This window comes from Vitis riparia, chromosome 8 (genome assembly GCF_004353265.1).
Source record: "Vitis riparia cultivar Riparia Gloire de Montpellier isolate 1030 chromosome 8, EGFV_Vit.rip_1.0, whole genome shotgun sequence".
Lineage (NCBI taxonomy): Eukaryota > Viridiplantae > Streptophyta > Magnoliopsida > Vitales > Vitaceae > Vitis > Vitis riparia.
Genome location: NC_048438.1, coordinates 21,561,023 through 21,684,860, shown reverse-complemented (window position 1 = coordinate 21,684,860; position 123,838 = coordinate 21,561,023). Strand labels below are relative to the sequence as shown.

Here is a 123,838-nt window from a genome sequence, read left to right as displayed (position 1 = left end):
ATAATGATCAATATTCAATCTTTGAATATTTTATTGGGAATGATAGGACAAGTAAAGTTAAAATAAGTGTTCAACTCGAGTTAAATAATGGTTTATATAATCCTATAGACCATAAAATATAAATATTTCAAAATTTCAAAATACAAATAATATTCATGAATTTCTAAAAAATATTTTGTCATATTTTAATAAATTTGGGACAAACATTGCTTTCGCAATTCAAACATTCTTGTTTTTTTAAAACATTCAAACGTTCTTGTTTTTTTAAAACATTCAAACATTCTTGTTTCTCCAAATCATTAATTTAAGTATTATAATTCACATAAAATATATTGATCCACATTAACCATTTAAATACTTGTCCGTTGTTACTAATCAAATGTTTTTAAATTTACTTATAACCTTGTAACTTTTTAGATGAACTACCAACAACTTTAAATATTTGACGGATAGTAAGTTATTATTTAAAAAGTTTCTCAATTCATAAAATAAATTAAAATAAAATTGTCAACGCTAGACTCATTATCGACATGTTGCATCTCATCGGAAAATAAGTGTTCAACTCGAGTTAAATAATGGTTTATATAAGCCTATAGACCCTAAAATATCAATATTTCGAAATTTCAAAATACAAATAATATTCATGAATTTCTAAAAAATATTTTGTCATATTTTAATAAATTTGGGACAAACATTGCTTTCGCAGTTCAAACATTCTTGTTTTTTTAAAACATTCAAACGTTTTTATTTTTTTAAAACATTCAAACATTTTTGTTTCTCTAAATCATTAATTTAAGTATTATAATTCACATAAAATATATTGATCCACGTTAACCATTTAAATACTTGTCAGTTGTCACTAATCAAATGTTTTTAAATTTACTTATAACCTTGTAACTTTTTAGATGAACTACCAACAACTTTAAATATTTGACGGATGGTAAAAAGTTTCTCAATCCATAAAATAAATTAAAATAAAATTGTCAACGCTAGACTCATTATCAACATGTTGCATCTCATCGGAAAATAAGTGTTCAACTCGAGTTAAATAATGGTTTATATAAGCCTATAGACCCTAAAATATCAATATTTCGAAATTTCAAAATACAAATAATATTCATGAATTTCTAAAAAATATTTTGTCATATTTTAATAAATTTGGGACAAACATTGCTTTCGCAGTTCAAACATTCTTGTTTTTTTAAAACATTCAAACGTTTTTATTTTTTTAAAACATTCAAACATTTTTGTTTCTCTAAATCATTAATTTAAGTATTATAATTCACATAAAATATATTGATCCACGTTAACCATTTAAATACTTGTCAGTTGTCACTAATCAAATGTTTTTAAATTTACTTATAACCTTGTAACTTTTTAGATGAACTACCAACAACTTTAAATATTTGACGGATGGTAAGTTATTATTTAAAAAGTTTCTCAATACATAAAATAAATTAAAATAAAATTGTCAACGCTAGACTCATTATCAACATGTTGCATCTCATCGGAAAATAAGTGTTCAACTCGAGTTAAATAATGGTTTATATAAGCCTATAGACCCTAAAATATCAATATTTCGAAATTTCAAAATACAAATAATATTCATGAATTTCTAAAAAATATTTTGTCATATTTTAATAAATTTGGGACAAACATTGCTTTCGCAGTTCAAACATTCTTGTTTTTTTAAAACATTCAAACGTTTTTATTTTTTTAAAACATTCAAACATTCTTGTTTCTCCAAATCATTGATTTAAGTATTATAATTCATATAAAATATATTGATCCACATTAACCATTTAAATACTTGTCAGTTGTCACTAATTAAATGTTTTTAAATTTACTTATAACCTTGTAACTTTTTAGATGAATTACCAACAACTTTAAATATTTGACGGATGGTAAGTTATTATTTAAAAAGTTTCTCAATCCATAAAATAAATTAAAAATAAAATTGTCAACGCTAGACTTATTATCAACATGTTGCATCTCATCGGAAAATAAGTGTTCAACTCGAGTTAAATAATGGTTTATATAAGCCTATAGACCCTAAAATATCAATATTTCGAAATTTCAAAATACAAATAATATTCATGAATTTCTAAAAAATATTTTGTCATATTTTAATAAATTTGGGACAAACATTGCTTTCGCAGTTCAAACATTCTTGTTTTTTTAAAACATTCAAACGTTTTTATTTTTTTAAAACATTCAAACATTCTTGTTTCTCCAAATCATTGATTTAAGTATTATAATTCATATAAAATATATTGATCCACATTAACCATTTAAATACTTGTCAGTTGTCACTAATTAAATGTTTTTAAATTTACTTATAACCTTGTAACTTTTTAGATGAACTACCAACAACTTTAAATATTTGACGGATGGTAAGTTATTATTTAAAAAGTTTCTCAATCCATAAAATAAATTAAAAATAAAATTGTCAACGCTAGACTCATTATCAACATGTTGCATCTCATCGGAAAATAAGTGTTCAACTCGAGTTAAATAATGGTTTATATAAGCCTATAGACCCTAAAATATCAATATTTCGAAATTTCAAAATACAAATAATATTCATGAATTTCTAAAAAATATTTTGTCATATTTTAATAAATTTGGGACAAACATTGCTTTCACAGTTCAAACGTTCTTGTTTTTTTAAAACATTCAAACATTCTTGTTTCTCCAAATCATTAATTTAAGTATTATAATTCATATAAAATATATTAATCCACATTAACCATTTAAATACTTGTCAGTTGTCACTAATCAAATATTTTTAAATTTACTTATAACATTGTAACTTTTTAGATGAACTACCAACAACTTTAAATATTTGACGGATAGTAAGTTATTATTTAAAAAGTTTCTCAATTCATAAAATAAATTAAAATAAAATTGTCAACGCTAAACTCATTATCGACATGTTGCATCTCATCGGATTATTGGACCACACGAGCCATATAGGCAAAGGCCCACTGGGGCTGGGTCTTCGGGGCACGCGTACGTACTGTTATAGACTTTTTTCTATAACCCCCTACCAGATATCACATTTTTCCTTTCCGTTTTCTCTACTCGGGACCAAACTCATCCTTATGCTTTATAGGCATAGTCTTAAATACCAATTGATTGAAAATCCCATGAACTTTCATCGTGGCAAGGCATAGGAAAGAAGGACGACAGTGGTGGCTCTTTCAATGGAGCAGGTTGGAGGTGGTTGAGATTCAATGCCAACCAGAATGAATGCATCTTAAATGAAATGTTAATGAGGTAGGCAGAAAAAATGGTTGAGCAGCCAAGAAATTTTCTATCCACGTTTGATGTTTCCAATGCCAATGCACAACTTTATCTTTTTCACTTTATTGTCACAAATTTAGGTGTTTATTCGCATAGTTGAGATTAAATTTTGTAATATATTTTTAATAAAATCTATCAATGAAAGTGCAATTTGGATACAATTCATTTTTTTATTTTAAAATAAAAATTAATAGTGGGTTCATATACAAAATATATAAATATTTTTTATATAAAAGTTTTTCCCCTTAAATTTGAAGATTTTAATTTTGTCCAATTATTTGATACCGGAAATTTTTTTTTAATTTAAAATAAATTTTAATCGAATTTCACCAATTTTTCTAAGGTTCTATTTTGATCGCTGAGTTTGAAAATTAAAGAATTATTTTTTAGTTTAATAAAAATATTCTTGTACAACTTAAAACTAAAAAAAAAATGAAAGAAAAAATATGTTTATCTTATAAACCTTATTTTATAATTCTATATTTAATTATTTTTTTATAATATTTTTATTATTTTTTAATATTTATTTCTTTTATTTTTAAGATGTCACTTAGACTAAAGTTAAAAACAAACCTTTATCTTAAATAATGTTGAAGCAGCTTATTAGATTAAATAAAATAAAATATTTACAAAAGTACATAGTTTTAACTTTCTTTTAAATCTCTTTAACAAAACTAAAGAATATTATGCAATTTAAAGGTCAGGTTGAAAATTGTCATGTCCTAACTAAAAGGCATATTTGACAAAAAAATTTAAAATATTTTTGAAAAAAATAGTTTTTTGATAATTTTAAAAAATATATATTATTTTATAACGATGATTTTGAAGTGATGCTTTTTATATAAATAAAAGGTATGTAATTTTATAAGGAGTAATAATACAAGGAATAAGAGGAAAAAATTATTCTTCATAAAATTTTAGAGTGAATGTTGGTAGTGTGATTTAATTTTTTTTTTTAATATAAAACCGTTTTTTAAAATTTATAATATTGTTTGATCATTGTTTTTGTGAAAACAATTTTTAAAAATAAAATGAAATATAAAACAATTTTTAAAAAACAAGTATGAGTTGTTTTCAACCGTTTTAAAAAATAAAATAAAAATATAAACTCAATTATCCATGTTTTTTGAAACTTATTTTTAAAAACTATTTTTAAATTAAATAATAAAAAATATTTTTTAAAAACAAATTTAAGAAAATATAGCAAAATAGGTCTTTATGATTTTTTTTTTAAACTCATTTTAAAAATAAAACTCCGAAATTCTCCTAAATTTTAAAAATTTTGAGAGAAAAAAAGGAAATTTTTTCTAATAAAAAAAAAATATAAGAAAAAGGTGAAGAGCATGTGATATATAGAATAAAAGGCGAAGATTGTGAATAACATGAGGTTGTGAAACATATAAATTTAAAATACATTTGTTGTATTTGATTTTTTTTCCACTTTTATTCTTCCTCAAATAAATTCAGGAGTTTGAAAAAAAAACGATAATAAATATAAGATAATGCAATTAATAATGTTTTTATTCAACAGTGGAGATGCTTTTATGGGAATTGCTTTATAAAATATTATAAGTGATTTTTTTAATTATATGAGTGATTTAAAAAAATTTTAAAAGTATTTTTAAAATTTTGTTAAATTTAATATTTTAGATTAAAAATATTGGCAGATGAAGTATAAATAAGCCATTGCATCTCTTGCAATGCTTTTTTTAACAATAAAAAAAACAGTTTTTAAAAAATATTTTAAAATAGTTTAAATTAAATTATATTTAAAAACAGTTTCCAAACATGTTATGATTTTTTTTCTCTTTCTTTCTAGTTTCTTCTATATTTTTTATTTTTTATTATTATTTATTTTTTAAAAGGAAAAGATAAAACAAAAGGATGCGAGATTCAAATAATAATAAAATATTAAATTTAAAGGAAAATTTACTTTATGATTTTATCAAATTTCTTCTCCCTCTTCTCTTTTTCAGTACATTGGAAGCCTCTGTCTTACCCTCGTTCTATCCGACGCTTCTAATTTTGGTTTTGGGGATATGTCGATTGCAGCGGCTGCCGTTGTCGTTCCGCTGGGTCTTCTCTTCCTCACCTCCGGCCTTGTAGTTAATCTCATTCAGGTGCCTTTTGTTCCAATTTATTTTATTTTATTTTTTCGAAATTTTGATTGAGTTTGGTATTTCTATAGATTTGATTTAATTGAGCTGCTTCGTGTTAGTTTATTAGGGTTTCTTTGTGGGACTGGGGTTTTAGTGGGCCTCTTGTTCGGCTACTAAGAGAACGAACGAAGAGGAAAGAAAAAGGAAGAAATTTTTTGAGGTTTTTTTTTTGCTTCAGGATTAGTTGAGTCGAACTGTTTTGTTCTGGTTGGTTTTGAGTGATTCAACCCACTTCTATCCTCTTTTTTTTCCTTATGATTCAGCTGAGCGATTTCCGTTTCTCCCCTTTTGTGTTTGGGTGCTGAGAAAATACAGGGAAAGCAAAATAAAAGAAATGAGTAGAATAAACAGTGTTTTGAATAATAGATCTTTCATGACTTAGGACACTAGAAAACTGAAACCCCCACTCCAGCATAATACGACTATCTGGCTTAGCTGGGTTGGGGTTTGAATTTTTGGAAACAAAAGTAGTGGAAATACACTAGTAAAAGTTCTATGCTCTTTTCCTTTTGTTTTTTTTTTTGCTCTTCGATTTTGTGAGCAACCCAATGGAGGATTAGTTCAACATATTTATTTTATTTTGTATTTTTAGTCTTTTGTTTTATGTCTTGGAAGTTCAATTTATGCTGAATTATTAACTTCATGGGCATGGCATTTTAACCCCACAAACCCTCTTTCCTGCAGGCAGTTTGTTTCATCCTTGTTAGGCCTCTGTCAAAAAGTACATACAGAAGGATCAACAGAGTGGTAGCAGAATTATTATGGCTCGAGCTCGTGTGGCTTATTGATTGGTGGGCAGGGGTTAAGGTATTAACTAATCTCTATTGTGTATCATTTTACTTTGTGGTTTTGAAATGAACAAGTTTTCACTCTAAAACAGTTTCTGGAAAAAACCATTATCGAGTTCAATGACTAAATTCTTGTTTTTTGCTTATCTATTTGGTGATCAACTTCACTTCATGATTGTTTTTTCCTGGTTTTGAATCCCAAATTATAAGGATTGTCTATATTACTAAATTAACACGATCTGGGGACTGCTCTTTATCTCCGAGTAATTGCTGAAAATATCGTGTTCACTCATTCTCACTCATTCTAATACCGGAGCAGGCAAATGTACATCGAGGGTTGAATCATCCTACCTTTCTTTTAACTGTGGGGTAACTGCAAGCACACCTGCAAGGGAGGTCACCCCCCTGCTACTAAAAGTTATTGCGTGAACACTCTGTTCCAATATTGGTTTAAGATTGTCCAGTTTCTGATATTCTTCATTTAGAAGATTTTCTATCCTAGATTTACTGGCCATGTAACCACACTCAACAACAGAGAACAGATCAAAATATGTACTAAATATGTTTCAAGTCCTCATCTATTCCCATCTGGAAGCCAGGGAAAGCCTAAATGTTGCCACAAGGCATCGATGAAAACCTGAGAAAACAGAAACTGTGACCAGTCAAGGAACAAGGATTGGAATCTCTAAATCTCAAGTAAATTAAGAGGAAGGAGATATTCGATGTTACATAGGAAGAAAAAATAGATGATGAAATAAATTACAGCACCAGATCAGAAAGGTGCATTAATATTCTCAATTGGTGTAGTCTTCAAGTTAGCATCCCTACATTTCTTTGTCTTTGGGCAAAAACTATTCTAAAAAGCAATCTCAATTGGTCTACTTTATACAACATCAATTTCTAACTTATAATTTAATGATGTGGCATTTTTGGGTGAGCAAAAGGGTTTTGCCACCAATAATCTATTCTCATGCAGGTAACAAATTAAATAAAGGTCCTTTGATTTAGAGAAAGAAGAGCCCTTATCTTTTGTCTACTTCACCAAAGAAAACATTTGAAATAATTACTTTATTGGTCTATTTTATATAAAACCTCTTCACTTAAGTTTGTAAAAACAAAAGTTGCTTATAATTTTGGCAAGTTGAAATTTTTGGTGGCCAAAGGATATGGCATCCCCAGACCTCTTTTCAAACAGGGAACTAATTAATTAAATGGTCCTCCAACCTGGAGAAAGAGAAGGCCTTGTCTTTTGTCTACTTCACCAAAGAAACTATTGTCAATTGTTCTTTTTTATACGACTTCACCTTGGCTTAAACTTATTAGACATGATATTTTTGGAATAAAAATATCTTATAATTTAGAAGTATGACATCTTGTGTGGGCAAAGATCTTGCCACCCAAGAAAATATTTTTCATGCAGGGAAAAAGAAGGCCTTTTGTTTACTTAACCAGAGAAAACTTGGTTGGCCCTTATGTTTGCTATATGGCAGCTTGACATATGAGACATGGCCTCCAATGGTCTTTATACAAGTAACGACTAGGTTTGTATCCATAATCAACCCTAAACTTCATTATTTCATTTGTTACCCCACACTCCCTCGAGATCATGTAAGCTTACATTGTCTTCAGAATGATACATGGAACTCAGGAATCTTTTACCTATTGAAAATTCATTATTGTGTCATTTAAAAATCATAAAGTAAAAGATGAAATTTTATACTTTAAGACACCTAGCTTCTGCCACTTCTATTATGTGGAATTGTTACCCTGAATCTATATGCATTTAATGCATTTCTGATACCTTTAGTACCACAATATTTTATCATTGTCATTGATTGATTTGATTTATTTCTGTTTGCAACTCTTCTTGTGATATGGCTGTTCTCAAAATTTGAGCAGTTTTTCATTCTTATTCCTTTTTGTATTTTTCATTATTTATTCATTCCATTTGTTTTACGACAAATTATTTGTTAATCATATTTTCTTGCTTGCTTATCAAAAAATTTATTGTACCATATGTTAGCTTCTTGTACCATACTTTTTTTTTTTTGATAAGTAAAGGATATTCATTCAAAAGGCACAAAGCCACAAGGTATACAGGGAGTATACAAGGCAGCTAAGGCCTCAAAAACAACAACAAAAACAAAAGAATCACCTCCCTTTAATTGGAGGCTATCCACTCCAGGAAACCTATAAGGGAGAACGCCTCCTCACCTACATACAATTTGGCCCAACTCCAAAGATTACAAACAAAAAAATTCTTTAACTTCTGCACATTCAACACACCTCCCCTAAAAGCTAATCTATTCCTCTCTTTCCACACCGTCCAAAAAATACACAACGGAATGGTGTCCCAAATCTTTTTCCTTTTCTTTCCCACAAACGAGCCCCTCCAGCTAGCTAAGACCTCCTTTACACTTTCTGGGAAAACCCATTTCACATCAACTAAACCAAAAACAGTATCCCATAGAGCTCTAACCACTGTACAATGAATAAGGATATGATTTACACTTTCCTCCTCACAACCACATAGGAAGCAACGATTTGGAAGTTGAAGACCTCTTTTTTGGAGCCTATCCAAAGTGAGCACCTTCCCCCAAGTCGCCTCCCACGCAAAAAAAGCAACTTTAGTAGACACCCGTGCCACCCAAATGCTCCTAGAAGGAAAATTTGTATCAACAGACCTCGCCATCAAGCTATACGCTTCCTTGACCCTGAACTGACCTCTGTTTCCTTTCCTCCACAGGACTGCGTCTTCCTCCAGAGAGGGCTTGTGACCCCTCAAAATATGCAGAAAATCCCCAACCAACTCCATCTCCCAATCATTGAAATCCCTCACAAAGTTTAGATTCCAGTTTCCTTGCCCCGAATTTTGATCCCACATTTCCTCAACCGTTACATTCCTTTGCACCGTCATACCAAAGAGATGAGGGAAACAATGGGACAGCGCTGTCTCTGTACACCACACATCTGTCCAAAATCTGATCTTGTTGCCCTTCCCTACTCTGAAAGTCATGTTATTCCAGCACCAATCTGATTCTTTCCAAATCTCTTTCCAAACCCCTACACCCACTGCCCCATTAACCTTCTTTGGCCTCCACCCAAACTCCTCCTGCCCATACTTCACCTTGATCACTTGTTTCCAAAGATTCTCTTTGTCACAAGCAAATCTCCATATCCACTTACCAAGCAAAGCTTTGTTCAACATGGCTAGCTTCCTAAGGCCTAGCCCACCTTTATCCTTGTCTGTGCAAACCACCTCCCAATTGACCAAGTGAATTTTCCCCTCCATATTTCCCCCTCCCCACAAGAAATCCCTTTGCACTTTCTCAAGCCTTCTAGCAACAATCTTGGGCATTCTAAAAATGGACATTTGGTAGATTGGCATGCTAGCCAAAGTACTCTTAATTAGAGTAACTCTCCCCCCTTTAGAGATATATTGTCGTTTCCAAAGAGCTAGTCTCCTCCTGACTCGCTCTTCCACCCCATCCCACATATAGGGCGCTTTATTAGGAACCCCTAAGGGAAGACCCAAGTACTGAGAAGGTAAGGACCCCACCCTGCAGCCTAGCTCAACAGCCATCTCCTCCATCTCCACCACTTCTCCAACTGGAATGATTTCACTCTTGGCTAGATTAATCCTTAGGCCTGACGCCGCTTCAAACCAGAATAAAATCCAACTTAAGTGAGTTAAGTGTTCCTTTCTTGGCTCACAGAAAATGATTGAATCGTCAGCAAAGAACAAATGAGAGATAATCAGAGAGGGTTCCCTGCCACTCCTTATATTACACCCTGATAAGAAGCCCCCCTCCACAGCTCTCCTAATAAGGACATCTAACACTTCCATCCCCATAACAAAGAGATAAGGAGACAGGGGGTCTCCTTGTCTAAGACCTTTAGTGCTGGGAAAGAATCCTGCCGGCACGCCATTAACCAACACTGAAAATTTGGCTGAAGATAAACAACTCCACATCCACCCCACCCACTTTGGCCCAAAGCCCATTTTTTGCAACACCTTCAACAGAAACTTCCAGTTGATACTGTCATAGGCTTTTTCTATATCCAGCTTACATATTAGACCCTTCTCTTTTCGTTTCTGCCACGAGTCTATCACTTCATTTGCAATTAAGGAGGCGTCAAGGATTTGTCTTCCCCTCACAAAGGCATTCTGAGAAGTAGATACCACCTTTCCAACCACTGTCTTCAGTCTGTTAGCTAAAACTTTAGCCAATAACTTGTACAGTCCCCCCAGGAGACTAATGGGTCTAAAGTCACCTAGGTCCTCAGCCCCACTTTTCTTGGGAATCAACACCAAGAAAGTATTGTTAAGGCTCTTTAGGAAAGAGCCATGTTCGTAGAATTCCTTGAACATTTCTAGGATCTCCTCCTTGACAAACTCCCAACAGCTTTGCCAAAAGGCCAGAGTAAATCCATCCGGGCCAGGGGCTTTGTCCCATTCATCTCCATCAGGGACGCATGAATTTCTTCCTCTGAAAAGGGCCTCTCCATGTTTTCAGCCTCTTGATGGCTGATCTGCTCAAGCTGAATTCTCCCAATATCCGCCTTCCACCCCGAATCTTCTGATAGAAAATTTTTAAACGCATTAGCAATTCCTTTCCTAATATCCTGCTCCTCTAGTAACCATTCCCCATTGATCTTAATTCTCTCCAGAGAATTATTTCTACGATGAGCACTTGCCATACGATGAAAGAACCCCGTGTTTCTATCCCCCTCCTTTAGCCATATTTCCCTTGAGAGCTGTCTCCAGTGTGTTTCCTCCATTATCACCCATTTTCTGTAATTTTCTTTAGCCGCTTTCTTCAACTCTGTTTCCTCCACAGTCAAAACTCTCTCCTCCTCCTCCCTATCCCAGAATTCCACCTGCTGCAAGGCCTCAGATTTATTACTCTCCAGCTTACCGAAGACTTCCCTATTCCAGACTTTCAGCTTCTTTTTTATTTCCTTCATCTTGGTAGCCAACTTGTAACTAGCACTGCCCCTTACATCAATTTCTTGCCACCAGCTGCGCACCAACTCTTTAAAGCCTTCAGCCTTAAGCCACATGTTTTCAAATCTAAATGGAGTCGGCCCACGTCTTATCCCACCCCCCACTAGCATTATTGGGAAGTGATCTGAAACCGGACGGGGCAGTCTACATTGATTAATCCCACTGAACTGATCTATCCAACAAGGAGTCACTAGGAATCTGTCCAAACGTGCCCAGGTCTGATTATTTTGGCCCCCATTCCAAGTACATTCTCCCCCCTGAAGAGGAAGATCCACCAGCCCAAGCTCATTCACAGTTTCAGCAAATTTCCTCATTGCTGAGCTAATTCTCCTTTTGCTACTCCTTTCCCTTGGAAACAAAGTAATGTTAAAATCCCCCCCTACACACCAGGGCTCTTCCCACAGCCCTCTAATTGCCCCAAATTCTTCCCATAACGCATCCCTTTCCACTTTAGCAAACGGGCCATAAACTCCCGTAAACACCCAGACATTCCCATTTTCAACATTCCGGAATCTGCAAGATAACGTGAACTGACCCTCCTCCCAATCTATAATGTCCAAAGTCCTCTTATCCCAACATATAAAATTCCTCCCGAAGCCCCTCCGCATCCACAGCTTTCCAATCAAGGAATCTCCCAGAACCTAGACTTCTTGCTGTACTATCCGTCATAGCTTGCATTTTTGTTTCCTGAATACAAATTAAGTCCACCCTCTGATTTCTTATAAAGGTCTTAATCACTTTTCTTTTGGAGCTATCATTAGCTCCCCTTACATTCCAGCTCAGTATTTCACCTTCATTGGACAATCACAATTTGGCGCCCTTTGCCCTGAACCGAGCCTTTCTGTTTCATCCCCCCTCATAATTTACTAAGCACTCCAGCCTTCTTAGCTCCCTTTCAAATTTAGACTTTTCCAGCAGCTCTTTGCTATGAATTTTCTCCCTTCTTTTTTCTGATCTTGGTCAAAAAATTCAGTATTTCCTTCTCCAACCCTCCGTGGGGAATCCCAGGAACTGGCTGAATCTCGCCAAGCCACTCTCTTCCCATTTGTCCTCCAATTCCTCTCTTTCAATTTGGACATCATATATGTCCCCAACCCCATTCATTCCCCTACCTTTATCACTACTGCTTTTGGGTAGTCCCACTTCCTTGCAGCCACTCACCCTTTCATTACTTGCCTCATACACAGTAAGCCACATTGAGTTATCAGCCCGACCTGCCTCACCCAGATCCCCAGAATGATCGAAAGACTCCCCCTCCGGAATCCGATCAAAATTAAAAGAATGGAGATGAGAATCCCCTAAGTCCCTTTTCCCCCAAGAGCTAAGCCCCATTCCATACCTCATTACTTCCTCTTCGAGCGCCCTATCAGTCTCTGTCAGCCTGACCCCACCTTGAATCTTCCTTGTATCTTCAGACTCCATCGCAACGAATGGTTCTGGTGCATGAAGGTGTCTGGGGATGAAGCACTGCAGCAGGGAGCCCATCTCCTCTTGGGCTACTGGCGAGTTTGGGCTCTCCCTTTGATTTCCATCAGATTCGGGCTGTTGGGAGCAACCCTTTGTCCCACTTGGGCCTGCGTCTGACGGACTGATTAAAGGCAAAGCTGGGCCTTTAGTGAAGCAGCCCACAGCTTCCTTTCTAAGTGGCGGGCCTGTATCTGGGCCAAACTCATTTACAGCCACCCCTTTCTTTTTCAAGTCCATGGGCCCGCTCAACTTTGGGCCCACACATGAATTTAAAAAATGAACCTTTCCATTTGAGGCCCAGGTCCTTGATATCGGGTTTAGATCTGGGCAAACCACGACCCGACCCGGCCCCTCCCCCTGCACGTCCATCCCATCAACTGATGGTTTCTGCACCTCGGGCCTCACGCTCACCCACCCCGTCATCACGCGCTGTCCCGCGCGTGGCATCTCCTCACCCCTAACCTCCCTGCTCCGACAGCTATCTTCGGTTCTGCGCTTTCTCTTTATCACCGGCCGGCACTCCCACCATAACGACATCACGTAAATCTCCTCCTCCGTTTCAATTTCCAGAATGCTTGGTCTAAACTCTCCTCTCAGTCGCACCAAGATTCTGGCCCATTGGAGTTCACCCATGAGCTTCGTCTGTTCATCGGCTGCAATGAACCCTCCACATTCATCCCCCACTTTCTTCAAAACTTCTGGATTCCAGAGCGAGATTGGAAGCCCAACTATCCTCACCCAAGCTTCATTTCTCTCTTCCTCCTCTGTCCGACATCCGCTCTTTGGACTCCAGTATTCCAGTCGTACCTGGTTTCCTTCCATCGTGTGAGTCCCACAAGAAACGACGCGTCTGGCCTCCTCCAATCTTTCAAATTCCAGCAACACACTTTCCTTATCCAGCTTAGCCAGCCCTAAATTACCCTTGAGATTCCACGACTTTGCCCAGATTTGCCCCACCTTCGCTAGGTCATCTTTTCCCCCTGATCTATCCTCCCAACACGCCACAGCACAATGACCCAATTTCTTTAACAGTCCTATAGTATCCTCCCTTCTCACCTTCACTGCAACTCTGCACATTGGTCTTCTCACCACTTCCGCAAACGTTTCTTCGCATCCATGTTTCCCCCTACCTTTTCTTTTTGCGTATTGTTCTTCCTATCCAGCGACCTACCCAGAGTCTGTAAATTTTCCGCCATTTCAATCCATCCCTTTTTTCCTCCTCTGCCTTTTGGGATGAAGATACAATATTGTTTTCGTTCCGAATCAGTTACCCCTAGCCGGAGGAAACAACCCGCTTTGTTTGCACTTCGCAACAGGGAGAAGGATCTCCCCTTTTCCTTCCATTCCTTCACCCATTTATCTTCCTTCTCGTCCCTTATACAGAAGTTTAAGCCCTCCAAAAAGAACCCTAAACTCTCCACTCCCATTCTAACCCAAGACGAGACTCCTCCTTTGCTTTCCTCTATCAATATTTGGGATTTTCCTCTTCTCTCTAACAGTTCTAGCTCAAACACCTTAGACTCTACTGCAAACCTGCTCCCCTTTCGCCTTCTTCGGGACCCATCCTTATCTTCATCTCCCTCGCCGGCATCATCTTTCCTTTTTCCGGCCTCCCGAGTTCGCACGCTGTCGCGCTCGCTCTCTCTCTCTCGCTCTCTCTCTCCCATCTCTACCAAGCCAAAAAACCGTTGTACCATACTTGATCAGCATTATGTTCTTATCTTGTGAGGAACTTCTTATCTTTTGTTCTTGTATGACAATAAAACAACATATTGCTAAGAAAGAAACTGATCAATTAACATTCAACTAATAACACACTTTCTGACTGCAGATCCAACTGTACACAGATCCAGAAACGTTTCGCTTAATGGGTAAGGTCAAAAACTTTTATGGGCTGAGTGCTGGGTTTTCCCTCAAAGGAGGAAAGATATTTTCCTGTGCAGTGCTGAATACATTTTTATTGGCTAATGTTGGTGAGTTTTTCAGGTAAAGAACATGCACTTCTTATATCAAACCACAGAAGTGACATTGATTGGCTTGTTGGATGGGTTTTGGCTCAGGTGCACACTGCTATATTTTGCAACTTACCCATGCATATGTACATTTGCTCTCTCTCTCTCTCACACACACACACACACACACACACATGCAAACATGCACTCACACATCTGTACATATGTATTTGTGTGTGTTTTTGTTCAAACGCTCACAAATACTTTTTTGATATAAATACATGTTCAAATGCATATAATATAAAATTCTTGGGTTTCTGATTTGATATTGGTGATTTTGATGTTATATTTAGCGTGCTATGTTTTCCTCTGCTAATTGATATTGGATCTACTGATGACAGCGATCAGGTTGCCTTGGCAGCACATTAGCTGTAATGAAGAAATCATCAAAATTCCTTCCGGTAAGTTTCTAAGCTGACATGTGTGCTGTAAATGTCATTCAAATGAAGCCTCTTGATGCTAAAGGTTAAATTTAGCTTGTGTCCTTATTAGTGAAGCTACACATTTTTCATGCTAAGAGCTGGGTAGCATTGTTAATTGTGAACCTGGTACAACCAAGAATAAGAGTTGTGGAACATGGGATTCTATCAAACATTTCTGGTCACTTCATGTCTATAAGGGACCGAGAAGTAACTTAAATATTTGCTGCAAATTTAATATTGGGAATAATACACAAAATAATGTCTTATGAAAGTAATATTTTCAACTTTCTTATTAATGGATTGGTAAATTTACCTTTAATTTTAACATTTGGAATATGATCACTATAACTAGAAATGTTGAGCAGTATTATTTTATTTTTTTATAAGCACATAGAATAATGTTATAGATGGAGAAAGGGTCATACAAAAAGGAAAGGCTAGAGCTCACCAAAGTACGCTAGGAGTATAAAAAGGGAACCAAGCGAAAAGAACAAAGAAACGAGGACAATCAAAGGAAAAACACCACCTGCCCACAACTACTTAACTCCTAACCAATCAATAAAATCGATCAAAGATATAGTATTTCCTTCTACATGATGCCTAACATGATCCAAAAAAGAAAGCATAAAAGAGGATTTTAGCAATTGATCCGAGGTTTCCACATCTTCAAAAGCCCTCAAATATTTTTTGCACCAAATGATCTAGAAAAGACATAAAGGGGCAGCTAACCAAGCATTCTTCTGCTTTTTCCTACTTGAACCCCATTCCAGCTTAGCAACATAATGCATCACCTACTGCAACCCAAATAATGAAAAACCAATGCCAAACATCGAGCAGTAATTATTGCCGACTGGTCATCATCAGTTCCTGTACTAAAAATTCAGCATGGTTACTTAAATTGTCTTTCTTGTCCCATTGTATTCTACTGGTGTATTAATTGATGCTTGTCGTTTTATTCTCTCGGTTTGCCTATCAAAAAGAGTAAATAAATAAAATAAAATAAAGGCTGTGTCGCACCAAATGCTTATTCTTGTTTAGATGTCGTGTCTGCATACATTTTTCTTTGCAATTGCTCATTGAACACTTTGACACCTCTATATATATACAGGATAAATGTTATGTGTCCAATTTATTCAGGTGATAGGTTGGTCAATGTGGTTTTCTGAGTATTTATTTCTGGAAAGAAACTGGGCCAAGGATGAAAGCATAATAAAGGTACTGCTGCAGCAAAAATTTTCTGACTATGTACTGTGTATGTGTGTGTACATATATGCTTGCACAAATCCTTATATTTGAGCTGTTCACATCGATCTTTTTCAATTTTTTATGACATTGTATCTGCAGTCAGGTCTTCTACGGTTAAAGGACTACCCTCAGCCTTTTTGGTTGGCTCTTTTTGTTGAGGGAACTCGCTTTACACAGGCAAAGCTTTTAGCAGCTCAAGAATATGCAACTGCATCGGGGTTGCCTGTTCCTAGAAATGTTCTGATTCCCCGTACTAAGGTTAAATTTTCATCTCATCTTTTGTTAAGATATGAAAAAAAAATTCTTGCTAATTTGTGAACTTATTTGCTCTGACTTCTTGTGTATAAAGTTCTTCTCAATTAATCTCTTAAGTACCACGTATCAGCATGTAAAAATGTGGTCCTTTCTTTTTAAATGTATTGCCAAACTAAACAGACCATGTGTATGAAATGCCTGGATTGAGATATGCTATTCTCCATAATTGCCTAGTCAATTTTTAATTCAGGGATTGATTGAAAGGTATCTCATATTATCTCTGTTAATGATGTTTCCTTAATGGAATTCTTTTTGTGACCATTTGGTTCTCACTAGAACTTCTTCTATCTGGGATATTTAAGGTAAATAACTCACTTTGCCTAGCATCCATGGCATTCTTCCATGCTACTGGTAGAATAAATATTCTTGCTACATCTTTGTGTTTTGGATTTTCCAGTTTTACTAGTGAAGAGTCTAATCAGTTTCTTAAGATTTAGGAGGAATTCTTTGGAATGAGGTTGTGGAGTCCAGCTTTTTACTTGGTAGGGAAGTTCTGTCAGCCCAGACCTTAAGAAAAGCCCACAAAGAACTTATTTGGATTGCAAATAAGTGAATGTTCACTTTCCAATGGAGGCAAGAGGTTCTCCTTGCTGTAGCTGCGATTATCTGCTTCATTTTGATTAACAAACCTGGTTCTTTGTCCTGTATTGCAGAACAGACACTGAAATGGATAGACAGAGACAAATATCATGTCCCCCCCCCCCCCTTTTTTTTTTAATTAATACAAATACCATACTTTTCTGTCTTTGTGTACCTAACCCTTCTGTTTGCTTCTAATGGATGCATGAGATCCTGCAAGTTTTCTTGGTAGTATTTTTTTTTTCTTTACATGGATCAGAACCTCGAACCTTCCCATCCTCACCCCAAACCTTTGTCACCCGAGCCAAGATGATCCTTTGCAAGTCTTTCTGAAAGCCACCATATGAATTCTGGTTGATCTGGACAGATCCAACCCAATCTGATGCAGCATTAGGTGTGGATCCACCAACCATGTGATTTATATGTAGTAGGGCTTTGGTTTTTTATATTTGCATTGGCTTGCTTTTAATCAGTAAGCTACAACCACAAACAAACATTCACTACCCCCCCCTTCTCTCTGTCACCCTGACCCAACTGAAAAAAGGAAAGCTGTATGGTGGGAATGGGTTGCTGAAAGCTCCTTTTTGTTTTCTTTTCCACATTCATGTGCGTGTGCTGGATATTTTGGTGAATGGAGTTACTAATTGGACTTAAATGTTCCCTGTATTTCATGTTGGGTTACAGTCAATTTTAATTTCTAATAATGTAGTTCTTCCACTGGACTTCATTTTTATGCATACCTCTCAATTTTGGGAGTGCCGTGATTCAATTTTATTGGTTTGATCAGAAATATTTATTTCTATTATTTCTGTTTGCTATCAGGGTTTTGTTTCAGCTGTCAGTCACATGCGTTCATTTGTTCCAGCTGTTTATGATGTAACAGTGGCAATTCCCAAAACTCAGCCTTCACCAACAATGCTCAGACTCTTTAAGGGGCAACCTTCTGCAGTAAGCCAACAAAAACTGAGAATTTTAAACAACCGTTTTGTATATTCAGTGCAACTTCCATGTGGGTTTGAATTTCCTTCTACATTATTGAACTTTGTCAAGAACCATCCACTGCCATCTTTGAACCCAAAATTTCATGTTTAAAATATTTGCATCAAAATTATGTACTCATTTCATCAGGTAGATGATTCCTTTCTCTTAAAAGTTCGATCTGCCTTTCCTGACTCTTCATCTAGGGCTAGTTGTCATTATGCACCTCACTGACATAATTCATCATGTATGGTGTTGGAATTAAGTGATGAAAGATGTAAAATTGTCAGTGGGCATGATGAAGAATATTGCATATAAAATTCAGAATTTTCTAACAATATAAGATCCTTGATTGATTCTTCTACATTTGCTGATCTACTATCTTGCAGGTGCATGTGCACATCAAGAGGCATTTGATGAAGGAATTGCCTGAAACAGATGATGCTGCAGCACAATGGTGTAGAGATGTATTTGTCGCCAAGGTGTATACCGTTGAAATTGTCACAGGGTTGTGTTCTTATGAAATATATGAAGTTTGCATGTTTGAAACTTAAAATATATTTTCAGTGAATAGGAAAGTTTAACTATAAAAAGTATACTTTCAAGGTTGTATGAGCAAATAATTTATCCAATTCTGCTTTGCATTAAACCTTGCGTCAGTTTCCCCTTGTGATTGACATGCTGTTTGATTTTAACCAACCAGGACGCCTTATTGGACAAGCATAAGGTAGAAGACACATTTGGTGAAGGAGAATTTCAAGACACTGGTCGACCAATAAAGTCCCTTTTGGTAATAATATTGCTTGGTCTAGTAAATCAGAAAAATATGCCACTCTTTTCTTTTCAGCAAGGGTCATTTTTTTCCTTGCTCTTCTTGTTTGAGGTTACCAATTCAGTGAGGGTGTTTTTCCGCTATTCTTGTTTGAGGTTTGTTGTGGTTGTCTTTCGAACTAAATATTCATGTTGGGTACAGGTTGTCATCTCTTGGGCATGCCTCCTTATCTTAGGGGCTCTAAAGTTCTTGCAGTGGTCTTCACTCCTATCCTCATGGAAGGGAATTTCATTTACTGCAATTGGGTTAGCCATTGTCACTGTCCTTATGCACATCCTCATCAAATTCTCTCAATCAGAGCGTTCCACGCCTGCCAAGGTTGCCCCAGCAAAGCCCAAGAACGGGGGAGAATCATCAGAACCAGGTCGCCACAAACATCACTAAATCCCAGCCCAGCTGCTTCCGCAGATCTTCAATACATTGGTCGCTTCATCTACAATGGTATATTTGTGAAGCAAACCCATATGCCTAGTATGTGTGTTTCTTGCCCTCTTACTAATGCGTGTGATCTTTTTAAACTATTTGATTCATAGCATGTGTTTGAATTCTGTATTCAGAGACTGTGTGCATATCAATTCATTAATTACCAATCTGAGTAGCCTAGTTCTGTAGACTTTTACTTGAAGTGGCTGTACCATCTTCCCTTGGATTTTTTTCTTTTTCTATTTTTCTAAGGTATTTATTCTCAATTGCATTTATAGTCTCTTTTCAGTCGCTTACACCTTGTTTGGTTTGGATTGGCTCTTGAAAAGCTATGATTTTTTTTTTATTCTTCTTCTTTTTAGCTTTATAATAGTTTCTAAGCTTGGTTGGCTACTTTTGCTTATGGCTTAATGAAAGTTTAATATAGAAGTCAGTAAATATTACTTGTTGGAATAGCTCTGTTTTGACTTATGGGAAAAGTTATTTTATGTTTAATGAATGAGTCTTAACGGATTTAGCCAAGTCCAAAAACAAAAAGTTCTCTATGGCCTTTTATATTCTCAATTAAGATTTTATTTTATTTTTTTCAAAAATAATATATTTATATATGTTGAAAAAGTTGTTCCCGTTTAAAAATAGCAATTGTTCATATTTTGAAGGTGGGGTAATTTTATATAATAAAATTTTTCATAAATTAATGAATATAAAGCGGACGTTCCATTTGGTGGTGGTATTTTTGTTATTAATGAAAATCTAGGGTTTATTCTAAGGTTGCAAATTTATCAATTTTTTTTTAAAAAAAATTAAAATAAATAAATAAATATAAAGAAGCAAATATAATCCGGCCGCGATAAGAAATATAGGTTTTTTTTTATTTCCTATTTGGATAATAATAATGACTGGAAACCAATTCAGATTTCAGACTACTTTACAAATTGGTATCCTTCTCTACTTCCTATAAATAAATAAATAGATGCAACTTGAATGCCTTACTTTCTCTTCAACCAAAAACTGAATAAATCAAGCCATGCCAAGAAAAAGAGGATCAACGATGCCCAAGCACAACAGCAAACGCCCACGACCCCTTGAAGGAGTTTTCCCACAAAAAATAACGAAGAAACCGAGGACCAAAACTATAATGGTGAAGCTTCATAAACAATTCAGTCGTACTCCCTTACAGATTCCTGAGATAATGTTTGAATCGAATGAGGAAAACACAACAGAAATTGGAGGAAGCGGCGGAGGAGGCAATGATTCAAGTAGTTGTTCGTCTTTCATCGATTCTTGGCTGCCAAGCCTGCCATTGGTTTCTTTCGATTACGAGGTCCCGGGACCTATTCCAGATTTTAATGAGCTGATTATGGATGCGAATGACTTTCTAGATTTCTTTACAGATATACCAGAAATTCCAGATTGAATATATTTTATTTTTTTTATCATCAATTCTGTTATATATAATTAACTAACCGGAAATTTTTTAAGGTTTTTTTGTGTCCTTATAAATTCAAAATTCTGGGTAATTTGGAGCAATTTGTTTGATGATTTTTATTTTCTTAAAGTTCAAAAGAAAATAAGAGTTAAAAAGTTTTTTTAGATTATCAATGTGTATATGTAGTTAATGAATCATTGATAATTTAAAAAAAAAAAAAAACCAAGGTTCTTGATTAATTACATTTAACTTTGTTTTATATATATAAAAGAGGAATCTACCTTCCTTCTAGATCAAATCATTCATAAAACTTTTCAAATATGTGTTATAATTACTGATTGGAAACGGATTGGGTTATTCGATGCATCTAAACCAAACGGTTCAATTCCAAAACTAAGTTTGATTCAACTCCAAAACAACTTAAAATTACGGTAAGAATCGATGACAGAGTCAGTTGATAGTGGAAACGACTCATCCTATTCCCATCCAATTTATAAACCAATGGTGGGCAAGAAGGCCATGCCATGTTTGAATTATAACTTATATTCATAAGCGAGTCGGAAGTTTCTAGGCATTATCGAGTGTAATTCCTACAAACTTGTAGGGAATTTTATGTAGCAGAGGGACCGGGAATTTATGAAGTTCTCCATCAAATTGCATAAAAAAAAAATGGGGACAATTGTGTTTTTAACCCATATAGGGTTCATAATTAAGATAAAGTCTTCTATCCACCCATGATTGATGATAAGGATATGAGATAGTAATTGATAAAAATACCCACTTGACTCATTTTTTTTTTTTATTGTACTACTTGCTATTATTCTTTCTTATTTAACAATTTTTAGATTTTTCATTATTTTTTTAAACTCTTTTATAAATAATTGAAAAATTAACATTATTTTTTATTTTTAAATTATAAATAAATAAAAATTATATTAATGATTCAAATACTATTTTGGAAAATACTTTCTAAAAAAATATTAATTTAAATAAATAAAAATGATCTTTTATATTTATTTTTATCTTTTACATTTTAGAAGTAAATAATTTAATGATTAAAATACCATTTAAAATAAATATATTCAATATTTTCATTTTTTTTTTATACTAAAAAGTATTTTAAAGTTTTTTTTTACTATTATAAAATAAAAAGTTTAATTTTTTTTTAATCTTCTTCTTCCCTTACTTTAATAACTTTTTGAGCATGACTTTTAGTAATAAGTTATATGAAATGTTGTAAATTTGTTTATTAATGATTTTTTCTAATGATTTGAATTAATGGAAAATTTATTAAAATAAGAAAAAGAAAAATAAATAAAGAGGATGGATGAAGAGCTTTTATTTTAAGTACTCAATTAAAATGTTTTCATATGGCTTAATTTTAGAAGTGAATTATATCAATACATAGTAGAAATTGAATTTTTCTTATATAAAAGGATTGAAAGGCATATTTACTTATTTTAAATGAAAACAAGTAACTAAAAATTATATAGATTATATTTGAGTTTGGTTTTAAAATATTTTTTTAGTTTTTATTTATTTTTATTTTCTATATTATCTTTTTTTTGAAAATACGTTGAATTAAAAAATGAAAACTATTTTTAAAAATGAAAATTGAGAATTTTTTTTTTTCAAAAATAATATATTTATATATGTTGAAAAAGTTGTTCCCCTTTAAAAATAGCAATTGTTCATATTTTAAAGGTGGGGTAATTTTATATAATAAAAATTTTCATATATTAATGAATATAAACCGGACGTTCCATTTGGTGGTGGTATTTTTGTTATTAATGAAAATCTAGGGTTTATTCTAAGGTAGCAAATTTATCAATTTAAAAAAAAAATAATAATAAATAAATAAATAAAAAGAAGCAAATATAATCCGGCTGCAATTAGAAATATAGGTTTTTTTTTATTTCCTATTTGGATAAAAATAATGACTGGAAACCAATTCAGACTACTTTACAAATTGGTACCCTTCTCTACTTCCTATAAATAAATAAGGAAGGCCTTACTTTCTCTTCAACCAAGAACCGAAGCCATGCCAAGAAAAAGAAGATCAACGATGCCCAGGCACAACAGCAAACGTCCACGACCTCTTGCAGGCGTTTTCCCACAAAAAATAACGAAGAAACCGAGGACCAAAACTATAATGGTGAAGCTTCATAAACAATTCATTCGTACTCCCTTACAGATTCCTGAGATGATGTTTGAATCGAACGAGGAAAACACTACAGAAATTGGAGGAAGCGGCGGAGGAGGCAATGACTCGAGTAGTTGTCCGTCTTTCACCGATTCTTGGCCGCCAAGCCTGCCATTGGTTTCTTTCGATTACGAGGTCCCGAGACCTATTCCAGATTTTAATGAGTTGATTATGGATGCGAATGACTTTCTAGATTTCTTTTCAGATATATCAGAAATTCCAGATTGATAATTCAAAATTCTGGGTAATTTGGAGCAATTTGTTGGATGATTTTTATTTTCTAAAAGTTCAAAGGTTTTGTGGTAGGAAAAAGAAAATAGAGAGTTAAAAAGTTTTTTTAGATTATCAATGTGTATATGTAGTTAATGAATCATTAATTAAAAAAAAAAAAAAAACCGAGGTTGTTGTTTAATTACATTTGAACTTTTTTTATATATATAAAAGAATATATCAAATCATACATAAAACTTTTCAAATATGTTCTATAATTAGCTATTACTGATTGGAAACGGATTTGGTTATTCGATGCTTTTAAACCAAACAGTCCAATTTCAAAACTAAGTTTGATTCAATTCCAAAACAATTTCAAATTACAGTAAGAATAGATAAGAGAGTTAGTTGATAGTGGAAACAACTCATCCTATTCCTATCCAATTTTTAAACCAATGGTGGGGAAGAAAGTCATGTCGTGTTTGAATTATAACTTATGTTTATAAGCGAGTCAGAAGGTTCTACCGTTCTAACATTATCAGGTGTAATTCCTATGGGCTTGTGGGAAATTTTATGTAGCAGAGGGACTAGGAATTTATGAAGTTCTCCACCAAATGTGAATACATATGCCACTCGTCTTAATAATTTATATTATATTTTGTTTTTTAACATGTTGAAAATAATTCTTTATTGTTTGGATATCATGAAAAAATGTAGGGAAAAAAATATTTAAAGTATACGGATGAAAAGTACTAAAAAAACAAATTTCTATCATTTTGTTTATTACCTTGGTAAAATACTAATTTTAAAATAAAATGGTAATTAATTTTTAAAGTGTGAATAATTCAATTTTTTTTTTTTAAATACCATCAGCATGAACGTGTGCTCTTAAAAATTATTTTGCTATTATGATATTCACTTGAAAACACTTCTCGTATGGCATTATTATTTGTGGAAAACTAAGTTTTTTATACTAAAATATATTTGAAATATGTAATTTGAACGTTTAATTAATAAAAATGTTTGAAAAATTTTTAACAATTTAAATTGTATATTTGTCATGATTCTAACTATACAAACCCGACAATGATGAATAAGATGATGATCACTTTTTGTAAATTTAACAATTATAAAATGCAAGTGATAATACAAGTTTAATAAAAATCAATATAAAAATAAATACAAATAAATAAATATTACAAGAAAAAGAGAAATACAAACTCGATATTTATAATGGTTCGATACGATCTCAACTTACATTTGTTCTCATTTTATTTCAATCTTAAGTTCAATGTTTCACTATAAATCAACTTGGATTAGTCGAATCCAATGGATATTTACAATTTTTTTATAATAAATATCTAATTTTTTAATTTCTCGAGTGATCCCACACTTAGCTAATCACAAGTGATAATTTCGTGGTTTTGATTTTTCCTTTGGGCGATACACCACACTTGAACCCATTTCATAATATATATATAAGGATTTAATAAGAATAAAATTCATAATTTACAAATTGGCATGATTGAACACAAATAACCTCAATTTGAATGGTAAGTTAAGATGAAATACAAGTTTAAAAATAAATGCATTCTAAAAATACTAAAAAAATAAACTCAAATAATATTAAACAATAATTTAAAATTATTTCCCTATGAATACGAGAAGTTTATAACTTTTATAAATTAGTTGAAAGTCTAAACTATTCGTTGTTTAGCCTTGACCGATTGAAACAAAGTTTTGAGGATTTTTTTTTATACCCTTTAGTTGATTGATCTTGACTAGGTTAAATGGCTCCTTGTATGTCATTGGGTTGCATTGAGAATACAATTTAAGATCATATCAAGCCTAAAAAATCATGACTAATAGCTTTACAACATTTGATAAACTTTTAAAGATATTTTAACCATATTAAAACCTAGGTTTTTACTAAATTCCATTTTTTTTTATCCAATTTATAAAATAATTGAAAATGATTTAACACTAGATGATTTTGAGTGTGCAAGCAAAATATAAATTTGTGATCTTAGTTTTCTAACAACCTCACAAAAATATTATTAATAATAGGTCTTAATTATCCTTCTCTTTTATGTTTTATTGTTTTATTTTATTTTAATTTGACATATTTTTTATCGTTTCATCACATAAACATAATGATGATAAATCGTTAACTTTAATTTTTATTTTGTTATTATCAAAATCAAAATTAACCAAATTTTGATTTAAAAATACTTTTTATATTTTTTTTCACCAAAATCTAAAAACATTTTGATATTAAAAAAGCAAATATTTTGTATTTTAAACAAATAAAAATAAAACCAAATAATTTCCACTAATTCTCTAATTCTAAACATAATTATATTTTAGTCATATACTTTTACATTTTAAGAACATCTTAAATATATATCTCAAAAATAAATTTCTATATCTAATATCAAGTTATGTCTGATTATCGAGAAATTTTCGGGAAAATATAAGGGAAAGAAAAGAAATACGAAAAGTAGGATGAAAGAAAAATGAAATAAAATAAAATAGAGGTTTAAAACTTTAAACTCAATAAATTATATTTATATATACTTTTAAACTAATTTTATTTGGTTTTTTTATTATTATATAAAAATTAAATAAATTTAAAAAATATGTATTTTTTTCAAATTTTAATTACCTTTGATTTTCTTTTATATTTTTCACTGTTAAACTAAATATAAGGAAACAAATTTTTCAATTTTTTTATTTATTTCCTTAGCACTTTTCGAAACCAAACATAGTTGGAGGTTTTTGATTTAACTAATAATCCTTCAATAAAATCAAATCAATTAAAAGGTATGGGAAGAATATTTTATTTGAAGAAAAATTAATAAAAATGTAGTGATTTTAATTTTTAAATTACTTAATTCCAGGGCTAAAGCTACATGGCCCGACCCGAAGAAGGTGAATATATGTAACTATTAATTTATTGGTATTTTGTTTTCAATATTTTGAACAAATGCCAAAGGTTTCGGCTTCTCCTCTTGGCTCTTTCTATTACAGTCTTTCCGCCGCAGGGCAATAAACCCTTTCTTCCCTACAGAATAAACCCTTCATCTCCTCTACAAGAGAGAACTCTATTATGATGCTCAGTTGCGATTGATTACCCTTTCCCGATTTTCCCTGCGCCCTAGTGACAGCTCCAGTAACAGCAACATCAGTATGGCGCACGTTATCGAGGTGGTTTCTTCTCCCAAGAGCACTATGTTGATTATACTGATTTTATGAATGATTTTCCTTTTTTGAATATTGCAGTTTTGTGTGCGATATTTTAGTGGACTGAGTGTTGTGTTGTTCTTTCTATCCCTTGAATTTGCCTTTGGGTTTAGTTGTTTAAAAAACACAAGGGCCTTGGGAATTTATTGTTTTTAGTTTAACCAGATTTTTATGTCTTCATGGAATTTTCTTTTCCTCTCTCTAACTTGGGTAGCGCTGCGTCATCTTCCAGCCAAATTTATATAAATATCTTATTTTTCTGTAGTGTCCAACTTGTGTTTATGTATCATTCGTTAGGTTTCCCGGAAAATAAAAGAATTTGTTTTAGTCACTCTTATTCCTGTTATTGTCGTTTTTAACAAAATAGAAGGGGGAGGGAAAGATAAGCGACCTGAATTTAGCCAGATAGTTCTACGAGATGAGTGGAATGGAGAGTTTTTTTTTTTTTTGGTTATATAATTGGCTACCTATGATTCAAATATCTTGAACATACATATATTCCCCTTATTTAGATTCGATTTATAAATGATAGCACAGTTCTTAATGGGGGTTTATTGCAGGGCACCACGGAATTTGTTGAAGCTGTTAAATTCAGTTTCTTCACTGATGAAGAGGTTAGGAAGTATAGTTTTAAGAAGATTACAAGTCCCCTCATGCTCGACAGTGTGCAGAGACCAGTACCCGGTGGACTGTATGATCCAGCATTGGGGCCGATAGACGAAAACACACCGTAAGTCTCAGCTCTAATTCCTTTGATGTTTTTCACCCCCTTTGAGCTTATCAACATTCAAGCTTATTATTAATGTGCAAGAATATAACCCTGCTTGGTGGGATTTTTTGATCACATGATCTCAATAATCTTTTTTCTTTTCTTCTTTTCTTTTGCACTCCAGGATCAGCATTGTTATACTATTATTTTGCAGTTGTTATCTTTCACTGGTTACAATTTGGATTAAACTGTAATTGATGCCATTTGCAACCGGCATCAATCCTCATCTGAATTGACTTTATGCCTGTGTTTTTCTTTTTAGAAGTTTTATGTGACGTGAGGCTTTATTTCCTCTTCTTGCAATGATTTGGAAGGGACTCAATTATGTGAATCTTACTTATTGGCAGGGTTTTTGAGTGCTTGTTTTAGATTAAATGTTAATGCAGTGAACTCGATTCATTGTTTGGAAAATAATATGACCTTTGCTTTTCATTATGTATTTAGATGTGCAAGAAACCTTTTTTTGGCAAGCTATAAGCTTTTATGCTTGTACAAATAAGATGAATGCATTAATTGCCCCAATGCATGGTTTTTATAGTATGAGTACAAAAAAGAATGCATCCTTTATGAGGGGCTGGTTTAGGTATAGTACTCTTAATTTTTTTGAATCTGATGATTTTTGAAAATTTTCTTGTTTTTAATTTAACACACTGATGAGCACACAATTCATTGTTCGTATTGAACTTGACAAAGGATTAAAATGATGGTAATAATAATAATAATTTTTTCTAGAGGAAATGGAAGGATTTTGCTAATTGTTAAAAAAAGAGAGGAATTGCAAGGTAAAGAGGAAATGATGAATTGGAAGATCACAGAAATTCTACTGGTCATGATTAGTCTCAGCCTAAACCTAAGGTGAAATTATTCTTTGAATGAATCCAGTAGTTAGGGGATTTGCTTCACCATTGCTAGACCTGTACAACCAACAGAATTTGAGCCATTTGAAGGAAGAAAATAAGTGTTTTCTTTCATCCAGTGTCCAAATCCCAAGGGGGCCAAATTCTAGGTCTTCCACTATAGAGAAATAAGAAATTTGCTTTCATGGAAGGATAGTAAGCCAATTGCTGAAGCTTCCTGTATCCCCTTGAAAAGCACTAAAATTTTAGCTTTTAAGGGGAAGATGTTCTCCTAGTACTTTCCAAAATGCTCATAACTTTTCCACTCTGAGATCTCTGGAAATACCTCTGGTGTCCACTAAACTTAGTTGCCTAAATAGCATGCATCAATGTTGGTTGATGAAACCCAAAGGAGGCAGGTTCCATTTTCTACACACATCTGGTATCAATGTGAAAAAGCATACATGAAGACACCCAGATGGGTTGTAATGATGCTAAGAGGTACCTTAGTGTCCTCTTGGTCGGCTGATAACTCTCTTAAAGGTTCTTTCACTTTCAAGCCAAAAGACTGAGATTATAGTGAGGGTAACATATTTCAAAAAGCTTTTCCAACAGATTTAAGCTACCTCGTAAGGAAGTGACCATTATAATGGAGGTTACTTTAGGAGGTAGTTTAAATCTGTTGGAAAAGCTTTAGATCTTATCCTCAATGTGATAAACTGAGTGAAGGTTCTTCTAGCCTTCTCTGAAGATATATGCCTTTATCTAGATTTATTGATTTTTTTCCTGGCAAGCATGAAATTTGTTTGAATGATAAGAATGGCTAACTCTGAAATGGATTTTCCTTGTTAAAAGATGAACTTCCTCTCTGGATTGCATTTTTTGGGGCTGGATTACCTCTTTTGTGTGCCTTCTTGTTGGTTGACCATTTTCTTTTTCAGTTTTATTTTTCTATGCCTGTACCGTTCTTAGGGAAGTATTCTTCTTTAATCCTGGCATTCTTGCTTTAACTGCTATAATATTTTTTTTCCTACATAAAAGGTTAATGGAATCAAGATTGTTGGTTTCTTTTTAATGGAAGATCTTGTGCTTATGATTTGACATGATATTAACGTAGTTAGACCTTCATCTCCATGCAGTTGTCAATCATGTGGCCAGCGTTCATTTTATTGCCCAGGTCATTGTGGTCATATTGACCTTGTTTCATCAGTCTACAATCCCTTATTATTTAATCTGCTTCACAATCTTCTACAAAAAACTTGTTTCTTCTGCCATCACTTCAAGACAAGCAGCAGCCTGGTAATGTCTCCTTAACTGCTCTGTTGAGCTCTTTCATATTATTTTTTCTTGTAGGATTCTCTATTTTGCTTCTTTTTTCTTCCCTTCAATGGCATTTAAATGAAAAACTGATATATATATATATATATATATATATATATATTTTTTTTTTTTTCCAATTTAAGGTCCAAAAATATGTTTCTCAATTGGAACTCATAAGCAAGGGTGATGTTGTTGGGGCCAAAAATTTGGATTCAATCTCACCAAGTCAATCTTCATATCCTGAAGACAGTGATGGGAGTCATGTATCATGTTCTTCTACAGTTAATTCAAGTGCACGAGATAATTGCTCTGAGCATTTGAAGCAGCAAGAATGGACCTCTCTTCAGTGCATTGAAGCAATGTCTGTTATGGATAATTTTCTGAAGCTGAAACATAGAGATTGTAAAAATTGCAAAGCCAAGAGTCCTCAAGTCACCAAGCCTACTTTTGGATGGTTTCACATGGTATGTTTTCTCATTCCAGTGCTTGAAAATTGGATTACTAGTTGGAAGCTGTGAAAACTAAAGTTTTATGGTTCCTAATTTGATCATGACAACTTGACATTATCGCACAATGCCATGCATGACACTTATTATCAATTATGGCATGTTGACATTGGTTGACATGATGCCTGTAATACCTATGGCCAAGCTTCCTTTTTTAAAACGAATTCCATCTTTATTTACTTAGGAAGTGTTTTGGGAAATGAGTCATTTATGCAATTTTTTGATAATTTATTTTAGTTGGGTCCTGTGCGTATCATTAGGATCATGATGAATGACTTCTATTTAGCTAAGTTATTTTTTATCTTTTTTTTTTTTTTTTTTGTTTTTTGGTGGTTGTTTGGGGGGGGGGCTGGATTTTTTTTTTTAGTTATGCTTTTTTCGTATTTCATTCTCTTGTAGAATGAAAAGGTGAAACTCCAAAAATTCAGAATTGTGATGATTATAGTGATTTCTTTGACAGTGGGAAAGATCAGAAAACTAAATGGTAAAAGAGTTTATCTTTTTTTTTTCTTTTTTTTCCTGATAACAGTTTAGTAAAGTTGAATTCAAATAAATTTGCAGAATGTAAAAGGTGATATGGATGTTCCTTAAGGCCTTTATTTTTTATTAACAATTTGCACTTGTATTTATCCATGCCACTGCCATGTCCTACTCCGCCTGATTTGTATATATAGCTCTCTGTTGTTTTATTTATGGGAAAATGCTAATTGCCCCATCACTTTTACCATCTTTTTATCATCTTGTTAGGTTGTAGGTAGTAATCGAGTGCTAAGTCTTTTTTTTTTTTTTTGCATTTAATACCTGTTGACCATCTTTTATCATCTCCGATCATCACCTGCTTTGTAAGTATGTTGTAGAGGTGTGGTGAAAGTCGTGGTGAATGTAGCCACCACCCTTTCTTTCTATATTTCTGCCCTGTTTACATGTTACAAAGTGTTTGCTCTCAAAGTTACCATTTTGTTATCAATGCCTCATGAGCCACCTTTTTGCTTTTGAATTTTGGAAAATGTTGAAGCTGAAACCATGGTTTCAAAGGGATCATCTTGGTAAGCACTTCTATTAAAATTGCCCAAACATAGCTAGAAGTTTTGGTTGGACTTAAAATAGAGCCTTTGGCTTCCAAAAAGCCAATCCAGACAGGGCTTAAGAGTGTGTTAATATATCCAATGTTTGTTAATAGTATCTATGAGGTTTTGCTTCTCATTGTGAATATGTACTTTTATTTTGATTCAGTTGTTAACCTGTAGTCTTTTTCGTAAATCAGTCATGCATGCTGGCTCATGCTTTCTTTTCTGACCTACATGGACTGTCTTGGACTGTAGCTTTATGTCATGTCAAACTTATGACCTAAAATGCATTGTCCCTTTTGTAGTTCATTCTGTAAAACTTCGTGAGGGTTTTCTAACATTTTTCCTATCTGATAATGTCTGTAGGCTGGCTTGTCGGATGCACAGACTAGAGCTAATGTTATTAGGGGCAGCAAGCTGGAAAGGCCATTAAGTAGGGTTGCAGAGGAGAAATCTTCATCTGAGGTAGAGAATGTTAATGATATGTTTCCTTGGGGAGATGATGTTGACACAGATGAAACACATTCATCTATAGCACCCACTGATGGAATTCAAGATACTGTGACCAAAAAGCTTGAAAGGAAAGGGGCACAAGCGCCTATTGAATTCATTAAGCAAAAGAGTTTCTTTTCAGGTCCTCTGTTACCATCTGAGGTATGCTTCTTGCAAGCATTGGAGCATCATCATCAGTTGCCTTGGCTAATGTCTGTAGTAGTTGTCAATTATGTGATTACAAAAGTATTTGGTTCGATTATATTGAGAAATATTCTAATGAGTGCATTGTGAACTCATACTATCACAGGTTAGAGATATTATGGAACGTTTGTGGGAAAATGAAGCTGAATTCTGCTCGTTTATCAGTGATATTCTACAGGAACGTCTTGGTGCATCAGGAAATAAAGCAGGTTACTCTATGTTTTTTCTGGAGACCATTCTTGTACCCCCAATCAAATTCCGCCCACCTTCCAAAGGACAAATTTCTGTAAGTAGCTTATTTAAGAAGCAATGCCCTCTGCATGTGTGTAATTATTTGAAAAATGTGTAGGAGCTTGTTTTGTATGTGTCACACTACATCATTGGTGATAGAAGGTTCTTTTAGGTTGATATTTTTTTCTTGGGTTTGTTTTTGTAATGTTTATTTTCTAATCTTTATTGCTTATTTTGCATATGAAAATCCATGTATGGGTGAAGATAGATTGTTTAGAACATTTACTACATTTACTATTTTCGTGACGGTAAACCTTAATTTCCAAGATGATTTTCTTTTTATTATTGCATGTGGTTATCATCTAAAAAGATCAAATGAAAAATGTTCACGAGTTGTTGGTAATGTACTTAAATTTTGAATTTTGTGCTGTGGGGAAATCAGAGGCACTTCAAAGGGAAGCAGAATATTTGAGTTCTGAAAACATGTACTTGTCATTTGAGGAATAGTCATATATTTTGGTTAAAAAAGTGATTACAATTTTTAACTACAAATACTTCCCCTTCAGAAATTTTAGCCTTTTCTGTTGATGACTCTGTCTTCGACTTGCATGCTGTTTGAATTTTTTAAGAACATAATAGAACATCATGTTGCAATTTTATTTTCATGTTTCTGCACCATATGTTGGTTCTAATGTATTTAACCATTTTATCTTACTGTTAAACTGTCTCTACTGGTTTAAGGTTGTATTTTAAATATGCATTAGTGTATGGCATAATTTAAATGTTGCAGTTTTATGTCTCTTTCAGGTGATGGAGCATCCCCAAACTGTTTTATTAGGTAAGGTGTTGCAGGCCAATATAGCTTTGGGAAATGCTCATGCTAACAACTCAGAACGTTCAAAGATTATTAGTAGGTGGATGGATCTTCAGCAATCTATTAATGTCTTGTTCGACGGCAAAACTGCTGCAGGTAAGTCTGGATGCATGTGTGTGTGTGTATAACATGTTTTGATGGATGCATTACTGATCAATTGTTTTGGCTTGTGGTTAATTCTGCTAACACATGTTGAACATTGAGGCTGCATGTTGAATGATGTTCTTGATATTGTTTGAAATGTTTTGAGTTTTGAATCTCTTTCCTGCAACATTTAGCTTTGGCTTTCACATATAATATATAAAATTGGTTTCATAGCTTGATTTGGATCAGTTGAGTGGATAGATTGCTGGTTCACTGGTCTGATAGCACTGGTGAGGAGTGTGTGCTACTTTGCACACAGTTTCTGTTACTTCTCTAATGTATATTAGGCAGTGTTGGATGAGTTAATGCATCTTCTTGTTGCAATATAACTGTAGGCACTTCTGAATTAACCACTGCATGTTGCAGCTGATAATGTACTTTGATGGTAGGTCAAGGTCAAAGAGATACTGGTTCTGGAATATGTCAGTTGCTGGAGAAAAAGGAGGGTGTGTTCCGCCAGAAAATGATGGGAAAGAGGGTTAATTTTGCTTGCCGGTCTGTCATATCCCCAGATCCTTATTTAGCTGTTAATGAAATTGGGATTCCTCCATATTTTGCATTGAGATTGACATATCCTGAGGTAAGGATGAAAATATATTGATGTATGGTTACATATTATTTGCCTCTTTTATGGAGGAAGAGTACGCAAAGTGCCCCTCAATTATAAGGGTGGTGGGAACTATAGAAGTAAACAAAAGAATGGAAAGCATCCTGAGGGCTTGTAGTCTTAATGAAAAAAATACCAAATGACATATTCATATACTCTTTCTAGATTACAAAATCAGCTCTATCTGGTGTTATGCAGTGTCAGTTGGGGTGCATTGTGGAAGAAACACATGCGCATGATATTATGATTGGTTGTCCATGAACTAAATATTTGTCTAATTTCATTTACTATTGTGATTTTCAATGAGACTTTTAATAGAAGTCTTTCTGTATGTCATACACCTACGTATTATGGATGGCCTAGATTTAGGGTGTTCAGGTAGTTTGTATCTATGGGTCACTTGCTTTTCAAGCAGCTTGGTTGTTTGATTTTTGGGTCTTCTTTAGCTTGATCGCATTGTTGTTTCTTGTTTCTTTGTCATTAATCCTAGAATTAAGTGAAAGAATACAGACCATGGACTAATTGGACTTCCATTTATTTATTTGTTTTGCAAGAACAGTGGCTCAAGGATTTCCATTTCTAGCCTTTTCTTTTCTTTCTCTTCTTTTGTAGCTTTTGGTGGTGATAACTTGTGTTAATTAGATAGAAGAGCAACAAATGAGGAGAGTGTTCTCCTTTGTAGACAATATAATTGTCCATATTACAGTTTGAAATTAAAATAATTCCTTACTTTTTTGCCCCTGATCATCCTAGCTAAAAGCACATTTAGGCTTTTGTTTGATGAACTTTGTCTTTATCCAGAACTTTGTCTTTCTCCAAAACAGAGAATGTGCTAACTTTAATATATTTAGGATGAAATAAGGATGTAGGAATTGACTCCTTTGATTGCTCTTCATGTCAAATTTGATCACCCAAAACTGCAACTTAGTGAAAATTAATATTGTAATTCAATTGGTTTTAGAAGTGGAATACACACTATCGTTTATATGGCTTAGATTCCTTTACTTTCTTTATTCTCTCTTGTGGAAAAAGGCTGGTGCTTTAGGGGTTGGGGGGAGGGAACAGGCATGTGGAAACTGATTCTTACAAATTCTTTTTAGTTTCAGAGGACTACATGGACCAATAGGTCAAATTTTGTATAGATGTTTTCATTTGCTACATTTAAATTTCATATTTTTGTGTGCTCATTAGGCTTTCTATTAATATTGATATGCCTTGAGTTTCAGCTTTTGATGAGAATTTCTCTTGCATTTTATATAATTTTACTTTTCTTAATAAATTTTTCTCTATTTTTGGTAATATCCTTGCAGAAAGTAACTCCTTGGAATGTTGTGAAGTTGAGGGATGCTATTATTAATGGTCCTGAAATCCATCCCGGAGCTACACACTATGTTGACAAATTGTCTACTGTGAAACTGGCGGTAAACAAAAAAATGCGAATTTCAATTTCGAGGAAACTGCCTTCCTCAAGAGGCGTTGTTGCACAACCTGGGAGGAGTTCTGATAATGAATTTGAAGGCAAAATTGTATATCGCCACTTACAGGATGGAGATATTGTGCTTGTCAATCGACAGGTACTGCATATTCCAATTTGATTATCTCTGCATTTCCACTTGCTTGGCTCCCCTGGGAATTGTAAGGGCTTTTGGTCTCCTAGGGAAGTCATTATAGAAGCCTTTTATCTTTATGCTGTAGGTAGTCTAGGAACACGAGCATATTTAAAGGATACCATGTGGTAGGATCCTCATAAAGTTAGGGGAAAGTATTATTTATTTAATTTCTTTTTTGTGTGGATGCTACATTTTTCTTACTCTTGATTTCACTGTGGTTAAGGGTTTTCATTGGGATTCTTATCATCTTTAAGATATGCGTATGTGTCTTATGTGGTAGGCCAGCTAAGCATGAACCTCAGCAAAATTTTTGTTGAGAAGGTGGATGCAAAACGAGATACCATTTTTTTCCCTTTAAACCTCGTATGTATATTCCGGTAGGTGGGCAGATTCATTTTTAGATGGCAAGAGGAGTTGGCCTGCCTCATTTGCAGTTTGTCAGTTAGTTGCTCTAACCACTTGGATTGCAGTCCTTGTTTTTTTATTTCATTTTATTCTCTTGCTGTTGCGTTGGGTTGATTGAGAGCATTGCTTTATGTATATATATATATATATATATATATATATATATTTCCTTTATGGAGCGTCTAACCTTTGATCCTCTTTCTAATAAGATTCACAAGAACTAAAATTATCTAAAAGTAAGTTGTATATTGTTTGATAGGCTATGTAAACATACAACTATATGTACTTGGAGGTTTTTGTATTGAGTTAATGCAAATTAAGTAGATGTGATCCTTGAGGCGCAGCTCAAGTGGCAAGGGTTGAGGTGGGGATGTAGGTTCCAATCTCAGATCTAGCTGGGACACAAAATGGGAAAAGTTAATGTTTACATAGATGTAAATTTGCATATGACAAATTTTATTTTTTATTTTTTTGTTAAGGACACTATCTATATATATGGGAAGAAAATATACAAAAAGAGCTACATAAATTTGTATATGACATTGTAAAGGGGTTCCCTCTGCATTTGTTTCTTGGTTGTTGCTTTAGTGTGATTCAGTTATTTTGCATTGCAGCCTACACTTCATAAGCCAAGTATAATGGCACATGTAGTTCGTGTATTGAAAGGGGAGAAAACACTTCGCATGCACTATGCAAATTGCAGGTTGATTTTACATTATATCTTTTTCAATATTCATTTTACTAAATTCAGGGTTGAAAGTGAGCATATTTCCATGCTTGACCTTGATGATTGCTCTGATTCCAGTACCTACAATGCTGATTTTGATGGTGATGAGATGAATGTCCATTTCCCACAAGATGAAATTTCTCGTGCAGAAGCATACAATATTGTAAACGCAAATAATCAATACATTGTTCCATCCCGTGGTGATCCTATAAGAGGCCTGATTCAGGTTCATTATTTCAATTAATTAAAAAATATAATTCTAAATATATACTCCATTTGTTTTTTGGGTTTTTATTTTTTTCCATATTTTTTGTTTGAATATGTATACCTAATTCATCATTTCTGTTTAATTTGCCAGGATCACATTGTATCTGCTGTACTTCTTACAAAGAAGGATACCTTTTTAACTCGTGAGCAGTATAATCAGCTTCTCTACAGTTCTGGTCTGTCTTCTGGGTCTGGTTCTTTCGTTGGCAAACCTGGCAAAAAAGTTTCTGTTTTAGATTCCGAAGATGAGATGCAGCCCCTTCTGCCTGCAATATGGAAACCTGAGCCTCTTTGGTCTGGAAAACAGGTTTGTTTTGAAATTACTTTGTTAATTTGAGTCTTTATTACACATATGGTGTCAAATGGGTTTTTCTGCTGAAAATAAAACTGTTGTTTTCTTAATGTCCTAAAACCTTACTATTTCTCAACTCTGAAGTGCATGGATCTTTGACATAAACTTGTGTTTCTGTTTGGTTGAACTTTTGTAGGATTTTTGGATATGATGTGTTGTTGGACAGTTCTAGGTTTTAATATTTTTTTGTTTTTCTCCTTTTAGGTTATAACTGCAGTGCTAAATCATATAACTAGGGGTCGGAAGCCATTTACAACTGAGAAAGATGGGAAGATCCCACGTGAATATTTTGGAAGTGAGATAGATGAAAAGAAATCCGGCAAAGGAAAAGATCCTGGTTCTGACAGAAGAAAAGAAAAACGAATAGAAAAAAAACATGGTGAATATAAATTGTTAATTCATAAAAACGAGTTGGTGCGTGGTGTGATCGACAAGGCACAGTTCGACAAATATGGTTTGGTTCATATGGTGCAGGAGCTCTATGGCTCAAACACCGCAGGCATTTTGCTTTCTGTGTTGAGCCGCTTATTTACTGTTTTTTTGCAGGTTAGCTCTGTTTATTTTTATATTTCCTTTTTTTTGTTAAGTGGCATATTTTACTATTTTTATCAGATAGCATCTCTAAACTGTGCAATTATTGGATGGCTATATGGCAGATGCATGGGTTCACGTGTGGAGTAGATGACCTTTTGATATCACCAAATTATGACATTGCAAGGAAGATTGAACTTGACAAAAGTGAAAATATTGGTGAATTAGTGCATTGCAAGTTCATTGGGTCTAATCATGGAAAAATAGGTATATTACTGTGAATTCTTGGATATTGTTAAAGAAAACTAGCAAAACCTGGCTGGTTATAGTTGCAGTTAAATGTCCTAGTGTTGAAACAGTCTATATTTTATTTTATCTTTCAAAAGGTAATGTTCTTTTTTTTTTTTTTTTTTCTTTTCCTTCTCTGTTTTGTTTTTTTGGTGTGACTAGGAATTGAACCTGGAACTTTCCCTATCCTCACTCCAACAAACCCTTGCCAGTGAAGTTGGAAATAAGACTGAGTTGGGGTTAAGCTGTTTGAAAATTTGAGTAATGTTGTTTGTGTTAATTGTATTGGTTTGGTCAAATAAAAAGATTATCATTCAAGTTCACCATTCAAAATTTGGAAAGAACATGTTTCATGAGGATTTATGAACTGTGGTTTATGGGAGTTGGATGGTTTCTAGGATGGTGATGGTTGAGAATGATATTGTCAGTGCTGCTGGATCAGGTTGGACAGTTGGTTGAGAGAAGGTTCTGGTATTGATGGTGGCAAGGAGCCGGCTAAAATCTTTTGAAAGGTTTGCAGTAGTTTTAGGGAGTTCATTTTTTGCTCAGGCCATCTTGCGTTGACTTCTGAAATAGAGAGGAAGAAGGTATTGCATGTGGGCCATCACAGAGTGGAGCAGCTACTAACGGTTTTGGTAGCCCCTGGCTCTTAAGGCATGGTTCAAGTAGCAAGATTTGGGGTTGGGAATAAGGGAGGTTCTAGGTTCAGTTCCATGTAACATCAACAAAAGAGGAAAGAAAACTTTTGCTTATAAAAAGTATCGGTAGCCCTTGATACAATTGTGTCATCATCTGTATAACAATGTACACCTTTAACTATTCTATGTAAGATTATTTGTTGAATTTTAAGGTTATAAAAAGTAAGTCTTGTTAATATAATTTTTGAATTGCCTTTATATTTTTCAATTCGTCTTCTCTGCAGAAAATTTCAGTTTTTTAATGAAAATTTCTCATTCTATTATACATGATTTATCAATGGGTATTTGATCTTTGATATTTCTTTTGGCTTTTCAGATCCGGTGAAACTGCAAGTGGAAGTTGAAAAAATTATACTCAGTAATGGAGAAGCTGCCATAACACGTTTGGATAGGATGATGAAAAATGAGCTTAATGAATTAACCTCCAAGGTCAACAAAGACTTGTTGCTGAAAGGATTAGTAAAACCCTTCCCAAAGAATTGCCTCTCTCTTATGACCACTACTGGGGCTAAGGGTAGCACGGTAAGTCTCTTGTGTTTTTAGGATATTGTCTGCGTCCCGGTAATAGTTATTTGATAAAATAGTCTATCTTAGCATGGTCCAATGAGTTCTGTGTTCAGTTTTGTATTTTGGGTTTGTGTGTAAATTCTGTTTAAGTATGTGTATTATCCTTAAGATTTTTTTAATGGGAGGGACTATTCTGGTAGAAAGCTATGACAAATTGAAAATTTTTAGTTTTGCAATTAATGTACCTCATTCATGCTGGTATTTCTTATGGGTAAAATAAATCCTCTCCAAGGAGAGTTTGACTGTTGGCCTGGAACTTTGTATTTCTGAAGATGCGTAAATCATTTGGATATGTCTCTGGCCATTTGTCCATTCTTTCAAGTGTTCCAGTGTAGATAGAGGTTGACTGTCTTGGACCCCTTGGGTATCTTTGCTCATCTGCTTGCATGTCAATATCTTTGAAGTTAGATCTCTAGATCTTCCAATTATCTTAATCTTCTTGACTTCTTCTGTATCAACTGAGCACAATGATGAAGCCCTTTAGTCTTTTCAATTTTCTGTCTGTTGTTTACAATCATCTAACTGGGATATCTGTCCTTTGCAATCCCTTCTCGGCAAGTCCAACATCATACTTCATTTGTCAATTAGCTCTGGCATGTCCGAACATGGCTGACACTAGATTCTGGTTGGCCATCTAATAGAGGCATGGACAGTTTACATTAGTCAATTGAGTAGTATAAAATTTGTAACTTCTAGGTAATATATTATCATTACTTTCCTAGGTAAATGTAGATATATTGTCATCACTTTTCCAGGCAGATTATATTTAATTTCTGCATTCTTCACTTATTGCTTCATTCTTTGAACAGGTTAATTTCTCGCAAATATCTTCTTTTCTGGGTCAACAAGATTTAGAAGGCAAACGAGTCCCTCGAATGGTTTCTGGGAAGACGTTACCCTGTTTTCCTCCATGGGATTGTGCAGCTCGAGCTGGAGGCTTTATCAGTGATCGCTTTCTTACTGGTCTTCATCCTCAAGAATATTACTTCCATTGCATGGCTGGTCGTGAAGGGTAATCAAATTTCCCAACTTTGTTACAGTTCCTCCTTATTTTTGACAGTTTTCTCTTTTTGGAAGCTATTTCTGCAAATGGATTTTCTGATGAATTTATACTAGTAGGCTGAGTATGTATTAATCTGTTTTCTCATATAAATATGAAACAGGCTCTTTTTTATGAAAATCAAAAGCTCTACGATATTTGTTTTGAAATATGAATATAGCAGAAATTCCCACAGTACCTGCATCAACGTCACACCAGCAGTAAGAAATGGAAATAGCTACAGTGCTATGCACACTCATGCTCTGGCCATTGATTCACATCTTTATCTTAATGCACAATGTGCTAGGCATAGTGAATGTTTTCAACGTTGATGTTGAATTGAAGGATCATTAGTGTAATATTGGGGATTGTATTATGGGGCCTTTCATGACTCTTTTAACGTTTTCTTTATAGGTTAGTTGATACAGCTGTAAAAACATCTCGTAGTGGATACCTGCAAAGGTGCCTAATAAAAAATCTTGAGTGCCTTAAGGTCTGTTATGATTATACTGTCCGCGATTCAGATGGCTCCATTGTTCAATTTAATTATGGAGATGATGGTGTGGACGTCCATCAAACCAGCTTTATCACAGAATTTGAAGCGTTGGCAGTGGTGAGAATTCATACCGTTCTTTGCTTAATCTGAATTCTAAATAGGAATCATATAATGGACTTTTTTCCATCTGTTAATTTTCAGAATCAAGAAGTTGTTTGTGAAAAATTTGGTCAAGATGGAAAATTCAATGGTTATATTCAGAAGTTGCCTAAGGAACTTAGAAAGAAAACAAAAAAATTCATTGAAGGTTTTATGGAGGAGCGGCAAGATTTTGATAATATGAAGAAGCAAAAAGACTTTGTGAACTTGGTGAAGCAGAAATACATCTCGAGTCTTGCACAGCCAGGAGAACCAGTTGGTGTGCTCGCTGCTCAGTCAGTCGGAGAACCATCAACACAGATGACGTAAGATTTATATATGCTTGCTTCTCTCAAGAAATGCCACTCTTTACATTTATTCAGATTTAAAACTGGTTCTTTAATTTGCATTAATCTGTGCCAAAATGGATTTTGGTTTCGAGCTTCATAATATTTTTATTTTTAGAGATAGAAACAAAAAGCTAAGGGCAATTATGAAACTTATATTTTCAACCTAAGCGCAATGAAGCATATGAACCTTTCCAACCCTTTCTTTTTTTAAAAATAAAAATAAAAATTCTATAAATATTATTATTATTAACCTTTTTTTATTTATTTGTGGAATTTTTATTGCACGTGTTAAACAGCAGAAAAAGGTAAGTACAGCAACTTTTTTATTATTTTTGCAACCTTTTGTTGGGAGAAATATAGAAACTATTTGAGGTCCCAAGAAGAATTTAAATTATTATTTGTGTCCCAAATTAAAGCTTGTGTGTTGGAACCATACTTTCATCTTGTAAGAGTTTGTTTGATATTTGATTCTAGGAAACACTTTTAGCCAAAAAAGTGTTCCTGAAAAACAATTAAGTGTTTGACAAAATTTAGAGAACACTTTTAAAAATCTGAAAAATCACTTATTCTGTTGAAAAATCACTTATAGTGTTTTCTAGAGAAATCTTAATAGGTAATTCTCCAAAAAACACTTCCAGAGAAAACACTTCTACTAAAAACACTTTGAGTAAAAACAGTGTCAAATGAACTCTAAGTCTTCAAAGACTCCTTCCAGCAATTTCCCAATCAATGTGCCATCCACCAGTGAGAATTAACTTGGTTTCAGTTGCTCTTTTATTTGTATGCTGAATCCTGTTTGATTTTTGCAACCTTTTTCCCCCAGTGCAAGCATATGCTGTGTGTTGTACTGTTATTTTCATTCTTCTATCTGAAAATTTTCTTTATTTTTCCAGACTGAACACATTCCATCTTGCTGGCCGAGGAGAAGTAAATGTGACACTTGGAATCCCACGTCTACAAGAGATCTTGATGACTGCTGCAAATGATATTAAAACTCCGATTATGACTTGCCCTCTTCAAATGGGAAGGTCAAAGTGAGTATCTTGTAGTTTTTGTATATTAATATTTCCACCTTGTTTTAGTAATGTTGTCTGACAAATAATGCCCTCTAACAATCATTTCAGGTTAACTGGCATTGTTTCCATCCATCTGCAAATTTCATTTATAGATAGGATGTCTTTGTTTGAAAGTATATCATGAGTAAACTGACTTAACTGCCTGCAATCAGAGTAATGATGGGAAGAGGGTAAGAGCTAGGGCTTATAGTCATAAGTTGACACATTAACCACTGAAATTATTTAAAATTTACTAGAATATTGAGCATAGATTTCTAAGTAATAACTTTATGGGAAAGAGAAAAAAGAAAAGAAATACTATGACTTAGTTGCCTGCAATATTTTGTGGTTGAGCTGCCGCCTTCACTCAGTTGCTTGTGGCTCATATTACTACACTATCAATCTTTAAAATAAATCTGCAATTGATAATACTTTCTGACTTTTTGGTTCATTTTTTAAAAAGGAAAAGAGAGAAGGAAAATGTTTTGAGGTAAATATATATACAGATGATTTTGTCAATTACAGAGGTGATTTTATCAATTAAGAAAGCTCTACTGTAGAAGATTTAATGGGGTGGTTATTATTCTTGTTATTATCTCATGGAATATTAATGGGCCTGAGATCTAGCAAAAAGAGCTGGCAGCACAGAGAGAACCTGTGTCATTGTGATACAGAAAGCCAAGCCATAAGAAATTTTGTGGACAAATAAGAAATTGGTGAACAGGTTTGGGCTGGTTCTTCTGCCTATTCGTCATTAAGCACTCGATAGAGGATGGGTCTCTGGAAATTTTGTGTGTTGGGTTCAATTCTATTGGTGATATTTTTGGGTTGATGTTGTTGATAATAGTATAAACTAATCATGGGAGGCTCTTACTGTTCCTCCAATTTGTGCAAATTGAGGGACATTCACTCTTAGTTGGTGTCTGAGCTTTATCACAGAGCTACCCGATTACTGCTCTTTTGGATAAGAGGCTTTTTGCAGTTCTATTGGCTCTTTGAGATATGAGGATTGTTGCTAACACAATGAAGTAAGCGTATTGTTCTTGTTATTGAGTATGAGGTTGATATATATGTGTGTATATATATCTATATAAGGTTTTGGTATTTGGTTTCTCATTACTGCCAGCTATGTGCCCATCTCTCTCTTTGGAGTCTTTTCTTTTCCTATCCCAAATTTCCTTCGGGGACTCGAAACTAGAACCCCCTACATCCCCAGGCTAACCCTTTTGCTACTTAAGTCAGGTGTGAAAGGCTTCTTTGGAGTTTTTACTAGAATTAACTGACCCAATAAATGAGGAGGTGAAGGACATGTTTAAGAAGCAGTGTCTAAATAAGGTGGGAATCCTTTTATGTACTGTTGATTTCTTATAATAGGAAAAAAAAAGACAAAGAAGAGGGGATACAGCAGAAGCATAAGATATCTGTAAAAAGGCTGAAGGGGAAAAAGTAGTCTTGGTTGGGTCATGAGAAGCTTCTATAGTAATAACTAGGAATGGCTTCTGATTGGCTGACCTTGGACTGCCTCTGAAAGATCTACCTGCCATTTGATTGTAATGTCATGTAACCGGAAGCGGCTGAAGAAATCCCATAGTCTTCCAATCTTTTCTTAAGGGTAAAGCCTTTGCCTCAATCTATTGGATCCATGGATTAAGAAGGATATTTGAAGTATTTTTCTAGCCCATATTCTCCATTTGGACCTTGTATGTACCTATATGGCTATACCACCAATTAATGAACAAGACATTCAAGGTTGTCTTTAGCTATGTGACAATCTGTTCTGTTAAACCTATGTGACTATGCACTATGTATCACACTGAATGGAGCTTTATTTGATTTAGTAGCGATAAGTAGAGTTCATACATTGTTTTAAAGTTGGATTATTATTGGTATCAGTGGCATGAGGTATTGGAAGTTGGAGTCCTTTATGATATCCTGCATCCTCAATGTAGTCATTGCTTGCCTTTTTTTTTTTCCTTTCCCCCTGAAATTCTCTTGTGGTGGTGAGCTGTTACCCTCTCTAAAAAACTTGATTTTTGATGTTTAAGATCTTAGGGGCATCAGTTTTTCTCTATCTGTGGTGTAAATGATTTGCTTTGTATGTATAGATAAGACATTTTTTATGTTTAAGATCTTTGCATGCATTTTAGAAATTCAACGTTTAAATGCTTGAAATCCAGATTAGTATTTATCTTTCTTGATTTAAAGTACTACAACTCCATATGTTTTATGTCATCTCACACAGTCAGAGTTCACAATTTCATATATTCATAATTTGCAGGGATGATGCTGAGCGTCTTGCTGCAAAATTAAAGAAGGTTACTGTGGCAGACATAACTGAGAGCATGGAAGTAAGCATTGTGCCATTCACAGTTCAAGATCACCAAACCTGCAGTATTTATAAGCTTAAGATGAAGCTCTATGAACCTGCACTCTACCCTCCACACACTGGTATATCTTTGGAAGACTGTGAGGAAACTCTGGAAGCTGTGTTTGTGAGGGAATTGGAGGATGCAATACAGAATCATCTCCTTTTGCTCTCCAAAATCAGCGGCATAAAAAATTTCTTGCCAGATTCACGATCTATGGCCTCAAAAGAGACAGATGAGGATGCTTCTGGTGATGGGTCGACAGGTGGAAATGGTGACGAGGATGCTGATGGTGAGGATGATGGAGGGGCTGAAGATCTAGGTTTGGATGCACAGAAAAGAAAACAGCAAGCTTCAGATGAGATGGATTATGGAGATTCTGAAGGTGAACCTGATGAAGGGGAACCATCAGCTGGACTTACAGAAGAAATTGATCTTGTGGAGGACGAAGTTGAAATTAGTAATAATGAAGAAGTTGGGATATCTGATCCTAAAGATGAAGATTCCAAGGTGCCCTCTAAGTCTAAATCATCAAAAAACAAAAAGGCTAAAACAGAAGCCAAAAGAAAGAAGCGGTTCAGAGCAATTAAAAAGGATTTTGATCGAGCAATCTTGGTGAAAGCTAAGGGAACATATTTTGAGGTCCACTTCAGATTTACCAATGAACCTCATATTTTACTTGCTCAGGTACTTGTTCTTCTGGAGTTCATCATTTCAAGTTTATGGTTCCTATCTTTAATTGGTTTTATCAATGTTTCCTAGTTAATTTCTTATACGATTTGCACTCGGGACCATAAATGCTCAAAGAAAATCACATTTCATGATTTCAATATATAAGGGTGTGGTTTGAAGTGAACTCTGACTAAGAAATGAATCAAAATGAATCTTAATATCTTAACAGTAGCAGGGGTTCACTAGAACTGATCCCATTGAGTTCACCACCATTAAACTCTAGTAATTGGAGTAAAACCCGACCTCGTCTTCCATTAGAATTAACCAGTGTTGTATGTAGGAATGGCCAGGCATGTCAGATGATTTAGCTTTCCAAATATTTTTACCAACTGATCACACTCTTGAAATAATTGTGCAGATTGCTCAGAAGGCTGCAAATAAAGTCTACATCAGAAGTTCGGGGAAGATTGATCTGTGCCAAGTGATTGACTGCAACAAAGACCAAGTAATCTACTATGGAAGAGATCCCAAAAAGAGGGAAAATATTCCAGGAGAGGAGAAGAAGAAACTCCCAGCGTTGCAGACAGCCGGTGTGGATTTCACTGCATTTTGGAAAATGCAAGATGAGCTTGATGTGAGGTATGTATATTCCAACAATGTCCATGCTATGCTGAATACTTTTGGGGTAGAAGCAGCCAGAGCAACCATAATAAAAGAGGTGTTCAACGTCTTCAATGCCTATGGGGTTAAAGTTAACATCCGCCACCTGTCCCTGATCGCCGACTTCATGACCCATTCTGGTGGGTACCGGCCAATGAACAGACACGGGGGCATAGCTGAGTCAGTATCACCATTCAGCAAGATGACTTTTGAAACAGCTTCCAAATTCATCGTGGAAGCAGCATCTCATGGCATGACGGACAACTTGGAGTCTGCATCTGCTCGGATTTGCCTCGGTCTGCCGGTGAAAATGGGTACAGGATGTTTTGACTTGATGCAGAAAATAGAAATTTGATGTACAGAAAAGCTAAACCTAAAGCTCAACCCATCTGTATTCGTTTTTTTGTTCTATTCTGGTTTATTTGGGCATGCTTTTTTGCTGCTTCTGTTGGTGTAGGGGGAGGCATGCTCAACAAATTTTGGAAGACGAAGGTTTCTATTAATGATTTTTTTTTTCTAAAATCACATTTTTGGTATCAGAATTTTTTTAACTCGATTTATCATCTATATGTGATTAGAATCCTGTTTGGTGCAAAATAAAAGAAATTGAAACAAGGAGATGTTTGTGTAGATATTTTTGAAGCAAAAGTCGAATGGCTTTCAGAAATACTTTGTTAAAAATATAAGTATTCCAAACAATTTTGGTTAAATAAAATTTGCGTCTCGCATGGTAAATGACATGAAAAAAAAGTAGCATAACTACTAGACTCGATTCAAAATGTGGTTTACTACGTCATATGTAACTTATTATGTCTTAAGAAGCCCTTCCAGACGAGTTATTAATTTGTTTGAGAATGATTGTTGTAGAAGCGTTTTTTTTCTTATTTGACAAACTAGAATAGGCTGTAATTAAAGTGAGTTTAATTGAAGACAAGACGCAAAGGACTAATCCGAAATGAAGGGAGAATTTAAATTGAAATGCTGGAATTGGGGCATCATGCTACAAAAGAAAAATCGAAATTAGGGATACAATCAAAGCATATATGCCTTAAACAGCAATTTTTTTTCTTTTATAAGAGATGCAAAAGCTGATGTAAACTGAGAAAGTTTACTAGGCATCCATGTCCAAAAAGCTAAGATTTGTTTCTCTTAAAGATGAAATGACAATGGAAACATCCATACACAACCTCAATGGCACAAGCAAGGTGAACCCCACACACAATTCCAGATTCAGGCAGCAGAGGGCTCAGCTCCATCATGAAGAGCACAACAAACAGTTGCTTTGTGATGTCCTTGATAGACTTTGATGTCTTGGCCGTTTGACATGGACCAAAGTCTTGCTGTTGTATCAGAAGAAGCTACATGGATAAAAGAAGATCATTAAAAATTGCATTAGAAGTAAACTAGTGGCGTTCGGTGCTTTCCTTGAGGTGTTGTGGCAATTGGTGTTTTTCCTAGTTTGGGATTGTGTGAGTAACGCCTTCTCCAGTTAGTGAAACCTTTTAGGGTGGCATGGTGCTTTTGTAGAGGAAGACGGAAGAAGGCTTGAAGGGTTGTCCCTTTGGTGTGTTTTGGACATTATGAAAAGACAGGGATCATAGATTGTTTATGTTTCTTTCTAATCTTCTGTTACGAGGTATAATCTTTTACAATGGGCTCTATGTCCATGATAAATTTTAAAGATTGGTTGGAGGCTATGCAAGGGTTTGTTTGTTTGTTTATTTTTCTTCTTTTCTGGTTGCCTTTTCTTTCCTTGGATATGAAAGTTTAACAGAAAGGAGAATATGAGTTCATGATTGGTGTGATTGAGAGCATCACAGATTTAGTGATGTATCACTCACTCCTAAATAGGCCTCGCTTGAGATATCATTCATGACTCAGAATATAAATGTTTTAAAAACTTCAAACCATAAGACATGATTTCATTCTATCATGTCTTTATGACATGCCCCTGAAATGAAAATAAAATATCCAGTGCCTAAAGAAACCAAGTAAAATCAAATGCTTGCAAGTCATCAAATCACATGGATCCTGCACAGCCAAAATTAATTAAAAAAAAGGGGTCAAATTGTCTCATGTCATAACATCATGTCAATTTTGTTATTTTCTTTCCTATCTCCTCTTTTTTCAGAAGGGGGAAAAAAAGAAAGAAGAATAAAAAATGAAAAAACAGAGGAATATTTTTTAATCCCTTATCATCTTGGATTGTTTCCTTATCCTTAGATCTCATTTTCTTAATCATTTTACCAAAAGAAATCCCCTTCTGGATCAGAGAAAATCCATCCTTTTAAAGAGCCTGAATCTGATGTTACTTGTGTTTCTTTCTATATCTATGGAGAGTATGAAAGGCCAAAAAGATCAGTCAAGTCTCATAGGAAATATAAACCTAAAATGCAGTGGATTTGCTGAACTAATCGATAATCAGTTCAAATAGTTAGAAAGACGGTTGATTTGATTTGAGTTGGTTGGTACCCAGCAAACTTTCTTCTGAGGGATGGTCTAGTAAGGAGCTTGCTAAGGTGATTATTATGATTTATCATACTTAGAGTCAAATACCTGTGATAAGATAGGCACCATCCACAGAGAAAACACAGTCCCACACCCAGCGCTGATGTCCTAGAGAAGTACAACCATTAACGTCAATATCTCAGACAGACTGATATAAGGCCATCTGGTATTTACAGTGACAAACAAACCAGAGAACAAACAAAACTACTTATATGAGGCTCCGATAAATACCTACTAAGGTCTTTTCTAAAGTGAAACCATCTACATTCCAAATTTTCACAGTATGGTCAGAAGATGCTGTGGCCAGATATCTGGAAAAGAATTTTAATGGAAATTAATCTAACATCTCACTACAGCAAGAATACTGGATACAGAAGTGTATGAAAAACAAGAGCAAATCATACCAAAAAGAAAGGAATGAGAACTTATTGGACAAAAAAAGTCACTCCAATGAATCTAACCTGTGGGGCTCACAAAACTCAGGTGAAAGGAGACATTTAAGAATGTATCCATCATGTGCTTGTAGCTTGTGAAGTGGCTCAAAGTTGGTCATAGTCTGCAACGGAACATGTATAAGGTAAGTCAAATTTTCTTCAATGAGTTATCATATCAATATACATCAGAAAAATGAATCACTAAAGCAACTACCTGGTTCCCTCGTAACAAGCGCCAAACATAACATGTTCCATGATTATTTGCAGCAACAACCAAGCTGCCATCCCACATCACAGTTAAAGACCTTACAGCAGTATCCACTTCTGGTACCTGAGCTCACACCACAGATCTTGAGGCATATTTTTGTACATATACTCAACAAAATAGTACAGCAGAGGCTGGACCTTTTCATCACGGGAGTTTATTCAATCCCATATTGTAGTGCCTATTACTGAAGGAGAAACGGTTCAGGGCAGTAAAAGGAATTCATCACTCAAGACAGATCTTTGAAACTCAAAAATCCATCTCTCTACTGGACAGCCTATTGCACTAAATCAGCTGTCCTTAATCTGTGTGCTTCGATGTTTTTAGTCAAGCTCGGGGTGGCAATTCTAGATACATCCCAAAAGACAAAGTTTAAGCAGGTTCAGATTGAGTCTAATTGTGTTTTTGTCCTTATTGCACTGACTTGCCACCTATTTATTGAGCAAATCATGGTCAGGTTAGGAACTTAAACCCATTTTGACCTGTTTAATTGTAATGTTTGTGTTAAAACAATTATAATGTACAATTCATTTAATTATCTTATCATGTTGAAATAATAACTGTATTAGTTGTTGAACTTGTATAAATTTAAGCATTTTTTGAAATTAAAAAGAAAAATTCTTGTTAGAAAGGAAGAATTCATGGTATTTTTCAACAAGTCATTTGATAAAACAAGTTAAATATCAATTTGGATACATTTGAATACTTAAATGGGTTAAATGGCTCACAAATGCATCAATCTATCGCATAAGTTGACAAATTAGGGTGTTATTTCGGCATGAGAATAACTAACCTAACTTGATCTGCTTATTAAGCAAGTTATATGGATTGGGCTGTGTTACCTATTTATTACATGGTTGCGTTCATCTGAAATGCTTCATGACCCATTGCAATCCAAGCCTAACCCATCCTATACACATAATGCATTTGTATCACTTCCCATCAAAAGCCAGACACTCACTAGGATTTCCTAAACCGTTTTGAGGGGTTGTGTTCTCAAAAAAATGGTTTTCTTTTGGTAGAAAAACTAATTAATATCCCATGAAAATGAGGACAAAGTTTGAAAGCTTTAATTTTCAATAGCTCAAAGCTTTGCAACTTATCATGGCTATCCAAAAACATGAATTTCATGAGGTAAATGTACAATACTTAAAATGGAAATGAGAACCCCTACTTCCTTACAAACCATCCTCAAGAAAGCAAATAACATATGGAGAAAATACAGAACATCAAGCATACCAATTCGCAGCTGCATGAATTGGCTGTCAAATCCCACACACGTATATTGCCATTTTGGTCACCAGATATCAGTTCAGTCTGCGAAACCAGAAAAATATGGTGACAAATACACATTAGATTTGTAATCTTACAATGGCCAATCCAAAACCAAGCCATGTTCCTATATCATAAGATTCCAACAATTTCTTATCCCATCACCTTTCTGAAATTAAGTTGAAGTCTATTAAGTTGAAGTCCAATAACTCAAACAAAAGACAATATTTAACCTGATTTGGGTGCAGAACAACCGTGTTTACAGCTGCACGGCTTTCATATTCCCTTTGACATTCCCGAGCCCTGGATTTCATTTAAAATGAGACTAAATATCTAAAAAAATCCAAAAGAGAGCATAAAGTACAGGGAGAAAACGGATATCTATTTCTCTTGTGATCTTTTTTATACCTCATATCCCAAATCTTAACTGTGCCATCTTCAGAACCTGAGTACATCCATTTTCCATCACACTGAAATCCAACTGCCATAACATTGTTGGTATGCGAATCGAAGCTCCTTGCCTGCCAATGAAACAAAACAAAAAAATTTCTTGGATAAAAAAAAAAAAGAAGGAATAAAAATGATTTCACTAAAAAAATGAAACAAGTCCAAGCCCAATAATTGTAGGATAAACACAAGGAGTGAAGGAAAAAAATAGCAAAAAATCACAACCTAGAAGTCAGAAAATAACATAGATCTCTAGATCAAATTCTAAGAGGGAAAATATGAGACAGATACATACAGGTTGTGTGGTACTTGAATTCACATCAAACAGTCGAATATGAGGATTTCCAGCTGCAGCCAGCTGTCTCTTATCTGGGGTTATTTCAAGTCGATTAACTTGCTGTAGATGTCACACAACTGAGTCAGATCACATAGGAAATTTAAAGAATCATAAAAAGAAAAGGAAAAACTCCTCTTAAACCCTCTTAAATGTATTTAAAATTAATTATAATGCACACCACATAATTATGCAAACTACGGACCTGGGCACATGCAAGGAATGTAAACTGTGAAGTAGTAGCGATTTAGGCAAACAAAATTTAGTGGCAGGGCCATAAATGAAACGTTCACATTATTAATGATTGTCTTCAGCACAATCAGACTTAAGGTTTTTGTTCTGTCAAACCCAAATAATGATAATCGAGATTCAGCTTTAATTTTTTCTTCTTTCTTTATTTTTTTAAGATTTTTTCATCTAGCTTTAAGGAAAGGTATATGCAATGTAACTGCAATACAATTTTAAAAAGTCATAAGGCTCATAATAGATATCCCTTTTTGCAATCTTATTGATGTTTGCAAAGTCATATGTTAAGTAAAAGAAAATGAAAATCAAATGTAACTTTTGGAATCAAAATCAACTTTAGGAAAAGTTGCAATTTTTAAGCATCTTTCAAAATTACAAGTGACTATCAAAAATGGAAAATAATAAATTTGTCAAAATGCTTGAATAGATTCAGTGGCATGCTGCATTTTTATTTTTATTTTTTTGAAAAAATCAAAGGGCCATTGTAAGTGAATCTTATTAGAAAAACATATTCGAAAAGCATTTTGAGCAATACGGCATTCGTCTTTTCTTTTTCTTTTGCTTTTGTTTTGTTTTGTTTTTTTTTTTTTTTTTTGACAGAAGACAAACACGTTTTTATAAAAATAAAAGTACAAGAGAAGGATGGAAAATCCTTCCCTACTTTACAAAACCTTATCAAAACATAAGGAAAAGAAATACTCCCCAATAAACATCAACTTGACATTGCTATTTTAACCCTTCGGATCTACATGTAGACATCAAATCAAGTTGAATTATATAGAGAGGAATGCCCTGGAAAGCTGTAGTAGTAGTGGACCAAAAAGATGAATAGAAGAAGATTAGATCCTATATGGGGTTTCAAGTTTAATCAAGTTGAAATAAGGCATTATTCTTCAAAAATATAATCTCATAGTCATAGCTACCTTCAACTCTGCAAGTAATTCATGCAAATGTGGGTTTCAATCACTGGTTGCCAGTTGCTACTGTGACATTGTCATTAGATGTCTGGTGACTGTTGTCTATGAAAGACACATGTTACTTTCATGACGACACAACAGGTGACCGTCTCCATGGACAATGGATCTGCATATCTTAATAGAATTAAATCTGAGTCCTACATTTACTTTTGATCAGAGCATATCTTGTGCATGGAAAGAGTCATTAGATGTGTCAATCATGTTCTCATTGAAAAGAGACAACAGACATGAATATGAACATATTGAAATTCAATGACCTATCTATCAACCATGGATGCCATATGTATAAGTACAGAATCAGACAACATTTTTTTCTGGTTTTATGTTAAAAAATTGTTAATAGCCGTCACATAACAACACTAAACAACCAATAATAGGAGGCTTTACCGAATCAGGATACTGAATAGTTCGGTAGCACCTCCCACTTTTGGCCTCCCAAAACCGAATTGTATGATCATAGCTAGCCGTTGCAAGGATCACCGATGGTTGTGTCATCTTGATCGCCTTCTAATCAATATCAAACACATTAATCTAACCAAAACAAGTGACAAAAATTAATAATTAAACTAAAAATAAGAAAAATTCCATGGTTTGATCACACATACAAAGGCAATCAAATTTTCATCGCGAGACGATCATACAGAACAGTAGCAAACCCTCCGCTTGATCGCTGAGAAGACTAAGACCATGGAAAAGCAAAGTAAACCAAAAATTTTCAATCCGATGCTTGAGTAACTTACAAATGAAAAATTAAACTCACACGTATCCAAGAAAATCCAAATTATCAAAAAGAACAATAACAATGATCGGGGGTTGAATACATTGGTTTACTTTCCTGCATTTTCTGAGAAAGCAAACAGAGCGGAAAAGAAAAGCTGTGATTCAGATTTACCTTGAATAATCCTGATAGTTGGAAGAGTGGTAGGAATTAGGGTTTGGAAGGGTTTGGGAGTTGCAGAGAAAGAGAGGCATTTCTTTTTGCCCTAACAGACAACGGAGCCGTTACTCATTCTGCCAGCTGTTCAATTTCTCCGACGTCACTGTATGTTTAGGGACCGAATCGGACCATCTCGACGCCCATTTTTTCACGTTTTAGACCACTAATTAATTAATTAATTCATTCATTAATTAATATATTTTTTTGAACATATTTTAATATTAATTTTAATAATTGAATATACCATTTTATTTAATTAATATAACTTTTATTTTTATATATTTGAATCGGTAAAAGGTGTTTGTTTGTCGTTTGAACTATATCCTTTGAAAGAAATGGATGTGAAAATATTCTTCAATATAAAAATTATAATTTTTGAGCTTTTGCTTTGAGAGAAATTGTGATATTCCATATTAGGGGAGAAAGTTTTTACTATTATATAAGTATAAATTTTTCTTAACCTTATTAATGTATTTTTAAGTTGGGTTTTTTGTGCAAGCAAATAACATTCTTATAATTGGGAGCGATCCATTACAAATATTTTTATTTGGTCTCGTAAAAAGTGTTTATAGAGCACGATAGTTTTTTATACTATATACGTAGGAATTTTTCTTAATCTTATAGACATGAATGATGTTATAGAAATAAAACAAAAAAAAATATTTGTGTATCAATTGTTTATTAAGTTTAACAAAAAAAAAGAAAAGAAAAAGGAATGGGCATTAATAACTTGTTTTGTTCTCTAAATAATTTCATTTTTTCCCTCATTCTTATTAAAAAAAATAAAGAAAATTACAAAAAAAAAGGTTGGCTACGGCGATCTCGTAACCCCAAAGTAAATAAACCATAGAGTCTTTCTTATTATAAATATTTAATAAGATAATACATTAAATAAAAATCCATGTATTTTCATATACGACCTACTTATGAAAGTAAATGTATATTATTTGTTTAGGAGGCGTTCTTAAATTATGTGTTCAATATTCCTTGTTTAAATAATGTAATATTAAAATTTTTGAAAAGTAAATACTTTCATAGAAAAGTAAACAGATTTATGAAATTTACTTGTTTGGAGAAAATAAATTAAAAAAATTAGCTTATAAAATGAAATGTTTAATTTAATTATTAAAATAAAACAATAGTTTGGGGGTTGAATTGGGTTTTTGAAATTTTTTTTAACCACACCAAATTTAAACAAGTTAAAGAACAATAAATTAAAAGATAGAGATAGAGAAAACAAACACAAAGTTTTATAGTGGTTTGACATTTTTTGCCTTCATCAATCAACTCTCTTCGAGTCCCAACCAAATGAAGGTTCTGTTGTATTTGAAGTTTCAACCAAACTTTCAATGTTCTATACTTAGATTTCGGTTTCAATGAATCATTTCAAGTATACCTCAACTTGAAGTTTTAAATACTCACAACCTTATTTCAATAATTAATGAAAAATACTCTCACCTTGACTCAATAAATGAACGAATACAAACGAAGGTTAGGATGAATGATAAGACTGCACTAATATGGTTTGCAAGTGAAAAATCAATGCACCAAGTATGAAAAAAGAGTTTTTAATGAAAAACAAGTAGTTGAGAAGATGACATAGCTCTCAATTTATAGGTTTCTAGTTTCAAGCACCAAAAGTGATAGAAACGAACCTCTTCTAATCGAGCTTTGATTCAATTGATTGACTAACTGTTGTACATTTAATGTTCAACAGGTGACCAACTTTGATCAAGAAGAGCTTTCCCTTGATTGGGAAAAGTCCACCCTCGATTGGGAATACATAATTATTGGAAAATATAGAAGAATTTGTGCATTCCTTAACCATTCCTCAACCGAGAAGGCTTAACTGGTTGATTGGTTCCTTGATCGATTGAGATGGCTGAGCAATTTCCTCAACTGGTTCACCAATTTTAGTCTAAAAACCTATATTTTCAGTGCATGTTTCTTCTAGTACTGAGACAAGGTCTTTAGGTATTTTAATAAGTAAAGTTTAAAACAATTTATCTAAGGTTCAAGTGAGAATACTCAAGCATTAATAAAATTTTAACTTTAATATATAAACCAAGTGTTTACACGATGCATGATTTTAAATGAAAATCTAAAGTGCACTCATATATTTACCTTACAAAGGGTTCCTAGGCTTGAACGGTTTTCATGCACCCTTGGACTTGCACTCTTTTGATCACTTAATGATTATCTTGAATTTCTATTAAATTTTTTCAACTAAAACCTGAAATTCATTTTAATTTTAAGTTATTAGTAATTTAACCATAGTTTGTCATGATCAAAATATGATTAAGAGAACCTTTGAGCTAACAAAATATATTGATAAAATTATAATTTATCAGTTTATCATTTAATAAATATTAGTTTAATTAAATAGATTTTCCTCGATTCAAAGACTGTTAATTTATCGAGGTTTAACTCCATATAACTACCAAATATTTATTTATTTAATTTTGAAATCGAGAAATAGAATTAAAAGAGTTAATATTCATGAAAATTAATATATATCAGTAAAAAAAAAAATGCATTAGCATAACACCTAACTTATTTATTATTATCTAAAGACATGTCTACAAACAATTTGTAAAATAAACACAATATGTCTAAACGATACAAGGCACATAATTTCTAAAGTACATAATATCTTTAAAATATCCATATTTTAAATTTAAAAATAGAAGATTTTCTAAAGAATTAATTTGATTCACCTCCTTTGAGGTATTAATTAAATACACTTAATTTTCATTTGTTTGAAATTTAATCAAATATCTCTCATATAATTCTCATTTCTAATTTTCATTCATATCATCTCTCTCACTCAAAATAATAGAGGTATTTAATGAAATTTCAAATTTATGTAAGATAGATGTATTTAGTCAAAATTTTAGGGGAGATGAATGAAATTAATCATTTTAAAAATAACTTTTAAAGATAAAAAGTACTGAAATTGCATTTTCAATTGATGATTCTCTATTCGAGCTCTGTTACTTTTACAATTACTAATTTTAAAAATAATTTTATAAAAAAAATGGTAAAAATATCATAAATTCCCAATTAGAAACATACAATGTATGAGAGAGAATGTTATTGAAGTTGACTTTGAAAACCCACTCACATTTTCGTCCCTGTTGGATTCTTTTCCTAGATTGAAAGGTTTTCATGGTTATAATTAGGATTTGTACACATTTGATTCAGTAATAGTGTTGTTTCCTAGTGTCAAAATTTATGGTGGAGCCATGCATGATTCATGGCACTACAAAATGTGCCCCAATATGCCTATAAGCTTTGCCAAAATGTCTCCATCACCAAGATGCCATGTCTCCACCATTTCACCTCTCTAATTACTTCTTTGGATTAAACAAAATTACCTACTCCAGATTATATGCCTCACTTATATAACCCCGTCATACTTGGAGTCATCATGCTTTACGGAAAAGTAAGTATACAAGTTTTCAAAATTATTTTTAAAGATTTAGAGAATCATTTGAAGTAATTTTTAGAGAATCGTCAATGATTTTAATTAAAATATTTTTAATATGCACAAGTCAATGATTTTGATTAAAATATTTTTAATATGCATAACTATTAAGACATTTTTGTTTTCAATATATTCAGACGTGAAGCCATTTTTCTTATAAATGTTTCTAATAAAACTATTATATAAGAGTTGGTTTAATAGTGATTATAGAAAACGTTTTTAGTTTAAAAAATGTTTTTGAAAAAAATTTAGGTGTTTAACAAATTTTAGAAAACACTTTCAAAAATATGAAAAATTATTTAGTGTTTTTTGGAAAAAAAAAAAAACTTTGAGAGCAAACATTTTTATTAAAAATACTTCCAATAGAAATATTACTAATCGTATTGTAAAATTATACATTAAAAAGTGCTTTTAATCCCATTTAAAATGTCGGTTGATGTAATTGTTGTTCAATGTGACTAAAATTTCCTTTTGATAGTGTTTTTTAAAATATTCTTTTAACCTTAAAAAAATAATATTATTCGGCAAATTTTAAAAAATAGTTATAATGTTTGATGGAGAAATACTTAATAAGTGATTTTTTAAAAAAACATTTCTATAAAAAAACATTTTCACTACAAGTAATCTGAAAAAAATAGTGTCAAATAAGCTTTAATATTAATTTAACAACCAAGGTTTGTTGGACTACATTTTGACAATAGTTATCAAAAAATCAATAATTTGGTTTTAATAAAATTATATTTGAGAATTGAAATATAAAAAACAGTTTCAATAAATACAATGTAAATTTATATATAATACAAAAAAAAATTATTTTCACTTATTTTTTAAATATATATATATATATATATATATATTATTATTTTTTTTTATTATTATTATAAAAAAAAAACCCTAAATATTGTGTAAATATGTTCATGGTGTTGGGTACTACAGATTTGTGATGGGTCTTAGTGGTGAGGGCTCTCTTTTCTTGAACTCTCTATGCCTCATCAATTTCTTCCTGCACACATCCACATCCATCCTATTTCTGCTGGTGGATGGTAGGGACAAAACTCTCTATCAAAGGTATTTTTGAAGTCTGAAAAACCGTTTTTTTTTTCTTTTCTTTTTTTGGTTTTTTTTTAAACATTTATTAAGAGTTTGTTTATATTCTTTGTATTTTAAATTATTATTTAAAATATTTTATAAAAAACAATTATAAACAACTTAAATTTTTTCTAAAAACAATTTATTGTTCAGAACAAATAAAAAAAAAAAAGATTTTTGTCAAAGTTTATTAAAAATATCTTGAAGAGTCAATTTTCAAACAGGCCTATTGATGAATCAGGGACCACAAACTTGAAGGTAAGGCAAGGCTGGGCTTGAGTTTGAAAGGTTTGGAAGTTGGTGCTGGGCCAGCCTCGCCAACCCCAGGCCCAACTATAATTGAATTGAGATGGGTCCATGGCCGGCATAGCTATGAGGGTGAAGGGCATCAACCAAACTGACACAGTCCCTGTCAAAGAGGTGGCCCATGGGCCCAACAACAGGGGCCCAACCACAGGTCGACACGTGTAGTTCAATCCAGCAGTGGCGTAGTCACCATCCCAAATTTAAGTCCATCTTGGGTAGCCCAATTCATGCTTCCTCACGTCCTTCAAAAGAAAGTGATGTTCATCCAACTCTATCCCCAACAAAAAACAATGACTACACATAGATTTGACACCTCCAAGTACAGTTTTATACTCACATGACACCTTTTAAGTACAATTTTTATACAAAATCATAAAACCAAATTGAGATTACTCATTAGCATAACCTCCTTTTCAACCCAAAAATGAAAACAAAAAAACCCTAAATCTTTGTCATAACCTTATCGTATGTGATGGGCATAAGGGTGAAAGAGATGGAGATATTGGGTGATGTCATCTCTTTATGTGAGCAGTGACTCCTTATCATTATGTATGCATGCATGAATGAACTTCACTGTCATCCATACTTCTCATCACTGAGCTCTCAAGCTTGTGCTAACTCCACTGTACATTAAGACTTTTGATGAGAGGGGTCCAGCAGAAAAGAAATATATATATATATATATATACATATGTATAGAACACAACTAGGGGGATAATTTTATGTGAATTCTTGTGTTGGAGGCTTGGAGCTTGGGTTATATTGCTGGAGAGGTGTCATAATTTGTTGCTCTGGGATCACTTTCCTTGTGTGTGTGTGAGTGAGAGACACTGACACTGCCGACACAACTTTGTATGGAAAAGTACAAATGAGGCTTTCCATAGTTTGAATACATGTAAGGCAAAAAACTCTCTTAATATGGACAAACCAAAAGCATTTTTTTTTTTTTCTGTGGTGGATATTGGAATTAAGAAAGTAGGTGGTGGGACATTTCAGAGTGGGGGGAGCTTGGTGTGATCTCATCAGTTGAGTGAACTGCTTTTCCATCATTTGAGACTTTGGGTATAATCTCATCTTTAAAATGAAGATGAAAATATAAATGGGTGTATCTGATTTTTATATGGGTGTGGGCATTTTCTATGGGTTTTGGAGTTGGGGTGATAAAAAAGAGGGGGAGAAGGAGAATAAGGGAATAATAATATTTATATAAAAGGGGTTGGAGATCTCAAAACCGAGAGATGGACATGGGAACAGAAAAGTGGAGTCATACATGTTGAGGAATGCTAATACTCACACACTCGTGCTGTCTTGAAAACACAAAAGGATGGAAGAGAGCATGGGATCTCTGGTCAACACGAGACTCCTTTTTGCTAGATGTTTGATTTTGTTCCCCTTTCCTGTTAAATTATTTTATTAGATATCAACTAGTACCAGGGCCTAGAATCACCTGAGAGTCTAATATTTTATCATACATGAAATGAAATGCATATCCCAATGTGTATAGTGCTTCCCACCCTCCATCTTCTCCATGCATGTACTGAAAATATGGTTAGATGTTGGATTTCATTTCCTCAGTCTCACTTCCAAACCCCCTTGAGGATTTTAAATAGTAGAGATTTCCAACACCCACTTTTCTTTTAGTTACTTTGTTTGCAATAAAACTGTGATAAGGGCTTCTGCTTTGAAGAGATGGTCAAATAGGGTGATTATTTGGGAATGGGAGATGGATATTGTTGAGAATGGGATTCAATAGGAAGATGATGTTAACGGTTTGTTGTCTGTGGCAGCTTTAAAGGGTGATGAGTTTAAATGTGAGTGAACAAGAAGAGTAGATAAAGCCTAGATTTAAGGTGCAATCATTCAATACTGTGGGTACACATATCAGTCTCAAAGAGATGGAAAATATCCCCCCTCTAGCTTCCTCTTTGCTACAATGTCACAAACCCCATCTCTCACCCCAATAGTGAAGACAAAGTCACAAAACAAGGGTCCCACATCGGAATACACATAATATTTAAAGAATTGACCCCATCTCTCTGGTGGTCAAGTGCGGGTACTCTCAGCTCTGTGGTGGTGGTCAGGATTTGCTGCAGCAAGACGTTGAACAGTGCTCATGTCTGTACAAGTCTCAGCTATACTCAAAATTGTACTTGGAAACATTGGCCAACACCCCAACTCTCCAGCTCTCTTGTCAGCTAAAGCATAAACCTCACGTCTCTTTATTTGTTTTTTTACTTGCAACAATCTCATCTACATTCACCATGTTGAATGGTGGCAATGAAAACAAACAATAATTTTTTATAGAGCTTGATTTTTTTTCTAAACGAAATTACCTTAGAATGGATCAGCATCTATGTGAAAACGCCTTCTACTTGGCCTTTTTTGAGGGGTCTTTCAAGTGTCAAAACTTGTGAGGTTACAAGGGTTACTTGTGGGTGTTGATTAGATGTCCTAGGATGGGGTTCTTCTGAATGAATGTTGACCACATCCCCTTTCGTCCAGATATGATGGGTCCACCCCGATCCTAGTTAGAAATTGCATGCCTATCTTTCCTTCCATCATGGCATCAAACCAAAATCAGGATCATGGGTGTAGTAAACACATACTGTATCTAGCATCTACCACACCCATAATCAATCAAACACCTAAGGTAAAACCCACTTTTATTTTGACGAGAAAAAACTAGATTTTCTTGCGGTTAATATGGTGGAATATATATGAAGTGAGAATCAGAATGATATATGTATACGAAAAGGGAAATACAAGCTCTACTTGCTTCTTCAACGGAAAACAGGTCTATTGATGATGTGATAACAAAGAAAAGGAGCACCTAATTTAACACCAGAGCCAAGCTATAATTGGGTCATAATAAGACATCTTTTGATGCAAATTTTAGTCGGGTTAAGGCATTTCATTAAAAGCGATCAGAGTATAGAACAAGACAAAGTGAATACCGACATGGGATATAGGTTTGGCTGATAATAAATGCACCTCCCTCAAGGCTAAAGCTAAGGGTAATAGCCATAGGTGGTGTTTTCTTTTCATTTTTTTTGTTTGTTTTTGGAGATGGAAGGATTGAAGTGGGTTCATGAGATTTTTGGGTATCACCATCAATATAAAAAATATGGGTGTGGAGGAGTGGGTTTTGGGACAGAGCTCACCCGACCAGCGCCCGCACATCTAAGAAAATGCCGGGTTAGATTGACACAACTTGTTTCCTGTCTACTGATACCTTCATTTTTTTTTTTGAAAGGGCCAAAAAAAATACACATGAATGACAGAGAAAGAAAAGACTAGATGCATATATTCTCACAGTCTGGATATGAAACTTCACTGCTTTAGTGAAGTCTTTCTTGGGTTTGATTTAAGTTCTTTTCTTTATTTTGAAAGGTTTAAGAAGAAAACAAGCATATATGGTAGTGTAAAGATAATAGAAAGGACAATCATTGGATATCATGGTCTTTTTAATTTTTAAGTTTAATGAGAATTTTTTTTTTACCTATTTAATTAATTTTGAAAAAAATAAAGTTTGATAAAAAAAAAAAAAAGTGCAAAATATCATTTTATATAAAAATAAAATTTTAATTTGGGTGAGAAGATATTTTTATATTCAATAAATGTTTTTTAGCAATAAAAATTTCTCAAGATTGACAACAAAGTCATCTAAAAAGTGACTGACATGGGTAATATCAAAATATCTTGTACATCTCTTATAATCTTAAAACTTCCAAGAATCCAAATAGAAAAGTCACTTTTCATTAGGTTGAATTAATTTCTTAAAATAATAAAATAGAAAAGAAACAAACTTTTAACCAGTGATCCAAGTGAGTTGGTTGATAATGACAAGGAGGGAAAGGCAAAGGAGGGCAATTTGGTAAAGGTAAATGCATGAGCAGTGGAAGAAAATTTTACGAGGGTTTTGAAAGGGCAATTCCATCCAAGAATGAAACCGCCAGTAACTGTATTTTTCTAGATTCTATTTAGATATAGTGAGAGATATATATTAATAAGAAACACTATGTTCTTCACTAGCTTTACTAATAATATTTTTATTAAATCTGTTTAGAGCGTAATCACTCTCTCCAAAATCTCTTCACTCTCCACCATCCATCCACTCTTCGGCCATCTTGTACACACTCTCTTTCTCTCTCTTTCTCTCTTTCTCTCTCTCTCTCTCTCTCTCTCTCTATAAAAGCAAACTCATCAAGGCAATACCAGACTACTATCTAACCTTTACACCATGACTGACCCCTACTCAAAATTCTTCGCCGGTTGGTTCAAATTCAACCCTCTCCACCATTTCCCATCTGCAGAACCTCCATCACAGCCACCCTATGGCCACAGCTTGTACACCAATAGCTTCAGCAGCCACAGCAACTCCATTATCTATCAAACCCCGCCTCCATCTCCTCCTCTGAGAGAAGCCCTACCCCTTCTCAGTTTGAGCCCAACCAGGCATGAAGAAGACCAGCAGCAGCAACACTCCTCCTGCAGTAGTGCTATGGATGTGGATAGGAAGAAGAAAGCCAAAGAGGAAAGCTTCTTCTCATCTAGTACTAACACTAATACTGCTACTGATGATGGAGATGATGATGAAACTGTTACTGTTGCCCTACATATAGGTCTACCAAGCCCTAGTGCTGCAGAGATGGCCTCTATGCTCTCTTCTTCTTCAGAGATCACTGACAAAGATGGAGATGGTGATGTTTCTGGGTATCCCATCAACAGACTCAACAAGGGTCAGTATTGGATCCCCACCCCATCTCAGATCCTTATTGGTCCTACACAGTTCTCATGTCCTGTTTGCTGCAAGACCTTCAATAGATACAACAACATGCAGGTGAGTTTCTTTCTTCTCATATGGAATTCACATGTCCCCCAAAACCCTTCTGCCTTTCCTTTCTCTCTCTCTCTCTCTCTCTCTCTCTCTCTCTCTCTCCTTCCTATTTTTTCCGTTTCAATTTTGGAGGAAAAGGGGGAGAAAAAAGATTCCTATTTTCTCTCCCACTTTCTAGTCTGATTTGAATCCTTCAGTTGTCCTATGCTTGATTTCCAAGTGAAAACTCAGGGAAGCAGATTTTGATCCTATATATGTGATCACCTCTATTAATTTTCTGGGAGTTTCTTCCCTTTCCTTTCTATTTTGCATGGTTTATGGGTTTTGGGATTTGAATAAATCTCTCTGATCCAACTGAGACAAATCAGTACCATCCATTATGTGATGGAACAACACAGGCAATGTTCCTTATGCCTTTAGTACTTCGAAGTCTGTGCTCGACACATTGGCAGGTGTGTGTAGAACTGAAAATTTTGCAGTTCTCCCCAGGGCTCAGACGAGATCTTCATCAAGAATTTCTCTATGTGAACTTTCATTCTGCAACAACAAACGTACAGTTTACGGATATGAAAACCCAATACATAGGATTTCATCTTTCGTCTCTTCTGAATCAAGACATCTCCAAAAACTCAAAACCCCACGTCCTTCCTGTTAAATTTCTTTCCTTATTTAACCATTTCTCTTTCCTCTACTGCTCTTTTCTTGTAGATCTTTGGAGACAAAGGACCCGTCATCCATACATATTGAGTTCAAACAAAGGAAAACGAAAAAGAAAAATGAAAAACCCCCATTTTTATTTCATACCACCAATCACCACAACTGTTCAATACGAAGGAGCAGCTTCAAGGACACGCCCCTATTTCGAGAATAAATCTCCATACTCAGCAACAAACAGAAAAATTTCAAGTATCAGACGTTTGCACCTTCCATTTGTTGGTTCCAACTCCATGTAGGACAAAGGATCACGTTCCTTTCTCACGCTTCATAATCCTTAACTTCTTCAACATACTGTTTGAAATTTTTTATATTTTCAATTTCTTATGTTGGACATACATGGTACATTTTCTTCTTGTTCCTCATGAGGCCTGTATGCTGAAGTTTGTGGCAGACATTCTACTTTGATTTATAAGATAAAATCATTCACTTTAGTGGGATTACGAATTCTTTTTATTGTTTTAGTATTTTGTGTATCAATTGAGCATTTCCTTATATGTGGGTTAATGCTAATTTTACTAACTCCTGCAGATGCATATGTGGGGGCATGGATCTCAGTATAGAAAAGGGCCTGAATCTCTAAGAGGCACTCAGCCAACGGGCATGCTTAGGCTTCCATGCTATTGCTGCGCACCAGGATGCAGGAACAATATAGACCACCCGAGGGCCAAGCCGCTTAAAGATTTTAGAACCCTTCAAACACATTACAAGAGGAAGCATGGGATCAAACCTTTCATGTGTAGAAAATGTGGGAAGGCATTTGCTGTGAGAGGAGATTGGAGAACCCATGAGAAGAACTGTGGGAAGCTTTGGTACTGCATTTGTGGGTCTGATTTCAAGCACAAGAGGTCTCTCAAGGACCACATAAAGGCTTTTGGGAATGGCCATGCAGCGTATGGCATAGATGGCTTTGAAGAAGAAGACGAGCCTGCATCTGAAGTAGAACAAGATGATGAGTCCATGCAGTGATGTTGAAGAAGAATTGGATATCAAGACTGGTGAATTGTCTTATCTTATGAGCTATATTGGTATTGATATAGTCACCATGGCTCTCTAAGTGATCAAGAATATATATCATACTGTTGGAAGCATCAAAAAATTTACTTAAGAGAGCCACTTCTCTTTGTTTCTTTTTTTCTTCTCTCTCTCTCTTTTTTTTTTTTTTTTTTCCTTTTCCTGATGAGCATGGTAGATCCAAAGTACATCCATGTTAGACTAATTAAGTTCTTGTAAATGCATTTTTCCTTTCAACTCATGTCCACGGCTTCTTTTTCTATCTCTTTGATTATCTTAGGCTTTCGACCCTTTGACAACATAGTTCTGGTTAATATAATCATTTTGCTGAGCCATAGCCATCAATGTGGAAACGAGAAATGGGAAACACAACTGCATAAAGCGCGGAAACCTTGTAGGAAAAGTGGTTTGCAATTATATAGGAAAACCTATAGAGGCACCTATGCGATAAGGAGAAACTATATATATGTATTAGTGGAAGGATAGAGTGCATCAGAAAATCAGGATTTCTACACCAGCACTGAGAAACATTGCAAAAACCTCGCATATATATATATATATATATATATATATATATATTATATTGACTTTATTTTTCCCAAACATTTCCTTAGCCTTAGCTAATTTCACATTGTGGAAAGACACTGGTTTATTAATATCCAAGAGAATATGTACTCCTGGTGTAATCACACCATATTTTTATAGATATATAATTTATGGGAGAGGTGGATTTAGGAAGATAATTAATGGGTGGAGAAGCTTCTCTGAATTAAGCAGTGAGACATGGTGTAACTTTTAGGGATGATGAGAAGATAAATGAATGCATGGATAATTCCTGTGGGTTGTTTCAGGCTTTTTGCTTTAATAATTCATCTTTTCTTTTCTTTTAAAGATCTTGATATCATCATATGAGTCTTCACCGGACCACAACAGCAATGTCACGAATGGGTACGTAGTTATAAAAGGATGTACATGAGGGGGAGCTCAATGGATAACAAGACAGGTGAGTATATTTTGTTCCAAATGTAGTTGAGATGGGCTTTTCATCCTGCAAATGCATCAGCTTTTTGGGGTGCATATGATGCCCTTTTGCTTTGGTTAGTGGAGAGATGTGTTTGTTGATGGATGGAACATATACCATTTGAGATTCACTATTGCTTGGAAAATTCAAAGCAAATGATTAGCTTTTGGGGGTAGAGAGAGAGAGAAAGAGAGATCAGAGAGATAATATTATAAGGTAGAGAAAAGATGGGTAGGAGCAATAATAATAGTACTAATTATATACTAGACTAGTATAAGGTTTGGGAGGATGGAAATGGAATGGATCCTGTTGGCAGCTTTGTTGAGAGAGAGAGAGAGAGAGAGAGATGAGCAAAGGTCAGACTGAAACTGCAACAGTGTTGAGCCTTAGCTGAGTTGGTTGGGCTGATTTGCAACATATACTGATGCCTCCTACAGTACATACACACCTTCTGATGGATAAACTGTAGACTGAAACGACATCTCAGTAACCCTTTGACTCATCTCCCTCAACATCTTTGTATTTGCAGCCCTACAATCGTTGTTTGTGATCTTCAACAAAAATGATAATGGTGATTGATGGGCAACAACACGACAACTCCTACTACGGCAACATGTGTTACAAAACAAAACAATTTCTTTCTTTCCATTTCTTTTTCTTATTTTTATTAGGGTTTTTGTCTTGACAACAATGATCATCTGATATAGTTGTGTAAGATGTCAGTTGATGGCCATGTGGTGTATATTACCAATTCCTTTGTTTACTGTTGTGCAATAACACACCCCAGATCAACCAACGGTAACAACCAAGAAACAAGTAACTGAGCATTTATTGACAATCAATATCTTACCCTTCTGCTGAGACCACCAGTCTCTACCAGAAATTGACCCTTTCCATTATAAAAAGGCCACCATTCCACTTCTTTTTCCCATCACCCTTTTTACTTATTGAAGAAGTGCATACTCTCCATGAGAGTCTTCCTTGAAACCCACCAACACACCCTACAGTATAATAAACACTAGGGTCATACTAACTACTAAATACTAAATCCTAAGCATCTTACGTATGAATACTTTCCAAGACATGGATATTAAGATATATGTGCTTTAAATGGAAACTTCTTACAGAATAAAACTACATATTATCCAAACCAAGGATCAGTCCACAGAATCTTTGACATTTCTTTGAATAAAGAGAAAGATGCAGAGATTGGCCTGAATTATAAGAGGGTATCTCTCATAACATGCATCTGATTAACAGAATTCACTGTTTTCACCCACCCACCCCTTCCCTTTTTTTTTTTTTTTGCCTACCAGTTGAACACAGCCTTCCCTACTTAAAATCCCAAGGCCCCTTTTTTTTCTTCTCTTTTTCCTGTTATTCAATGAATAATGTTATTTAATATTAGTTTAAAAGTAGCATGTATGCACTGTCACCGTGACCTTGTCAAGCAGACCAAGAATCCCTACAAAGAAGAATATGTATTACATTTTTATCATCCCCTCGTATTCATATTCCAACACAAAAAGGAGACAGCTTTGTCTCCTTTGGCTCGAATCACTAGCTAGTTACCACTCTCAAGGGATAGTTTCAGTATCAACAACAGAAAGAGATATCTCTTACAATTGATCCAAATCATTTTTCTACTTCAAGTAGAAATTTGTTTACAAAAGCGATCAGAGAAATCTAAATACATGAAAGCACTATGGGTACTAAAGGCTATCGAAGGTTTAAATGAGTACAAGAGATTCATAAATACTCTTTGATTTTCTGTGAGGTTATGGCTATGATCTTTTGAGCCCACCTGTATTTGGCCACTTGGACCAGCTGTAAAGAAGAGAGAACTTGAGGGAGCCATTGCCCTAGACATATGGGATTCATTTTCTATTTTTCTTGAAATTAATTAATATGAGACAACTTTGTTTTGAGAGGCCCCAATGGGAAAAAGAAAAGGGAAAAAGGCAAAAATAAGCTTGACTCATAATCACCTTTGAAAAGAAAAACAAAATAAACAAATAAATGAATGAATTATTAAATCAAGAGGAAACAAAAATACTTCTTTTGGACTATACCTAGAGATCTCTTTTTCCCATGATCATTATCCGTGCCATATGCTGCTTTGATCCATTTTCCTTCTGCTAAAGTTGTGCTACTTTAATGCTCGGAGATTCTCCAAGTTGTAGGTATTGGGTATCTTCATTAGGGGAATATAGAGGGAAAACTTGAGAGAGAAGAAAGAGAAAGAGAGCATTCTCATTCTCAACACACATACTGAGAGAGAGATCTAGAGAGAAAGCATATCTAGGCTTTTCTCTCTGCTACTAAGGAGAGAAAGTTATGCATGTTTGACGTCCATCCTATCAAATCAAAAGGGTTCTCTTTATATATAATTCTTAAAGAATCAACTTGAGATATATAATAATGAAGGGTCTACTTGCAGAAGACCCAACTAAAGATCAAACAGAAATGCCAAAGACAAAGACACCCACATCCATTATCCAAGATAACTCCTCAGAAGCAAACCCACATGGACAACCCAAGTACTTCAAGGTATTCCAGAGATTCCATGCATGCATTTTCAACTTGGCAGCATCTATCACAACAGGAAAAAAAAAATCCTTTCTTTTTCCTGCATATATTTGTATATGTTGATTCCATGGTTAAATCAATATTTATACTGTGTAGAAAAAATGTATATCAAAGATATCATATGCTTCATTATAATATGTAATTTTTATTCTGGTTTTATATTGGCTGATGATAATAATGATTTTTAAGGTGTATAGCATGAGACAAATTTTGATTAGTCTCAAACCTAAATTTTCCAAATTACATATCAAACTTTTGATTAAAATCAATTTTTAAAATTGGTCATGTATTAGTAACTAATGAATTTTCCATTAATGATGTTGATAAATGTATTTACAGCAAATTTGAGCATAATGCATATGTTGTCATCTACCTCCATGTTGATGACATGTTGATCTTTGGAACTAACTTAGAGGTTGTTTGTGAGACCAAGAAATTCCTAGGATTTAAGTTTGACATAAAGGTTCTAGGAAAGGCAAAGGTGATTCAAGGAATTAAGGTAACTAGAACACCTAATGAGTTTAAACTATTTCAAGAACACTATGTTGAAAAGATCTTTAAGAAAGTTTGAATACTTTGACTGTAAACCAATTTTAACTCCTTATGATCTTAACTCACAACTAAAGAAAAACACAAAATATAGCGTTGCCCAAACTAAGTATGCTCAAATCATTAGGAGCCTAATATACTTAACGAACTATACTAGACTTGACATTGCCTATGCGGTAGGCAGATTAAGTCGGTACACCCAAAGTCTTAATCAAGACCATTGGACTACTATTCATAGAATACTTAAGTATTTGAGAGGCACCATTGACCATGGTTTATGCTATAATGGATTTCCAAGTGTCCTTAAAGGATTTAGTGATGCTAACTGGATCTTTGATTCAAGTGGAGATTTACTAGTGGGTATGTTTTTGTCTTCGGAAAAGGTGCAGTTTCTTGGAAATCTGTCAAACAAATATGCATCACTCGATCTATTATGGAGGCTGAGTTTATTGCCTCAGAGAAGGCAAATTTTGAGGCTAAATGTCTTAGAAACCTCTTAGTGGATATCCCTTTAGGCAGATTAAGTCGGTACACTCAAAGTCTTAATCAAGACCATTGGACTACTATTCATAGAATACTTAAGTATTTGAGAGGCACCATTGACCATGGTTTATGCTATAGGTTCATATGGTTAATAACAAATCACTTGTTGACTGGAAGATGGTCTATCAGTTATATATGAGAGTTCATCCATATGGTGTAAATAAAATAATTTTTGCAATGACTAAGGATGAGTATATTTACTCTTAATGATACCATCCCTATGGTGTAAGTAGAGGTGGGGCCACTGCGTTTGAGAACTTAAGCAAGTTATCTAGAGCTCTTAAGAATATCTAGGTTGTATGACCTATTTGCACCAACTCGTTTTATATTTACTTTTAATGATATCATCCCTATGGTGTAAGTAGAGGTGGGGTCACTTCCTATGAGAACTTAAGCAAGTTATCTAGAGCTCTTAAGAATATCCAGTTTGTATGACCTATTTGCACCAACTCGTTTTATACATCTCATAGTAAAACCAATGTGGATGATAGGTTCCCTGAATTACATAAAGAAATATTGGTTTATAGAATTTTTTTTTTCATCAAGTCTCTACAATTTAATACTTATTTATATTAAGACTGGTTCATAGCTTATTGACACTAATTCTAATGCATTAAATTCTAGTTTTTTCCTTCAGACATTTTCTTCTTCACACATACACTCTATGTGGGATTGTTGGTAGAGTGTGTGTGTGAGAGAGTGTTTAAAGTGAAAAATAAAAGAAAATGTCAATCCCACATTGGAAATGGGTGGACACTTTTAGAAGGCGTTTCTACTAATTCGTTTCCTTAGCGTCATGAGCTTGTGGAGAGGTAAAAGAGAACCTCACACCGCATTTGAAAGAGAATTTGGGTGGCTCAAGCTAGAAACCCTTATTGTGCAAGGTGTTTGCATACACATCCTACGCAAAGGAAATCGCAAATCTAGTGGCTTTTTGCAATCTGAAAACCAATATTTTTATTTTAAATTTAAAACTTGAAATTAATTTATTTCCCTTCATTATGATTTTTCTTAAATTTTTTAAAATTTGGTCAAAGGAATTAATTTGGTTTAATTATCCCAGTTTAATTCGTTTAGCCTTTTAGACTTTAAGACTTGTAGCCATTTAGCCCTTTACTCCTATGGTCATTTTATAAGTTCTCTGCATATAAATTTAGAACTCTTCAATGCCTTAGAAGACTAGCTCTCTCTGACTCTATCTCTTTCTTATGTTCTCTCTTTACTCCTTCCACCAGTAGCTAGTTGTCATTGTTTGCAACTTATTCTCGATTGCTACCAACCTCCATTTGTCTCTCTTTCTCATTCTACCACTATGACCAACCCTCTCAAGATAATCACCGTTTCTACAACAACTCATTCTCATTTTTCTCATTGTAGCATTGCTATTGCATCTTATTCATCAGAAGGAATTTCTTTTTGAGTTATACTATTCCTTGCTCAAGGTATGCATCGAAAGTAAGGGTTTTTGGTTATTGAATTTTGGAGGTAGGCCACTAGTTCCCTTAGGACGAAAGTACTTTAAGGATAGTAATTGTTACACTTCAACTTAATCCTATAATTGCCCTCATTCAAATTTTCTATTCCTATTTCTCTTATTTTGGACTTGGTCAAGTTTTGTTACTCCTATTCCTTAAGACCTAATTTTTCCAGCAAATTTAACTTTAATTTTTCCAACAGATTTAACTTTCCTAACATCATGATGTTTAAGTCTTCTTTTTACCCTTGTAAGCCATTCCTTGTTAACGAGGGTAGGTTAACAAATGGTCAGACTTTACTGACATAATTCTCTAAGTCAGTACATGCACATATTTCTTCTTACTTTTTTAACATTCTAAACCCAAGATTAAGCATTATTAGGCGAAATGAGGATGTAGGTATTCTAGCTTTGAACTTAACAACCCGTCAGAAAAATGACAATGAATTATATAATTTAATGTCTCAAATAAAAATTAAGAGCCGAGTCTCTATTTAAAAATAGAAAAGATTTTTTTTATTTAAAAAACATATTTGATATATATTTTTTATTAAACTTGTATTTTTTGATAATTTATTTTGAAATTTTGTTATTTTTTAAAATAAATTTGATATATTTTTTAGAATATTATGAGAAACAATTCAAAATAAGGATAATACTTCAAAACTTTTGTATTATATTTAATTGCACAAAACCTTTGTGGAGAATAAATAAAAAAATTATTTTTCATATTTGATTTTTAAATAAAACTTTATTATTAAAAATAAGAAAAAAAATTGTTTTAAAGAAGTAATTCCAAAAAAAAAAATGGTTTTAAGGGTTGAAGTATAAGAATAGTGTAAATGAATACATGTGAAATCCTTTTAGAACATGGAGTTTATAAATACATCCACGTGAAATTTGTAAAAATATTGTTAAATGGGTTTTCCAAACAAGTATGAATCATTCCAAGCTTTGGGCATTAGTGAGATCACTCTCTCTTCCGCACAATGACCAGTGAGCCAATAGATAAGACATGAAAGAATATTTAAAAAATAATCAAAATGTCCATCTAGACTTCTACTTAGAAGACCCTTTCCTTCTTCTCTCTTCTCCCTTTGCTTTAATTTTATTTTTCTCAATATAATCATTTCTTTTTTCTTTCTTGAAATGCTAACATTTCTTTTTTTAGAAAGGGAAAGGGGAAAGGGGAAACTGGAAAGGGAGGATTTTTACCCTTGCATGTTTGAGATTAAAGGGTAAAAATTTTTACTTACAAAACCAAATAGTAGTAAAACATTACAAGCCCATTAAAATTTGCAATAAAAATGGTGATTTGGAATTCCAAGAACTAGAATTAATATATTTGAAAAGAAATAAAATTTTTGTACCAAAAATTTACTCTATTTATTTTTATTTAAAAAAATAAAAAACTTAAAGAGGATTTTAATATTTTTCTTGTACACCTTCATCATGAACTATGACGTCAAAGTTTTTTTTTTTTGGAACTCAAAGGATCTTTTTATACCTATTTACATAATTTTGTTGAAAGAGCTTTTGAATTTGTTCTTATTAAGGTCATTTTTTGTACTAAATTCTGAAAAGATTAAATTAATAAGAGTTTTTATATGTGTATAATTGATTTTTGTTGAAAGAACTATAATTTAAAAGAAAATAAAAATATTATAATATCAATTTTTTTTTTTAATTATAAATTTGATATCTATTATACGGTAAAAAAATAAAAATGAAAAAGAAAGAGGTCATGCCAAGGGAGAATCATTGTTAGAAACCTGGACAGCGAAGCTCATCGAACAGAGAGGACAAAAAAAGGAAAAAGAAAAAATTACAAGTGGGGAAACGAAAACCACGGCGACCCAAAACCAGCCGCTGCTGGTGCGGAGCCAAAAGTATTTAACAGCAGCTAGTTCTGGTTGTACCGAACCGCCGGTAAAATCAGGCGTTCGTACCAAATGAGGTTAAGGGGGGAAAAAAACAATTGAAGCCCCCACGTACATCCGGCCGATCAGGCTATGAGATTAACAAATGATGATTTAACATGGGACATGAATGAGATCGAAACCACGTCATCATGGTTTTTAACAAGACACAGTGGTGGTTTTGGTTAATTTTTTTTGTTAGTTAAAAAAAAAAAAAAAAAAAAAAAAAAGCAGTGATGGCAACACTGGTCCAGATAAAAATTTGACTGACCAATAACAATCCTCCATTCAACGCTCTGGTTGGCCATCTGCTATAAAATATGGGCTGTGGGCCCCTTCTTTTTTGACGATGATGGGCCTGAAAGATCATCATCATATCTTTGTCAAAAACAAATCAAGGTAAAATAAAAGACTCCACTTTTTCTTTCAAAAAGAGCACTTTCACCAGCTTCCTAGAAGGATCCTATCCCCCCACCATTTGTGTTACCAATACGTATATAATCTAAAGTAGGAAAAAGATAAAGCCCCAAAGGAAGGAAGATCTTTACCCAAATTTAAAAATAAGAAAACAATTTTGAAGGCAACAGAAATAAATACCTGATGCCGGTGCAGAGAGCTTGGAGTTAGTGGGGAGTTGAGAACTTTGATCAAGAACAGCCCAAAATTATTTTGAATTTAAAAAATTATTTCTTTGAATTGTTACTTTAATCATTTGTTTGGTTCGGGGAACTACGAAAGAAAAGAAAAAAAAATTGATAAAAAAATGAATTTTTCCATGTTTTATTTTATTATAAAACTAGGAATAAAAATATATATATACATAATTTAAATTAACTAAAAACTTATACATTTTAATTTCTTTTTTTTTTTTTACATTAAATGGATAAAATAAGATAAATGAGTTTGAAATTAATAAAAATAATTTATTAGTTTTAAATCTATTTAAAATTTTTCCTTTAATTTTTTTTCTAATCCATGATATGAAAATAAGAATGAGAATAAAAGTAAATCACGATACCATTTAAAAAAGTAATACCAAAACATTGAGAAGAGTGGATTTTAGTTTGTATATCATTTCTAATAATAAAAATAGAGTAATTAATGATATATTTATATATATAGGTTTCTCATTTTTATTATTTATTATGGTGTTTTAATTCATTTTTAAGTAGTATTTATTAAATACACTTAATATATTCCTATTATCATATTAATTCATAAAACGAGCGTTACCAAACACATTTCTATTTCCAACAGGAAACAACATCTCAAGGTATTGTCTCAATGAAGGAGAGAACATCTGGGGATGGTTTCCTTCATTATGAAAGCTTTGTGGGGTACCAAAATGCATGAATATTTTGAATTTGTATTTATTTTTGTATGCATAATCGTCCACTTGAAATGAGGGATAAGGACCCCCCATGGAATGAGCAGACAAATAGAATAAAGGGTATAGGCCCAAACTGTCACAAGGGAGACCCTACATCACCTGCTCATGTCTAAATGATACACACACTTACAGATGGAAAAACAAGTGGGCATATCCACTTGCCTATATATACGCTCTCTACTGATACATAGGATCATAAGAGTCATAGACCCGACTAGGCTTTGGTTTAGTGTAGGTAGATTCATCTGTGGACAAGGAAGAAAGTGGGCTTGACCTTCCTTTGCCTCTATTCACTATCTCAACTTAAATCTCCAACCATATACCTAAACACCACCCTACTCCGATCCCATAATGAACAGATATTTTGACCCTCCCAAGGAAAAAAAAAAAAAAAAGGTCAGCCATTCACTTTGTTGCTCCCCAGTCTTCATGTTGCTGACCTATTATGCCTACTAGAGATGTCCATTTTGGTCCACCTTTTGGACATCTAGTACAGAATAACAAAAGTTAATCCATTCCATCTTTTCACTAAACATAACAACCCCAACCCACCCACCCACCCCCAACAGAAAAAAAAAAAAGGAAACTAGTGTAACTAACAGACTAATCAAATCCTACATATCTAATTCTATAACTATTCTACCCCTCAGGTTTAAAGGGGAAAAACACCGACAAAAGGAAACCACCATATCTGTTATTTATGAAACAATGTTACGCAAAATTTTTGATAAATCAGTTGATAAAAGACTAATCCCGAGTTGTGTTATCATATGATTTACATGGATTGAAAGGGATTATTTGGTTTAGGATTCCACCAAATTGATTTTACTCCAAAATATTACCCACCCGAGAGAGTTGATTTCAATACACATACACCACATCACAACATGATCAGACTCTATCAAATGGTTTTCTTCAAGCATGTTATTACCGGGTGGAAGAACTCTGACAATCTCAAGAATCAATTGGCTTTCTCTTGTAAGGTTGCTGGATGAAACACCATATGTTTTCTCTCAAGCGTATAGATTTGCATCAAATAACAGGACCCAATTAAAGCTGTAATATCTTGTACCAAAACCTGGAAGAATAGACAAAATAATACATAAGAATCTAAGCAAAAACAGGTAGCAGAAATATTGAATCCCCCAATCTCATTTTCAGCATCCATTACAATCATAGAGATCATTGACAGCCATGCATGTGCTAACAAGAGATCCAAACTCAAAATAATAATCTCTTTTTCCTTATTCGGTGGGGAAATTAAGGATGCCCTTCTCGATCACTTCCACTTTTGGAAGATGAGATAATGCAGGGGGCAAATCTTTCTTCTTCTTTTTTTTCCTTGAGGAAATGGATTTGGAAGCAGATGGGAAGCGACCAAAAAACACATGGGCAGATGCAACATCACAGACCACTGGCAGTTAGACGAATTATTTTTTATACATCAAATTCACATGTCTCCCTTCCTAGAAGAATATGAAATTTCAATGTTAAAAGTTTCAACTTAAGCATGGGTTTCATAGCCTACATGGGAATTGAAAACCCACCGAAGCAGGTTATATTTCTTGTGACGAAAAGGCTGACCACATCTACAGTTTCTCACCACCAAAACAAAAAGTAACGTGTATATACATGCGTAATGTGTAAGAAATTAACATAACAATACAAATGAAATGGTCAATAACATACTACATGGGGAAAAACATTGTTTTACTAATTATTTTACTGCTTCCCGCAGTTTCCCATTCACTAAGAGGAGAAAAAAAAAATGAAAATACTGTTAGAAGAAAAGATTTTTCATCCTCACTTTTTTAACTCTTTCTGTCACAACTCTGCCCATGCTTGTCAATTAAGGATCGTTGCCAGTCTACTTCATGTCATTCCTCTCTGTCAGTGGTCTGTTGGGGTAGTTTCAGATGGCTTTTAATGGGTGCAGTCATTCAATCAATCTTTGATTTAAGTCGAGCGTATCTAAGGGGCAGTTCCTCTTCCCAATAAAGTGTGGAAATCATAAATTTGGTTTCTTTATGGTCAGAAATTAGGGCATATGAAACAGGGTGCCCCCCAAAAAGATTGGAAAACCAAAATAGTCCTCTAGATCATACAACAAGGTAATTGTATAACAAGGGCAGAATTGTCCTTTTAGTTCTGAGTGTGCCCTGTTAATAAATCATGGGGCACCCGCTTTTATTTCTCTCCTTCAGTGGATGAACACTTTTCCATTCTTTTGCTTTAAGTGAGGGTGTCTTTATCTCCCTCTTTCCAATACCCTTTCTCTCATTTAACTTTGAGAAATCCAATCAAAACCTCGACTTTTTTTCTAAATGAAAGCAAATATGACTAAAGGGGGCAGCTTTAGTTCTAATGAATATCTTTCACAGATTTATGTTTCTTACATGACATGTTTGGGATTTTAAACCCCACCTATCTAACTGACATTCTCCAAAGACTCTTTATTTCACACAATCTAACAGAACTAAATTTCAGAAGGTTAGTTCTGAAGTTGCATGAGATCTATGACACTCTCTATTCATAAATGCAGAGTTTAGAAAATGGTGTAGCTTGCCCTATATGCACAATCAGTCCCACATTGGAACATGTTACCCCTATATATACTTTCTATTGTCAATGTCATCCTCTCCTTGACTTCAGTTGCATTCACAACTCACAAGCTTGTGCAGCACATGGAATGTGGGAGAACACGTTAGCCAAACATGTGTGTGTGTGAGAGAGAGAGTGGATATGTGGTCAATCCTCAATTTTGTAAAGTGTAGATTGTGCATGGCCAATCCTAAACTTTGAACACGCATCAAAATTCATTTTATACATACCTTACATTTTAGCCATGTGCAATGGTAGGAGAAAGGCCAAAATCATAGAAGAAAGGACAACAATTACATGGCCAGAAACAATGAGAAACAACATATTCAGGATCTAAAATTTCATTAGGAAAATTTGAACGTGTCTTTCAGAATAAATAACCAAGACTAGAAATGAGAGAAACTAATCCTAAAAATTTTCTTTTCATAACAGATCCAGTGGTGAATATTTCACACCTAAAAGCAAAATTAAAACCACATGTTATCAACTTATCAAAAATATAACTTACAGTTCTCACCTAAACTTTTTCCAGAGTCTCAAAAGTTCATTTGATAGTTCCTAAGGTAGTTTTAGAAATGCAATCAAATTCCTTTTGTCATTTAATCAAGCTTTAATATCTTAACAACTGATTCTGGTTTAGTAATCTATTTTACCTCATATTAGCTAAAGCTTTCAACCAGTCTCTAAGCTTCAAGCTGACTCAACCTCAAGAGGCAACTAGATATACCAGTGCATATTATGTCATCCTCTAAACTTAAAATGAATTAGACTGTGAAGCCCACTGGCCCAATTCAGTCTCATAATCCAAAAACAGCCAACGACTGACTCAGAGGCATAGTAACAGGCCCAAACCAGTCAAGTTGTATCAGTCTTAATATCACTCATCCAGGCAGTGAAGTTTCTAGCTAAACTACTTTCAAAAGAAGTTCAAGAAGAACTAGATACTTTCTGATTTAGCTACTTTAGCTTAGTCTACCATAAATATCTAGTTATGTGTAAGATTTCTGTCCCCTTTATGAAGAGATTTCAGTCTTAATCTTTGTCTAAACATGTTTAAATTTAGAAGGTTTTTTCATTTTTATCCAGCAATGTCATAAAGAATGAAGTTAAAACCTACCAGTCCCTCCTGAATAATCCCTCAGACAAATGCTTTGTACTTCATTCTCTAATAAAAAATAATTGTGTTACAAAGGTACAATCGCAGGAATATGCCATTATGTAACCAGCACCAACATTCTGTTACCAGTAACAACGAGACTGTTGGAAGTACTAATCTTACCATTTGGAATTGTTCTGGATTGATTAAACTAATATTTGACTCAACTTTAAGTCAAACCCCATCCCAATATCCTGATATGCCCCTAGACCCAAAATCCTTAGTTAAAAGAGAGATGCCCCCTTTCTCTTCGCTTCACTCTCTTCTTTTATATGAATATTTGAATACAGGATATATGTCTCCAATTTAGGTGATAACTCTCTTCTTTTTCAGTGTTGGTTTTATTATGATTTTGCTTATTTATCTTTTCCTACTCTCTTAATCCCTAGCAGTCAAAACTATATGAACTTCCCCTTACACTCTAGCAACCTATGTTCCCATTCGTAGCCTTAATGTCCCCAACCAAGCATAAAAAAGCTGACTGCATGATTGTTTACATCTTTGCAAAACAAAGAAAAAATAGGTACATATGTATACAGGAATGAAGCATAAAAGAACATGTAATCAATTTTAAGAAAGATACTTTGCAGTACACATGAATTATTCACTATCATGAATAAGTAATCATTGAATACTAAAGGTTAAACAATTTATATTTAACAAACAAGTCATTTCCTGCTAATTCAATACAAGCTCAGGAAAATAAACTTCACCAACTTTTTTAACATTTTCCAGCTGGACTGCAACTGATAACCAAAGTTCCAACTAGTCCTCAACCAATATAACACCCAAAAAAAAAAAGATGAATGATAGATGCAGAAGAAACATAGACTCTTCAAGATTTGTAAAAGAATAAACTATATTACCCCCTTTTGGATGTAGAAATAAGTAGAAAAAAACTTTCATTTGGAAACTGGTAGAGAAATATCTTGGATTTTGTAATAAGGAAATGAAACAACCATGGAATTATATCAGGACTGCTTTTCTGAGAGAGCAAGTAGAGACCTCAATTTTTGTGCAGAACCCTGACATAAATTATATAGAAGCGACAATTCAATTTTGTTGCTATCTTACTTTTTCGGTACATACTGGGCCAATGTTTGATTGATGCAGTAAAATCTCTTTGATGGCTTTGATAAAGAAGAATTCCCTAGCAAGAGATAGTCTTACAAAAGCTTTAAAATGCGTCAGGTGGATGGTATAACCAATTGAAGATACACGCTCATAACTAGTTGGAAAATTTTGCATAGAAATAAGAAGAGAGGAAAAAAAACCCACTGGTGGTTAATGACATGAAAACATACAATTTTAACAAGAGGATGAGGATTTGCAAGACCCTAGTCATTTGCAAAACCCTAGCATCAGCCAAAAATGAGGATCATAAAGAATCATCACAATGAATATAAACACTATTAATAAACCATTTTAAAACTATGCAACCAGAAACATTTGAGACCAAATGGCACCAGAAAAACTTCAATCAATATAACATTCTACAACAGACATTTTCAACACCCAAACATTAGCCAAACAGGAAACCCTAAACTGCACCAAAAATCATAATCCAAACCAGAAACAGTTAAGGCCAAATGGCAGCAGAAAAAGTTCAATCGAGACAACATTCCATGAAAAAATTCTGAAAACCTAGACAATTTCAAAACCCTAGCATTAGCAAACAGGATAATCATAAAGAATCATACCATATAAGATAACCACTTGATTAATAAATAAACCATGCCAAAAATCATAATCCTGAATCAGAAACAAATGAGAACAAATAGGAAAAAGTTCAATCTAGACAACATTCATTGGAAAATTTTGAAAACCCTAGCATTAGCCAAAAAATGAGAACCATAAAGAACCATACCAGAGAAGGTAAACACTTGATTGATTAATAAGCAATTTTAAACCCTAAACAGGGCCAAAATTTATAATCCTGAGTTAGCAACAACCAAAACCAAATGGAACCAGAAAAAGGTTCAATAGAGACAAAATTTCACGGTGAAATTCTTGAAACCCTAAACCATTGGCATAAGAATCATAAAGAATCGTACCAGAGAAGATAACTGTTTAATTAATAAACCATTTTAAACCCTAAACGTGAGCCAAAAACCATAATCTCGATTCAGAAACAACTGGCACCAAATGGGACCTGAAAAGGTTCAATGAAGACAAAACTCGACAGCAAAATGCAGAAAACCCTCGCATTAGCCAAACATGGATAGACAATCGCACCAGAGTATATAACCGTTTGATTGCAAAATATCATGTATCGCGAAGGATTGAAAGAGAAACGATATAGAAAGGGCGGTGGAGTGAGTTTTCTCGAGGGGAAAGCGACTGTGTCTGCCTTTCTTGATTCAAATATATGCATAGAAGGAAAGGCGGTTCTTTCAACTTCAAAAGTTTAAAATACGGGTAAAGCGATAACACGCTAAAACGTCGTCCGGCAAATCCATTTCCTGCTGTATTAAGTATTTTCACCGGCTAAGGACTTTTAACAAAAACGGAGAAAGCGTTTGAGATTTAGAAACTAGGAAGTGTTTTTAATATTTATAATACTTGAAAATTTTTATCATTTAAATATTAAAAATATTTTTTATAATCAATCTCAAATATACTCTTAAAATGCATTTAGGGGTAATTCAATAAAGCGTTTCTAGTTTTTCTAATACTTGAATGATATAGATTTTTAAATATTAAAAATATTAAAAGTGTTTCCTCTTATTACTATCAAACGAGCTAGCGTGTGTTATTATCATTCAAGTGTTAGTAATTCTAAAAAGTGTTTTTAATATTTTTAATACTTAAAAAATTTTATTATTCAAATTTTAGAAATATTAGAAACGTTTTTTAGAACTACTCTCAAATGCACTCTTAGGTAGCGTTTGGTATTAAATCTAAGAATTGTTTCTAAATTTTCTAATGTAAAATAAAAATTTTAAAGTTTTACATATAGAAATACTTCCTAAAATTACTATCAAACACACATTTATAATGCGTTTGACTATAATTTTAAAAATCATTTTTAGTTTTTTTAATACTTGAAAATTTTTATTTTTTAAATATTATAAATATTAAAATCACTGTCATACACGTTCTTAAGGTTCATTTGATAGTAATTATAATAAACGTTTTTAATATTTTTAATATTTAAAAATTTGTATCATTCAAATATTAGAAAAACTAAAAATCCTTTATAGAATTATTTCTAAATAATTTTTAAGAGTACGTTTGATAGTGATTTTATAAAATGTTTTTATCATTTTTAATACTTGAATAACAAAATCTTTGAGAGTATGGAATGGGAAGCATTCCCCGATCATTAATTCTCCCGTCCTATTTATCTCTCTATCATGGTACACGATGATGATATAGAGATATAAAATAATGTAATTAAATACAAGATACAAAGCAATGGAGAACTTTCCTTTTAGAAACGATAATAATTAATAAGAGACTTTACATGGGAAAATTCTAAGTTCCGAAAAATTAAATATAAAACAAATCCAAATTCTTTAATTTGATTTACGGAAAAAAAAATTATAGATTTTTATTTTACTTTCAATAAATTTTAAATATTTTGAGGATGATACTTGTCATTTTGATAAAATTAATTTTACCATTAATATTTCTCACATTAATTTACCATTAATTTATAATAAATTTTAAATTATAGATTTTTTTAGCTGGGCTTATGGGTTAAACCAAGACTAAAATTGTGTTTATTTTTTTGTTAAATAATATATATCTATATACACTTTGGTTGAAATATTAATTTTTAAAATTTTTTATTTTTTTAAAAAAAATCACTTATCAAATTTCTAATTTTTATTAGTAAATGCTTCTAAACATTAGTAAGTATTTCTATTCCTCTTGAAATCATTCAAACTTGCTCTAAATCCCAAATCAAACGAGACTCCAAATCCCTCCATACAAACTACCCGGATCGATCACAACTACCCATGGATCAAAAAAGCATTGGAGCAATCCATATACACAATTTAAAATTTTAATTCTGACTGTTACAAGTATTTTGCAAATTCGGAGGAGGTTGAGCCAAGGATCAGGCAACAAATTTTAGGCAACGTGTATCATTGTGTATGTTCTGGCACCGGGTTGAACAGAAGCGTGTCCCACACCTCACACATGTATAGTTGGCAGCGAATCCACAGACGGTGCAGAAATGGCGCCGGGAGGTGGAGCTTGGAGGTCCTACTGCTGCTCTCAAATAGGAGGGAACATGGGGAGGCAAAGATTCAAGGTTGGCCTGGTTTTGCAAGAGTATCAATGGGAGATATCAGAATTGAATGTAAAAGGGTATAACCAGCTTTTGCTGCTTGTTACCTACCTCATGTACCAGTTCAAGGAATGTTCTTGGGGCCTTCCTGGCATTCTCGAGAGCTTTTGCCTGCCGGGTCGTTCGTTTTGTGCCCTTGGATTGCCTCTTTTGTGCATACCCTGAAATGGGAAATAGAAGAAAAAAAATGATAACTGACTTTCATCAACAAGATTGAGCAGGCGGCAATTCACTGTCTATAACACAAGGACCAGGTGAGAGAGATGGAAAATAACTTGTTCTGAGTACAATTGTCGGGTTCTTTCCCCTTTCTTAATTCCTCTGTACAGCCGAAGTTCTACATTGTTAGAATTCAGATTCATGGCTTTTCTTAAAACCTTGAAACTGAAGTTAAATTATGCAACAAATCCCATCAAAGCTATCCATTTTCTTAATCAACTATCCAAAAGAAGCCATCTGAAAGAATGAAAAAGAATTTGATCTTTCCATTAGAAAGACTGAATATTGATTTTGTGTTCTGATTTAAAACCCAAGTGTGAAATCTCAATCAACTTGTATCAGAAATTTCCAGCCAAGAAAAATATAAGTTCGGAACAAGATGCTTGAATGGATTATATGATATAAAGATCCTTGTATCTATGGTGTTGACTCTCCTTCATACGATGCATATACAGCAACTTTTGAAGAAACATCACCCACCAGAAACTAAATTTATCAGTGAAATTGAATTGTTTGTTATTCACTAACAGTCTATCACTGAAAGCTCGAACTGGACCAAAAAACCATAATCCCCATCTTAATACCCATGGTTAAATGCCATTTTTTCACTGAAAGTACTGACCATGTTCATATGCATCTACTTCAATTCATGGCATTGCGGTCTACACAGTTTGGAGGTCACCCATCAACTTCCTGATCGATTAACTTCCATCTTGAAAGCAAAATAAAAATAAAACAGCAAAATCAACACCAAAAATATACTTGAATAATAGGAAATTTGACCTTCATCATCATCGTCAAGAGAAGCATCCTCATCATCATTAACATCTATCGTCTCCATTCCCGCATTGTCATTCTCCAGCGCTTCCAGCCGTGCAAGAGCTGCCTAAAACAACATATTCTCGTTGACTATTCATATTAGAAATGGAGGGAACCAAAAAATAAAAGAGTTTGATGTTGTGCCGAACCTGGTTTCGATTATCGGTGCTGGCAAGGGCGGCGGCCATTCTGGAGGCCACTTTTCTGGTTCTGGTCGACATTCGACGGAGCGACCCAGAATCATCGTCCATTGATGTCGAAATTTGGAGACTTGAATGCGATCAAAGCGATACCCTAGAAATTTTGGCAAATGTGGATTTTTGCAGATTGTTTGTAGAAGTTGAATATCGAAATGCCTTTGGGGATTGGATCTCTAGGGTTTAATCGATTTGGGATTGGAGGAGTGAGTGAGATCGAGGATGTTCCAGAGCTTGTTTGGATACGGGGATAAACCCACTTCGGTACTTGCTAATGCTTGGGTGAGGACAATCCTTGCCTCGGTTTAAAGCCTTGTATATCCCAACCCAAATTTCTGCGGTTAAATTTCGAGGAGAAGAACGAATGCCTATTAAAATGATCTTCAAATTCATACGAGGCCCGCCTAAGCTGGGCAGAGACAGGTCCGAGCCCAGTACAGCCCATTTACACTACAAGGCTGAATTCCAGTGTCTTCGGGAGTCAAAACAGAGGAGTGTGGGATTCTCATTGCTGAGAACAAAATCCACGTGTAAGCACAAGAGCGGCTCCGGGCATTGTTGAGTGAGATACTCACAAACGCAAAGCATCTCACAGCCACAACTCACACAGATTCAAATGGACCCCACTCAGAATCTATACACGCCTCTTCTTCCTCTTCTTCTTCTTCTCTGCTCACGGAGCCATTCTCCCTTAAACGATGGAATCACTCTCTCCGATTTCCACCAAATTCTCAAATCCAAACTCACTCCCTTCCCTTTTATCTCCATTTTCCACCTTCAATCATCGGAGAAAAAGCAGAAAATGCAAAGCCTGGACTCTATCATTCCCATGTTTTTCTTCGTATAAGACTGTAGCAACGCAGTGCAAGGTGCAGTTGAATGATCGGGATTTGGTTAATTTTGACAGTGATTGGAGAAGGTCCATCGGAAGAGGACTGTTCGGCGTTGCGGCGGCGGCGGCCGCCATGTTTTCGGTTTGCTGCGACTCTCCGGCGCTTGCTGAGTCTCTGACTGTGGCTTTTCCGGTGTCTCGCGCTCGTGAGGTGATGTGTTTGATCGTGTTTCTCCTTTGAGTTGTGTTGTTTTTGTGATTTGTTTGCTGAGTTCAACTGGATGCATTTTGCCAGGTGAATACAGTTCAGAGGACTCTGGTTGAGACTTGGGGTTTGATTAGAGAAACCTTCATAGATCCAACTTTTAATCATCAAGGTACGGATCTCTCGGAAGTGAGGAACAATTATTATTATCATTTTTCATCAACACGGATTTGACGGGAACTATGAAATTGTAGACTGGGATCTGAAATTACAACAGACAATGGTGGAAATGTTTCCCCTGAGAACGGCGGATGCAGCCTACAGCAAAATTAGTGGAATGCTTTCTACTCTTGGAGACCCCTTCACACGAATTATTAGTCCAAAGGTCTTTCAATTTATTATACTAAGAAGAAGTAACTCTCTTCATGAATATCGATATAAGACTCTTTCATCCCTCTTAAATTAGTCAGGCTTGCCTCATCTATATAGAAGTGTTTTGAACAATATTTTTTTTCTTGCTTATTTACCCACAGGAATACCAAAATTTTAGAATTGGAAGTGACGGGAATTTGCAAGGGGTCGGGATTTTTATCAATGCCGAGCCCAGAACTGGCCATTTGGTTAGTGAATTCTTCGTCTCTATATTCCCTTATATCTGATCTCCCAAGCTGCTCATATTTAGGTATATTGGAGTCCAGCTTCCTTTATGTGATCTGTTGCTTGAGTTGTTGAGTTACTTGAACTAATTGCTACTCGTCATGTATGCCTTTATTCGTCAAACTCCTGCATGTACATATTACAGCTCTTTATTAGAAATTAAGGCAGGGGTGAAAAGGAAAAGAAACTATTGTGATGAATGGTAGTTGTTGCAATATATGAAAAGAATAGAATTGGGTTTCTACCTTAAATACAGTAATTTGTGGAGGAACTATAGACAAAGAACAGAAAATTTGTGAAATGGTAACTAATATATTTTGTTGGTTGCATAAGTAGGAGAAAGCCTACAATTTACTTGTGTATACCTTTGATGTTAAGCTAGTGAAATAGTAAAGATTACAGAAACAAAAAGAACTTCCTACTGAGATTAATATAATGGAAATAAATGGCAGCAAGAAGGTCAGAACCCTCAGCCATTAATTAGCCTTTAACCTTCACCTGAGAATTGTGGGGCTATCTTCTTGTATGGATACACTTTAAGCATGAGTTGTTTTGCACTTTCATTGCTAGGAAACTTAGGGCCTATCTCAAAAAATGTTTTTGAAAATAATTTTATATTCTTTAAAACAGAAAACGATTTATTGATTGAAAAGAACATGTTTGACAATTTTTTTCACTGAAAATTGTTTTCAAAGAATTTGAAGGGTTTTTTTATTCTTTTTTTTTTTCAAGTTTTTTAAGAAACAATTAAAAATATGGAGAATACTTAAGGAATTTTGCATTATACATAAGTGTACAAAACTTTTGCAGAAAACAGATTTCTAATTGAGAAACCATTTTGACAAATATTTTTATCGAAATAATTTTTAAAGAATTTGTTGTGAAACTAGGTTATTTTTTAAAACCACTTTGAGGTGTTTTCAGGTTTTTTATTTTATGTTTTTTGACAAACAACTAAAAATATGGAGAATACTTTGGGAATTTTCATATTGTACGTAAGTGCATACTACCTTCATTTTTCTATATTTGAGTTTCTAAATAATTTTTTTTTTCAAATCAATTAGAAACTGTTTTAAGAAACAGTTCTTAAAAACTTTATTTTGAAAACTAAAATATTGCCAAACCAATCCTTATGTGCTCATCGATTATGCTTCCATATCAGAGAAGAGAGCTAACAAATCATGTCAGTGATTTGAAGAATATTAATAGTCTATTGTTCTACCATTTTTCAAGTTATTTACTCCTTAAGCTGTAGGATAAAGTCAAGCATGTGGTGTTAATTATGCAAACCATTCATAAAATGATTGCATATGCTTCTATGATGGCGTCAAATGCCATATTTAATATGTAATATGTTACATATTCATGCATTATAGTATCAATTTTCTTTGTTGTGATTGCAGATTGTTTTGTCTTGCATAGAGGGCAGCCCTGCAGCTCGTGCTGGCATACATGAAGGAGATGAGTTGATTGAGATTAATGGTATAACTCAAGCTTTTGACCTTGTTAATTACCAAGCTGAAAATGAGTATTAATCCATATGTAATATCTTGATCACATAATTAATCATCCTTTATCCTTCAGGCTCCATTCCAATTAAAAAGGAGAATGAGGGAAAGGAATTACGAATGCTGAAAATAGCTTGAGAAAGATTTTTTTTCAAAGTAGTTTTTCAGGATTTTCCTTTCTTGTTCCTTTGTTCTGTACAAGGTCAAAATATGACCTTAAAGGTTCATAACAAGGACTCACACAAGTCATCTTGAATGTTGTTTGTGGGCTTCAGGAGAGAGACTTGATGGTACTGATGATGAAACAGCAGCACAGAAGCTTCGAGGGCGTGTTGGAACAACTGTTACAGTAAAACTTCACAGTGTAATATTCCTCTCTCTAGCCACTGATTTTGAGTGATTTTGGTGGCATGGACAAGTATCTAACACTTGATGTCTGATACGGTTCTCTAATGGACAGTGCCCTTGTTTTTTAGGGAAAAAGTATTTCTTTTCTTTTAGGTTTTTGTGCTGATATGTCATCTTCTCTATAAATATGAATTTCCTAACTGATTTACTGTTCTCTTATCCAGGGAACAGATTGGGGAAGTGACTCTGGTTTCAGAGAGGTATTTATTCATCACATATCCATTGGTTGGTAGTGGTTTATGACAGAATGCAATCGCTGTCTTCGTGATTCCATAAGAAGAAGCCTTCTTAAATAAATAATGGATGGCAGTGTCCTGCATTAATATGCTTACGAGTCTTTGTTTGATTCTCACTTCATAATAGTCTATGATGAGCTGACACGGAGCATGTCCATCTTCTTGAAGGTCAAACTATCCCGTGATTTTATTAAGCTTTCCCCCATATCCAGTGCTATCATCCCCCATAAAACCCCAGATGGCCATGTATCAAAATTAGGATATGTAAAGCTGTCAGCCTTTTCTCAGGTAATTGTTGCTTTAACTCATCTCTTGGCCATGGACAGATGCAATTCTTTCTCATTTTTGCAATTATATATTGAATTACAATAATTCAGTCCCTTACCAGCTGAATGCTTGTCATACTTTTATATTTTCTTATGAATCCAGCCATTGCTGTTCTTTCTTGACAGACAGCTGCAGCTGAAATGGAAAATTGCATTCATGAAATGGAGGCTCAGGATGTATGCTCATACATACTGGATTTGAGGAACAATCCGGTAGCTCCACAATGCTTGAATTGATGGAATTTCTTTCTGAAAGTTCATTGACTATCCATCTAACATTTTTTGCATTCATCCCGTTTGTCTTTTTCTTTCAAATCATATAATAGGGTGGTTTGGTAAAAGTTGGACTTGATGTTGCCCAAATATGGCTAGATGGCGATGAAACTTTGGTGAACACCATTGATCGGGATGGGAATATGCTACCCATTAACATGATCGATGGGCATGCAATAACACATGATCCACTTGTCGTGCTTGTAAGTTCCGGACCCTTCAGCAGCGTACTGTCACTATTTTTATTTCAATTACAAGTAATAAAAGTGGCTCTGCATTTTTTTTTTTCAATAAGTTGCACGGCTAAAACATGGGTTTCATAGAATGGCTCTGAAATGGTTTCTACTGCCATTTTTTTCCCCTTGCTGAAACAGGTGAATGAGGGCAGTGCAAGTGCAAGTGAGATTCTGGCTGGGGCACTGCATGACAATGGTAGAGCTATTCTTGTCGGGCATAAAACCTTTGGGAAAGGGAAAATTCAGGTAGTCTCAGTCATGATATACTAAAGATTTCTCTTCAGTTTATAGTCATCAACCAGACCTCCAGAAGTTCACTAGAAACTGGGTGTTTGTGGTAGTGGCTGTTCTTTTCTTGCCATTTCTGTCATGGTTTTAATTGTTTTATCATCATAATTGGCACAGAGTGTTACAGAGCTCCATGATGGATCAGCTCTGTTTGTGACAGTTGCCAAGTATTTATCACCAGCATTACACGACATAGACCAGGTTGGAATTACACCCGACGTTCAGTGCTCAACAGAGATGCTAAGTTCACCAAAAGAATCATTGTTGAAGGATAAAAGCTCAGCCTCAGCTCTGGAAGCTGACTCATGCATCATGGTAGCAGAGCATGAGTTGGACGTTCAAGAATCCAAGGGGACTCCTTCCTGAAATATTTACTCAACCCTACACGAAATCGGAAAGAAATGTGGTCTGAGGCCTTTTACACCATTTGTACGTGTAACAAAAAACTAAAATTTGTATAAATATTCGTAAAAAAAAAAAAAAAAAAAAAAAAAAAAAGGAAAAAAAGGCAGCAAAAAAGAAATGATTTTAGAAATATTTGGTTAAAAGTGATGAAATAATCCCCAAAATCAAAAATTTAATCCTTTCTCATGTTATTTCTGGAAAAATAATTTATTTTTGATATAAATATCATTTTCTATTTTAAGTATTTATATGTAGATTTTAAAAAAAAATGGTTATTTTAGAAGAAAATAATGAGGATATTTTTATTTAAATGATGTCAAAAAAATGGTGGAAGATTAAATTTCAAAATCGGATTTTGAGGGGCCTTTTAATTTAACCATACTAACATTAACTGTTCATGTTTTATTGTTTATTAAATAAGGAAGAATAAATTCAATACGATCCGACAGTGTAAATATCTGTGAATAGTGAATACCCAGTGATTCAAGAGAGCAAGAAGGGAAGATGAGAGTCGAGAGAGGGGAGGCAACAACAAAGTAAAACTCTATGCATAGTATAGTGCATACCCACTCTTTCGAGAGGGCGAAAAGAGAAGAGAGGAGTCAGCAACAAAGAAAATTTCTATGGGTACTCACTAATTCAAGAGGGCGAGAAGAGAAAAGTGAGAGAGGAGGTAAAATCCAAAGTAAATCTCTATGCATACTCAGTGATTCAAGGGAACAGAGAAGAGAAAAGTGAGAGAGGAGATAACAGCAAAGTAAATCTCTATACATACTCAGTGATTCAAGGGAACAGAGAAGAGAAAAGATGAGAGGTAAAAATAGCTTTGGAGAGGGATACGAAGAATGTGATCCATGGCTTGGTGGTAGAGCAGTGACGGTAAACTCTCCAATGTTGAAACATTATTTTTTTTAATAACAATTGAAGGTTATCTTTTGGAAACATAATTTCAGTTTAAATATGAAAATTATCTTTTTCAAAAGATAATTTCAAATTTTAATTCAAGTTGTTTGATAAAAGATAATTATTAATTCGAATTTTTGAAAATATTGTAGATTTAGCAATAATTTTATAAATATTATATTTTTTAAAATTTTGGGATTTTCGTTTAGATTCCTACATGATCTACGAACCAGACAGGACGAAGAGGAGACGAAGGGGAGTAGTGTGGGGAGGTGTCTCAGGGAGGGTGGAATGCGTAGTGTGGTTGAAGACGGAAGCGTAGACCCCACCTCAACACTAACAGCTGTTGATCGGTCACCAGACTTACCAAACCCCAACCTGACATGTGCATATTCTTATAAAATATTAAAAATGGTAAGCTAAAAGCCTAAAACTAATAAAAAAAATTTCTCATTAATTTAAATAATCAAATAAGAAAAATTAGGAATGCAACTTATATTATTCCTATTTCTTACGTCGCGACCCAAACTTCGTCTTTAGGGTGGTCGTGGGATGTGTCTATTCCATTAAAGTTGGGCAATAAATCAAACTCAATTAGATATTTTAAAAATGATATTTGGTTATTTTATATAAAAATACTTATTTTATTTATTTTTAAATTTTTAAAATATTAAATATATAACATTATTAATTATTTTATTTTACTAAAACACTATTATTATTTTAAAATATTGTTTCATTTTTTACTAGTAAATTTGATATTGAGTTAAAATAATTTAAATAAATTATTGATTTTAAATCTATTTTTTAGATTTTTTATTATTTCTTTCTTTTATAATTAATTATATAAAAAATATTGCACTTATAGAGAGATTTGCGACAAATATTAATGTTATATTCATTCATCTTGATTTTACCGATCATTTAAAAACGTGTTAGGAATGAAATCCTAAAAATTGAAAGGTCATCCTAGTCTACATGCACAATATCTTCCTAAAACTTAATAGTTTTATAACATTCATTGATTTTGATACCAGAATTCAAAATAAATAAAAAATAAGGAATTCGATACAATGACTCTGCAAGATCATCTAGTAGCGATTGAAGCTGAAATACTTTGATCTTCTAAGTCATTAACATGTCCCATTTCAAAAAATTGATAGAATTAATTTTAATCCCACTATGAATATTGTATCCTCAAAAATCAAAATTCATAGAATTAATTTTAATTCCACTATAAATATAATATCCTCAAAAATCAAAATTCAATCCAACATTGAAAAGAATATCAAAATTCAACCCAACATTGAAAAGAATGACGTCTACTTACAATAGGACACGGTAGAGATATTGAAATACTTCGATCTTCTAAGTCATAAACATAAAGATGTCGCCTTTTAGAAAAGTAGATGGAATTACTCTTAATTCCACTTCCGACCTCATTCTCAGTAATGAAACAACATTTATTTGTGTTTTCATTTGAAAATGAAGATAGAAATATTGTCCTGTTGCCAATGTTGTTCACTTCTTCCCATGTTCCTTTCGTAAAATCTGCTCGAAAAATTTCAAAACATAAAGCCCTGGTACACGTAACACATGGATGTGAATCAATTTGATTAAGTACCATGAGTTCATTGCAGGATTGGAACATATAAGTTGTATAACATAAAGACGAGCGTCGTTTAGATTCCAAACTCTCTTTGATGATTGAATTTCTAAATTGCATCGACGAGCCTACGTAATTATCTGCCATTACAAGCTTCATACCATAATATGTTAAACCATAAATGGCTCCTTTGAAAAGAATTACTTCACCTAACACATCGCCTTCATCTTCCAATTCAATATCTTTTACCTCAAATTCAGTGTCACCATTCAGCCACATAAGAAGAAAATTACCCTCACAAAAGACGAAAAGACAACTATTATTATTAGTTGGAGGCAACCATGATGGAATGCAGGATATTATCTTTAGGCTTATTTGTGGGAGTTGAATCTTCTCCATTGTACGAAGATTTATAAAAAAACAATCCTGTGAATCCAAATCCTTCAGTAACAACCATCCATTGCGAGAACAGCATATGATTTTATTTCGCATCTCGGGAATCACCTTGACATAATAACGACCTTCAGAGACACTAAAGAAGGTTTGCCTTTGTTTATTCTTTCCGTGACAAAAAATAAGCCAAGGATGTGACTGAGAGATGGGAGGAGGCCTTAAATAACTATTTTGTAAATTTTTTGTATTTGCATTTTCCATCCTGAAAACAACAAAAACAAAATTTGAAAAATAAAATCAATTTCTTATAATAAGAAAGTACCTAAAACACTATTTAAAGAAAAAAAAAACTTCGAGAAGGTTTAAACTATTATAATAGTAAATGGTAATCTACTAAAACATTATGTACCAGAATATAATATATATTCTCAATTGCATTATTATTTTTTTGAAATATTTGAGTATGACATGTTACATAAAGAGTGATTATTAATATGTTTTATGAAAGATAAAAAGTTAAAATTATAATTGGACAAGGCAAAAAATTTGTCAAGGAAATTATTCCATTATTTTAAAAAATGATTCATCTTATTAAATTTTATTAATACTTTATATTATACTTTTTTTTTCTATCACAAAATCGTGGAGATATTTTTCAAAATATCTATAATTATTAGGAGGAAAAAAAACCCTATTGATGCTTCCTAAAATCCTATGATCTGTCAACTATAATCATATATTGAAACCTTCATGTCATGTTTAGTTTTTGGAAAATAGTAATGAAAATTATTTTCCCATATTTGATTATAATATTTGAAAATATCAAAGAAAAACAAAATACAATTTAAATAATTAGAAATTTATGCAATTTTAAAAAGAGTTCATGTAAGTAAAATAAATTTGAAATAATATATAAAAATAATTTATTAATTTTAAATCTAATTTTTTATTTTTCTTTCACTTTTTCCTTTTCTTCTACTTATCATTTTTATTTATTTTCTCTTGTGTTTTTCCTTATATTTTTCATGAACCAAACATAACAAGGAAAAAAAAACCTTAAAATCACTCATATTAAAATCTAATTTTTATTTTTCTTCACTTTTTTATTTATTTATTCTTTTAATTTTTTTTCTCTTGTGTTTTTCCGTATATTTTTTAGGAACCAAACATAGCCCTAATAAGCAAAACAAAAGGGGAAAAAGAACTTAAAATCACTCACATTAAACTTATTTATTTATATTTTATACCTTTAAATCACAAAGTGGAAACAATATTGATTATTGAAAAAAAAAAATGAAATAAGTTAGAAACTGACCTTTCAAAGGAAAAAAACCAAATTGAATGAAGCTGGAAATTGACCTTTTAGAGAATGAACGAGACTAATTCAACACTCTTTACTTTTTTTTTTTTTACAAGTATGCAATTTTATTGGAGACTAGTAAATATATAGAGATGGCTGATGTAATTGTGGAATGTCTTTTGTTCCACCTTTTGTACTTGTTTGTAACTCAAAATAGAAAAAAATTACTAGAGGAATTTGTTTCCTTTTATGAGTTTGTTTTGTTTCCATTTTTAAAGAGTATTCAATTATTTCACATCTTTGTGTTTTTAGTTTAGATATTATTTATTTATCTGTATCTAACTCTTATTTTTTATTTAAAATAATGATTTTTTAAAGGTTTTATAATTACTTAAAAGGATTTAAGCAATAGGTGGATATTAATAAAATTACTTGACAATTTTTTCTTTTAAAAAAAAAAAGTATACAAACAATTTAGACTTTTATATATAATATTGAATTAATATAATAATAAATATATGGAAACATAAATTAATTTTAAAATTATATATATATATACATATATAATATTTATTTATTTAAATTGTTTTGAAATGATTATATTAAAGGGCTAGAGATAATAATGATCTTAACGATTATATATAGATATTGTTTGAACCAAAATACCCGTGATATGGTTTTTGAAAAATTACATAGCTAAGGTGGGTATTATTTAATAGGAAGGGATTAAATATACCAAACTCCCAATATTTATAATTTTAAAACTTAAAATCCCTAAAATCTTAAAATATCCATCATTACCTTAGTGATATGTTTGATTTATGAGAATGAGGAATGAGTATGGAAAGTATATTTTCAAATATAATTAAAATTATTAAGAAATTGATATATTTTTAAATTATTTAATCTTTATATAGAATAATTAAATAAGTGAAAATTTTTTGAAGTGATATATAAAAAAAAAATTATTGACTTTAAACCTATTTTTTATTTTTTTTCTTCATATTTTTCGAGACCCAAACATGGTCTTAATGAGCAATTCTTATGATTGTGGTGGGTTGACACACAAAAATAAATTAATAATTGCTAAATCAATATACAAATTTAATAATAATAATAATAATAATAATAATGCACATTTAATTTTTTAAAAGAGATTTCTTTTTTTTTTGAAAAAAAAAAAAGAATGGAAAACCTTTTTTCATGAAATTAAACCAAATTGAAGCCAAAGAAAACAAACTAAACCAGAATGCACAAAAAATTGAAACTTATTCCAAGAAACAGTCAAAATCCACTGTGGAAAATAGATTAGATTATGTAACTTTCAATGATATAATCACAGTTATTTAATAATCAAAACTATACAATAATTCAAAACATGGGTTTAATCCATGTGGAATACACTGATTCTGATAAATTATATGCATTCTTGCTCCAAAACTCATCTCCATAGGAATGGTAATTTCTGGTATCAAGAGAGTAGAACACCAAGCGGTTGCCTTGAAACTTTGGAAAATAGATCTTGTTACCCATCCCTTTAAAACTTGTTGTATCTGCCCATGATCCATTATAACTAAGATACAATATCTTACTACCCAAATCTGACACAGTTATCCATTCCATTTTAGAGGAATGAAGTTTGTAAACGCAAATCCGTCCTTCTTCACCATTGACTGCAACCGCTAGCAACTCTCCATCACTCTCAACCATGAAAGCTCGGCGAGTTCTTGACTTACGCGAAAATGACTTTCCACAAATTCTCCAAGTAGCTTTTGGATCATTGGGATCAAACATTACCACCTTTCCATCAATATCCAAGCAAAAGCATTGCCCATTATGCAAAACTGGATTGCATTCCGACATTAAAAAAGGCTTAACAAATGTAGTGAAGTCAATCTTATCCACAACAGTCCAATCGTTCTCTCCCAGCTTAATCACGCCAACGTGAGCATATATATATATGACCGTCACTCCAACAACAAAACAATCTGAAGATGTTGGTGAAGAGGAGAAACTAAATTTCGTGTTGTGTAAAAGATTTGGTGGTAAATTAGGAAGATCAATTCTCACGTTTGTGAAAAGATTGTAGAAAAAAATACTTGGATCAGAGGCTAAGGATGCTCCCATTAGTAACCAACCAAAATTGGAACATAAGATTTTCAGGGTTGGAGGTTGTTGGATGGGCATGCGGTAAGTGCTGTATATGGGATTGAATAGGCGATATTGATCTCCTTGTAAGAGAAGGAGAAGGGGTGATCGATGTTGTCCGTGGAAAGCAATGACAGAACTCCATGACTTACATGTAGCACGGAAAGCAACATGATCTTTGTAAGGCATATGAGATAGTATCAAACTTGCAAGTTCCACTGGAATATCAGACCATGAGCTCTGCAACTTCTCTCCCACCATACCAGATGATTTCATAATTTTTGATCTTTCTTTTTCCATTGACTTTTGTTGCTATGTATGTATCTAAGAAAAGAAGAAGAAAAAAACATTAGGAGCTGCTTGTATAGTTTTTGTGAAATTTTAAAAAATTTGAAAGAGAGAAAAAAGAAACAAACATACAAATTGCAGATGAACTTCCATCAAATCAAACATTGAAATCCAAAACGATTCAAAGAAAAAAAACCCTTCAGAATAGATACAATACAAAATAGAATTTAAATAAACGAATGAAAGGAAATAGAAAAAGGAAAATATTAAATTACCATCACTCCTAAAAAGAAAGAGAATAATAGTAAATAAATAAATAATTCTAATAGTTTTTAAAATTGTTTAGTTTTATTTTACTATATTTCGTAAGATAATTTTATTTTAATATTATGTTATTTGTTATAAGGCATAAGTAAAATTAAAAATACCTTTCTAAATAATATATGTGGTGGAGTTTTCTCAATTGATTCTCCAAGTCTCAAGAATACTAGTCATTAAGAAAAGTCCGGCTAGAATTTATAGAAAACAAAATTAGAAGTAAAAACTTCTCCGTTTCCTTGTGTACATATAGGACTAATTGGATAACAATTTTATCATATTTGGAATTCCTATCTTCGTTTTCAACTATTATTTAGTGAAATTAGTTTTTAAAATATTTATTTCAATGAATAACATTTTATAATAAAAATATTTAGATTTTTTCACTTTTTTTTTTTTTTAAGTTCTAGAATAATGTCAAATAGCTTAATAACTTTAGATCATCACGTCGAAACAATATCTAGCCCATGGAAAGCAAAGGAATAAATTAATGCTTTATATAAGATATGAAAGGAATGGTTGTTGTGTTTGGTTATAAATCAATTATAAAAAAGGAATTGTTAAGAGAGTTTGTTTCCTTTCTAACTTAGATCTTCCTTTTATAAGTTCTTATTTTATTAAAATAATATTTAATTATCACATTTATTTGTATATTAACTTTAATTTTAGTTATTTACATCTTAATCTTCTTTTTATAGCATATCATATGTTATATTATATTATATTTATATTTAATTTATGAAACGAATAAAAAATAATATGAAATATATATTATTTTTTATATTTAAAATAAAAATTATATCACATAATCATTCTAAATTGAAAGTAAAAAATAAAAAATTCAAGCAACACTTACCCCGATTTGAATTTAACAAATCTAAAATATTTATCAAAATAATAAATTTATAGAAAATGAAGCAAACTTCAATTTTAATCAACATTGGATTATAAAAACTAAAGAATAAAGTTTATTGAAAAAATGTATACCTTAGTATCATAAAATTTTATTTTACTTTTAAATAATTGTTTTATCTTACGAATTAAGAATATTATAAATATCAATGTATTTAAATTTTATTATTTTGTTTATTTATAAAAGGGATGAAATAATTTTGGATTTTGAATTATTTATGTACATTTTCAAAAATTATTTAATAATATGTGTATGTATATGTATATTATGATATCATAGGAGAACGATTAAATGACGATAAACGAGAACAGCAAGATTTTTATTCGTTCACACATATAACTTAAAATAGAGAAAGGGGAGGAAGGGGAAGAGAATGGCATGGGTAGGGGCTCCATTAAGGAAATAAAAATATTAAAATAATATGATAGCATGGTTAATGTGCTTTAGCCGCATAGAGAGATTTGCGACAAATGTTAATATTTGTCGATGTTATATTCATTCATCTTGATTTTACCGGTCATTTAAAAACGTGTTAGGAATGAAATCCTAAAAATTGAAAGGCCATCCTAGTCTACATACACAATATCTCCCTAAAACTTAATAGTTTTATAACATTCATTGATTTTGATACCAGAATTAAAATTATTCATATGCAATTTTTCTTTCTTTTTCTGTAGATAGGAGTAGGACATACAAATACTGCTTCCTCCTGTTTCTCCCTACCTTGGTTTTTTTTTTCCCGAATGAAAAATGTCAGATAAATCAAGCTATCCAAATCTAACACACGAAATATAAATTTATTCATTTATATGTGATAAATAAATAAAAAATAAGGAATTCGATACAATGACTCTGCAAGATCATCTAGTAGCGATGCAATCTGAAAATGAATTATAGATCGTGACTCAAGGCTTCAAGAGAGCGAAAAGAGACAAGATGAGAGAGGAGGCAATCACAGCGTAGGGGAAAGGTACAGAGAACGCTGATCCGGCGTCTGGAGACGGAGCCGACGCCGGAGAAACATCCTGCGCGGAAACTGTAGCGGCCGCGGAGAAGATCGCGACCACGAAGACGAGCATCAAGGCTCTGACGATGCTAACTTGCGCCATTAGCGAAGGATACAGAAGCGCACACCAGTTATGAACTAAAAAGAGAAAAATAAAGCAAGAGAGAAGCCCGAGTGTTTCTTGATAGAAATAGTGAAGGGGGTGAATCTTATATATAGTAGTTTTGGAGGGGCGTGTGGACCCCACTGTGAATGGAAACAGCTCACCGACAATTGGCACGTGTCACGCATTTCTCTGGAAAATGCTTTCTCACTCGTTTTCTTAGTTGGAAAACTTCTAAATTTTCTTCGAATGGTATTTGAAATCAACCCTTTCAAGATAAATCCCAAATCAATTTTATTTTACTTGTTCTCCTTATTTGCTTTAAAGTCGTGTTTGGTGTGGAAACGTTTTTATTTTTTACATTTTATTTTCTTATCCAATTGTATATATTGATTATTCTTTTTTATTTTCTTTTCTCTATTAATTAGTTTTCTTTTAAATAATATGACTATAATTAATAAAATAATTGATCAATTATATTATTTTATTAGGTATTAATTTTTATTTACAAATAATTACCTTATATTTATTCATTACATTTTATTTTATTTTCTCGATGTGTGATTAAAAAAAACTATTTTAACAGTATAATAAAATATTTTAATATATCTATAATTAACAAAAATACTGATCAAATAGGCATATTTATTTTAAAAATATTTGATTTAAAAAATAATTACTTTCAAGTGAAATATTATTAGTAAAAATATGAAAAATATAATAATATTGATATCCAAGATGAAAATGACGAGATATAATGAAATATAATAATTACTTTCAAGTGAAATATTATTAGTAAAAATATAAAAAATATAATAATATTGTAACATCCAGGATGAAAATGTCGATAAATATAATAATATTGTGATATCCAAATGAAAATGTTGATAGTTCGGTGCCACATTACCACGTTACCCCAAAACTCTTCTGTTGGCCCAACCCAACTAGCCTGGCAGTGCATGCCTATGAGTACTCCACTTCTCCAATACACCTTTTTGGTGTCATGGATTGTCGATGTGGGATTCCAATTTTTCCCCAAAACTCTTCTGTTGGCCCAATCCAACTAGCTGGTGTTGCACGCTATGAGTACTCCACTTCTTCAATACACCCACATCGACAATCCAAACACCAGATGGAAAAGGATTTGAACCCCCAACCTCACACTCACAATCACCCAACAACACCAGCCAACCAACTATGTTTTTGTTTAAATAAATGTTATATATATAATTATAAATTAATCAGAATAAATTTAGTATAAATAAATTAATTTTGGTTATTATGACTTTTATATAATAATTACATATAAATAAATATTAATTTTTGAATAAAATTATCAAAATTTTAAAATAAAAAATACTTATACAAATTATCATTATTTTTTATGTCATTAAATACATCCAAATTAGATGCATATGCATAAAATATGTTTTCAAGTTATAAACATTATTATTAAATATCACAACTGTACATATATCACCATTTATTTTATATCATTTAATATAATTGAATTAAATAGATCAAAATTTTGATGTTAAATATATTTTTAAATTAGATATATTACAGACTTATAGTCGAAAAATACAATATTATTATGAAATAATATTTTATGTAATTTAATAATAAACATACACTTATAAAATTCATAATTTTTATCAATGTGTACGATATTATTATTACATATGATAAATTATATCATGCATATATCAAATTATTTAACAAAATAATTTTAAAATATCTATTATACTTCTAATTATATTTTTACGGGGTTTTTCTTATATTTCCATGAATTTTGATCAATTTTAGATATATCGATATTTTTTAAAAAAAATATCCGTCAATATACATTCAATATATATGTAAAATCAAAATATCAATATATTCGTAATTACCGATATTTTCATCACTGATAATATTTATCATCTCAATTTCAAGTTTCATCGTCTTAATTTGACTTTGAATCATAATTAATAAATATTCACATCCTTTTATCTATTTTACATTATTTTATTAACTTTCTTGTTTTTACTTTTTTTAACAACTATTTTCACTTGTTTAGTTTTTACGGAAATTTTGAAGGATTTAAGGTTAAAAGAGTGCTTTTGTTAAAAATAACAATAAAAACAGATCTTTCTTAAAATATTTATAATCATGTAATCAATTAAATGACTTTTTTTTTATGTAAAAGATTATAATTGATGATTTAAAACCATGGTCAATAAGAATGTGTTTGGTATTATTTTGATGAAAGATTTCTAAACTTTTTAACACTTAAATAAATTTTGTTTTTAACTATTATATTGGTTAGAAACACTTTATAAAATTATTATTAAACGGTTCTAATTGTTGTTTAAACTCCAAAGCTAAAACCATAATTATTAATTGTGATTTTAAAATGAAAAAATGAAAAAATAATATAAAAAAAATGAAACTTGATACTATATCAATGTATTATTTTAACAAATATTTTTATCATAGGTTTAGATTTTTATTTTTTTATTTTTAATGTTACCTTGATCATAAACTCAATTTTGAAAACACCAACCAAATTAGTTTTTCACTTTTTCTATTTTTTGAATTTTTAAAGAATGAAAAACAAAAAATAAATATTCAAACATATTTTCTCCCACTGGTTCTCTAGTCTAAGCATGAAACTTCAAATGGTATATGTTAAAAGAATCATGGTGATAAATATTGAAATAATAGAACATTTAATTTATGCATCTAATAAAAAGTATAAATAAAAATTATGCCCAAAATTATAAACTCATGGTTGGAAGTACATAAATCCATGACTAAAATTTCTATCAAAATACTCTAAAACAATAATGTTCAATCATCCAATATTATTTTAAACTAACTAAACAATGAACTCCAAATAGAGTTGTCTATGTTGTTTTTAAAATCTCGTATTCTCAAATTAATGTGAGTTCAACGGTTTTTATAATTTTTTTTATCCTCTTATTTATCAATAATAAATTTATTATGCCCCTTATATCAATACATGTTCATATTTTTGTAAACTTTATATATGCTTTATTGTAAAGTAAAATTATAAAATATAAGTACTTCAGCAACCGTTGATGAATATCTGTCGCTATGAATTTGAATTTGGTAAAAGATTTTTTTTTAAAAGGTTTTTGAAACAATTTTTAAATTTTTTAAAAATCAGTAAAGAGTTTTCTAATTCAATCAAATACGTGCGCTACTGAAAATGTGGTGAAACTGCTTTTGAAAACATTGTTATTAACTTATTATTAGATATTGCGTGAACAAGCAAGAAGGTATAAACACTGCCTATTTCTGTTCCTCTAGCTTCATCGAAAGATACAAAATACATGAAAGTCGATCGCGCGGATCCCCCAAAAGTTCAATCAGATCCTTGATGCAAATTTTTTTTAAAAATAAATCTCTAAATGTGAAGCGTGAACAAGAGATTACAGGTGCAGCACGACCAAATCCAAAGCAAGAAATGTAAATTTGTTATAATTCTTCATAACAAAAAAAAAAAGAACGAATTCAATACAATCACCATACAAAATCAACCGGTAGCAATGCAATATGAGAGTCTCTCACGGATCGGAGCTCATTGCTTCAAGAGAGCGAGAAGAGACAAGATCAGAGATGAAGCAATGACAGCACCGGAGAGAGGAATGGAAAATGCCGATCCGGCGTCTGGAGACGGAGACGGCGCCGGAGAACCATCTTGCGCCGAGACTGTAGTGGCCGCGGAGAAAATCGCGACTGCGACGAGGAGCATCAAGGCTTTGATGATGCTAACTTGCGCCATTAGTGAACGATAAAAAGGGAAATGATCTAGAAACTTTGAGAGCAGATTAGAATGTCTGTCACGCCTAGCATTAGAGGGTCAAATATATAGAGCCAGAGGAGCTTAAAAACAGTGTGTGGGCCCCACTAATGATGTGACATCTGGTGACGTGCCACAATCTTCACCGAACAGCTCAACTTCGGCATGTCCCAGCGTTAATGTGGGTGGCTCACGCCGAAAGTATTTGTTGGAAAGGAAAGGAAAAAATATGGAAACAAAAATTGTTATTTTTTGACCGTTACCATTTTTTTTTTTCCTCTCCTTTTTCAGCTATGCTTTTAGCATCATCACATTCATCACATTTTGTTTAGTCGTTTATTATTATTAAAAAAATAAATAAGAAATGCAGGTTATTTTTCAAAAATGCAAAATATTTTTAGACGATAAGGTAAATAGAAATTTATTTTAAAAACTAGAACTTAAATATATTTGATATAAAAAAAATATCCCACCTGTTCTACTAAAAAAAAAAAGTTGAAAACTGAATTTTTGAATAAAAATATTTAAAGACAGTATTTATTTTCAATATAAAGCATAACCAACCGTTGTATGTCGTTTTCAAACCCTAATTTTTACCGTAGGAAAAGAAAAAGAAGAAACGTTAAAAAAAAAGCTATTCAACACATCTCTGCGGCGAAACCAAAAGTTCCATTATGCTTTTTTTTTTAGCTGACAATTTAGTCCATGATTGGTACGGTTAAATTTAAAAGGTATAATTGTGTTTTGGGTGAAGTTGGGCCAAAAATTAAAGTTCGGTAAGTATAATATAACCGATGGAAATCATATAAGATATTAAAATATCAAAATACCCATTAAATTTTCATATAATTTTTTTTTTGAGAGAATTATGTTTTAGGGGTAGATGAGCCCTCAAATTAACAAAAGGTCCGTGTAACTCTTCAAATTGAGCCCAAGACTCAATGAAAGTATGAAAATTGAGTGGAATGATATTATTCTTCATTATTTCCAAAAATACCCTTTGTTGATTTTGAGAAAAAAATTAATATTTTTGAAAAATACTTTTATTTAATTTAATATTTTTAAAAAATATTTTTGATTTAATTTAATATTTTTTAAAAATACTTTTATGTAATTTAATATTTTTTAAAAATACTTTTCTTTAATTTAATATTTTTTTTAAATAAATTTATTTAATTTAATATTTTTTTTAAATAGTTTTATTTAATTTAATATTTTTGAAAAAAAAATTAATTTAATATTTTTGAAAACCACTTTTATTTAATTTAGTATTTTTGAAAAAAAAATTATTGAAAAAAATTATTTAACTTAATTTTATAAAATATTTTATATGTGTTCTTAAAGGGTATATTTGTCCATTACTATTTCATATCCTTCAACTCAATTTGAAGAGTTATATGGACCGTTTATTAATTTTTGGGCCTAGTTAGGTTTAAAACACAATTCTCCCTTTTTTTTGTCTTTATTGCACCACTATTCATATAACTATAATAATTATATTTTAACCATTCGAATTTTTCATTATTTTTTTAAAAAAAATTATAAATAATTAAAAATCAGCATTATTTTATATTTTAAATTATAAGTAAAGAAAAATTAAGTTCAAAAACTATTTTAAAAAATACTTTCTAAAAAAATGGTAATATGATTAAAAAAAACATTTAATTAAAAAATAAAAATTGAAAACTTTAGTACTATTTTTTATATGAAAATAATAAAAAAAAAATTAAATTTCATTAATTGATTATCTATTAAATTTTATATGAAAATTTTTTATCCTTACTTCTAATAAGAGTAAAAAGATTCAATATCTCTAAAAAAAGAAAAAAAAAAAAGTTAGAAATGATTAATACTTAATGAAAAAGAAAATGAAAAAATAAAATAAAATTTACACTAAGTGTCTATAAAAAGGTTAATGATATTTTAAGGATTAATGACGAATAATATATTTCAACTTAATTTTTACACTTTATTTGATTATTAAGCTTAAATGTACATAAAATATGGATTTTTGGTCAATTTTTGGGCTAATTGGATCCAAAACACAATTATCCCAATTTAAAAAACCTTGAATAATTTTCTGATCCCAAAATCTTACCTAGCATTTCCTTTCCTTTTTTTCTTTTCTCAAAAGGGAAAATTCAACCACTCGATTCGATTAGTATAATTGTTATTCAATTAATATATATATATATTAAATTTTATTATTTGGTATTCTCATCAAGAAAAAATATTGAAAAGGAGCCTCCAAGAAGTGGTTTCTAATTATGACTGATCCAATCGAATACGTTTATAGTTCAATTATTTTATTTTATTTTTGTGCTATTGCAGTATCAAATTGAGATTCAAGCTTCTATTTATGCAATAAGTGAATCGAAGCTTTAAGCCCTCCCATGAACAACGAAAATAATACCAATGATTTTTGTTCATAAACATTATCATTCAATAAACAAAGAATGAATCCAATACAATCCACAAATCTCAATGCTTATAAAAAATCAACTAATACCAGTATCACAATCTCATGGGATCTCAAGGTTTCAAAAGAGCGAGAAGGGAAAAGAAGAGAGAGGAAACAATGAAAACGCCGGGAGAGGTAGGGAGAACGCCGATCAGGGCGGCGTGTGGGGCCCACATTGGAGACCAACTCTGATGACGTGTCACAATCCCAACCGTACGCTGAAATGGACATGTGTTACAGCTATGTTGGTGGGTCCCTCTGTATTATTTTTCTATAAAAAGGAAATTAAAAACTATTAAATATTAAAATAATAAAATAACATTTGGTGATGACCGTTAACCTTCTTCTTTTGGAAATATCCGTTAATTTGTAGACTTATCTTGCATCGCAAATCATGCGGCCGGGGTCCAGAAATATATAAATAAAAGGTTAGTATACGAAATTTTAATTGAATAAAGTGAAAATTTGTATATTTAAATAAATTTACAATTATTACATTAAATATATTTTTCTTATTATAATACATATTACTAAGTTAGTAATCATCTTTATTTAATTTCTAATTTTAATAATTCCATTAATAAATTAAAAGCTTAAAAGGGAAGATATCAGTGGTTAGATTTTTAAAAAATATTAAATAAAATTACCTGCAAAAAATTCTCTATGATATTTCAATGAAAATAAATATGGAAAACAGCATATACATGCGTCTTTAAATATAAAAATACTCTATGGTTTAGTGTTTTCTTTTGCAAGAACAATTCGCTTCGTTGGAAGAAAATCAGAATGGCAATCTCATGAGGAAAAGAGAAGAGAGAGCATCACGCAGATCGGATCCGACATAATAAGTATAAATCTCTTATATCATTATGATAATAAAATAATAACACAAAATGGTAACGATAATAATGCTCCCAAATGAACAAAGAATAAATTTAATACGATCCTCAAATTTCAATCCATATACAAAATCTGCAATCTCTCATGGATCGGAACTCAAGGCTTCAGGAGAGCGAGGAGAGAGAGGACAAGAGAGCAAGCCATAACCGCGCCGGAGAGAGGTACAGAGAACGCAGATCCGACGTCTGGCGACGGAGCCGGTGCCAGGGCGCCATCTTGCGCCGACACTGTAGCAGCCGTAGAGAAGATTGCCACCACTGCGAAGACAAGCATCAAGGCTTTCGTCATGCCAACTTGCGCCATTGGTGAACAGTGGAGAAGCTGATCAGCGGTGAGAAACTGAGGGAGAGTTAGAGAGAGAAAGGAGGCTAGTGATTTTGAGAGTGGCTTAGGGCTTGTGAGACTGAGAGAGGAAGGCACCCCCAAATATATAGGATGTTGGAGTGGCAAGTGGGGCGCACTGCGAATAATAACAGCTGGTGAAGCGGCCCAGCCAGGCAGCCACTAGACAACAGCTCAACGGGCGCATGTGGCTGAGTGGGTACAGTATGGTGGATTCTTCCTCGATAATTACTTTACTTTTAAATTCAATTTTTAATTGTAAGAATAAGAAAAATAATGTGAAAAATAATGTAATATATTAATCTTAAATCATTATTTATTTATTTATTATTAAACATGGTAAAAGCCGAGTTTCCCGGGAACTGATTGTGTTATGTGCCAGTTGGTCTTAGACTCCTCATGTCGGCATGTGACACCCAATTGTTCTTTTATAATATTTATTATTAATTTAATAATATAAAATACAAAAAGACTGATTAATTTTGAATAACGAACGTTAGTTTTTTTTTTCTTTCTAAGGTTTCTTTTTCCAAGCTGGCAATAGTTAATTGCTGCTATTCAAATCATTGTTGTCACGCAAATGGTGAGGGTGGCATTAGCCCAACGTTCAATTCCCCTGTAGCATCATTATTGAAGGAGAAAAGCCTTCAAATATTTGATTCATTTAATGATGAATGTGAATAAAAAATGGTGAAAATTGTGCTTTGACCAATTGGGTAAAAAATCTAAACCGAAAATTAGAAACATTTTTTTAAAATAAAACTCTTCAAAATAAAATTTGAAAAACGTTTTTTCTCTAATTAAAGTAGAAAAAAAATTTAAAAAAAACCAAATTTCCTTTTTTAATAAATTGAGTTTTTCTTCTAATAAATTATTATTTTTAAATATATATATATATATATATATATATATATTTAGATTTTGAAATCACATTTTTTAATAAAGTTGAAATTTTTTTCTCTTTTAATTTTTTAAAGGATAAAACGGGGGGGTAACTTTTAAAAAAATAAATAAATTATAAATATTTTCTTAATAAATTTGAGAGTTTTTTTTATAACATAAAATTATTTTTTTATTATTTTCTAATTCAAATAGAAATTGGTTTTTGTAAAAAAAAAAGAAAGTTATTTTGTAAATAACATTTTCTTATATTAATCAAATAAAAAATTAAGATATTTTTGGGGATCATTACCATGTGTGCAATCAATCAATTTTAAAAAAGATTTGATGTGTCATTTTCTTTGGTATTTTTGTCTCTTACAATTTCATATATTTTCTGTCAATTATGTCATTCATATGGTCAATTTCAAGTTCTATAAAGCATAATTCTCTCCAAAAAAATTTGTATGTTGTAATTACCCATTAACATTTAGAAATAAAATAAAATAAAATGATTTTGGTGCCAAATTTTGGGTTGGCACATGGGTAATAATTCTGAAATTCTGGTAAGCTGTAAAGCTGGTTGTTCTAGACTAGGACACCTACTTTAAGAAAAAGTACAAGCATCTTACCAATTTAAACTAAGGGATAATTTCACTTAGTTTTGTCTAAATATAATTAACTTTCATTAATTTAAAATTTTGTTAAATATCTTATTTATTTTAAATTAAAGAAAAATATCTAAAATTATTAAATAAGAAAAAATATGTAAAATTTGTTAGAATTTTTATGTGTGGACTTACCTAATCAATTTGATAATATCATAAATAAGTGTTAATTTATTTTTTGTATTGTAGTGGAGACATATTGTTGCTTGATTTTTTATAGGTTCATCTTAATTCACTTAACTGGCTCATTAAGTCAAGTCGTCCAAATAAAGTGAATGTGTAATATATATATAAATTTATTTTTATATATATAGATGTGTGTGCATTTTGGAGAGCATCTCTTTTCTTCTCTTGGAGAGCACTCCTGGCAAACACATACTTGCACTTTGGACTGAATTTTGGGAGGCAAAGGAAGAACTCATTGATCCCTAATTCTCGAACCATTACGCACCCAAAAAGTAGCTTATTAGATATCAGAGGGAAAAAAAATGGCTTCCCATGGCATAAATCAAAGTAATCGATTGAATTTTTTTCTATTAAATGCATGCTTAAATGTTAATATATGATCCTATAATATTTCAATTCTCTTCAAAATTATCAAATGAGAAAAATAGAGACATATAATAAAATGGATGCTTTAAGGCATTTTTGTTGCAATCAAAAAGTGCAATAATTAAACAAAAACGATAACAATTAAAGATAATTAAAAATTTATTTATTTATTTATAAAATAATGAGAATCATCCATAAATCAAATACAATCCTCAATAATAAGTACAATACAATACTCGATCCTTCTATAAAATCAATACATAAAAGATAATTTCGACATCTCGAATCCCATTTCAATGCCTTATGAGAGCGATGAGAGAAACAAGCAGAGATGAAACAATCATGGCATTGGAGAGGGGTACGGAAAAGGCTGATCCAACATCCGGCGATGGAGTCGGAGAAACTTCTTGTGCCGAGACTGTGCCAGCTGCAGCAAACATCACAATAGCAAAGAGGATCATAGTGGCCTTCACGGTGCTAAATTGGGCCATGTTTGAATAAACTCCGTAAGACAATGAGAAATAGAGAAAACAGAGAGGTTAGAGATGAAAGTGTTTTCGAACTCTTGAGAGAATATGCTATTAGGGTTTGAGAAGATGAGTTCTATAAATAGGTAGCTTTGGAAAGACGTGTGGGTCTAGTGTGAATGGGAACCGTTGGTCATAGGTTTCCACGTATACCAAACAGCTCATCAATGGCATGTGCTGATTGGTCCACGGCGGGGCTGGCGATGGGTGGCGCAGTACTTCTTATTTGACACGTTCCTTGTCTCTAATTCCCCACATCTCAATATAGAAATATAAATTACAAACTATTTAGTTTAGAAGAAGTCTGAATTCGACAATTCACCGTTAAGAATCATTATTGAGACATAATGACTCGGTGACTCCGTGGGCTGGCTTTTTATGATTCGATCCATTCAACTCTCTACATACCATTCAATTCATGGGTGTGGAAAAAAAACAAAACAAAACAAAGAAAAAAATGCTTCTTCTAAATTTCTAATTACGTGTGAAACACGAAAGCCAAGAAGTGGCCGTTTTACGTTGCTTTCAAAAATATCTCTACTTTGAAAAATCTATAACGGCTCTCTAGGAAAGTGGAACTGACGAAAAGTCACCAAAGCTAGGTGATCCATTTTCAGCTTTCTTTTGTACACGTAAAGCCCAATCACCAAAGATATTTTGTCGTTTATGTGGCATTATTATTACAAGATTATTATTAAAAAAATAATTCTTAATTATTCTAAAAAAAATCATTGAAAATTCAAATATTTTCAATTTTGGTGACCATTTTTTTGTGAAAATATTATATACTTATATAAAATATAAAAATCATTCCATATTCCTCAAAATAATAATAAACAGATTAATTTCATTCACCTCATTTAAAATTTGAATTAAATCTACATAATCATCAATCATTTAAATTTTATTAAATATTATTATTATTTTTCTTACTTTCCCTTTAATTTAAAATAGTAAAAACATTTAATAAATTTCAAATCCATATTTTTAAAAAACATTAAAAACACTAATGAAATTTACTTATTTTAAAAATATTTCTAAAAAACCATTTTTTTTTTATCAAAATTTTGTCAAACCGCTTTCTTAGTTATAAAATTAATTTTCGTTGATTTTCTTTCTATTTTTAAAGTTATAGATTTGTTTTTTATTCATAAAAATAAAACAATTTCCAAATACACGTTTGATATTTGTATTTAAAAAATCTATATTCATTATTAGAAATTGTATATACATTAAACGTATGGCAATTACTCTCGATCTTATTATTGGGAATATAAAAAGTTTTTCTAACCCAATTTAAATATTAAAAAAATTTAATATAATGTTGAGGAAAAACAAAGACAAAAATTACAAAACTGAAACAGGGTCAAACACGCGTAATTATAAGTGGTTTCGGACAAGAAATCGCTTCAAATGTTTAATCCTTAGAAAAGTATTACCCCACAACATGACGAATTATCCCAATTTGTTATTATTGTTTTTCAAATTCAAATTCATTATTAGATTGGTCCACGTGGAGTTTTTCGAATTTATCCTTAGATTGGTCCACGTGAAGTTTGTGCAATGTTTCGTGAGGTCCAAGCATACAAAAAGTTCTCCATTTCTCAGGAATAAACAGAACAATGTGATAAAACAAATTCAATTTTATTTCCTTAAAATAAATAAATAATATAGATCATGAATGAATCAAGTACAATCCTCAATCCTCTACCCACAATCCTCACATAAAAATTAAAAATTTCTCAAATATCCGAACTCAGTACTTCAAGAGAGCGAGAAGCGAAAACACGAGAGAGGAGACTATAACACCGCCGGATAGAGGGAGGGAGAACGCCGATCCAGCGTCCGGCGATAGAGCCGGCGCAGGGGAGTTATCCTGCGCAGAGACTGTGGTAGCCACAGAGAAGATCGCGACAACGAAAAGGAGCACGAAGGCCTTCGCGATGCTAACTTGCGCCATTGATGAAGGATAGAGCACTAAAACCAACTCGAAAGCTGAAAGAGAGCAGCGAAATAGAACCAACCAACCGGAGACGGAGACACAGGAAAAAGTATTCGAGCGGAGAGCACCTGGAAAATGTGACTGGGCTCCAGAACGAGAGGTCGATATATAGGAGGTTTGCGCGAGAAGTGTGGACCCCACGGTGAATAGTGACAGCTGGACAGGTGCTGCCACCTTTACCAACAGCTCATTTGGCATGTGCCGATTGGTCCACAGCTAGGTCGGTTGGGTTGGTGGAGGCGCCGAACCTTCTCTTTAAATCTTTTGCCTTCTGAGATCCACCCAACGTCTCTTAGGACTGGGCCCAAAGGGAAAAGGTAACCATTGAACCGGTGTTCTCTTTTTTACCCTTGAGGGATTGTTTTCTCCTATTTTACCTATGGATATCTTTAATCACTTAGGAGGGCTCTAATCCGATGTTTGATATTTTTGACAATTAATCCACGTCATCATTGATCATGATAATCTCTTTGTTAAAATTATCTCAGAATTAAACTTCAAGAAATAGTTTTACATCATCACTTAATTATGTAGAATGTATGACGATCAATAGATGGTATTATAGAATAAAAGTGGTGTTAATAGATGATTATTGGACTTCAATTTTATTCATTTATATATATATTAGTGTGTTTTTTTTTTTACTTTTCGTTATTTTGTACCTAAATTCAATTGTTTTAAGTCTTCAAGTAAAAAAAAGCATGGTTTTAAAAATCGGATCGGATCGGCCGGTCCGATTGGTTGGACCACCAGCTGGTCATCGTTCCAGTTCGGTCCGGTCATTAGATCGGATGGAGACCGAATCGGGATTGGACCGCTTGAACCGACGGTCCAACCGGTGAACCGGACGAATCGGTCGGTTCTGAGGGAAAAAACCGATTCAAATTATTTTAATTTTTTTTTTTGGTTTTCCAAATACTCATTTTCAATCTTCATATTCCAATTTCCAAAATAAATAAAGACATGAATTTTATATTTATTAGTATGCAAAAATCTTCATGAATATTCAAACATTGACATGTTATGTTTTTATTTTGAGTAATTATTTAAGTGTTGTGAACCTATGGTTGACATTTGTATTATTTGTTATAGACAATGTGTTAAGTTAACAACTCTTTGATAATTTGGCTATTATAGGATAGTAATGGTTTGATTATTTGATAAATATTGAGTTTATTGACATTATGAATGTATAACATCTTATATTGTGTTGTAAATATCATATATGATAATTGATGACTTCTACAGGTAAAAAATTTTGTGACAAAACTCAAATTACTCAATAAACAAAGTAGATGTTGTCAAAATTTATATAGAATTTATTAATTTTTTTTAATTTTTTATATTATATAAAATAATAAAATATATATTTATGACGTCACCGGTTCGATAGCGGTTCGACCGGCGGTCCGACCAGTGAATCGTGAACCGGTAACTTTTCTGGTTCAATGACCGGTCCGGTTTTTAAAACATTGAAAAAAAAGACAAGTATTTAAAAAAAAAATGTTTTAAGAAATCGAAGGGATAAAAAAGTTTTACTATTTCAAATTTTAAAAATAATTTTTAAAAGATATTTTAATTATTTTTAATGAGTGCTAAGACATGAATGGATTGAATATTGATTTTTTTCAAACATACCATAAGAATAGAGCCCAACCATTCGTGGTTAGGATGGAAAAAAATGGAACTTAGTTGTTCAATGCAAGGGGAAAATAAAAAAATTAAGATTTTCAATAGCAAGCATCCACGAGGAAACATAAAAGAAAAAAAATAAAAATACTCATTTAATGTTTTTTTTTTTTTAAGAAAAAAAAAAAAGTTATCATTGATGCATTAGTCCCTTTTTAGTCCATTTTGCACCACAACAGAATTTTAGTTTAAAGGAGGTTCAAACCCATATTGTTTTATTATTTATAAACTTATAGCATAATTTTTAATGACAAAATTAGATTTTTAAGAAATATCTTATCTCTCAAGGTGAACTCTCTTGAACATATAAAGATCCGAATAATAAAATAATAATTGATGGATAACAGTATCATAATTTGTTTGAGTTGTTCTTCAAATCTATAATCCGAATGGGTATTCGTTTCTCTCTGTGATTTTTGAAGCACTCTTTTTAAATCAAAAATAGAATTTGCGAAAGGGGGAATCAGAAAGGGAATAGACAGATCAATGTAACAAAATTAATTAAAATTTTATTTACTTAAAAATAAATAAATAATGTAGATCATGAATAAATCAAATACAATCATCAATGTCTCTACAGAATGAATCCACGATCTCCACGATAAAAACTTCTCACATAGCCAAACTCAGTACTTCAAAAAGGCGAGTAGAGAAAAAACGAGAGAGGAGGCAACAACAGCGCCGGATAGCGGGAGGGAGAACGCCGATCCAGCGTCCGGCGATGGGGCCGGCGCAGGTGAGTTATCCAGCGCCGAGACTGTGGCAGCCGCAGAGAAGATCGCGACTACGAAAACGAGCATGAAGGCCTTCGCGATGCTAACTTGCGCCATTGACGAAGGATAGAGCAAAGCCAACTCGAAATCTGAAAGAGAACAGAGAAGCAGAAGAAAGTATTCGGGAGAATGAGTAGATATGGCTAATGCTTCAGAATCAGGGTCTATATATAGGCGGTGTGACCGTGTGAGGGAGACGTGTGGACCCCACAGTGAATAGTGGCAGATGGTCAGATGCTGCCACCTGTACCAAACAGCTCATTTGTCATGTGCCCATTGGTCCACAGCGAGATCCGTTGGGTGGGAGAAGGCGCCGAACCTTTTCCTTAAATCTTATTTCGCCTTTTGAGAACCACCTAACGTCTCTCTAGGCTGGACCAAAAGAAAAAGAGTTCCCATTGAAGCAGGGTTCTGTTCTCCTTTTCACATCAGAGATAATTTTATCTTATTTTTGTTAAAACGATAATTATTGTGCCTGTTTATATATATATATATATATATTTTGAAATTTAAATTCATTAGTAGGACTGACCTATAGATATATGGATATTTTTATTTTAAATATAAACATTATATACTAATTTTTCTCAGTAATAATATTTTAAAAATAATTAAATTAATAGAAAATATAAAGCGGTTTGTAAGTAAGGATAAAAATATTAGTTTTTATCGATGTATTAGTAATTTAATTTTACGAATATATCAAAAAAAAATCAATGAATATTTTCACACGTAATATTGATAAAACGAAAATTAATAAAAACTTAAAAAATAATTAAAAATTTCTAAGAATGATATAAGAAATAATAATAGATATTTTGAAGTTATGTTGTTGAAAAAATTAATATTTATATAATAAAATTTGTTATATTATGTTGATAAAAAATATGAATTTTATAAATATATATATTCATTATTAAATTACATTAAATGTTATTTCACAATAATATAGTTTTTAAAAAGTTGTAAAATAAAAATTCTATCATAATATTTATTTTTGTCCTGTACAACAAACAACACTCATCTATGATGTGTCAACATAAACAAATGTACCTTTTTATATATGATTGTCAATTTTATTTTTATTTTCTATTTTTAAAAATAAAAAATAAGAAATAAGAGGCATTTTTTAAATTTACAAAAATAAAATATATAATTAGAAAACATTAATATTTCTAACTTTAAAAAGGTAACAGTAGAAGCATACCCCGCCACCTAATTAATGTATTTTTAATTTATTATAAATAAGATTAAATAAAATTAATTTGAATAAATATATAAAGAAATAAAACTTAGAAACAAATCTATGAAAAAAAATCTCTCCATATTTGTGCCAATATTATATAATAAAAAAAATGAAAAATAATACCAATTGATATAAATTAAATATGAATTAATTTTCCATCGTTGTCTCTTTGAGGAGGAAAAAACTTTTTAAGAAACTATAAAACACGTCAAGTAAAAACACGGCGCCAACCACCCAATCTCACCTTATTCCTTGTTACATGTTTTATTGCTCCTAAGCCTACAGTCCACCCAAGAAGGGAATGAGCAACTAATACATGTGTAAGATTATATGAAAAGAGAAAGTTAGGATATGGCTATACCTTCTTTAGCTTAATACACTCACGAGCAGAGACACCTAGTTTTCCATAGTTGTAGCATTTTTTTTTTATGCTTATCCTTATTTTCACCTCATTTGCTTTTTTTTTTTTTTTTCCTATTTTTATTATGATTTCCTTTTTTTGGGCCCAAGTTTCCAATTGTCCAACCATGTTTTTCTTGTCCCTTATGTTTAGGCTTATTAGCATGTTGTACCCTGCATGGGCGACAAGTGTGGTATGTCATAGCCCTAAACACTCATTTTCTAACTTAATCTGGTGAAAAATATTAGTAAAAGTTTTAATATTCTCGTTATGCATGAGTATTAAGTTTCATTCGTCCTCATGATTCAAGTAAATAACAAATAACAATTGTGACTTGTTACTCATAAGTTAGGCTATTATTGACTACCTTTAAATCACAAATTATTACTGACATTATCCTAAAATGTTTAACCATGGTGTGTTTGGGGTCCAAGACATATTACTCGAACTATAAAGTGAGCGCTCGCAACCTAGTTGCATATGTCAAACCATAGGCAATCTTAAGCTTATTCCACATGTCTTAAGCAGTGGGACAATTCTCAAACTCCCCTATTAAGTCATTGTGCATGTTACTATAGTGAAACATGAACAATAGTCTCTTTTAATACAAGTGTGAAACTAAAGTTTGATTAATCTTGGTTTTGATGATATGGTTTAAAACTAATGATTATATTTTAAGTGTGATTAGGTAAAACGATTTTCAAAATGACAATCATAAAGATAAATCAAATCAAAGAAAAATTATGAAAAAGAAGAAGACCTCAAAGAGAAGTATTTTTCAAAACCCAAGTTTTATAAGATCTCTTTATAAGATTATTGGTGCACTATGATTTTCATGCATTATATTATTTACTTATGCACCAAAATCATCTAAGAGTTATTTTGTTTTAAATTTTTTAAAATTAGATGATTTCATGTTTTCAACTAAAACCTTGTATCAAATGTTTTCCAAACTTGTTTAAAAGGTTTTTAAGTTGAAAAAGTTGGTTGTTAAGCCAAAAACGGCTCAACCAGTTGAACTGGATGAGGAACCGGTCGACCCCCTAGCTTAGTCCGTTAAGGGGTGCAAAAAACCTTATATCTCTTCCAAAACAATTGTTTCATCGGTCAATGTGTGAACAATAACTGATCGACCTCCACCTCAACCAGTCAATGTATGAATAGCAACTAGTCGAGGTCCAACAACCACCTGCCAAACATTAAATACTAACGGCTAGTTAACCATTCAACCCCCAGCTCGATCGGTAGAACCCCCAATGGCTAGTTTGACTTTTTTCTTTTATAAAAAGACTCAAATCTTCATTGTTTTATGAGTTTAATCTTCCCAAACCTTTCTTAAATATATTTGAGCTTTGGAAAAATGTTTTTTAATGCATCATTGTTCTAAAACTTGTATATCTTTAGTATATAATTCAATCCTAGTTTACTTATATCATTTGAACCTAAAGTTTTATACTAGGAGTTTGTGAAATTATTTGCATATATTTGAAAAGAATAATCTAAGTTTGGGATTAATGCTAGAGGAGAATGAATGTAGGTCAGGTTGCGCCGAACCACTATAAAAATCTTGTGTTTACATTATCTTTTCCCTACTTCTTTACTTTATTTGCAATTATTTTTATATATATGTTTCTAACATTCACATAGTTTAAATTTAGAAAAAGAGATCATCATCCTATTCACCCCCTAGGGTGATTACCGTAGGTTGGATTAATCTTTTTTTTTTTTTTTTTTTTTCTAACACAAAGAATAATAAGTTTCCAAATCACAGTGATGTTAGGCTAAATTCTCTTCTTTGGATTGGATCATGACACTAGTTAAGGTCTTTAAGATCTCTTGTTCACTTAATAGGTAATGAATTTTTCTACGTTATATATCATAATTATTGTCATCTAATTTTTCCCCTTTTATCAAATTAGCAATAATATTCTTGGTGACTATTTTACTAAATTTATTGCACAAAGTATAACATTAACATACATTTCTCAACTTCAAATTAGGCTATGATATTCTTGTTGTAGGAAATCTTGGATTTCTTCATTCCCTGCCCCATTATCACATTAAGAGCATAAAAAACTTTCTTAGGCCTCTAGATCCTAAGCAAAGGAAGAAAGCATGCATTTTTAAATATAAACGGATCTAGATTTAAAGAAATAAAAAAAATTTACTTTAGATTTGAATGTTCCTAAATATATTTCTTTCAATGTAGAAGAACATCGAATCTTCTAAAATTCTTGTACACTCAAAATCTTTCATCCAATAACTCTATTTTAATCTTAATAACCAATGCGGATAGTGGATTGTGACTTAAATTCAAATTTTAATGTCATTTTCTAGAAAAAAAGTTGCCATTGATGCTTTAGTTCCTTTTTAATTCTCCATTTTACACCTCCAGGGGAGTTGCATCATAAAAAATGATTCATGCTAAATAATTTTTATCCAGAATTTTACATTGAAAATTTATCTCCTAATTAAATTTTTTAAAAAAATTAATCTTCAAATATTGATTGATAATAATATACTAATTTGTTGGAGTTGCTTTTGAAATCTATAATCCTGATGAATATTCTTTTCACTGTGATTTCTGAAGCATTCTTTTTTAAATCAAAAGCAAGCAAATTTTGCAAAAGAGGGAATCAGAAAGGGAATAGACAGATCGATGTAACAAAATTAATTAAAATTTTATTTACTTAAAAATAAATAAATAACGTAGATCATGAATAAATCAAATACAATCATCAATGTCTCTACAGAATGAATCCACGATCTCCACGATAAAAACTTCTCACATAGCCAAACTCAATAGTTCAAAAAGGCGAGTAGAGAAAAAACGAGAGAGGAGGCAACAGAAGCTCCGGATAGCGGGAGGGAGAACGCCGATCCAGCGTCCGGCGATGGAGCCGGCGCAGGTGAATTATCCAGCGCCGAGACTGTGGCAGCCGCAGAGAAGATCGCGACTACGAAAACGAGCATGAAGGCCTTCGCGATGCTAACTTGCGCCATTGATGAAGTATATAGCTGAAAGAGAACAGAGAAGTAGGACCAACCGGAGAGAGAGAAACAGGAGGAACTATTCAGGACCGGAGAACCGACTAGATCTGGCTGAGGCTTTAGAACGAGGGGTCTATATATAGGCGGTTTGAGAAAGACGTATCACGTATGGACCCCACAGTGAATAGTGACAGATGGTCAGATGCTGCCACCTGTACCAAACAGCTCATTTTGCATGTGCCGATTGGTCCACAGCGAGGTCGGTTGGGTGGGAGAAGGCGCCAAACCTTTTCCTTTTGTCTTTTAAGAACCACCTAACGTCTCTCTAGGACTGGGCCAAAAGAAAAAAGATTTACCATTGAAGTTCCGTCGTCCTTTTTACTTCAGAGATTATTTTATCCAATTTTCTTAAAAAGGATAATTATTATGCTTTTTCAAATTTAAATTCATTAATGACCGACCTATAGATATGGTATGGATATTTCTATTTTAAACATAAACATCATAAACTAATTTTTTTTCTGTAATTATATTTAAAAAATAATTAAATTAATAGGGAATATAAAGTATTTTGTAAGATAATTGTAGTATAAAAAGTGTTATTATTGTTAATAAATGAAAAAAGCGTGAAATTTGAGAAAATACAAAATTGTGAAATGTAGAAGGGTACTCATGGCAGGTAACTATTTAATGTTGATATTTTTTTTTTATAATTAATCAATATCAAAATTAACTAAAGTGACCATTAATAAAGAAGTCCCCTATGATCACATGAAACAATACCCAGTAGTCATGCCATTAAGAATTCGAATCAAGTTGTGTTCTTAGGAACACAAACTAAACATCGTGTTTTCAAGAACACAAACTAAATGTTGTGTTTTTAAAAACATGAGCACTTATAATTGAAATAAAATAATTTTTTATATAACTAATAACTGGAATAGGATTATCTCTGTGATAAGAAATCATTACTTGCTCCAATCATATATTGACTTTCAATAAATATAAATATAAAAAAAACATTTAAAAAGAGATGATAATTAGGGATGGCAATGGTAGCTCCCATCCTAATCCCACCCCATTTATTCAAAATAATTCTCATCCTTATCCCACTTAAAAAATTAAACGGAGCAGGGCGGGTATAATAAATTCCTATACCTGCCTTGCCCCGTCCCGTTTAACTTTTTTTTTTTTTTAAATTACTTTAAAAATTTTTAATTACATTAAAATAAATATATTTTATAAATAATTAAATTATTATATTTTATAACTTATTTTATTATTATCTATATATTAAAAATAGTAAAATAAAAATTGAATTAAATTAATTTTAAATTTTAAATTAAATTAATTAAAAAAAATAATTTTATATATAATCAGGGCGGGGCAATACTCGAACTAGTCTCGGGTTTAAAAAAAAATTCCCAAACCCATTTATTAAAATTGAACCTTGTTACATCAGGGGCGGAGTAGGACAAGTACTTGAAAAAACCTGCCCTATTATCATCCCTAATAATAACTAAAAATTAGTATACATTTGTAAACAATCAATTTTGTTCATGATAATCTCTTTGTCAAAATTATCTCATAATCATATTAGAAGAAATATCTTAATCTAGTATAGGAAATTGAATTTTATATTTAGTAATTATATTTAAAAATATTTTTATTAAAAAAATTATATTTTTTATTTTGTTTTAAAAGTTTTAATTTAATAAAAATATATTTCTTAACTCACATTTAAGATGTGAATAAGAGTGCGTTTCACAACAATTTTATGAAGTGTTTATAATATTTTCCATATTTTAAAGATAAAAAATTAAAAAAAATAAAAATACTAAAAACACTTCACATAATTACTATCAAACACACTCTAAATCAAATTTTGAAAATTGTATTCTTCTACTCTTAAAAGTTTAAAAGGCTTAAGTTGACAAATAATTCTATTAGTATATTCTTAAAAGCTTAAGAAGCTCATAATCAAAAGTACTTTAATTAAATAATGCTTCTAAATTATAAAATAATGAAATAATAATTAACTTTTAAAAGCAAGATTTTCAAAGTACTGTTTTTTTTTAACTGTTTTATCATAGTATCATTTGCTTTTGATAATAATTTTAAGAAGTATTTTTAGTTTAAAAATATATACTTAAAAAACAAAAAATTGGTGTTTAACCAAATTTAAAAAAATTGTTTTAAAATCTAAAAAATCATTTATAGTATTAAAAAATCATTTACAGTGTTTTGTGAAAAAACACTTAGTAAATAATTCTCTTAAAAATACAAACAAAAAAAAAATTAATTTGTTTTATTATCCACTGCAATAATATGCATCAATCTACATATACAACAAAACACTCTAATGGCTTATTTGCTTGATTTCGGTAAAATCAAAAGAAAGGGGACCATCCTACTTTTACTTAAATCTGAAATAAAAAATATGTGAAAGTGTGTAGGCTATTCCACAATTTGAGAAAACCTATTCTCTCACTTTTCGTTGTAGATTGAATTTCTTAAATTTGAGAAACCAAAATAAGTCCAATCCTTTTGTAAATACTTCAAACGTTTTCGTGCCAGAAAAAAAAGGTTAAAATACAACTTATGCTAATAAAACACTGTTTGTTTTCAGGATAATTTTTCCGCTCCAAAGGTAATAAATCTGTTTTCATTAAGAGGTTCCAAACAAGCACTTAATTTTTGTTTTGCCTAGTTCTGCTTGTAATAAAAGAATCAACAGCCAGAAATTGTGGCAAAATCATCAAGAATAGATCATTCATATTTTTAGAATCTATTGCAGAGACTGATAAAGGATACTTTATTAATCACAGCAATTGCTGAGGCAAGAACAGAGATCCAGAAAGGGAATAACAGATCAATACATCAGAATAAATTAACACTAATGCAGCGATCACAATAAATTCATTTATAAAACTAATGCAGCGAATGAATGAATCCCATGGAATCCTAAATCGCCTCACGCAATCTTCAACGCATCGAAACTCAATGTTTCAAGAGAGCAAAAAAAGAGAAGGCGACCAAAGAGGCAACAAAAACACTGGACACCGGTGAGTAGAACGATGATGCAGCAGACGGAGCAGGCGCCGGAGCCTCAGCCTCGTTGTTCGCCGAAATTGTGGTCGCGGCCGCAAAGATCGCCACCGCGAGAATGAGCACGAAGGCGATGCTATCTTACGCCATTGGTGAATGATGAAGATGAACCAACTCCAAAGCTCAGAGAGGAAACACAGACTCAGGAATCGGACACTGACAGTATGACCAGGGTTTGTGAACAAGGAGTCTATAAATAGGGGATTTTAGAGGAATTGTGGACCCCAGTGTGAAAATTTAGCAGCCACGTATATTGCCACGTGTACAAATAGCTGACCAGGTTGGTGGTGGGCTCTGTGGCATTTTACTTTGAAGTGCCATCGTTTCTTAAAAAGTTTTCTTCCTCAAAGAGACCATGATGGAAAATTATTTCAAATCCAATTTAATTTAATTATTTGGGATTATTTTTCATTTTTTTAATTATATAATATTAGCACAAACATGGTCAAGAATTTTTTTCATAGATTGAAAGTTTGGTTTCTAAGTTTTATTTCTTTATATTTATTTAATTTTATTCATAATAAATTAAAAATACATTAATCAGGTGGAGGGTATATGCCTCTGCTGTTGCCTTTTTGAAATTAGAAATATTAATGTTTTCTAGTTATATATTATCATTTTTGTAAATTTTAAATAATATATTTTTAATTATATTCTTATTTTATATTTTTAAAAGTAGAAAATAAAAATAAATTTGTCAATTTTTATATTTAGATGCGAATGCATGGTTGTAATGATAATTTGTTTTAGGAATATATAAATATGATTTTTTCTTACGCTTATATAATCCCGGTTAGGATTTACAGAAGGTCCACTTGATTTGATGGCAATCTAAATATCTCGATCCTGAAAATTCACATTTAAGTAACGCCAATAACATCTTAAAGCTAGTACACAGCTTAGTTTGGCTTATAAAGAAACTGGGTTTAATTTTTTTTTTTAATATATAACTTTTTTGTGTGTGTAAGTGTTTTTTTTTTAATTAGAATTTATTTATTATTTATTTTGGAAGAACTTTGATAACAGAACAGAGAAAGAAAAAAAAAAGAATTAATTAATGTGAATTTATTTATCATTCATAAAATCACATCAATTGCAAAATCATAATCACATCTCTCCTCCTCTCCACCAGAAACATAAAAACATCGCACAAAGCCTCTTTTACCATCACCACACATCCACACAATACTCAGCAACAGAGGCATAGTTACAGACAACGTACCAAAACTTCGAAATTCACCACCACAAAGCCCTGCTCAGAGATATTATAACAGAAGAAACAACCAAAATACCAGAAACCGGCAGCGCAAAAGCAGCTCCGGTGTCCATTTCCGGTGAAGGCGCTATGGCGTCCTGTGCCGTAACCGGAGATCCGAACGCGAACACTAGAAATGCGATCATCATAATGTGGATTGCAGCGAAAGTGGCGGGATTCATTCTGTTGAATACTGTATTGAATGCTATGCAGGATGTTCTGTGAAAAGAAGTGAGATGTGTTTGGCTCGATGCCGGAGAGATTGAATTTATAGAGAAATATTGGGATTTAAATCCTCATTTTTATTGCTTTGTTATGCCTTTTGGGATACTACTACGGTGGGCCCGCGGCGAGAGACAGTTCGGTATCGGGTCCGAAACGTTGGGGCCCAGAATGGCCCAAAGCCACAAACGTTGAATTCGACATTTGTAATGATATGATAACACGTGGCTGTACTCATACGTGGCAGTGATTTATTGGGCTTTTCGGAAGCTTTTTGTGGTTTACGATGCAGTGTACTTTCCCCGATGTTCTCAGCGCGAGGGTTAGCGTTGCGTAGATGCAATGGCGTCCGTTGGATTCGGAACACGATTCGTTTCGTAGTCCGCGTCACATCAAATCACTGGGATCTACCTCGATTTGGGTGAGGGGTATATCAGTCGTTTAATCACGTGGAATGAGAGGGCTCTGTTTGAAAATAATTTTTTGGTTTATTGTCAAAAAAACGTTTAATTATTATTATTTTGGACTAAAAATTTCTTAGATTTTAATTAAATACATTGAATTTTCATTAATTTGGAATTTTATTAAATATTTTCTTAATTATTTTTCATTTATTATTTTTAAAAATTTTAGGAGAGATTTAAAATTTTTATGTGATTTATTTTTAGAGGAATAAAAAAAATGATGGGTGTAGAAGGGGGGAAGGCGTAGGATGCATTGCGAGGTGGCATGTCCACGACGAAGGTGAAATTAGGTGAGGTGGCGTTATAAAATGGAAAGGAAAACTAGCCGTTAAGCTGTCAGATATGATAATTTTATGGTCATCGTGGGCCAAAGCAGAGAGGGGGTGGCTTTCACTTCAACCGCCACATCCTTTGAATTCAGACATCAGTCATCACTCATTAGTTTTCAATAATTCAGGGGGGCCGGGCCTGGGATACCAAGTAATGTGGAGAGGTAGGCTTATTTTTGGCAATAGGTTCAAAATTAATTTTCAAAATTTGAATATAATTACTAATTAATTCTATTTTACGTCAAAAATATATATATTTTTACTTGCTTTTCATAAATATATTATACACTTAATGCATAATATAAAAATTGTCAAAACATTCTCAATATTCTTACGGGGATATGGATTAGAAACTTTTTTACTCATCTCTTCAATGGTCTTCACATTATCATAATTGTGAGATATCATTTTTCTTCCTATAAGACTTTCTAGGTCTTAGTAATTTTTAATTTTTGAAAACCCATTTCAATCTTGTATTAAAATTATCTGGTTTCCAGATAAAGCCCTTCAAATAATGACCACTATTCTTTTAAACATCGATATATATGCATTAACAATAAAGTGAAAATTAGTTTTGATGGTTTGTATCTGTGACGAGTAAAGTTTAAAGCGTTTTACTAAATACCACAACCTAAATAATAATTAAATTAAAAATATAAAATCAAATATAACCTAATTAAATAAGTAATATATCATGTTATCCATTTAACCTATTTAATAATAATTAGGTTATCTTGTTTAATAATTAAGTTGATTTAGATTTTTTATAAGTCTATGTGATTAGCCTCCTAACGTCACATTTTTAATGATTTAATTTGACTTATATATTTAAAAGTAAGCTTGAAATGAATGGGTTAAGTACATTACAATTATAGTTAAATCAATTATATTATCTGCAATCATTGAATCTTAAGGTATTTTTTGATCCAATCATAGGACAACTATTGCATTTTGGGTAGCCGAGGTCAAACTCTAGATATAACAACCTACTTATCTAGACCAAACCCTCTGGTAGTTATTTCCATGTACATAGATGAAGATCTATCTCTATGTATTCCTTTGCCCTATAAGAATTGTCTTACCTTTCCGATATCTATTCTACGTGCTTGGTTGGGACAACTCGTTCACTTCAAAAAAGCATCTGTCACCTTATCTCGTCTTTGTAACAATGATGATACTTTAGGCCATACGTTATAAATTATATCTAAACATGATTATACTCAATCCAAATTTGTGAAAAATGTATTAGGTTTGAATCTGTGTTAACAAATTTGTGAAAAAATTGGTACCATTCGTTATTTCTCTTGGCGTTTGAAATGGTCAAACCATTGATACC

The 123,838-nt window shown here is 32.6% G+C and overlaps 7 protein-coding genes and 1 long non-coding RNA gene across 15 annotated transcripts; 4 read left to right on the top strand and 4 right to left on the bottom strand.

Annotated features, from left to right (window-relative positions):
• Positions 1–5,276: 5,276 nt before the first annotated feature.
• Positions 5,277–19,816, top strand: LOC117920459 (1-acyl-sn-glycerol-3-phosphate acyltransferase 2). 2 transcript variants are annotated; one of them, XM_034838006.1, is made up of 11 exons: positions 5,278–5,426; positions 6,150–6,272; positions 14,560–14,599; positions 14,715–14,788; positions 15,082–15,141; positions 16,300–16,377; positions 16,507–16,665; positions 18,124–18,249; positions 18,669–18,761; positions 18,983–19,069; positions 19,253–19,816. In XM_034838006.1, the coding sequence occupies exons 1-11, from the start codon at positions 5,346–5,348 to the stop codon at positions 19,493–19,495; spliced, it is 1,164 nt and encodes a 387-aa protein (XP_034693897.1). In that variant the 5' UTR covers positions 5,278–5,345; the 3' UTR covers positions 19,496–19,816. The 2 variants fall into 2 exon arrangements, with proteins under 2 accessions (XP_034693898.1, XP_034693897.1); XM_034838007.1 differs by lacking the exon at positions 16,300–16,377 and having other exon boundaries at positions 5,277–5,426.
• Positions 19,817–26,372: 6,556 nt separating this feature from the next.
• LOC117920829 (DNA-directed RNA polymerase I subunit 1) lies at positions 26,373–46,446 on the top strand. Of its 2 annotated transcripts, XM_034838477.1 has the most exons (21): positions 26,373–26,583; positions 27,180–27,349; positions 29,364–29,523; positions 29,688–30,008; positions 31,484–31,771; positions 31,920–32,099; positions 32,852–33,014; positions 33,452–33,642; positions 34,980–35,243; positions 36,299–36,387; positions 36,490–36,637; positions 36,770–36,985; positions 37,235–37,576; positions 37,687–37,828; positions 38,864–39,069; positions 39,924–40,126; positions 40,568–40,766; positions 40,851–41,113; positions 42,031–42,171; positions 44,471–45,245; positions 45,649–46,446. In XM_034838477.1, the coding sequence occupies exons 1-21, from the start codon at positions 26,566–26,568 to the stop codon at positions 46,243–46,245; spliced, it is 5,076 nt and encodes a 1,691-aa protein (XP_034694368.1). In that variant the 5' UTR covers positions 26,373–26,565; the 3' UTR covers positions 46,246–46,446. The 2 variants fall into 2 exon arrangements, with proteins under 2 accessions (XP_034694368.1, XP_034694369.1); XM_034838478.1 differs by lacking the exons at positions 26,373–26,583; positions 27,180–27,349; positions 29,364–29,523; positions 29,688–30,008 and having other exon boundaries at positions 31,733–31,821.
• A 400-nt stretch (positions 46,447–46,846) lies between these two features.
• LOC117920831 (target of rapamycin complex subunit LST8) lies at positions 46,847–53,407 on the bottom strand. 6 transcript variants are annotated; one of them, XM_034838479.1, is made up of 12 exons: positions 53,266–53,406; positions 52,979–53,052; positions 52,761–52,880; positions 51,112–51,213; positions 50,778–50,890; positions 50,603–50,672; positions 50,337–50,414; positions 49,047–49,163; positions 48,860–48,954; positions 48,630–48,709; positions 48,447–48,506; positions 46,847–47,248 (listed from the first exon to the last, which is right to left on the bottom strand). In XM_034838479.1, the coding sequence occupies exons 3-12, from the start codon at positions 52,866–52,868 to the stop codon at positions 47,121–47,123; spliced, it is 951 nt and encodes a 316-aa protein (XP_034694370.1). In that variant the 5' UTR covers positions 52,869–52,880; positions 52,979–53,052; positions 53,266–53,406; the 3' UTR covers positions 46,847–47,120. The 6 variants fall into 6 exon arrangements, with proteins under 6 accessions (XP_034694370.1, XP_034694371.1, XP_034694375.1 ...); XM_034838480.1 differs by having other exon boundaries at positions 52,761–52,877; XM_034838484.1 differs by lacking the exon at positions 52,979–53,052 and having other exon boundaries at positions 52,761–52,904.
• An 8,905-nt stretch (positions 53,408–62,312) lies between these two features.
• On the top strand, positions 62,313–64,998 carry LOC117920057 (zinc finger protein WIP2). Its single transcript, XM_034837408.1, has 2 exons — positions 62,313–63,032; positions 64,275–64,998. Exons 1-2 carry the CDS (start codon positions 62,433–62,435, stop codon positions 64,710–64,712), a joined length of 1,038 nt encoding a protein of 345 aa, XP_034693299.1. The 5' UTR covers positions 62,313–62,432; the 3' UTR covers positions 64,713–64,998.
• A 9,955-nt stretch (positions 64,999–74,953) lies between these two features.
• On the bottom strand, positions 74,954–80,469 carry LOC117919956. The gene is made up of 2 exons (XR_004652161.1): positions 80,054–80,469; positions 74,954–75,320 (listed from the first exon to the last, which is right to left on the bottom strand). It is a non-coding gene; the product is annotated as an uncharacterized LOC117919956 (long non-coding RNA).
• A 1,437-nt stretch (positions 80,470–81,906) lies between these two features.
• Positions 81,907–83,588, bottom strand: LOC117920925 (SWR1 complex subunit 6). Its single transcript, XM_034838627.1, has 4 exons — positions 83,487–83,588; positions 83,302–83,404; positions 82,351–82,460; positions 81,907–82,269 (listed from the first exon to the last, which is right to left on the bottom strand). The coding sequence occupies exons 1-4, from the start codon at positions 83,586–83,588 to the stop codon at positions 82,066–82,068; spliced, it is 519 nt and encodes a 172-aa protein (XP_034694518.1). The 3' UTR covers positions 81,907–82,065.
• A 605-nt stretch (positions 83,589–84,193) lies between these two features.
• LOC117920924 (carboxyl-terminal-processing peptidase 3, chloroplastic) lies at positions 84,194–88,987 on the top strand. Its single transcript, XM_034838626.1, has 12 exons — positions 84,194–84,577; positions 84,662–84,743; positions 84,826–84,956; positions 85,105–85,191; positions 86,632–86,710; positions 87,012–87,100; positions 87,309–87,344; positions 87,549–87,668; positions 87,833–87,919; positions 88,033–88,182; positions 88,354–88,461; positions 88,621–88,987. The coding sequence occupies exons 1-12, from the start codon at positions 84,233–84,235 to the stop codon at positions 88,867–88,869; spliced, it is 1,563 nt and encodes a 520-aa protein (XP_034694517.1). The 5' UTR covers positions 84,194–84,232; the 3' UTR covers positions 88,870–88,987.
• Positions 88,988–94,405: 5,418 nt separating this feature from the next.
• On the bottom strand, positions 94,406–95,702 carry LOC117921278 (F-box protein At3g56470-like). The gene is made up of 2 exons (XM_034839130.1): positions 95,679–95,702; positions 94,406–95,582 (listed from the first exon to the last, which is right to left on the bottom strand). Exon 2 carries the CDS (start codon positions 95,556–95,558, stop codon positions 94,482–94,484), a length of 1,077 nt encoding a protein of 358 aa, XP_034695021.1. The 5' UTR covers positions 95,559–95,582; positions 95,679–95,702; the 3' UTR covers positions 94,406–94,481.
• Positions 95,703–123,838: the final 28,136 nt, after the last annotated feature.

Coding starts and splice junctions, on each gene's coding strand:
- LOC117920925 (XM_034838627.1), bottom strand. CDS start 83,588: ATGGACGATGATTCTGGGTCGCTCCGTCGAATGTCGACCAGAACCAGA. Junction 83,405..83,486: donor GCACCGATAATCGAAACCAG/GTTCGGCACAAC, acceptor ATGTTGTTTTAG/GCAGCTCTTGCACGGCTGGA. Junction 82,461..83,301: donor TCTTGACGATGATGATGAAG/GTCAAATTTCCT, acceptor TTCCCATTTCAG/GGTATGCACAAAAGAGGCAA.
- LOC117920829 (XM_034838477.1), top strand. Junction 40,127..40,567: donor TGCATGGCTGGTCGTGAAGG/GTAATCAAATTT, acceptor TTTTCTTTATAG/GTTAGTTGATACAGCTGTAA. Junction 42,172..44,470: donor CTTCAAATGGGAAGGTCAAA/GTGAGTATCTTG, acceptor CATAATTTGCAG/GGATGATGCTGAGCGTCTTG.
- LOC117920831 (XM_034838479.1), bottom strand. CDS start 52,868: ATGACACAACCATCGGTGATCCTTGCAACGGCTAGCTATGATCATACA. Junction 51,214..52,760: donor CTATTCAGTATCCTGATTCG/GTAAAGCCTCCT, acceptor TGACATCTACAG/CAAGTTAATCGACTTGAAAT. Junction 50,673..50,777: donor GTTAAGATTTGGGATATGAG/GTATAAAAAAGA, acceptor AATGAAATCCAG/GGCTCGGGAATGTCAAAGGG.
- LOC117920924 (XM_034838626.1), top strand. CDS start 84,233: ATGGAATCACTCTCTCCGATTTCCACCAAATTCTCAAATCCAAACTCA. Junction 85,192..86,631: donor AGCCCAGAACTGGCCATTTG/GTTAGTGAATTC, acceptor TTGTGATTGCAG/ATTGTTTTGTCTTGCATAGA. Junction 87,920..88,032: donor TGGATTTGAGGAACAATCCG/GTAGCTCCACAA, acceptor ATCATATAATAG/GGTGGTTTGGTAAAAGTTGG.
- LOC117921278 (XM_034839130.1), bottom strand. CDS start 95,558: ATGGAAAAAGAAAGATCAAAAATTATGAAATCATCTGGTATGGTGGGA.
- LOC117920057 (XM_034837408.1), top strand. CDS start 62,433: ATGACTGACCCCTACTCAAAATTCTTCGCCGGTTGGTTCAAATTCAAC. Junction 63,033..64,274: donor ATAGATACAACAACATGCAG/GTGAGTTTCTTT, acceptor TAACTCCTGCAG/ATGCATATGTGGGGGCATGG.
- LOC117920459 (XM_034838006.1), top strand. CDS start 5,346: ATGTCGATTGCAGCGGCTGCCGTTGTCGTTCCGCTGGGTCTTCTCTTC. Junction 6,273..14,559: donor ATTGGTGGGCAGGGGTTAAG/GTATTAACTAAT, acceptor TTCTGACTGCAG/ATCCAACTGTACACAGATCC. Junction 16,378..16,506: donor AGGATGAAAGCATAATAAAG/GTACTGCTGCAG, acceptor TTGTATCTGCAG/TCAGGTCTTCTACGGTTAAA.